Source organism: Phycodurus eques, chromosome 13 (genome assembly GCF_024500275.1).
Source record: "Phycodurus eques isolate BA_2022a chromosome 13, UOR_Pequ_1.1, whole genome shotgun sequence".
Classification (NCBI taxonomy): domain Eukaryota; kingdom Metazoa; phylum Chordata; class Actinopteri; order Syngnathiformes; family Syngnathidae; genus Phycodurus; species Phycodurus eques.
The window spans coordinates 16,442,720-16,564,615 of record NC_084537.1 but is presented as its reverse complement, the minus strand read 5'-3'; the positions used below and the strand labels follow the sequence as shown (position 1 = coordinate 16,564,615).

Sequence of the window (121,896 nt, the reverse complement as noted above, 5' to 3'; positions counted from 1 at the left end):
CCATAATGATGCAGACCAATGCAATATAAATAGAACACAATAGTTATATCATATATTTTATTTTTTTATTGTGCATGCCATAGCCATGACAACATGTCCCTGTACTTTTGTGCACATACTATATTGATGTTTCTCATGCAGTTGGAGAACTTTTGTATCATATTCTAATTAGCGGGGCATTTTTGGGGTTTTGCATTCTCTCCGCACAAGTGTCAGTCATTACTTTAGGACAAGCCTCCTTGAAGCCAGAAAAAGTCCAGTTTCCGTAGACTGCGGTCGTCACGCACCGTGAGGCGTCCGTAGACAACAGATGAGATGCGACACCTTCACATCGGCGCTCCGCTCGTCCACGTCGGCCCCTTTAATGGTCCGAGCGTGTCCGGATGCGCTCTTAATGACTTGAGTGTCTCTTCATTATTACTTGACAGCCTGTTAACGGATTTCAAAGTGCAACGTGTGTGCATTGGGTGCCATCTCGTGCGTAGTCGGCATCCTCGATGAGTGCATTGAAGCAGTTGTTCTCAAACTTGGGTCAGCCGAAGGATTTGCAATAAATTATAATGTCGTACATTTGAAGAAAAAAAAAAAAAAAAGTGTGTGCCCACTTATAAGGTTGGGTCATCAATAAAGCTTTGATACGATTGTGACGTATCGCAGAGCCTACTATAAATCTGACATTCCTCCCACGTTCTGTCCTCCACCTTGCCAAAATATTTGTGGCTTGGAAACACATAATTCAGTTAAAAACTTTACGGATGTAGATAAAGCACTGGTTTTTGTTATGTGCGATTTGTTTTGTTTTGTCCAATCATAATTCTGGTTGCCATCTCAATGTAATCTGCCCAGAGCCCACGTCATTTAAACTAGATTAGTAATGGGACTGTTTCTTTCACGGAGCAGATTTCAAACTCCTCCTCACAGGGCCAGCGAGCTGGCGTGCGATGACGTCAGCAATTTTCCGTCCTTGGATTGCTTGGTCAGAGCAAAACCCGTTACAGTACAGCCAAGTTCGACTCGCAAAACACGTCTGTAGCGATCTGCGCACGTTACTACATTTAATAATCGGCAACTCTGGTAAATATGGTGCGTTTTATTTCAACTGTTCATGTTTTTCTCATGTTGTTAGATAAATATGGATTGTGAGCTGCGCCAGATGATGAACGTGGCCCAGTTGCGTGCTGTTATATTGCGTTTTTGTCCAGGATTGATGGTTTCTATAATTGCAAGCTGATAGCGGTGGTAGTAAGAGGTGGATTAAATTGGTATGTCCCCACTGAAGGCGCAGGCAGCAAATGGACGCCCACCACTGATAAAAACACACGTATACCCCCTGACTGACACAGCGAGCGCTTGTTCGTAGCTTGGAGGCAACGTGGCTTCATGAAAATTAATGAGACGAGCCTCAACGTGTCTGCAGGTGTGTTGTTGCTATCTTGGCCAAATAACACAGGCGCACGCACGCACACAAACGCGCGCGCACACACACCCACACACCCACACGCTGACACGTGCAGAATGCACGGAGCGGAGCAATAGCCCAGCCGGCGTCTGCGCTCGTCACTGTACAGTCACCTCGAGCAAACGCTGATGAATGATACGGCGGCGCGATGGAAATCCTTATTTACAATAGTTTATATGACAATCACCACACTGTATATTCATTTTGCATTTTGTGATTGCGTATTCAGCTGCAGGGCTTTTTTTTTAATTTTATTTTTTTTAAATAAATACATACAGTATACAGCGTGCGTGTTCCCACCTGCCTGCCAGGCTGATACACGCTGAAACATGAGGCAATCATAATTGGGATTCTTGCGTTTTGACGCGGTATCGCGGGGGTTTCGTGGTTTGCACGTCTGAATGAACTTGCTCACCGAATACATTTATTGAGTCCTGCGTACAGGAAATTGACTATTGTACTTACTTGTATATGCATGTATCCACTCTAATGGCAAATGAGCTGCGTGTGAAAATGCTATGAGAAACGGGGCTACTAGCTAATTAGCAATAGCAACATTAGTTCGTACTTATCGGCAGATGATCGTTATAAAGTTCAGTTTCCCAAGCAAAGGACCCTGGGACAGGAAATTAACTTCATATATTTATATAACAGAGTTTAGTTTACTTATTTACGATAAATTTGTCTGTTGCAGTTGTCGACAAAAATAGAGCCACGCCCATTTGCAGACTGCCTATCACGACATTGTTCGTTGGTCCATTTCCTATCCTTGCAAAACCAAACAACTACTTTGTCAAACTTTGTCGAAAACGAAGGTTTAATTGCACACAGACAATTTTTGACTTGTCTACTTTTGAACTACAATATTTTCTTAAAAGTTGTCTGGTTTTGTGATAAAATGACATCAAAGACCTCTGTTAAAGACCTTTTCAATAAAAGTATATATATATATATATATATATATATATATATTTATTTATTTTCAAAATTAGCCTTTTAATTACTTTAAAAACTTTTAAATTCGAATCCCAAAAATAGAATTTATTAGCTTTAAACTGGAACCACAAATTACTCAATTCACAAAAAAAATAAATTAATTAAAAAAAATGGAGACAGCTGCGTTTGAACTCCTGATTTAGTTGAACTTGGCTATACTCTCACAAGTTTTGCTCAGAGGCAAAAAAAAAAAAAAAAAAATGCTAACATCATCAAGGGCCATTTTGAATTTGAAATCTGCTTAGTTAAATGAACAGATCATTACTCATATCGTTTCGGTCACAAGGGCCAGCACTACTGATTTTGAAGGCCCTGGGCAGATTAGATTGACATGGCAACACATAGATCCTGAAATCTTATTGGAGCAAAGAAATCTAACGACCACATAAATGGAGTTGAAGAGGTGCAGCGAAGAGAAATGCTTTCAAATGAGCTGAATAGAAAGTTGGCAATAATTACACTTTCATGGAACAATAACAATAAAAATGTAGGTTGTAGTTGTAAGTCAGTGCTTCTTGACTTCCAGTGCTTTTTTTTTTTTTTAAATTGATTTTGTCAGGTGTTGACCGGCCACAATGGTATCAGTTGGAAAGGACTGATTGATGTCCTTGTGCACTGATGTTGTAGCTTATAATAAGGCTTGCTATAAGATGTCATTAGTTGTTTGACGCAGTAGAGGTGCTTATTTTTTCTCCCTCTTTTTTTTAGCAGAACTCTGCTCTAGTTGCCATCACGTGTTCTTTCTCTCTCTTTCTCTCTCTCTCTCTCTCTCTCTCTCTCTCTCGCTTTCTTCTTTTCAAAACTTTGAATGAAAAAGCCCATTTTGCTCGACTGAGCCAGAAAGAGAATTAACCACAATGCCACAGGCAGGCCACTGTAAATGTTGTGTGTGTGTGCGTACAGAACCACACACTGTGCGTCTTTCACCTGGTAAAGTGCTCACATACTTTGACAGCTTTCATTTCCCCCGTTTGTTCCCCTTTTAGATGCAGGGTGGAGATGTGTTTGTTAACACAAAAGCAAAAGCCTCATTGTGCTGAAGGAAGCAACTCGAATGAGTTTTTGTGTGTGTGTAAATGTGTGTCCACTACGTTTCCACTCTTTTTCGGCTTCTCGGTGACGCAGTGCGACGTCACCTGGCGCTCGTATGCGAGTACAGTAAAAGCCACCGCAAGGATCCATTCAGGAAACACACAAGCAAGCACAGACAGAGGGCCCATTCTTGCACAAAGTGGGCAGGGTGCAAGTGACGTCGCGACTATAACACACACACACACACACACACACACACAAACACATGCACACTTAGCGCGAGGAAGAGGAGGAGGAGGAGGAGGAGGAGATTGTTTGAGGGTGGGTGTGGGGGGGGTCGACGAGGCTCGAAGAGCAAACAGGAACAGAAAGTGAAGCCTGCTCAAGATGTGTCGGTGTTTGTGTGTGTGAGGGTGACAAAAAGAAGCACACAAGCGGATGGCAAAACGAGACATAACATGTTTGATTAGCTGACAGGACGAAGCTTAAGCTGACACGCTGTGTGACCGGGATTTCAGGTAATACGTCACTTTCACTGAGTTTCTGCAGATGTTCTGTGAGAACAAAGTTTGACTGAACTGTGTAGCTTGGATTTGGAGCATTGGTGAACTTCTTTTTACACTTGCGTGATCATTCAGAATGTTAATATGTGAATCGCGATTGTCCGTAGGTGCGAATGGGATTGGTTTGTTTGACTGTATTTGCCCTGCGATCGGCTGGCGACCAGTCCAGGGTGTAGACTGCCTGCTCTCCTGCAACCTGCTTGCTGCATGATGTTGATTTGAGCGCTTGAAAGGGGTTCGGGATCTTGTCCCGGCCTTGCCTCCGAGTCATGTGCTAAGCAACTCTGTGCAGGGGTGCGGGTTATGGTACCGTACGCTGTATTGTAATTCCTCAGTATTTGCGGAACACACAGAGGACTGAAATTTCTTTCTCAAGGCCCGCTGTCACAAACAAAACAAACATAAAACAACAATATTACAATCCTTTCTTCTCCATTCATACATGCAGTACTTGTAAACATACATACCACTGGGTTCCATCAAAAATATTTGTAGGGTGTGTATGTTTTTTCAACTGAGCAGATTTTTATACCACGTTGTTCACAGTTTATTAATCAAATGTTACACATGTCGCTTACTGTAAATTGAATCGTAGCCATTGATAAATGCAACTAAGTGTAAATGTAATGTTCTGTCACCATTGTTCCAAATTCGGGGCATGAACCTCCGTTTATTTAAACGTCTACGGCGAAAATAGCTGTACATGGAAAGAAAAACATGCGGCCGTAGGTCACAAATCAGACCCGATTGAGCAAAAACCGACGTGGTATTTGGATTCAGCACATCAAAACTGTCCCGAATCAGCAAAAAAAAAATTCGACAATAAATTTGTCGTTGACCAGTGTAATGATGTAAATGAGTGCAGAACGGCTCCATTTTCAGAAATTGACAGATAATGAAAGGATTTATGAGGTTATTTAAGTTCACACTTGATGGCTGAGCAGACATTCCACACACGTTTCTATTTGTATCCAAGTTAGTGTAAAACAGTGAAGAAGGCTAAGGTGTTATTTAAAAGACCCATCATTCTATCCATATTAGCATCTAGCATTTGTTCCTCAATAGGGTGACTGGTGAGCGGGAGCCCCACAATTTAAAGACTTCAATGGACCTCAAATGTTTTTGGGAAGGCGGGAGGGAGCTTGACTGCCCGCATTCGAACCCTGACCCTGAGATTTTTGAGGGGCTTGCGCAAACCACTGGTCCGCCACGCTATATTTCTTTCTTTCCAATATGCAGCAGAACATTTGAAGACACCCTTCTCATTTATTTCATTTCACGAGTCCAAGCTTGTGACCAGTACTGTACACTTTCTATTTAACATACGATTTAACTGCCAAACTAACATGTTTCATAAACGCGTATAGTGCTGGGTTTTTTTTTTTTTTTTTTTTTTTGGGGGAATAATTCCTGTCAGCTGTTTGTCTCGAGGCACGGTGGTAATTTGTTTCATTTTTCTCTGAATTTTGCCTAGCAACAAGCGGCCAGACAAACGTGACTTGACCGGGAAAACTCCTGACGTTCAATTGCTGCCTTTGATTTGAACAGATAACTCGTCTTTTGTGTTAACTGGTCCTGTGCGGACATGACGGTGGGACGGGTGGTTGGAATTCCTGCTTCTGAGGTTCTGGGTTCGAATCTCGCCTCTGCCCTTCCCGTGCGTACTTTGCATGTTCTCTTTTTACAGGCACACTGGCTTCCACCCACACCATGTTAGGTATATTGAAGCCTCTAAATCATTCACTGCTACATGTGTATTTGAGTGTGGATGCTTGTTAATTGTCTATATGTGTGCTGCGATTTGACTGCTGACCAGTCCAGGGTGTACCCTGCCTGGAGAAAATGGATGGATGGTAGTTCATGTGTGATGTCGCTGCTTAAAACCCACATCAGACAGTAGGAGAGAGGTTTCTGCTCAGATTTTTTCGAAGTTGTCTGTTTTTTTTTTTTTTATGCCTATATAAATATCTGGAGACACACTTGAGCTGTTGTTTTCTGCCAAAATCCCCGAATAAACAACAAAAAAAGAAAAAGCAGTATCAGTGCTGGAGTGTGCACTGTGCTGGGGGCAAAGTCATGAATGATTGCCGCCATGCCGTCTGCCGCCACTTCTGTTCTTTTAGGTCGCGCGTGCTGTTTAAAAAGAAGCAGCCCTCAATGCAATCATAACAATTTTTCTCAGCCCCTTCCTGCCTTTGTGGGCCCCGTCGATTGGCTTTTCCCGGGCTAAAAAATCCTCCATGAGAGCACAATGAGTCTAAAAAAAAAAAAAAAAAAAGAAAAAAGTCTAGCGGACTATTGGAGTGTCTTGGAATGTCATAATAGCCATTGGGGATATTTTCTCTTGTTGATAAACACGATGTGTTGTTTTTAATTTGTATTTTTCCTGTTCTGTGTCCACTATATTGAAGTAGCCGTAATCTACTTTGCCCCTGCTCATCTTTCTTAGCTATGAAGTGTAATTTCCCTTTAAATGTTTATTATGTTTGTTTCTGTGTTTTAAGAACGTGAGCATTGAATTTCACACCTGATGGGTGGTCGAGTATTCCTGAGATGCAACTATTTAAATATAAAGAAGGAAACGTCAACGTTTCTATGATAGTATGTCTTTTTGGGCTATTATATTTCATACATAACAGCTATCTTTTCCATTGGCTCGCCATAAAGCCTCAATTTATGGATTTCTATCTCGCGACCCGATTGTCATATGAATTTCTTCGGGGATCGGAGGTGCATTGCCACCAATCGGTCTTCCCTTTTGTGGCCGCTGGATGTCTGAGGTCCAGAATGAACTCGTGGCGGTTTCTTACTTCCAGCAGCGCAGTATGACAAATGTTCTACCTGAAACTAAACTGCGAGTAACGGCCTGTCAAAAATGTGTTGTACATTTTAGGGGGGGATACTAGGTACTCCGTAACATTGCGAAGACGTACACACATAGAAATGCTAACGTGGGTCACAAAGGGGATCAAGTTTGGACACCTTCACTTACTGAATTCCAGCATTTTAGTGACTGAAATACAAAATTGTTGCAACATACTTGTGCGATGTCCAGCTTCTTATCTGGAAATACTGCATGTTGCCATTTAGTGCTTTTGAACAATACAATGTAATTGTTCCGGTCCACCTCCTTTAATTACACTGAGTTACAATTTCTTTGTGTGTGTGTGTGTGTGTGTGTGTAAGTTGGCTGTGTTTCCCCCCCCCAACTGATTTAGGACAATTTTACATCGCTGAATCTGAATATGACATCCGTTTCTCTTGTTCAGGTCAAGTTTTTATGCCAAGCGGTTCATAGTTTATTAATCAAATGTTACAAACGTCGCTTAAAGGAAATTGCATAGAAGGAATTGAGAAAAGTACCTGTAAATTGAATGTTTCGTTATCGTTGTTCAAACTTCAGGGGATGAACTTCGGTTTATTTGAAACTGTAAAGCGAAAATACCTGTACATGTTAAAAAAAAAAAAAGTGGCCATCGTTCAAAAAGTTGACCTGAGCAAATCCAATGTGATATTTGGATTCAGCTCATCAAAGCTCTTCTAAATCAGCTAAAAAATAAAAAAGATCTTCCAGTGTTATCGTAAATTATCTCCAAAATACTGAAATGAATTGAAACAAAAACAAAACCTTTATACACAATAATTAGCAGCCAAAACTAAATGTGTGCTAATGTTTTGTCTCATAACAGTGTTCACTGTGGTCGCCCTCCTTGCAGGCGATGCATGCTACTTAGCTGTAAGAGCTTCATTTCCTGTTGAGAAAATGTCGAGGGGAGGGTGTGAAGTGATGGGGGGTGGTTAAGGTTAGCTGGTCTGCGGGCAAAGCAATTTCACGTATGAGACGCGCAGCAGCGGTTCCGCCAAATGTATTTGCTCTCCTCGCGCAGGTGCCTTCCCCGTCGCTCTCTGCCAACTAATGTGAGATGAGAAGCTTTTCCTCCTTTCTCTGTGGCGCTTTTGTGAGAAAGTTGAAAGGAGCTCTGGATCTTCGCCCGACTTAGCCGATCATGGCAAAGTCAGTGTGGCTGTGGTTATTATGTAAATTAGCTCCCACTGTTATGTAACAGTGAGGCAAAGCTCCCTTACAGACGCTTTTCCAGAAAGAGGCAGATAGCAAAAGATTTACTTGCTGGTTTAATTTCTTTCTTTTCTTCTTTTCGATAATTTTAGTTGTTTTTCCCCCCAAACAACTATACCAGCCAGGTGCGTGTTCGCATGCAGCACGGCCCGTCTCTGGCGTCCTCTTCCAACCCGACTCTCTTGTCTGACGCTGCCTCTCAGCGGGACCCCCACCGAGACTGCTTAACTAAATCTCTCGCTCGGATCCTATCCCCCTCTATGTAAATCTGTCTCTCTTCCTGACCTCTGGTCGTCCTCTGAGGGGCTCTCCCAGAGATCTCCTCTGAATCCTCGACAACTCCTCTGCAGTATTAATGAGAGGAACGCTGGAAATCTAACTGATGCCGAAAAGCACTGTACTGTGAATGCCTGTTTATCATGGGGGATTTCAGGCTCACCCGAAATAGGTGAAAATCAGCAATATAGACCACACAGAAATATCGTTTTTTGTACATAGTTTGACACACTTTAATCGCGTTAAAATACATGTAAACTTAATGTAAGTCTGGGTGAGAGCTCGGGCTGATGACAATTTCTGCATGAGTGTGCTCACTGTGTTCTACTGTTTTCCCGTTGCTCAATAAACAGCTGAAAAGGGCATCAACAATTGTGGCTTACCTTTCCCACATGTGAGGGCATTACAGTGAGTACGGTCGCCTTGTTTATCGCAAGGGTTACGTTCCAGAAAATCTGAAAAGTAGCCAACATATAGTTATTTTATTATTGATTCATAGATGTTGACATTGGGTGAAATGAGTGTGAAATGATCCCAAACTTTGGACAGTCTCTGTGTTTTATGCATTATTTCCATTTTCTGAGCCGCTTCTCCTCACTCGGGTCGCGGGCGTGCTGGAGCCTATCCCAGCTGTCATCGGGCAGGAGGCGGGGTACACCCTGAACTGGTTGCCAGCCAATCGCAGGGCACATACGAACAAACAACCGTTCGCACTCACAGTCATGCCTACGAGCAATTTAGAGTCTCCAATGAATGCATGTTTTTGGGATGTGGGAGGAAACCGGAGTGCCCGGAGACAACCCACGCAGGCACGGGGAGAACATGCAAACTCCACACAGGCGGGACTGGGGATTGAACCCTGGTCCTCAGAACTGTGAGGCTGACGCTCTAACCAGTCGTCCACCGTGCCGCCACATTATTTCCTCCATGTGAGAATATGGTTGCCGCAAAATCACGCAATGTTGTGAATATTCCGTTATAGACTTAGATGTGTAACATTTAAAAATCCAAAAGACAGTGAGATACTGCAAAGGATGACTTTACAGTGAACCTGGGCAAATTTGCCTCTTCATGTTTTTTTTTAGGGGAACCTTTCTTTTGTTTTTTAGTTACAGCTTGGTACCAAGGCAACAATGAAAGTGAGCTTCATTTAGGCTAAACGAATCCTTTGGTATAATTCTGTGGCATCTATATACAATTACAAGGGAGGCGTCAATTGCTCTTGGATTTTTGCTGTTACTGGCAGGGCTCAGCAACTAGCAAATAGAAGGGGCTTATTGTATATTGTAAAAAGTCCAAAACACTGTCCAGATAGCAGAGAGTTTTCTATCAATGCTAATGTTTGTGTTTTTTGTTGTTGTTTTGCTTTCAGGTTGCAAGTAAATCGAGGTGACGAGAGCGGCAAAAAGTGAAGGCGAGAAGCACTTCGCTGCCACTTCTGCAAGAGTACAGTAATGCAGTTATACCCTAAAGCTCATTTCGGGTGGCTGCGGGCTTGAGTTGAACTGTTCGATCCCTCCGCTTTAAGGGAGGAAGCATTCTTGGAAATAAAACTCCAAAGAGGCCTTAAATCTGCTGAACTGGACATCTGATGTAGAACTGAATTCACTATGTGCATTTGCCCTCCTAAAAGCCATTTATTAAGTATTAAGTAAAGAAAAGTATTTTGCATCCTAAAGTCATGGGTGGCACAACAGACAGGATCGGCAACTTCTTCAACCTTCTTTGGAGTTTTGTTACGGAAAAACACAACCAGGGTGTCTACAACACCGTGTGCCTGGTGGTCCTCCTCACTCTGCCTCTGGTGGTCCTCCTCACCACGCTGGCGGTGTGCTGCCACTGCTGCTGCTGTCGCCATGCCGACGGCTGCTGCGGCCGCCGCAGAGGAGGGGGCGCCACGGCAGCCGCCAAGTCGGAACCGAAGAAGAGGAAGAAGAAAAACTCGGCCAACGACGACGACTTATGGATTTCGGTCAAGACGGGGCAGATGATGCCCGATCTGGTCGCCCTGCCGATGGAGTAGGAAGTCCTTCTCATTGTTTCGAAGGCTTTCACAGGACAGCAAAAGAAGACTGAAAAGACTGTGTTAAATCTGGTGGGATTTCATTTAAGCCATTTAGTATGGGAAGGCCATGTTACAATCTTTGCGGTACAGACATTCATAAGCCCGACAGACGCCTCAACGGCGATTTCTTGTAGAAACTACCCTGTTATTCGCTAAAAAACTTGCTGTTTTTCTGCTCAGCCCACTAAAAGTCTTGCTTTGGCTTCATCATGTGGCATCTCAGTGCCAAGGAACAACGTTGAAGTGAGTTTAGGAGCTTCATGCCGCCATCGTTTGGCATCTATCTATAGGCAATTATAAACCTTGATATGTGAGTGAAAATTATTCACATATTTTTGCTATTCGCGGCAGGGCTCGGCCCCCGGGGCTTCACTGTACGTTCTATACTGTAGCTGCAAATGTGTGTGTATATACTGTATGCGTGCGCGCGTGATTTCTTCAAGCTCCCATGTGAAATGTGTCGCATCTGTATTCAGGAGGGCGCGCCAGTTTTCAAGGCAGGCCGACTGCCTAGTTGTCAATCTAGGCTCACTTTTGAAGTAAAAAAACAAAAAAAAACATACCTCTTGCGCTTGATTTTTGGCGTATGAATTCAAAGCATGCTTTTGCAACTGTCGTTGCTAGTTTGGGTCTCGGCCTGTGTTTCAATTTTCATCTCTGTTACGTCCCGTGGGGCTTTGGTAGCAATATTCGTCAAACGTTAAAGAAGTTATACTATGCTTTTTTTTTTGTTTTGTTTTTACAATTTTAAAAATCTAATCATTAAAATACCCCAAGATCAACAAATGATATTCTGTCTCACTAAAAGTAATCCATTTAACCCAACCTCATGAACAAGTGTACGAATAGCATCTACTGGCGAGTTAGTGTTCCGTTAAAATGGCGGAGCCTGTGTGTAGAAAAATAGCAAGTGCCCATAAAGACAGTAAAAGCATTTTAACTCGTGGATGCAGCAGTTCATCCACTACACTGTGTGTATGTGGTGCACGGGCATGCCACAGAAGTTAAAGGCCCTGTGAAGTGAAATCAGAGATTTGTTTCTAAATACATTATACATGTTTGAAGAAAATTGTTGAAAACGCACAAAAACTGAGAACAATGTTGGACTCAATTGTGGAGATACAGGGCTCTATTTTCGTAGATGGTGCATCTGCCACCATATCCTGCGTTTGCTTGCCAATTTGGTAGACCAGTCTGTGCCAAGCTGGGCGTTCCGGTGCAGCGAGGGTGTGCGCTCGGCCATGCGCCTGGCGGAGTGAACATTTGGTGGCAGAGAGTCGGTCTAAACCTATGCCGGCTCAGATCACATCTAAATCCTGGCGTAGTAGTTAGACCGCGATTTTGGTCAATTTGATTGTGGCACGGCCGGGCAGACAGATTCGGAGCTACAGTACGCGGACATGTGTGGTCGATGTCAGACGTATTTCATTCATGAATATGTGAACAGCGGGAATTAAACAATCAAGAATGCACTGCTTAGCAGAAGCGCATGCTCTTAGCTAACATGAATCTGTGACTCCAACAAAACACAATGCAGCTTTGCATGGTAATGTTTCAGACAGTGTAGCCCAGCTGTTGTTTTAAAAGTGGCTTTGGCCCTTCACCTAGTCTCACTGATCAAGTCATTGGGTGGAGAGCTGTTATGGACATTCAGAAGGATATGCTCACAGTTTAGAAATAGGCAGATTGACTTGGTTACTAATTTTCACACCTGATGGGCGAGTCGGCACTCCAGACACACATCTGTATACGACGAGCAAATAAAAAAGCCAATTTTACATAATATGTCCCCTTTACAAAAGGGATAAATGAATGATTGAATTAATAAATAGTATTTAATAAAGTATGTTTTATTGATAACATTCAGTATACCCCTGAAATTATTTTACCATCAATAGCAACTTTCCAAAATGTTTATGCTTACAGTAGCCGTCTGTATTAGGAACTCACATTATGTCGATTTAAACAAGTTAATGTGAGTCAAAGTAAAATAATTGCCTTCCATTCAGTGTTGGAGAACAACTCCCATGATTTTGTCACGGAGGTCTTAAGTAACTACTTCAGATGAAAGAGGCCCCTGCAGCGCAAAGGGAAAACAGCATACATATGTTTAAAAACATAAATAGAGGAGAAAGCCCAATGATTTTGTCTGAAAATGAGCTGTGCCAGAGGGCTTGCATTTGTGACGTCTCGCAGCGCAATTAGGCGTAGGCATCTCTGCAGTATGAACATCATTATGCAATTAGCAGACGCTGGCATCCGACTCACAAGTGCTGCTGGGACAAAGAAAGACAGGCCCTGCTCTTTTCATTATGCCACTGACATACATATGCCCACGTAGGAGTGGTTTCATTTGTTTTAGGTTATTTGTGTTGTGATACTGTATATATATATATATGTATATACATATCATTCCTAATTTCAAATGTATCCGTGGCTATTAAGTAAAGCGTGGAGAGTCTCTGTCACGAAAAATGCATTGCTACCGTCAGTACAGTCAGTTAAAACGGTAGGGCTGTCACTATCGAATCATTTAAGAATCGATTCTCCTGTTGATTATTGATCCAATAATCAAATAATAATTGTTCCCCCACTGGTATGATTATTCTTTTTTATTTTACTACTAACATGCATTTTATTCTAATTTATGAGGGGTGGACTTCAACCCTTAAACTGTATATGTTGGTACTGAGTGTGTGTATTTTAGGTCAACAAAACGCTAACTATCATTCAGCTCACTGACACTTAAGACGCTCCTCTGTCGTTTTTGGCAAGGTTTATCATTAGCCAGACACTGCATCCATCTGCAATAGATGTCCAAGTGAGACATTGTTCCAAGAGCAACTTATTTTTTTTTTTTGTCGAGTAGAGGTTCGAGGCAGACATTTTGTGTACCACCTATTTTTTAGGTCAACTTAGCCGAATTTGTTTCCCCCATCCCTGATTGATCATTGCCAACAGCCTCCTAAAATATCCACACTCTCCTTTATTCTAGGCCATTCCCTCTCTTTATGGCAATCTGCTTCTTCTTCGACAATCGTGCCATGTTTTTGTGGTTCAGTGGAAAAATAATACATTGCAGTATATTGTATGTGGAGCCTCAAAACCTGATAAAGGTCGCTGTTATTCTGTTGCAGCGCATCGTTAGATGTGCGGTGCTCAGTCGCGGCGAAAAGTCAGCAGTTGGAATTTTTTCGCGATACTCCACTTCAGTCGCCTTTAACTGTGTCGCTCGGTGTGTGGCGGGTCTTAATTTGATCAGTACCGTCCTCGTGTCGGTACTGTTACGCCAGAGAGCCAACTATTTGTACAGATGCAGTTCAAAAATCAGTTTTCCATAATATTTCACCCTTTTTCAGTTATAATGAGTGATCATAACAACATCATCGACAACAAATGAAAAAAATTGAAGTTGAAAATCGCCACTACAGGTGGACGTTTAGAGTTCCAATATATTGTCCATGAGCGCTAAGTGCTAATAAGCCATGTTTTCATTGTGGATGTTTTATTTCGTGTGTTGCCATTTATCCCTTCAACTTAAGTTATCCAGGTAAGTTATAGGATGAGAATACATTATTTAGGCACATTTTTGTAAATTCTGTCTACCACCGTGTTATCGAATTGTGCTAAAAATATATACATAATTCAGAGATGTGCTGATTTAACTGCGACAAAACAGCATTTGTCTCTGTTTTACTTCTCCGCATACTCCACTCAAGCGCATTTATTGCATCCTCTGCGAAATGACAACGAAACATTTCAGTTCATTCATCCTAGCTACAAATTAGAAATGACTTTTTATATTTAAGATATGCTTTTAACACTCAGGTGCTCCTCTTTTTTCCCTTTTTTAATCATGTGCCCGACTGGTTGCGGCGCACGTGTAATTTATCTTGAGGTGGAGATTCAGCAATAAAAGGGGAACGTGTTGTGCAGGATGACATTGCAAGGAAATAAAGTGTGTTTTCACCTTGTGTCATTTTGTCAGACTTTTTTATTTATTTAATGGATTTCATGAAAATTGACCGTGACTTTTGTATGGAAAATAAACACGAGGTCTTCTCTTTGCGAATGAGTGCACTACAAAGGAAAGAAAATCTTTCATTTTGTATCTTAAGCTTGCCGACTGCATTTATGATGAAAAAGACAATTTAGCAGCACGCTATGTCAAATTTATTCTGACTAATGTATTAAAATGACTCAGTCACTTTTACACATCAGTTACATAATTTGGTCAATGGTTGCACATAATTTGTTCGAAGCCTGAGGGCTAGACAATTTCTTTGGTGTGTGTTCTCTGGTAACCTAGATAAGCTTCATAAGAACAACTCAAATATCAGAATGCACAACTGTGCTTTTTTTTTTCTTTTGTATTTCTCTTCATTTGTAGTTTTACTTTGACTTGTCAATGAGGGTAAACGAAAACTAATCTTCCTGTGATGCAACCAGAATGTGATCAATTTCACTCCGCAAAGTGTTGTTTGAACACATACATTTATATTTTGGCTCCAGGGAGCCCTGACAGTGGAGACATTTCCCCCCAAGGACCTGCACATAATCCTCACATGTACCCCGAAATGCTATAGGAGTTAAAAAATTGTCTGTTTTTGAGGAATAAAACATTTCTTTCTGTTATGATAACAAATTCAAATTTTGGGGACAGAAAATAAGTTTCAAGGTTGTGAGATTGATTGAAGAAGAAGTCATAATCTTCACAAGAACGACATCGTAATTTGTCGGGGGCGGGGGGGGAATTGTAATCTTACGAGATTAAAGTTGTATTCTTTCAGGGGAAAAAAGTCAGAGTCAATACAAGAACAAAGACGTAATTGTCAGCGTAAAAGTTGGTCATTTTATGAGAATAATGTTGTCCTTTTATAACAAAATCGCAATATTATGATTTTAAAGTAAAAATTTAAGGGAAGAAAGTCATATGCACTTTGAATCTTTGAGTTAATTGTGGATACTTATTTTTTGCATAACACAACGAGACATTAGAGATCACCAAGTCTTTTTTTGGGGGGGGGGGTTACAGACCCACAGTTGCAGATTTTCTTTTGCTTTTCCTTTTTTTCTGTTACTACTTGCACGCATTTGTGTTCTGTGCCTGGTCTGTTCTTTCCGTGAGGTTCTCCCCCAGTTAAAACAAACCCGCCCTTATTAGAGCCACAGACGTTCTCATGGAAAAAATAGCTCAGGCTGAGCCCACGCGTATGTGTCAACCTGACTGACTCAGGCAGACACTCACTGTCCACATCTATTTACACGTGAAGAGACAAAGAGGGTGTGTGCGTGCGTGCATGTGTGTGTGCTGGGTCGGGTCTTTATTTTAGGAAGTCAAACTTTTCTTCTTTCTCCTCTTTGTGTTTACTCTGCCTCCAAACTAAGCCGAGCAATGGTGGGAACCAATCTCATTAAAGTCACTGTGGGTGGAAAGACATTTCATTTTCAAGACACGCTTTCTTAGAAATGTCAGTTGGAACTCTGACTTTGATGACTTTACAATGAAAGTAAAGTCATCAAGTAAAGAATCACTGACTTCGCTTGACTTCAGAGTTCTAATTTCCAAAAAAAAGAAGGAAAAAAAAGGAAGAAATCCCGGAGAAATAACGTAAAAAGAATAAAGAAAGCTTTTTCCCCTCCAGGCTCAAACTGCCACCGTCAGAGTTGAAATTGTGCTAGTTTGTGTGTGGGGCATATTGATAATAATGAGGGGGGGGGGGGGGGGGGGAAGTGTGGGTGTTGAACCCCATCAAGGGGAAAAATGTGGGAGTTGAATCCTACCTTTGGAAAAGTGTAGGTGTTGAACCCTGTCACAGGAAAAAGTCAGGGTGTTGAACCCTATGACCGGTAAATGTGTGGGTCTTGAACCCTATGAATGGAAACAGTGAGGGCGTTGAACCCTATGACTGGAAAAAGTGAGGGTGTTGAATCCCTATGACCGGGGAAAGTGTGGGTGTTGAACCCTATGAATGGAAACAGTGAGGGTGTTGAACTCTATGACTGGAAAAAGTGAGGGTGTTCAACCTTATGACTTGGAAAAGTGAGGGTGTTTAACCCCTATGACTGGGAAAGGTTTGTTTGTTTAACCCTATCACTGGGATAAGTGTGGTTGTTGAACCCTATCACCGGAAAAGTGTGGGTTTTGAACAATATCACTGGTAAAAGTGAGGGTGTTGAACATTCTTGAAATTCATTCCTGTGTGGAGTTTGTACGTTCTCCCTGCGCTCGTGGGGGTTTTCTCTGGGTATTCTGGTTTCATCACACATTCCAAGAACATTTATTGGTGCCTCTCACCCAAAGTCAGCTGGGAGAGGCTCCAGCTCACTCACGACCCTGTACTGCACAGTACTGTTTTAAAATGACTTTCTGCTTGCAGCGTGTGAGGACGTATGAATTTCTGAAGCTTTTGGGTTTAAATGGCGTCGTAACACTGTCATGAAAATAGCTCCAGTCCAGACAGTGACTGCACTATTTTCAAATTTGGGAAACTTGGGACACTGTTTTGAAAGTGCAGAACACAAACAGTTCCTGTATGTTGTTGCACAACTTCATTACGAAGAAACGTCATGTCATCAGTCAATGGACTCTCGTTGTTTAGTTGTTGTAGTAGTAGTAGTAGTAGTAGTGCGAGTAGTAATAGTATGTGTAGTGTAGTAGTGTTGGTAGCAGAATGTAGTAGTTGAAGTTGTTGTTGTTGTAGTAGTGCGAGCAGTAGTCCAGTCTATTGCTATTGTCTAGTGCTTAACTATTTGTTAAGCACGTTTAAAGCAAGTAGTAGCAGTGCTCATCCTAGTAGTAGTAGTGCTAGTAGTCGGCATAGTTGAAGTTGTAGTAGTGCAGGTAGTAAGTAGTATGTGGTCATTGTTTTAGTAGTGCTAGTAGAGTAGTTTTCGTATTATGTAATAGTGTTATGAATTCATAGTATTAGTGCTAGTAGTAGTAGTAGTAATGTAGTTTTAGCTGTTTTGGTGCTTGTAGTAGTATTATTAATATTAGTAGTCCCAGTAGTAAGATGTTGTAGTTGTAGTAGTAGTAGTAGTATTTAGAATTATTATGAAGTCATAATAGTAGTGCTAGTAGCAGTAGTAGTAGGCGTAGTAGTACTGTAGTGCTAGCAATAGTAGTGCTAGTAGTCTTAGTAGTAGTATGAAGTCATAGGAGTAGTGCTCATTGTAGTATTCTAGAAGTAGTAGTCGTTATAATAGTAGGTAGTAGTACAGTAGTAAATCCTATCGTACTATCCTTAATCGTTCATTGCATGAAACTCGTTTAAGATCAGCAAAATGAGTTGACGTTACTAAAGGATGTATCCATGTTATAAACATATACAGTACTTTAGATTGGTGCATATCAATTAGCTGCTTGGCTATAATTACACACAACTGACCAGGAAGGTTTCCCAATTCAAAGAACGTCCAATCAATGAGAGGAAGACACTTATAAATCGGCTCTGGCAGCAGAGCAAAAACGTCAGCCGACGCGTTCCGTCCTCATCAGTAGTAGAAGAAAAAGAAAAGTACATAAACCGAAAGCCATATTAATAACATTTGTCAGTTTTGCAGATTAAAACGAGCTTTGAGTCATGCGGTGACGTGAACACAGAGAGCGAGTGAGATGGAACAACGTCTAATTGATGTTTGATTGAGGCCCATCGCGTTGATCGATCGGCGCGGTCCTCGTCGCTGGAATGTAAAACAGCAAAAGTGCAGACGATCGGTAGCGCTGAATGCGAATACGCTCGCTCGTCCTGCGCAGCTAATGTGATGTGACAGCACGTGTCGAGCCTGCGCCGCCTTGTCCAAAACTCATCCGTTCTTGAAGACAACGCACAAGACAATGGAACTTTTTTTTCCATTTATTCCAATTATTATGACAAGACTCCTTATCGTTGGGGAAAATATGCTAGTTTCCTAATGAAACATCAAACTTATACACAAGCTAAAGAACAAAAATTGAATACAGCCACTGGAGAGGAATCTGGCTCAGAATTCGAAACAATTTGTAACCGAAATTGGTGAATTTTGTTGCGTATACCAGTGATTCCCAACACATTTGCCGTGAGAGTATATCAGGTGTGCCATGGGAATTGAGCAAAGTTTACCCAATTGGTTTGAAAATTATTCTTTACAGTGGAACCTCCATTACAGTATGTCCTAGTTTTCGTATGATTTAGTTTAGTTAATTTAGTTAAAAAAAAAAATAATCTTCTAAATTTTGTCCGGGTTTTTGTCTATCCGCACGATTTTTGTTCAAAAACTACGTAACTCAGCCACTCATTTCCCGGAATTGATGCACGTTTAACGGAAAGCATCGGAAACAATTCAAATCAATAACCCTTCTGGTCTGCTCTGCAACACCTACAAAACACATCCTGTCAAAAGTCAGTACTTTTATTTGTGAAAGCCTGAGTTTTGACAGGATATTACGCTGATGTTGCCCCAAATTTGCAGTGTTGCCGAGCAGACCGGGAGGCTTGTTATTGCCGTGAGTTGTTAGTATAGGCTTGCATTGTGGAATACACCTTGCCATTTATTGAACCCTTTATACATAATACAACAGAAAGTTCCCTGTGCCCGCAATTACTTCAGTCATGAAAGAACTCCAAATATGGCTTCCCTCTCCTTCCTTCTCGCTGTATATGCCATCTAGGGTCTTCAGTAAAAGTAAAAGTTATGTTAAATGTTCATTTATCCACTTCATTAGTCATTTAGATTTATTTTAAACAGTTTTGTAAGAAAAGCTATATATATTCCCTATTAAATGCATTTCTTGTTAATACTTCTGGGTGTCTGTAACGGATTATCGGAGTTGGAGTGGATTTCATACGTTTTGGCTTTGGTCAGACTTTCTGGAATGGATTAATCACGAAAATCGAGGTTCCACTGTGTTGATCTATCTATGCCAGCGACGTATAGTGACATGCAGAACAATGACATGCTCTTCCACTAGATGACAGAAGGCATAACAAACTTGTATTTATCTACCCATTGCCTCTCACACAACAGAATAATAGTTTTGGGTTCCAGTAAGTTACCACACTAAGTACATTTGTGAGTAAATTGGAATGAGATCATCATTATTTCTTTATATACTTTTCATTTTTTGTGACATTTTTGTATGGTGGTGTACCGTGAGGTTTTTGTAATGTCAAATGAATGCCTTCTCTAAATAAAGGTTGGGGAAAACCAGGGGCACTTTCTTATTATCTATCAGACGAATACAAATTCAACTAAGACAGATAAAAAACATTTTTACAAGCGGACCTCAGATTATTTGAAAGTGTGCACATGAATGTGAATTCATGGATGAGTTCCACATTGAGACAAGTGATCCAATAATATGCCCTTAGGAGAATTTAGCAGCTAATCAATTGTTGGTCCTACAAAATGAGTCTCTACTAACTCTGTTTTGCTATAAAAATAGTAATTCGTGCAATTGTTTCCAATACTGGGAAGCACGGTTGCATAGTGGTTATCACGTCTTTCTCACAGTCGAGAGCTTTCTGGGTACGAATCTTGACTCGGGCCGTCCTGTGTGGAGTTTGCATGTTCTCCCTGTGCTTGCTTGGATTTTCTCCAGGTACTCTGGCTCCCTCGCCCATTGAAGACTCCAGATTGTCCATAGGTGTGAATGTGAGAATGTGAATGGTTTGTCCATATGTGCCCTGCGATTGGCTGATGACAAGTCTAGGCGGTACTTCGTCAATAGCCCAAAGTCATATGGGTTAGGCTCAAGCGCTATAGAAATGGAGCCATATATTTTCCAATATTTTCTAACAAAAATTTCATGCTGATTATTTTGCACCAAGTACGACTAAATTCTAAAGAGGTCAGGCTCACTCGGAATACACCAAAGTTGAGTGAGATCTATGGCTCGTTGGCAGTCTTCTACTTCCCCTGGTGGTTCCGTTGGTTCTTCTCTCTGGCCATCAACGAGCGCCTCTTCCTGCTGGAGTACGCTCCCGCCGGCCGGATCTTCATCTCGGTGAAGTCCAGGGATGCCAGGTGACCTTTCCACGGCTCCCAGTTGACCCCCTGGAAGCGGGAAGAGAAAGCCATGATGACAACAGAATGCGCAGGAGCCATGACAACAATACAGTGGAATCTCAACTTTTGATATATTTATACATATAAATATATATATATATATATATATATATATATATATATATATATATAGAATCTGGGTTGTGTTTGAGTTTTTTTTTCCTTTGAGGCAGTTTTTCCTTGTCTCTGCCACCAAGTTTGATGGTTTTCTTATATTGATAGATATACATAATGAATGAGGAGTGTGGTTCTGTGTAAAGTGCCTTGAGATAACTTTTGTGTGCTACATAAATAAAAACCGACTTGAATTTTGTTTATAATTATTTGAATGATAAAAGAAATAACCAAATCATGTAATACAATTGTTTATTTTACTGGGATTGTTATTTTAATATTTACAATATTATAATCAATTATTACTAATTAATGCAACAAATCTTCTCTGTCGGGTGGAAATACGGTCAATTTGATATTTTTTCACAAACTGATTCTATTGGTTCGTCCACAAATTGTCCGTAATTTTTATGCCTTATTAACCAATTTAAAGCGTTGAAAATAGGTGGAGGACAAATCAATGAACATTCTTGGACACTTGAACTATGAGAAGTGTGGTAAAACTCCACCTCTTCCCTCATTCTGTGGGAGCCCTATATGAGATAATGTCTCCTCAAGATTGAAAGTCAGGATGTTTTTTTTTTTAGACAATAACAAGTGTAAATAGATTAGATGCATTGGAGTATGCCTGTTTAATTCAAATTGGATACCTGTAGTGCTTCAGTGCAGAGGGAAGTGCGTACAGATTCATTTCCCCCTATTACTGCTTAGTCAACTCATCATTTTATTTATTGTATCAATCATGGCTCTAAGACCAAGCATGTTGGGTCTAAATTGTCCTTAGGTGCGAGTGTTTGTTTGACTATATGTGTTCTGCAATTGGCTGGCATCCAGTCCATTGTGTCTATTAAGGACAAGGATGAGAGAAAATGGACGAATGGAGGTTCCAGTGTAAATGCTGGCTAGAGTAAACTATTTGACGTTTGAAGTTAATGAGGCGTATCTCCGATTACTCACCAGACTGTGTCTGTTGTCTCCCCATTTACCATTGAGGTTGGCCAGGTGACAGTTTTTGTACCACCAGGCCCCACGATGCGTGAGGGCACAGTTGCCGAGGGCGATGTCGTTATCCGAGTCCAGAGTCGTCCAGGGGCGACCTTGGTGGTAGGTCATTGCATCACCTGGGCAGCGACATAGACAGACCCCATCGATCAAGCGCCGGTAAATACTTCCGAACGTCACTGTGTCATCACGTTCTGCTGACCCACTGGACAAATATCGACATTGATGCAGCAGTGTTGCTTTCGGACATTGTGGCGTCGTACAATAAGTCGATAAATGTCCAACCTCTAAACCTGACAAAAACCTGACAGGACTTCCTACCTGAGAAATAACCAATTAGAATCTGAATATAGATTTAAACCCATGTTTATTTATATCCTGAGTGCATTTCGACTTGAAGTGCATTTATTAGTCGAAAACGTTTATTTGTTTTGTTTTTTTTAAGCTGGAAGTGACAAAAAAAAGTGGAAAAACATGACTTTGTATGACTCATTTTGCAACTTACTACATGTATTTGTACCGATTATTTTCTCATTAAATAAGTAACAAATCCTGTTGCCTCTAAGTTGATCTTTTAAATTGCTTGTGTCTTTTGATAAATTCTACATGTCGAGTCTACCTGCTGTCCCTCTGTAGTTGCCGACGGTGAGCGCAAACTTCTGCCTGGCAGGGGCGATCTTGAAGCCGTCGTAGACGGCGTAGGCCCTCTCGGAGCCGAGGCCCAAATCGAACCTCACCTCGTACTGGATGGCTGTGTCGGTCATCTTGTGGATCTTATCCAGCCCTGAAGTAAACAAAACAAAAACAGATCAGTCTGCGTGACGTATTCAGCAGGACGTACTCCAGAGTTCTCACCGATCCAAAACTCGTCGGTCATGTTGCCAAAACCAGCTACGTACTGCCTCCAGCGTTTCATGAAGTCCAGTTTTCCAGTAGTGCGACGCTGCAGGACCTGAAGGGAACACCACATACAGTACGAGACACAGCAATCCCATACGCATTTATATTCTTGCTATTGAAAAAGGGACAGCGTACCAGCCAGCCGCCTCCATCAGTATCCATGTCGCAGTACGCTTCTATTGGTTTGGAGTTGTCATTGTTGATGTATATGGTGTAGATGCCACTCTTCTTGATGCCATTTTTCATGATCTGAAGGCAGTCCATGGGGAAGGGGTACATGAGGCCATCTACGGAAGACGTGTCAAAAAGCTTAGTGAGATTCGGCATTTGGCCCAAGCTTGCGTTATGATGTGAGCAGACCTGTTTTGAAGACGGTTTCCACCGCTTTGCTCCTCCTGCTCCCTCTATAAGCGATGATGCTGACCATGTATATCTTGGCCATCTGGAGGCTTGATACGGCAAAGCTGGTCTCTCTGGCTCCAAGGTGCTTCTCAACAGTCTGAGCACACAACACAGCAGATTACCGCACGGTCACTTTTACAGCGAAATAAACCCATCTCTCAAGAGTGGTGGGCAGCCACCGTGTAGCACCCTGTGCCGAAACCCAGATCTTGTGTCAATTGGCTGGAATTGAGCCCGACATACGTGACTTTGGGGTAACAGGAGTTGCACCGAGAGACCTTCATCCAAAAGAACGTACAGTATTTGCAGTGAACCCCCGCACGTTTGCAGTTCGACATTCGCAAATTCACCTATTCTCCCTGTTTTTGTTTTTTTTACCCACTTATTTCCAGAAATCCCTACTTATTCACATTTTTTTTACCTGACCCCCGCTTATTTTATTTTTTTCCCCCGAAAAATTTATTTTTTCATGGCAATTACAAGGGTGCGTCAATGACACTATTCGCTGATGTTTGTCATTCACGGACGGCCTTGGTTCCTATCCCCCCGCAAACAGCAGGGGTCCACTGTAGTTCATCAAAGGTATTCAATGGCTTATAGGGTTCTGCGCATGTTTTTCCACACCACACTCATCCAAGCATGCCTTTATGGACCTTTATTTTTGCACTAAGAACAGAAAAGTGCCACACCAAGTTTCTCCATGCACACACAGCAAATTTCTGATTCGCCGTTAGCCCAGCAACAATTGAGGCATAATTCTCGATCCTTGGGGTATTTTGACATAAGCATATCACAGACATGTCGTTAAAGCACCTGGGAAATTGAATAGATTGTGAATAAAACGCATAATATGTCACCTTTATTATTCAGGGAGAAATAAGGGCTCACTCACAATAATAAGTGGTCACTCACAATTTGTGGGTGATTCATTGGAGACCAAACTTGGTAAAATTCTCTACATGACCACAAGAGGGAAGCCTTGCACAGACCTTGAAAATAAAGGATGCATACAAGGCACCTCTAGTAAATGGAATACATTTAGACATGATGACAAGAATAGACACATTCAAGCCTAGATATTCACAGTGCCTCAGAGAGCCTCCTTTGACATTGTCTGCATAGTTGCCAATTTTAATATTGTTAGTTGTCTTTACATGTTCGACCCACCTCCATGTTGCCATCCTCATCCCTGTAGCTAAGGACGTAGCCATCAATGTCAGCCAAAGGAGCGGCCCAGCTCAACGTTGCAGACTCTGTGGTGACACCCAAAGCCCGCAGGTCCTTCGGAGCGTCAATGTCTGTCAGTTGAATCACAGCAGACGACACGTGAATACTCATTCATGCTGCTAAGTTATACTGGAGTTAATTAGGTTGGATTTGGGGGGCTGTAAAGCTTGAAATTGCAAATGACGATCATCCCTCTGGTGTGCAGTACAGTCGACAGCATTTTTGTTTTTGTTTTTTCTGTCTTCCTCCACTTGACGCTCGGAACCAAAGCTGACAATTATTTGCATGCATGGTTTTCATTTGCTTTGTGCAGATAAACCAGCAATTAGCTTGTCCTGTTTAAAAATAAACACTGAGCTAATTTGTTTGACGCGTGCACATGGGCGCAGTAATCATAGTGTGGGGCGTGAGCAACATTGGAGATCCATCCATCCATGAAGTTATAGCACTTGCTGTCATTAGTGTCAGCTGGAGCCTATTCTAGCTGGCTTTGGGTGAGCGGCTGGTACACCTGGGTCACACTCGGAATTACACCTACAATTTTCAGTCTTTGATGAACCTAACATAAATGTTTTTGGAATGTTGGCGAAGGCCCACGCAAGCACCTGGAGTACGAGCAAACTCCCAAACCAGAAGGCCCGATGCAAGATTCGAACCCAGAACTTTAGAACAGTGAGGCAGATGCGCTAACCACCAGGAAACCATGCTACCTGATTGAACCTAGTACCTTAAATTAGTCATTGATATTGGAATTTAAGTGGTCCTCTGAAAAGGAAAATAATAAATCATGATTTTAGTTTATTGCTTTCAGATTGGCAGCATGGTGGTATAGTGGTTAGCATATCTGCCTCACATGTCTGCTGTATATGTCTCTATGTCCCCCTGCAATGGGCTGACAATCAGTCCAGGTTGTACCCCGCCAAAGTCAGCTGGGATAGGCAACAGCTCACCTCCAATCCTTCTGAGGATAAGCAGTATGGAAAATGGATGGAGTTCAGATTTGTACTGGTTTTCATTTGTGGAAAAAGTCACTGTCACAAGTCCCACTTAATAAACCCTAACCCTAAAGAGAAAATTAAATATAATTAAAATGATGAAGAGGCCCTCACACCCCTTTTCAAGAGGAATCCTTGAAATGGACATCAATGGACAATGGACATCATCTGTCTAAAAAAAACTCCTCGCCACTGGGGCCCATTTGGACAAATTCCCCAGTCGCTGTTCGTCAAGGTACGAGCCATGAAATTCACCCAAAGTGGCTCCTTCAAACCAAAATGATCAACTTCCTGTTCAACTTGGGGCATGAGTCCTTGAGACTTTTTCGAACAGGATATTACTGAGTGAATTCATTGGGGGATTGTTTTCAGTGTTTACCCCTAAAATATAAAAAATGTTATCAAGATACAGGCACTTGCAAAATATGCTTATTTTGGGGGGGAGGAGGGGACAGAAAGGTGATTAATAAATGTGAATAATAAAAACAGCAGCTCCATGAGGGTATTTGCACTGGCTGATCCTTGGGCCCTCAAAAACACACACAAAAAAAAACCCAGATGTAATTTGAAGGCTGAAGGAAATCTGAGAGGACATTAACTATAGTGGTATTGCTTTGCGACATAATTAATTGACGTATTTAGGCACTTGTCCAAAAAGGTCTTATATGAATTATTATTGTCTTGCATGACCACTATTGGTCGGCAGGTTTAAACAAGATACGTCTATAGTCCAAAAGTGAGGCCACACCTTTACTAGGTAATTAAAAAGTGTTCGGGTGTGTTTGTGTTTTGCACAAAGATACGTTTGTTGTAAGCCATCCACCATGTGCCACTGCTGCTGACCCATACTCAACTACAGAATGTACTGTATGCTGATCTCTGGGAAGCCTGCCCTGCCAAAATAAAGGGTTCTGTTGCTTCCTGAGGATTTTTCCTAATAAAATGTGAACTGTGAAAGCAATGCAAACCCCGAGAAAGTACATATGGAATGTTTGGCGTGTGAAAAGCGCTTTTCAGCCATCCACAAAATGTGCTATAGACGCCTACCTTTGTGTTACTGACTATTAGATGTGGTCATAAACTTAGTTCATTATGTAAACCTGTACATCTAAAAAAGATCCTATACAAGAGCTGGATCAAAAATAGTTTTTACAAAAACGCTAGTGTCATGGTATGTCCACCCGATTTTGTGTCGATCAGCATATTTTTTTCTAACTTTCCAGGGGACAGACACTATTGAGTGAGTTTTGGGGGTTGTGTTGGGGGAACCCCTAAAATACATACATTTTCACATGGCTTTCAAAAATTGGTGAGACTTCAGGCATGTTGAGACCCCCAACAGTCAAGAAATGTGTCTGAAGAAGAATAATACATCACGATTCCAAGATAATAAAAAAAAAACTACTTTTACAATCAGTTATGGTAATCAATATTAAGAATCTAATCATTTCAATAATGCTGGATTCAATTTTAATTCAAGCTATTGCACTGTTTATCAACATAGGGTCACATCTTACCACCACCTTGAACAGCGACGCTTCCTGGCATGTGCAACATGTGCGGCCACACAGGGCGGCAATGCTGCCCCACCCCAAAAGGAATTTGTTACCTGTAACGGTTTTTAATCAAGTAAAGGTATAACCTGACAACATTGGTGTTTATGTGGGGAATAAGCGAGGAATATAGTGGAGCTGCAAGATGCACAGTGATGTACTGTCACAGTTTGTGCACGTGTTTATAGTGAATGTAATTTTTTGTGCTGACGTTGAAACATAAACAATTATTCTGTAATGATCCTTTGCAGTCACCGACACTGTTATTGTCCTCCCCATCCCCCTGTGTCTTCGTGGGAGAGTTCAAAATTAAGGGTCCACCAATCAGTGAAAGTGTTACGTTTGAGTGTTTGGAGTTATTTTTTGTTGGACTGACCTGTCTCTGCTTGTACTGAAATCTTCCTGCTGCTTCTGCCTCCTTTGACGGCCCAGATGTAGACCGTGTAGACGACACCGGGCCTCAAACCAGTCAGACTGTGAGAATCGCTCTCGGGACCAACGTGGATTTCCCCACTTGAGCCCTCTGAGGAACTGTGGGTGAGTACATAGCCGTCGATTTCTGCCTGGACGGTGTCCCAGGTCACTCTGAAGCTGCTCTCGGTTTGGTCTCTGGCTAAGGGGTTAGCAGGATCGTCCAGTTCTAGAGGAAAATGTTAGTAAGATGCAGTTAATACAACTGATGCACTTCAAGCAGTATTGTTTCAAGAAAATAAAAAAATAGTCGTAGTATGTAAAATATGATTAATTGATGAGAAAACTGAAGCAGGCCCTTGTATCTTCATTCTGAAGCTAGAACGAGGGGAACGATTGTTCCATTGTTGTCAGTAGTTAACTTACTAACTTTAAAAGAAAGATGCTCCAAGAAGGAAGTAAGGAAGGAAGGAAAGATTACATCTGCACCTGAGTGGGACTGCTCAAGAGCTAAAGTAAGAAAATGGGTGGAGGTCCAATATGTCTTTGCCAATGAGCAGAAATAAGATACAAAATAGATGAAGAATGAACAGATCCATTGAAACGAAATGTGCTGTTCTGGTTCATTTTCGTTAACAATCCAAACTTGGCAGATCCCAGCGCTTTACTTAGCGACATTCCGGTTGACACTATTTACCAAAGACTCTAGTTAGATTTTGTACAAAAACAAAGTGATGTGCTTTTTAGGAGCAGACTGACATCATTTGAGGGATTGCTTTTCCAGTGCACAGTATTGTCTCAACTTGACTCAGCTCCACGATAGCTTCCGATTTGGCCACGTATCCTCAAATGACAATGACACAGAGGATAACAACGGCATCGACATGTAGCCAGTGGGGCTTTTAACACCTGTTTGCGCTTGTGTTGAGACCTTCCTGCTGACTTTGCTTCCCTTGACAGCCCAGATGTAGACAGTGTACACCTCGCCTGGTCTCAAGCCCGTCACGCTGTAGGAAGTGGTGTCTGGTCCCAGAGAGATCTCCCCACTAACGCCCTCCGAAGAGCTGTATGTGAGGACGTAGCCGTCGATTTCTGCCTGGACACCATCCCACGACACCTTGAAGCTGCTCTCTGTCTCATCATGGGCTAAAAGGTTAGCAGGAGTGTCCAGTTCTAGAAGATAATGTTAGTAGAAAAGCTTTACTCATTCACTTAAGTAGTACAAGGTCATGTAAAGAGTAAAGATGTAAAGAAGTCAAATTGAAGACCTGTCTGTGCTTGTGTTGAGACCTTCCTGCTGGCTTTATTTCCCTTGGCAGCCCAGATGCGGACTGTGTAGAGGACTCCAGGCCTCAAGCCGCTTATTGTGTAAGTGCTAGTGTGAGGCCCAACTGGGATTTCCTCGCTCGAGCCATCAGGGGAACGGTACTTTAGCACGTAGCCGTCGATTTCTGCCTTGACGCCCTCCCATGTGACCTTGAAGCTGCTCTCTGTCTCATCGTGGGCTAAGAGGTTAGCTGGAGCATCCAGTTCTAGAGGAGAATGTTGGTAGACAAGCTTCACTTATACACTAAAATTTGGGAGGTTAGGTACTATATCTAAAGATGTGACGAGGTAAGTCATATTGAAGACCTGTCTCTGCTTGTGTTGAGACCTTCCTGCTGACTTTGTTCCCCTTGACAGCCCAGATGTAGACTGTATAGATGACTCCGGACCGCAAGCCTTTTATTGTGTAAGTGTTACTGTCAGGCCCAAGTGGGATTTCCTCGTTTGAGCCGTCAGGAGAACGGTAGGTCAGCACATAGCCGTCGATTTCTGCATGGACGCCCTCCCATGATACCTTCAAGCTGCTCTCTGTTTCTTTCTGGGCCAAGAGGTTAGTAGGAGCGTCCATCTCTACAAGGAATGGTGGTGGTTCAGGTTAGTAAGCAAAAAGGCAGAATCTCTCAAAATGTAAGATGTTTAGACAGCAAAGTGACATTCAACACATTGATGACGGGCCCTTCAGAAATTCATCCCTGGCTGGGTTTCTATGCGCCTTACAGGAAGGTCTCCAGCCGATTTTGGCCGAGTTGCCTTTTGGCGTGAAAGTTCAAATATCCACTGCTGGCACTGAGGTGAAGAGGTATTAAGTGTAACATGCCTGCTCAGTTCTGGAGGCTCTGGATGGCCAAAAAAGGCAACAAATGTAATAATAACTGCACTGAGGTCCTTCAAATTTTAGAAGAAGTGATGCTCCGCACCCAGCTGATCAAATTCAGCCATGTTTGATGAATCTTTTCATCAATATCAAATTTGTAGTTCTTAGGATCGTTTAAAGTTTACCTGTCTCAGCCATGGTGAAACTCTTCCTGCTGACCTTATTCCCCCTGAAGGCCCAGATGTCGATGGTGTAGACCACGCCGGGCTTAAGGCCAACCAGCGTGTATGAAGTCATGTCGCGCCCAACAGGGATCTCGCCGCTGGAGCCCGCATCTGAGGTGTACGTCAACATATAGCCCTCGATTTGGGCCTGGACTGGGTCCCAAGAAACCGTTGCAGTATCTTCTGTTACTTGACTGGTGACCAGGTTTGTTGGAGCGTCAATGTCTGAGGAGGACAGTCAAAAAAATAATCCTATAATTTAGAAATGGACATGCCTTTTGAAGAAGACAAGTAGCCACGTACCATGGAAAACAAATAGCAACCCCGAAAATGGCCATTGGTTTATGGCCCCTGATTCATTTATGCCAACCCTCAATAAAACCGTTACATTGTCAAAGAACATTAGTGGTCAAATCCAGAAGCACGTCTGACTGTGATAATTCAGTTTATGTCAGAAACAAATGCTGTGGTTGATTGATGCTCCGCCATTTATGTATTATTTTATGTATTATTTATTTATTATGTATTATGTAAAACTGTCAGAGAGCAATGACAGTAAAAGCTCGATGCACATTTGGTAGTTTAAAGGTGTGTGGTTTTTGTTGTATTTATTAATTTCAGCAATCTTTTGATCTTTTAACAACAGGTGGTAATACAATTCTAAACATTCCTTTTTTGAGGGGTCATTAATCATTCTACACTTCGATTTGTTTTGACAACAGGAGGTAATAAAATCATCATGTACAGTACATTCCTTTGTGGTTTTTATTAGGGGTGCCATAAATCAATCTGTCCTTCGATCTTTGGGGCCATAATTTATTCTTGACGTGCAGAATCTTCTATCACTCTCATGTATTTCAGAAACAGGAAGTAATAACGCACCCAATTTAGCTAACTGAACTGCAGTCAATAAGCAGGATACAGTTACACTGTACAAGTCATCTTTTCTGACTAAATATCATTTTCAATGTCAGATAGACACTGGAACTGAGGTGGGAATTTTAACGCCCTGTTGTACTGAAAGCAAAGTCGCCGTCCAACAAATTCGGTCTCAGCTACCCCTTTCAATCTTAGCTGGTGCCAATGCTGGTTCGGTTCTGATGTTAGTGCCAGCGGAACAACAATGTGCACCTCGACTTCACACTGGCAGCGAGGAAACCCGGAGCGACGTCACCACCAATGTAACATCCATGCGTCACAGTATGCATCTCTGTTTCACATAACTGCGCGTGACCACAGTTGGCTTCTCGCCAGAAGCCTGTGGTCACAGACCCCAGCTACTAGCGTAATGGAAGCCTTCCTTCTAGACCAACAAAAGAGTCGGTGGTAGTCTGGCATCTGGTTTGCCAGCTCCATGGGTGTGCTTTGGAGGTAAAAAAAACAAAACAAAATCTTAATAGAATCACTGCGAACTGCATGCAATTGACTGCTGACCAGTCCAGGTTGTATTCTGCCTCTCGTCCAAAGTCGTCCGGGATAGGCCGAGCCTCAACAGGATGAGCAGTATACACAATTGAAAAATATGCCCAAATCCTTTAATTCATTTGCCCAAAATGGCTCATAGTAAGCATGAGTAGTTGGATATCAGAATCTTGCATCCACCAGTAAGGAGTAGAAAGCAAACAAGACGTCTGTCACTTGGTTGTTGTCTCCCACTTTCAAAACCACAGATAAAAAGTAGCAGGGTCAGAGGAAGGGTTTCCCCTTAAATTGTAGAACAGATACTGGCTTACATTGAACGGAACACCAACTGAGTCACTGTTTCATGACATTCGAGGGAAAACCAAACTCAACCGGTGTCCTTGCACACAACGCCAGCACAGAGGTCGTCCGTGTGTAACGTCTATGGTTACGCGGTATCACAGGAGACATGAGAGCCATGCGAGCCATGCACGATGACGGGCGTCAGTGTGTGTTGAGGGAAGATTGATGACGGAGGAGTGTGAAAAGGAAGGCGCGGCACCAGCGCCCAGCAGAGACACGGGAAGCGAAACGAAATGTAAAAGCGATCATCATTAGGGATTATTCCTTTGTGGAGCAGTTCAAGGTTTGTCTGGCGTCACGGTTGCGCTCGGCTTGATGAAGACTGATCGATGATACATGAAGGAGAAGAAAGTAACGGTCCATCTGCTAAACTCTCCTCTATTTCCGTGTGCTTTACAAGCCCATAAGAGTACAGCTTGATGGTCTAAAAGACATCACAAACTTTTGAAACTAATCTTTGTAGTGTGTAAAAGGTTTATTTTGTGTGTAAAAGGTTTATTTTGCTCCAAGAAATCCCCTTCAGGTGGTACATTTTAGTTTACTCAGAAGCCACGATGGTAAAAACAACAGAGTGTGTGTCGTGCATCTCTATAATGAGTTTCACTTTTTGAATTGAACTATCTAACTTAATGAAGCTTTTGACACTATTCTAATTTATTGAGATGTACCTGTAGGGCCCGAACACTGAACAGTTAACAAACAGTTAACAAAATCAGAGCGCGTAGAAAACTTTCTAAATAAGCATGTTAAACCTGGGAATATATTTTACAGCGCTTTGTCATCCATCCTATCCTTTGACATGACCTATATTTAATTTCCTCATTCACATGGAGATTAGTTTGACAAATCAAATGTTGGAAACCTCTAGCATTATATTTAATTTCATGATCTATGCCATACTGAGAGCACACCTTCAGCATCTGTTGCAACCCAGCACTATATTATCTAAGAAGAACCAGGTCATCTGCATACATAAGACAATTTACAATAGTATTGGCCACAAGACAACCTGTTTTATGCCCATTATTAGACCCCATATAGGGATTACATATTCCTTCTTGCTCATTACTAACATGAAGTTCAAAGACACCTGAGTGTCATAGATAATTCCTTTTATGTCAGAGACGGCATAAACAGTAGCTTAGATTGCATTTGTCTATTATAAATAGGGATTGTGGCACGATTCTGAATTATTATTTCATCCATTAATTTATTATTATTAGAACCGTCCACAGTGCCGCCTGTTTAGAGCGTCTGCCTCACAGTTCTGAGGACCAGGGTTCAATCCCCCGACCCCGCCTGTGTGGAGTTTGCATTTTCTCCCCGTGCCTGCGTGGGTTTTCTCCGGGCACTCCGGTTTCCTCCCACATCCCAAAAACATGCATGGTAGGTTGATTGAAGTCTCTAAATTGCCCGTAGGTGTGAATGTGAGTGCGAATGGTTGTTTGTTTGTATGTGCCCTGCGATTGGCTGGAAACCAGTTCAGGGTGTACCCCTCCTGTCCGATGATCGCTGGGATAGGCTCCAGCACTCCCGTGCCCCTTGTGAGGATAAGCGGCTCAGAAAATGGATGGATGGATGGCTAGAACCTGACCAATATGGGATTTTTAGGGCCAATGCCAATACTGATATTGGAGGCTAAAAAAAGGCCAATATTAGACATCCAATATATCAGCCGATATCTGAAACAACTTCATTGATATACACAGCCTAAATACATGAGCACAAGTTACAGTGCATTAGGAGTTGAAAGTTCTTTTTTTCTTTATATTTGAGAATATGCAAATAGTGCGAAAAGGTCTTGAAGCAGCAGACGCAACGTGACTTCTACAAATAGAACCAAACCACATTTATATTCCATCTAAAGCAAACCAAAAATGCACATAATTTTTAGCAGACATGTCTGACCAGAGCGAAGGAGAAAGAGAAATTCTGCAACCGTTCTCTGGGTCCTTGCATGTTATTCTTCACCCCTCCCTTGCGCATTTTGGCTTGCGATTTTTCCTGCAGAGGACCACTTAATACAACCTTTGACTGATAAGCCTTGCAGACAGACTACACCTCACTGGACCATATAAGCTGTCCCCCGTAATACCAAGACTCAACATTTTTGCTTCCTGTCCATCTGCTTTTGGTTATATGGGCCTTGCTGGTAATTTCATTGAATGTAAATTCGGAGCAGCTGCGGTGGTAAGCCTTGTTATGCCTCCTAGGACGTTAGCCACTTGGACATGCCCACTCCGAATGGCTTTGATTAGCCTGTTTTACTTAAACATTGAGACACTCACCTCTGTAACGGTCACAGTTTTGAACACCATTGTTCCGCAATGGCTGCTGATTCAGACAATTTTCCACAATTTTTCGGCCATTGCTTTGCAGGGCTCATTTACTACGGTTTCTATTTTATTTATTCGTTTTACATATTTTTTTTGCACAGCAGCAAGTGTTTCCAACTGGGGGTTCAATAAGATTTTAGGGGGTGTGAAAATGTGGATAAAGATTTTCTTTTTTCCCCCATTTGTGGTATACAGTGTAGAATACAGTAAATACATGCGTGAGCGAGACAAGGTTGGGAAGTGACTGCTGCAAAATATGGCCAAAGGTATTTGGCCTGGCTTGCAATCTCAGTTAAAAAACAACAACAATGAGAGTCTCAGGGAATGATAGTCCAACCCCGGGTTGATTAATTACTTGATCGAGGTGCACAAGACAGAAAAGACAGTTTGCATTCTTGTGAAAACATTTCAAATATGAAGGGCAAGTCATTTATCAACTGTTCTGTCAAATGTTTTATTTATTTTTTTACTTTTAAACTGGTGCCAGTTTTTTTGCATGTTTGCCTAGAGCTAGAGGACAACCACATTTTTGTCTAGATCTTGATCTAGATCCTTGAAGTTGGAAAGTTTCTGTATGCTGCCATCAGTCTGGTCTTTATTTCTCCCTACAAATTCTCAACACAGCAGCTTTTGCAACTTATTTGTGTCATTTCCAGCAAGAAGAAACCCCTCAGGCAAATAAAATAATTTTAAAAATCCCTTCGACTTCAAAATAGGCCAGTGTATATAATGATTGCAAGCACTACCAGTTAAATTCTGCAATTTCTTCTAACTTGCCCTGAATTTCCCTTCCACACTCAGTCAGTCTGGCCTACCTAAAACAAGTATTAATAGATAATAGGAGCTCGTGTTGCACTGACGAGACCAGAACATCTCCAATGGCAAGTAGAGCATCTTCAATTCTTGTTAAAATCCCTTTCAGAGAACAGCTCAAATGAAAGATTGTAGCCACTGACAGGGCTAAGACAGCTCTGTCTACTGTAGATTCTCCGCGCATATTCGTACTTATCACAGGAGCAGGTGACGGAAGAAAAAATAGCAGGGGGCTTCAAAAGAAGAGATACATAAAAACATTTAAAATGGCTGCGTATGGTTTTAAAAGACAGACATCAACTGCATGACCGCATTTGAGCTGATTTACCACTGTGGATGAGACAAGACGTGAAGAGGGAAAAAAATAGTTTGAGGAAATAAGGAAGCAGAACTTGGAACACCTGTCTGGTCAGCGTACTACCTCTAACATGATCAAATACACTGGTGAGCCAGCACTACTGATTCTGAATGCCCAAGGGGAGATTAGACTGACATGGAAGCCGGTACATAGAGGCTAAAATGTGATTGGACAAAAAAAAAAAAAAAAAAATCATCCGCATACTGGAAGCGGTGCAGCCAAGAGAAATACTACAAATATTGCTCAGCGACTGTTTTTCTCAATGTCTTTATGCCTCAAAAGTGTTCTCTGTCAATTGACTGTCTGTTGTCGTACTCGAGCGGCTCCAACTACCGGAGACAAATTCCTTGCATGTTTTTTGGACATACTTGGCAAATAAAGACGATTCTGATATCACGTTTCCCCTCCGTGACCGCACTTGTCATTAGAAGTGGCCCACATTATGAGGATGTAAATTCCTGCCCTTTACGTCATTAACCCATAATTGTAGCTCTCGATGGCGGGACTTTATTCCTTAATTGTTATGTTATCATTGGGCGCGCGTGGAGGGTTGTATCGTATGTCATTGTGTGCAACAACATTCAGGTTTTCCTATTAATTTCTTGGCTGTTAGCTTTTACACAGGCTCAACCAGGCACGGTAGGTAGCGGCCCAATTAAAAGCATAAATGCTCTGGAGAGGTTTATCAGGTTTATACAATACACAGATGAGATGCAGAAATGCAGTTTGACACTGACTTGTAGAACCTGTGACCGTGGAAGAGTTCCCCTCAATTGGTCCTTTTATAGCCTGCACTGCAATCAAGTATTCTGTTCCTGGATACAGACCTGCGGGAAAAATATGATAAACTGCAGTCAGCACGCTCTTGTGTTGCAATTTCGCCTAATAATATGCGTGGATGCTCACCCATGATGGTGTGTTTGGTTCGCGCCTCTTGACTTGGCTGTACGCTCAGCTCCTCCTCCTGTCCTGATGGGTCAGTGTGTGTTAGCCGGAAGTGATCCACCTCCGCTTGTGGGTTACTCCAGTCCACCTGGATTGAGATGTCTGTACGGTCCAGAACTCGGAGATCGTTGACTGATGAGACAACTGGAAAGCAACAAAATTGAATTTAAAATGGACATTCATGATCTAGACCTTCCACATTTACGAATGTAAGAACTCCAACAAAAAAAACATTCACACCTACGGACAATGTTACACAGTGAAAACAGTAGGGAAGAGAAAATTGTAAAAAAAAAAAAGAGGAATCAATCATTAATGCGTTGTCCCAGTGTTCTGAGCTCGACAGATGACGTACCATGATGTGGGGGGGAAAAGGCACAGCCATGGAGTGAGAGCACCACTACTTTGGATGTACCAGGTTGGTTGAAAGTGGTAGAAATGTGTGATTTTAGCTTTTTTAACTGCGAAAATGTCATCTTAAAATTAAATATAGCACAGCCAGACATAGGTCACAAATACAAAGGTCACAAATACAGCTGCAGCATACTTTACGTTCAAACCAGTGGGAAAAGGCACCAGGCTACTTATTGTTCGGTTGCTTAGCAACCAGCGCCAAATATGGGCAAGCTTGCGCCATGTCGTCGTTGTCCCTGCACCGTCCTGCGCCCTAATCCGCTGCAGTGTGTAAGTGCCTTTAAAATATCGAACTCAGAGCCCATGGGCCAGATCCCATCCCTCTACGTCTTTTTACATGGCTCCCAAAAGCTTGCCTCGGTTTTTCCTCCACTCCTCTTTAAAACTAGCTATTACATTGATAATAACCAATGCAGGGGCAGTAATGGAATCTGATTGGCGATCATTAGGGTGCGCTCTCGCCACTCGGCTAGTCTGTAAACACAGTGCAGCTCACCTTTTGGCTAGCGGATGTCATAATAATTCCATTCAAACAGTTTCTGCAGATTTCATTACGTAAAAAGAACACAAATGATTGTTCCTAAAAAGAAAGGATTGAAGCTATTGATGTTTTATTTTTGTCATTGAATTTGTTCCTGTTTATACAGAATATACGAAGTTTGTTTTGCTCTCTTAATGTACCCAATGTGAATGTAACCATAAATTTAAAACCACGTTACATACTGAACCATGATTTTTGGCGTACCATTACACCACTAGCTATTGTAAATTTATGGTGTTATAACCGGCCCCCTGAGGGCAACCAGACTGCAACTACGATGTAGACCCTAATGAAAAGGAGTTTGACACCCCTGCCAATGTCTGATGTAGGTCGTCGTCTGAAGTTTGCAACCAGCCAAATGTCTGCCTCCCGCTGCGTCCTCTTCCTTGCGCAGTCAGAAGCCAGACGAACCAGGTGTGTTACAGAGAACACTGTGCTCAGTGTGATTTTTCCATGACATGACGTGAGAAATCTGACACGATATGTCCTGGTTGTTTTGCGCTAATCTGTCTCGCAATCTCCCTCTGCACACATCCGTCTCCTGCCACATCAGTGAGGAAGTCCGATTCACATTTAACACATCCGTGCAGCTATTTCCTAGCAGTTAGCTTTAAAATCCAATGGTTAACAAATCAGATCTTAATGAAACACTTTGTGGTTCTTTGAGCATGTGGACCCAGATAAAGGACACTGGATAAGAGGTACTAACTTTCCATTGACACATCCACTACTGTAAATATCAAAGAAACCATTCTGATTCTATTTGTAGACCACTTAAGAGTATGGGCTTTTTAAAATTCTAACAATAAAAACCTGTAAGGTGTGTTTGTGGTCTTGTAGACCAAAGATCAGACCACCGGGCTTCTTCAAAATGTCTGGTTGACTGGTTCTGTTTGTTTCATGACAGCTTGCAGCCTCACCCGTGGTGGCTTCGATCTCATCCGCTCCACTTTGGATGCCTCTGATGACAGCGTGGACTTCAACAAAGTAGGTAAGCCCCGAATTCAGGCCTGTGAGGAGGTAGGAGTTATCCATGTTGGGAACCCGAACCTAGGATGACAATTGTTGAAACAAAAATCAGCTTGGAATCCATGACACAATTCAGATTTACTGCTATCTTGTGGCACAATTTGGATATGTGACATGGTAGCGTAAGTAGAAAAAAATCCATAAAAGTGAGTAATTTTCCAAATGTGGAAAATGTGCAAATCAGATATGCCTCGGATATGACAATTATATAGCCCAATGCAAGTGCAGTGTAAACACACGGGTCAGATAGAACCCATCAATGTGAGTGTAATGTCCCAAAAAAAATCTGTGACATCTGTGTCTGCCCAAACAACACAAATCTACAATACAGTGAAAATGTTATTTTACCTGCTTCAAGGCGCTCCCCTGACCTCGGGGATGATAGGTTAAAACGTAATAGTCGGCCCCAGGAACTGGCAACCACTGGACCAGGAGGGAGACATCAGTTGCCTGGACCAACCTTAGACCTTGAGGACTAAGAACTAAAAAAAATAATAATAATAAATGCAGAAAACACAATATTAAAATTTTTATATTGAGCAAATTCAGAATTATGCAGAAAGACATTTTACTTGACCATGTCCTGACATGTTGGGTTGGGAGTCTTCAACTATGTAAGCATTACCAACAAGCCACCGTTTAATATTTCATTTTTTTAGCTATAGACTAACTGTTTGGAATTTTGTTGATGGTTATTCTTAACAAACTTTTTCAGCCTCTCTCCTGTCTGCTCTGGAGATAGTGAGGACCTTCAGCGGCTCCTGTGCTAGCTGAATGCAAAGCTCTTCATCGGAGATGATGGAACAACTGATGTCAAGCGAGTGAATAAGAAGGTATGTACTGTAAATACGGCGGTGTACCGTAACAACACAGCGGCCAAGACAAGGCAGACGGCCAGTCGACAGCGCTGGTGCTGCTATGCTTTCCGCGAATGAGGAAACCTCTGTGGTGGATTAATAGTCGATGAATATTTAGATTTAAATAAATAAGGCTTTGCATGCAGAAACCTGAGATATTTTTTATTTATTTATTTATTTTTGCAAAAAGGAAAATATCTGCACTGTATGGCTGACATAAGACAGAAACAGTACCACGCGGTTTTCATCAGCTTTAGCTCTTTAGCAGCTAATAGGTACTTTCTGCTACTTGAGACACAGTCTTTGTCCTGAAATAACATTTCTGAAAGTGAAATTTCACTAAAATGGGAACATTTCTGTAAATGGAAACGAAAAGGTATTGTATGAATTGAATGGAAAGATCATGGCCAATCTGCTGTCAAAGAGCACTACAAATGGTCTGGTCAACAACCACGTGTATCTTTATTTCCTTTGTATGAAGTTAGTTAATGATGGAATGATGATGGTATGAATTTCTACTTCATATCTAGTATAAGTATATAACTTAAAGCTGTTTTCTTTCATTTTGTTGTACTTTCTGTGTTAGAACATGATGCATTGAGATGTACTGGACTGTATAACAGTTCTCCATTTACTACATAGTATCAGAGACTAATTCCATATGTCAAATTTTAAGACCACATATAGAGCAACAAAGGTTATTCAAAATATGCTTTTGGATACATCCTAAGTTGAACTCAACTCATATGTGAACTCAACTAGTGGCCTAGCTTTGATAATGCAGCATTTTTCTTTCTTTCTTTCTATAGCGCACAAAAAGATGACTGAATATAAAATCAATGAGATTCACTCAACCTGCTGCCAGTGGCGGTTTCTGGCATGTGCAATATGTGCGGCCGCACAGGGCGGCATTGCTACGGGCCTCCATGCTGGCAACAAAATTGTTTCAATAAAATTCCCATAAGACTTTATACATTTCTGCCAAGCAAGTTTTTAATTCTGTATTTCTTTCCTTAATTGTAATTATTCTTAATTGTCTTTATTCCTTTTTGTTTGTAATTTAATATATTTTACAGAAAAATCAAGGTGAACTCTAGTGCAATTTTCATTAGTATGTGTGTGTGTCTGTTTGTGTGTGTGTGTGTGTGTGTGTGCGTGTGTGTTCAGTTGTGGTGTTGGTGGTGGTCAAAGGGGGGCAAATAAGGGGGTCTCGCACAGGGCGCCATTCAAGCTAGCACCACCACTGCCTGCAGCATCCAAGATGTGTAGCTTCAAATATCCATGAACCTCCAGTATATCTTGCTATTAATGGAGCTGACACTCATGCTACTGTTAATAGTGAAAGAGTCATGCTCTGCGAGCAAGAAACCATTTGTGGATGAAGATAAGCGACGAATATATAGCAAGAAGCGCCACGGAACGTGCACAGAGTTGGTATTTGCCGATCATTACTTTAAATCATGTTTTTTTTTGTTGTTTTTTTTGCTGCAGACAAGAGCGCTTTTGACTTTGAAGGGAAATTACCTGTCACCGACCAGCATCCTTGTCTTGGAGATCTTTTTAGAAACTGTCACAAGCTCAAAGTGTGAATTAAACTTTGAGTGCTGGCTAGCAGCTGCTACCCTTTCTGCTCGTGTCGACTTAAATTGCAAACAGCATGCAATTTCCACTGCACTCCTGAGGCGGTAGGAATTTTGCGAACCACACATTTAGCAGCTAAGGTGCTGCTCAATTGAGCTTGACTTTTTTTCTTTCTTTCTTCCTTGCTGTGTTGCTGCATACTGTGTGACCTAATGTCATGAGACATTTGAAGGCCAAAGCTACTGCCAGTGACTATGTCAGGGGTCACACCGCAGAAAGGACCCCCACCCATCGACTGCTATCTAAAATAACTGTTGGGCAGATTCTTTGACTTCCTCGATGAGTAAACACGTGAAGAAATCAGATTTTGACTTCATGATGCTTTGGGTGTTATACAAAGTGAATGCATTTCTGTAACCATTTTAGCGTGTGGCCAGTTTTACTGGTGGGTGGATATTTTAAACTCATTCACTGCCAGCCTTCCTAGTTAACATGGATATTTGACTTCTAAAGCCGTCAATGGCAATGAAAGTGTTCAGTGAATTGCTACTGTATAGGCCACTCTGGGGCATGGTGGGTGGTGAAACTACAGACATACACCTTAAATATCATGACATCTAAACAATTTAAAGATTTGTCCCTCGAACATACAGAAGAGGACTATTTTAGTTACACCATCTGCAACACTTCCAGCAAAGACCCCCCACTCGGTTAGGGTTAGGGTGTGGTTCTCATGGTTACGGTAACAACACAAATTGAAATCCGAAGGTGGTCTCTTTTGGTAGGATAACCACCAAAAAGTCTGGAAGCAAATTAAAAACACAACCGTTCCAAACATGGACTATTTTAAATCTAAATCATAGGTGTCAAACTCAAGGCCTAGGGGCATCATTTTATGTGGCCCGCGTAAGCAAATCGTGCTTGTCAATTTTGCTAAAATCTGTACCCAAATTCAAAATTGTCATAATAATCAACAATAATGTTGAGATATTGCATTTTTCTGTTACCAAACCCTTCTTCTAGACTAACTTCAACAATACTTGAACAAACTATTATCCTTGTCTTCTGATTTCAAAACTAGTTATCCCTCAATTTGTTGTGTAATGCTAATAATATGTTTTGGAGATGATTAAACATTTATATGGTTTCACTGTTCTAACGGCCCTCTGAGGGAAATCATAACTACCATGAGACAAAAAAGACAAAAAAAGAGTTTGACACCCCTGATCTAAATGAACAACACTGCGTCTGCGTGAGCTCTGTGTGCGTGTCCAAAGACATGGCGAGTACTACTTAGACATACAGACACTTCATAGTAGTAGTATGTATGTGCTATAATGAAAAAATACATTTATTTGGTCATATAGTTTCATAGGTAGAACAAGAAGGCACTCTCAGCTAGGGCCTCACTTACTGCTTTTAATTTGATTGTTTTATATTTTGTGGTCACGAACGGCACGTTATAGACCAGATTGCAAAGCGGCGTAATAATACAGTGTCAGACAGCACAAATATTTAATGTAATCATGACTTTAGGACTGTGTTAGTTTAGGTTAGTTCTAGACTACGGTCTGTTCCGTCTTACCTACCAATTTGGTTATTTTGTCATAGGGACAGAAATCCTAACATATAACTGAGGACCTTTGATTTAAAAAAACCCAAAATACTTTTAATCCCACCGATGGGCACAATAACAGATTAATCACTTGTGTGGATTTTGTTGTTGATTAGTTATGCCCTGAAGCAATTGAGGCTACGTAAGAGCACTAATTGGCTACAAATGGCAGAGGTGCTATTGATTCTGTTTCAACTAATTTGCGATATGAAAATTGATAGAGTAATTTCTTCACATTCTTACATAACTGTAAAGTCTCACACATGTGACTTGCTTAATACTGATTTGATTACTATACTGATTAGACAGTTGAATATGTTTGTGGTTGGTGGGAATAGTTCCTGTTTAAGAGAAACCGATCATATAGAGCATAGTCCATATTTAGTGAAGAAAATCTTATCTAGATCTCCTAGAGATTAAGTAATTTTAACTCTAACATAAAATTAACAAGATGGGGAGCAGTCAAATGTGTGGAATTTGCATACTCTCCCTGTGCCTGGGAGGGTTTTCTTCGGGAACTCCGGTTTCCTCCCAGATCCCAAACACATGCGCGGTAGGTTGATTGGGGACTCTAAATTGCCCGTAGGTGTGAATGTGAGTGCGAATGGTTGTTTGTTTCTATGTGCCATGCGATTGGCTGGGAGTACCCCGCCTCCTGCCCGAAGATAGCTGGGATAGGCACCAGCAGCCCGCGACCTTAGTGAGGATAAGCAGTAAAGAAAATGGATGGATGAACATAAACGCCAACAAACTAGCTTACCTAATGAGCAGTCTTCTCCATAAAAGCCCTGGTCACAGACACACTGGCCATCAAAACAAAGGCCATTCCGGCTGCAGTCATTGGTACACTTCTGGACACTGCAGTCGTCGCCGGTGAAGTGTGGGAAGCAAACGCATATTCCATCCACACAGTGACCCTTGTCGTTGCAGTTGTTGGGGCACATAGGCTCACTGCAGTCTTCACCGGTGTAGCCCTGATGGCAGACGCACTTGCGATCCACGCAGCGGCCGTTGTCGTTGCACTCCTCCGGACAAGAGGACACCGTGCAGTCTGGGCCTTCCCATCCGGGGTAACAGAGGCAGCTGCATGTCTCCTGCCGGTAGGTACCATGGTCACCACAGATTGTGTCCACACCTACAAAAGCAATATAAAGAGTACAGTGAACTGAGGAAGGGCTCAGTCTCTATCCCCCGCGAATAGTGGCGGTTTACTAGTCTGTTGATGATAAGCCATAGTTTTAAACCTTTACTTTCTGTTCATTTCTGTTCCTTTTGGATCCTACCTATTGCCCCTCCACTGCCGCAACATCCCTGAGCACACTGGCTCTTCAGGTAGTTGACCTCCTCTTCCAAGCCATTCAGTCTGTACAGGAGAGATTTAAAAGTCTCCGACTCCCCGCAGTCACACTTGGGCGACTGCAATCTGATGTTGTGCCTGAAGATGATGTCGTTCGCGTCGCTCTTTGTGGTTTCCATCTGCAGACCTACAACATATGGCCAAATACCACTTCATATAGTATAGTGTGCTGCAGTAATTATTTAGTCATTTCTTTCTCTGAGATAAATATTTCTTATGACCTTTTTCATCCTGGCTAGGCAGGCGCTCCAGTTTGCAAGCGGAACCCCCTGGAATGTCGATGTTATAGACATGGCTGAAGGTAAGCGCCTGTTCAGGGGCTGCGGAGTCCGCTGCGTGAGCAAAGCTGCAGTGCGACATGGTGCAGACGAGGGCGAGCAGGGCACTCCATTGGGGTTTAGTGGTCATGGCTGAAGGAGAAGACGAGAGCAATTTTCAAACAAACCCAGAAACTCCTTAGGGATCAAGAAGTTATCGACTGAACTGGAACCGCATTAGCTCATTCCAAGCCAAAAGTGTTGCTTAATTTAAAGCCGCTCACCATTAATGAACTATTGCAGTGCTAGTCAGCTGTATAATTAAAAGACTAATTCAACAATTTGGCGTGAAGTGTGCTAAAATCCTAATCACGCACCCTCGCTCATGGCTGGGCTCAATTAAAACAGAAACGAAAGTCAGGAATGAATTTGGATAATACTCCATCTGTTTGTTACTGTGATTATCCATTTACATCTTTGGCATGAACGTTGTATAATATGTTAGGGGAACTGCAGATGTTCGGCGTCACAGCTGACTGGACCGACTGCACAGTCGCCAGGTTGAAAAGGAGTCATATTTGAATTTCCCTGGCACTATTTTAGAGAGAACTGAGGAGAGAAATGCTGTTGACAATTAGTTGTCCTGTATTTAGCGTTGACGCTGTTTATTTACCCGAATGAAGCTAAACCCTTAAGTCACGCTGTGTGGTTCTGTGTTGTGTGATGTTGTCTTTCTGGAAGAAAAAGGATGCCTTGTAACCAAACCGGCAGCACTTTTAATTTTGCCCAGCCAAACTTTTTAGACTTCCACTTTCTGCTGTACAAAACCCTGTCCTCCCTCCACCATTGATGTCATTGCGTTTAGCCAAACTGACGTCATGTGAACTTAAATCCCTGCTGCGGCTTCCCCCAAGAGAGCAAATTACAAACTCTCCAAAAAGCAGTGTCACTTCATCTTTCACAAGGTCTTTTTTTTCCCCCTTTGGTCTTAATTTAACTTTGTGTTGCAAAGACATGAGAGAATGCACTGTTTTTGTATGGGCTACTGATATACAGTATTTATATAAACCTTTACGATGATGACTGCTGTGATGCTGTCATTGGTGCCTGGCTATGTAACCTCACAAGGCACTCTATTAGGGAAATGTGCAACATCTAATACATAAAATGTAATTTGATTAAATGTATTTATTATTGCAGCAGTAGTTTACGGTGCTATGGAACCTTTCTATGGAGTTTTTTTTGTGGCGTAGCCATGAAATGGTGTCCAAGGGTACGCCAAATAAAGTTTTCTGTTAGTTATTTAGTTTCTAGTTAAATTTAGTCGAGTTTAATTTAGGCAAGTTCAACATTGTCTAGTTAGTTAATTAGTTAGTTAGTTAGTTTGTTTGTTTGTTTGTTAGTTCGTACGTTAGTTTGTTCGTTAATACATCACCGTTATCGTCATAATTTTAGTTACATTTCGTGAGGTCTTACACAAATAAAAATTCATTTTGATGGCTGCTTTTGCTGTGTGTGTCTTATTTTCCTGAGTATTTATTTTAACAAGTCCATTGTGGTTATTAATTGAAAAAAAGAATAGAAAATAATGAAGAATAGAAAATATTATAAGTTATAAAATGAATAAATACGAAAACAAATGAATACATTGGTTATGAAATTCACAGATAAAATAAATTCATTAATAAATAAATAAATACTACATGTTGTGAACTCTAAAAATACACAAATGTGTTCATTGTTTTTTAGTTTTGGCAAAAGAAGCCACCATACCTTTCTATAGCTTCCCAAGAGCCGCTAATAATTTCAAGTAACAAAATAAGGCAGCTGAAAATTTTTTATTTCAAGTACATTTTAGAAAACCACAGAGAGCGTTGCAGGAAAATGCACATTTCATGAACATTGCATGACCATGAAACAACTTCCTTCAAAATTATTAAATTAGAAGGACTAGAATTTTGAACTAAATATTAGCACTTTAGCTGAACTTTCCGATGGCAAGTATCAAATCTAAAAAAAAACAAGAATATTATCAAATCTGTTTCTGTGACTTCTTTGACAGAAACCACAAAAACAGATGGAGAAGAACATATTCTAAGAAGGTAAAGCCCCTCAGAATAATCCCACTGGGCCCATTGTGAGCTTTGGCCCCGTGTACTGTCATGTCATCAACTGGTTGGTGAACGTGCTGATTTTCCCCCGACGCTATAATGAAACTATTATCAGATTAACAGCACTTCTCAGCAGGAATTACCATGAGGAGCCCTGACCCTTAAATGCTGTGGAAGGATCTTTCTTAAATAGCCAAGGTGGAAAATGTAGACCTCGTTGGATAATCATGAGCCTGACAAGTGACTCAGTTATTCTCCTCATTTGAATGCCCTTAAGGTTGAGCAATTTGGAAACCAAATAAAATTCACACTTCAGCAAGTCTTGCAAGACTGGTCAGTGAGCATCTAAAAGATTCAAGTCAAAAGGGTTTGACTTCTTCATTGGCTTTTTGTGTTTTTGCGATGCTAACGTAGGGTGGACAATTGATGATATCGGTAGAGGGTTTCTCTTCAACGAGTGGGCCGATCTCATCTTGTGTTGCGTAGCATAGCGTGTTGTAAGACGGGACATCGTAGCGAGGCTCCAAAAAATTAAGCATATCTCTGTTTCTGATTCACGTGCTTTTATTATATTTGAGGATAGACTTGCATATTTCGAAGGTGACTGTACAACCAGTGTCGTGATGTTGGTGTGTGCTGTAGCTTCCAACTTCTATGATGAATAAAGTTCTCGTTATCACACAGTTGTTGTCCACGCATTATTGGACATAACATTTTGGTGACGAAGATGAGGCTTCACCTTTTGCCGCTGGTCTAGTGGTCCCGCTGGTCTGAATATTTTAAGACTAGCGGCAATCCGAATAGCCTAAGAAGGCGAGGCTAACCGCTCCTCTCATCCACAACCAGCATATTTCTGGAGACTCTGACCTGCGGAGATGTATATAGACCGTGTCGCCTTGTTGGCCGGATATTTGTTTGCTCCACACTGCGTTATATTCCGGTGAGGGCAGCAGATGGGTGAATCGAAAGTTCTCTGTTAAATTGCCCGATACATGATTAGCGATAAGTCGACTTCAAGATTTAAACGTCAATGCGCAGTAGTAAAGGTGACTCGTCAATTAGTCGACAAATTGAAATAATGTTTTTACACTTGTTTGACAGTGAAGAATGTTACCGATTTTTACCTGTACAAGGTCTTATAATGGTGGCAGTTTGTCCTGTTCCAGCTCACATTAAGCATGAGGCGGGGTACACCCTGGACTGGTTGCCAGCCATGAAAACGGGCGGGTTCACTGATAAAGCTTCAGCAATATGAAATGTTTTTTTGGTAATTGCTGCTAAAGTTGCATCAACACGGTTTTGAGCAAAGGCTGTGAATACTTCAAGTATCTGATTTCTTGTTGGTTTTTTGTTTTTAATAAATTAGAGAAAAAAAAATCACTGTAATATGTGTGTAGAATTTTTGAGGAAAACATGAATGTAATCAGTTTTGGAATAAGGCTGTATCATGACAAAATGTGGAAAAAGTGAAGTGCAGAGAATACTTTCCGTGTGCACTGTACATCCTCCATTTACTGTATAGTGTCACACTGTTATTTACATAGCTGTTAAAACTATTGCCATCTGCCCTACACACCGCACGGTGGAAACAGCGGCCTGATCAGGGTTGACTGTTCCAAACTGTTGCTGTGGTGAACTACCACTTGGTGGAAACATGGCTGAAGCAGTTCAAACTCACATAGTCAAGTTCAAGCCACCGGTGTAATTGCTATTGGTCAAAGGTTTTGAGGTTGGCGATTGGCGGCTGTGTGAGAAATCTGAGCCATGACATCACTGTTGAGAGACCATGTGTGGCGGTCGGCGCATCTACTTAAGTGGGTGTTTCATGAAAACATGCAAAAAGCAAAGAAAGTGAGAGAAATGAGTGTAAGAGAAAGAGCGAGTACAGGTGAACTGGGGTACACACAGACAGACTCACAGGAAACCCCTCTGCTTTCTTTGACTTTCATTTTTCGGATATTTACATACATAGAAAAGCTAGCGAAGCAACTAACATCAATGAGAATAGTTACTTTGCTGATGGTCACTTTTAGATGAATCGAAATGACCTCTTTTTTGTTTTGGTGGCTAGTTTCACCACAGAAATTCACAACATTATGCACATACAGACGATGGTGGTTTCTGGTAAGTGCAATATGTGTGGCCACACAGTGCACCCCCAGAAATGCTACTGAAATGTTTGTCTGGGAATTATGACATGTAAATCTTTGGCATTTTTATAAAGAATTTGAAGCTTGTGGAGCCATTATAAGGAATCTTCAATGATTTTGCTAACAAATGTGCTTTAACAAGCACTTTCATAACTCCTGTCAGAGTTTTATTTGACGTTTGTTGCCGTTCACACACTTTCCTTATTCTTTTTGGAAACAGTGACCTTTCAAGCGGAGCGGATGGTTTCCGTCACCTATTAAGAATGCTCCAAAGAGGGGAGGAGGACGGACTGATAGGCAAATGGAATGGAAATGTCTACTAGGTACTGTTCAAATCCAATTTATTAATAACCTGGCCAAATTTTGAATTAAAGTGAGCTTTTATTTAGTGACTGGGTATCTTCTGGCTGGAAATGACAAAGTTCCACATCCCAAATGATTCACAGTCTATCCCAATGCAGACACCAATGTTGTAAAGTTATAGTTAAAATGCGCCAGTCTATATTATGCTACCAGGATCCTTTGGAAAGAAAGTCTTTTGTAACGTTTTCGTGTTATTACCAGCCAGAAGATTCCCATTCACCAAATAAAAATTCAATTTTGGGCTCAGTTGTACATTAGTAATGATCAATTGAAATAGCTAAGTATCGATGGATGGAAGTATAAGATTAGGAATTGACATATATATATATATATATATATATATATATATATATATATATATATATATTAAGCATCAAAAGGAACTTCTGACTGTACAGTAGTATATGTGAACCTACAAAGAAGATTAGTCAGAGGTTAAAAAAATAATATAAAAAATCAAGCCAATGAATGTATATGCTTAACACTAACATAACTCATCTGTGTTATAACATCTTTTCTTGAAATAAACACCGCCTGATCATTTTAGTGTGCGGCAAAGTTTAACACAACATGAGAGGTGTCTACAGGAGACCACAAAAGTAGGTGCTCAGTGGTCGCCATGGCAACGAGCCATTTGTGAGAAGCCAGTGTAACATCAACATGATTTTGAAGGTGTTATTTCGAGTTAAAACTGGAAAGGCAGAGACCTCCGCAGAGGTTGAAATGTATCCAAATGCACTGCATCATAATGAGAGCTGTGTGTAATACTTTGGTGGCTCATTAAGTTACATGAGGAAGTCAAAAATGTTAACAACAGCTCTCAATAGGATGCATGCAGTACACAACTTTGATTTAGGACTCTGTCAGACGCCCACTGAACGAGACAAGCGGTCAAACACACAAATACAAAATGAGAACACTCACAAGGACCTGCTGTAGACCACAACTCACGTCCGGACGCTCACACACAGACTAACCCGGCAAACCGTGCCTTTTAACTGCACTCGTCCGAAACATGAATACAACAGTATGGTACGTACATTAATTACAGTGTACTCTATCAAACTTATTTACATGCTTCGATTCTATTTTAATAGGTTTGTATACAATACATTCCTATTTTTGTTTATTAAACGCATGCAACATGGTGGGTTTTGGGTTGAGCTGGAATGGATTTCGAAAACGAATCAAATTTATTTGATTCGTTGAGCTTAGTATTGTAACAAATTCAACTTGCAAGTTACAACTATTCATCTCTTACCTTGCCAGGCAATGCTGAAGGTTATCATCATTGTAAAGGCAGAATAAGTGATACAGAGCTATTGGGGTCAGGTAATTAGAGGCATTTAAGGTCAGGTAGAAGGTGCTGGTCACCATCTGAATACATGAGCAGTGAAAGAAAAATGTTCATCATTGTTGAGCAGGATCGTAAATGAAGAGGATTTTTTAAAAATCCTATACAACCCATGATGACCGCATTTCACATCTTAAGTTATTTGAGTGTCGCCAGTACCGGTACATTAAATGTGCCTGCAGCGAGGCAACAAGTGGAGAACGAGAGAGGTTGCACATCCCGATCGTTTTTTGAACTGGCTCAAGTGTCCCTAAAAGCAGTTACACATTCCTGACAATAACTTATTCTCCTTGTCAAAGTAGATCTATTTCAACTAGCCTGTAAAATACATGTTTTCTACCCAAAAAGGCGTGTGCAGGGCCCCTGTTTGTATTTACTGTGTGCACAGTAGTGAGTCCAACAGTGAGCCAAGCCTGCTCGGATCCACAGACACTTCTCCTGACAAGCAGTGGTGACAGATGCTGCTGTGCTTGTTTGGAAGCTGTGAAAGCACAAACATTGACCTGACAGAAAGGCAAGAGTGTGAGGCAAACAGAGGCAGACAACACATTGTACAAATACACAGAGGAGAAGGAAGAGCTATTAAGCTGTAAAACAAAAGGCTGAAGGTTCCGCTGGATTTTCCGTACAAGTCACTGGCCTAGAGCAGGGTACACACCGATATTTGAAAGGTGAGAGATCCCACACAATGGGGGTACAATTTCCGTGTATTCTTACTGCCCTTATATTGTGTGTGGCATACTCGAGATGACCAACACAGCACATGACACACACAATGATGTCTCCACCGACAGGCCCGAGTTTCCTCTCCGAAATCCTGATGTCTGGTGTAGTACCAAGACTGACCTGTGAGAGGCAGCATAGTGACACAGGGTATTATGACTGCCGCGAAATACAAAGAAGAAAGAGGAGGAGTAGTAGGCTGTTTTTTGAGTACTCAAAAATCTGTTTTAACACACACCACAACACAAAATAACCGTTCAAGATCATCTTTAGATTTCTGAGAATCTGGCCTTTGTTTACATTGATCGGAAAGGGGGCAGGTTTGGCCCGATTATTGGTGTGTCTGTATCCCGCTGAACCTGTACTCGCTCTGTCTCTTACAATCACACTTTCTCTTCATTTTCACATTCTTGTGAATAATTAACTGGTTTAAAATTTACCACTGTTGGCCAGACCTTTTTTGCCGAGCAGATCGCGGTGGAAAATAATCACTTTTAACACACCCCACACCAAAAGATAACCACTCAGGATACCCTTTAGACATCTGACATTTGGGCCTTTTTGATTCTGATCAGAATTGGGGAAGTTTCTTTCTGTATTGTATTCCGCTTTACCTGCCCTTGATCTTTCTCTCACGCTCATTAGCCTGACTTTCTCTGGTCTTTCTTTTCCTTTTTGTCTCATGAATATTGAACAGATTTCAACATTTACCAATGTCGGCCCGACCATTTTCCCAGTAGTTCAGGAAGGAAAAAAATACTCCTTACATACCCCAGATCCTTGCAATTGGCTGGCGACCAGTTCAGGGTGTACCCCGGCTCTCGCCCAAAGTTAGCTGGGATAGGCTCAAGCACGCCCATAACCCTAGTGATGATAAGCGGTACAGAAAATGGATGGATGTATACTCCAGACCACAGCTTCATCGCTCAGGATAACGTTCAGACATCCGACAATTGGGCCTTTGCTGACTCTGATCGTAAAACAGGGCAAAATCTGACCCAATTATCGGTATCTCTGTACCTGCTTTACCTGTCCTTGATCTTCCTCTCCAACTCGTTTGCCTAACTTTCACTGGTGTTTCTCTTTATTTTACATCTACCGAGTAAATCAGGAAGAAAAATCACTTGTAACACACCCCACAACACAGGATCATTGTTATAGTTAATCTTTCAGGGACATTTGAGAATTGGACCTTTGCCGACTTTGATAGGAAGGGAGGGAAAATGATGAAATTTGGCCCGATTGCCGGTATGTGGGCTCTTCAGAATGAGAGCAGGTTCACAAAGGTGAGCTTTGCCGCATGAGCAGCTGCAAACTTTTTCATGTTTGTGGTTCCTTTTCCTTCCTCTTTCAAAGCTCTCACTCAGCAGCGGTGCTGTAAAAAAATGGAAACCTGGTGACGGGGGCCAATATCGAAACCTTGCACGGGGGCCAGTGATCCCCAGACAGAGCGGGGAGCGGAAACTGAGAGTGTTTATCGTTCAAGGGCAGAGGTTTTGTCTGTGGGGCCGCAGGTGAAAAGCTAAGCTCATGAGCCGCAGCCGTGAGGCTTGAATGAACCCCATCGCATTATGCAAACTTAAGACCTTTTTTTATAAGCGGCCCGCTCACTCAGGGATGCGGGTCTCTCTGTCTCCCCCCGTCTACAGCGACGTGCATGGCTGAGGGCCTGCATCTGGAACTCATTTCCAGGGCTTGTGTAGGTCCCCTGAGCCATGCACAGTAGCATTAAATGTAAATCTACAGGATCAGGAGCCCCAAATCCAATCAAATCCGCTCCTCGATATTATGAATATCTACACTTGAAGGTGTTAGCATCTCAAGGGAAACGAGCGTTGACGGGCAATTAAGGATTATCTCACACAACGGGGCTATTAACTGGGTAGAAGTTTTCTTTTTGGAGAAACTCAAGACTTCCAATGGGAACAACATTCATACTGTAAATGAAGTTTTGTCCGACTTTATGCAAATATTATTTAGTCTTAATATTCACTATATTAGGCACACCTGCACAACCCCAAAATAGAACCTGTATGATTTGTTTACTTATTTATTTATCACTATGGGGTATCGATGGGAGATTTAATTTTCCAAAATGAATGAATTAATTCATCTTAAAAATTATACTTACTTTTCAATCCACTTTTTACAGGTCCTAGGATTTGCTTTGTTGTCTTTGGAAAACTTTGTACATTTAAATGAATTTGTAATTATTCTGCAATCACTATTAAAAGCATAATTCATACTTATTTCATATGGTATGTCAACAACTATCAAAATATTTTTGTCAACTATTGTGTAACTAAGATTGAGCCCTTTTTATTTTTCTAGTGAAGGAGAGGTCTTAAATTTGATTGAGGTGAGATTAAAAAGGATCTTCAAAATGTTTATTTTTTAAACCTCTTGATGGCACATCATAATGAGTGTTGTTCTTCTACATGAGAGGGTCGTATAAACATTATATACACACAAATAAAATGGTGCACAAAAGCATATAAATTTACCGATTTAATCAAGAATTAAATTGTTCAAATAATACCTCTCTGGCACAGCATCAATAACAAAAAAAAGACAGGTCTTATATTAAATCTCATTATATTGGGGAGGTGAACCAAATGAAGATTTTCTTCAGTGTTAATATTTTATATAGAAACATAGTTGAGTTGTTTCTTTTCTATATGAATTACAAAAAAAAGTTGCACACTCTTGTGTTTGCAAATGATGAGACATTCATTTATAGTGTCAAATCTCTCACTCTTCCTTCCTCGCCATTGAGAACTTCAAAGACCTACAGTAATTGCATGCAATTGTATGATGAAATGCGATGATAATATAACAAATGCCTCACCCTTGATAGCAGGAATGCTCCTTGTGGCACCTGTTGATGAATCAAAGACCTCACCACCACTGAGGATTTTTTTTTTTCTCTCTCGCTCTCACTCCCGCTTGAGTTTGTTAAACACTCTTCCCAATTGCCTCCAGGCCAATGGGCAGTAATTTGGGAGTGTCTCCTCTCCTTATGGGATTCAAAAAGGAAAAGGAGGAGGAAGTGAAGGAGGAGAACGCTTGTGAGCAGCTTTGAATGTTTTTATTTTATTTTTCTTTGCCCCCCCCCCCCCACCCCCACCCTACGCGATACTCAGCCTCTCCTCACACAGCTCACTTTTCCATCATCGAAACACTTTCTGTAGCTTTAATAATATTAGTCTTGTGTAAGGTTATGGTTGTGATGGCAGTGGATGGTGGTAAAAATAATGTGTTCAGCAGAAAAGATGACTGGATAAAGATTGAATTCAAGGAGGAAAAGCCAGAGGAAATATTAATTTAGGATAAAGAGTCAACGGGGGGGAGGTTCAATTTGAAATAAGTGTAAAAAAGCTTGTGCCACCATAACTGTTACTGTTAGACCCCCCCTCACCCCAAGTTCAAGGTTGACAATACTTTACCCTGAGAGGAAGTATGCCTATAAATACATTTTAGGGATTCAGACTCATGTAAGCTGGGGAGGAACTGAGGGTGTCAAGTGAAGTCGATTTTTAGAGTGACAAACATTTTAAATTTCTACAAAATGTAGAAATTTTGTCTCACTATTGTTTTAATCAAATATCATCACTTGCACCTAAGCCACGCATCAGAATTCCTTCTATTTTCCTGCATGTCCACTTGGAAAATACACAGCTTGCAAGACTGGAAGTGATAGGATGAATGTTTATTAAAGTATTCATTCATAATTGTGACACAGCCAGAACAATATAAAGCGTTTTCACCTGACGGCAGATGTACAATTAACTGTATTTCTCTGTTGCCATTTAGACTACAGAATGAAAGTTTTGTGTTCAACTGAACAGGCCCAGATTTCATACTGAGTCAGTACATTTGTGAGTAAATTGAAACAAGATCATCCTTATTTCAGTATATGTTCTTAATAATCCATCCCTCCATCGATTTTCTGAGCCGCATCTCCTCACTAGGTACGCGGGCGCGCTGGAGCCTATCCCAGCTGTCATCGGGCAGGAGGCGGGGTACACCCTGAACTGGTTGCCAGCCAATGTTCTTCATAATAATTTAAAGAAAAAAAATTCTAATATATTGTACGTTATAAAAACATACAGTAATGACATAATTAAATAGAATGAAAAGAATTGAGCAATTTTTTACACATGGTGCTGATCCTTCTGGTGTGGACGCCTTGGCCACCAGGGGGGCAGTACAACGCAGACATGGATATACATGGAGACGGCCAAAACTCAAGCCACAGTAATATTAATTGTTCTTTGCGGAGGATAAAGAATATATGCCCGTGAGTGTTGTTATGTTATCTATCTACATGTGTTGCTGTACCGTTTGTGTTCAAATATCCGTCGCTTAAAGGGTTACAACACCTTGACATCGATGCTATTCACCATGGCGTTTTGCATTGTTTGTTAGCATTAAGATAAACAAGCTGATATAAAAGCAAAGCTGCGTGGTTGTTTTAAATACACAACCTGTAATTTGCACGGACACATCATAAAACACAAATACCAAGAAATACAGATCCAATTTATAGTAGACAAGCCATCAAACAAGTCATTTTTCCATTAAATCTCTGCTTTAAAACACAAATTATCAGCAATTATTCCAGCAAATGCAGCCAGTATGCCGCATCTTAATTGCAGTTGTGCTGATAACTTCACTTTGTTCCCCAGCTGGTTGTGTAAGTGTCATCTCTTGACAGGTTGCGTATGGATCAGTTCTCATGACGACAATTCGCTGGCGACAGCTGACACGATGCTGATGTAAACAGTTAGAGGGTGTCAAAGCAGGCTGGAAAAACCATGAGATGCACACTAGAGCAGAGGGTTTGTTTTGTTAAATATTATTAAATGACAGCATTTCTCATTAAATGTAAAAGTATGGAGGATAATGATTAAAGCTGTGAGAATGCCACTGAGAGGCCTACAAGCTTTATAACTGTCTGTATGTTTAGAAACAAGTGCTTTGTAGTTCAGGCAGAGAGACAACCGGATGCTTCATAATGACACAATCATTATCGAGAATTTACACTTCCTTCCAAAGTTAAAAATAACACTGAAGGCAGCTCATTTAGTTTCCCTTGATGGAGTTTATTTATTTATTTATTTATTTTTACCCCGCATACTAATGATTTAAAAAAAACTGCAGTCATATCACTCGTGTCAAATTATTTTTCCCATCAGAAAGAGATATTAGTGTTTATGCAATATGACTTTTGGCTGCATGTAAGATGAAGTGACTTCCTACTAAGGAAGGCAGAAAGCATATGTCAAACTGCAAACTTGTCAACATGTTTGTACGCGTCTCATCTAATTCCACATCGAGTCATTGAAATTATTTTGGCAACATTTCATTTTATCTGAAGAAGATATTTTGAGTTCTGATCATTTGCCATCTCCTGTTGTCTAGCCAGCCTCCTTCTTTTCATAGAAATTTGGGGGGGTGGAGGGGGAAATGAATGTCATAAAATCATATTGAGTTTGCATTCATGCATAAGCATCTGATGATGGTAGCAGTGCGTCACGGGAAATGAAAAGGTATTCCATCCATAAACTTATACTTTCAGGGAAATATCTTTGTTTCCTGTTAGGCAATAGACCCTTGTCACAGCAAGGTCATGTAGCTTTTAAATCGTGGTGTGTTTGAATGCCTTCCAGGAGGAAAACAAAGACATATTCTTTTATTTAACAGTTTGCTTCCTGCCAGGCCATAATTTAGAAGTCCACGTTGTGTCTCTCCTTGATGAAATACAGCAAGGATATTTGATTTAATTTAGTTAGTTAGTTTCAAAAACGTGCATGGTAGGTTCATTGAAGACTTAAAATTGTCCATGGGTGTGAATGTGAGTGTGAATGTTTGTTTGTCTATACAGTGGACATAAAGCCACTGTATACTAAAACATCGAAAGTGTTTTCAGGGTTAATCGCAGGCTCTTAAAATGGTGACAGCTGTGTGCTGATTGCTTACTTCCATTTAACATAAGATTGAATGTGATTGCTTAACAATGAAGTTCTGAACACAGCCTCGTCCCATTTATAGAGCGAGAGGGTGTGCACACTTGTGCAACCACATTTTCTTAGTGGTTTCTTTTTACTTCCCATCTCCACATTTTTTTCAATTGGGTTGTACAGGTTATAGGTCACATTACAGGGGGAAGTTTGCAGTTTTTAGCCTCACTTCACTAACCCCCATTTTCCCCTTAATTTTAGAAACAAGTGGAATACGAGAGAATATCACTAATTGCAATACAGATGGATGACAGATGAAATGCTAAGCATTACTGTCAGCTTGGGCCCCTGCTTTACATGCAACTTTGCTCAGTGGAGGAAGTAATTCGTTGAGCACTCCTGCACAACTGCCGCGGAGCTTCGGCTTCAAACCCCACCCGTCTCCTTCTGACTAAGATAAATCACGCCACTGCCGCGTAGCGCCGGTTTATTGCTCTGGACGCCCCACGTGCGCGAGAACACCCAGCTGTTGTTTACCGAATGAATTTCGGCGTCTCGGGTGTCACGTCGTAATTAACAGGACAAATCACCGCTCCTGCCAAAAGTGTCACAGACTGATTTAACGCCATTGTTTATTTCTGTTTTTGTTTGCTCAGAGCATCTCTATAATGCGCAGCCAGGTGCTTCAGCATCTGTGGTCATGCTACAAGTTATGATGTGGACCAAAGTATTGGGACAATTAGATAAACAAGTGAAAATAGAAGGAAAAATGGAGGTTGAGTCGTCTAAGCATGCCTTCGTGGAGCTTGCTTTGTGCACTGGGAACAGAAAAGGGCTTTGGGGTCAAAGGTGAGTTGGAGTCTATACCAGGTGACTTTGGAGGTGTGAACCCAGTACTCGTCACAAGCCAATCGTAGGGCACGTTACAGTGTAGACAGAAAAAAGGATTCACACTCACATTCAGAGCTACCGACAATTTTGAGTTTTCAGTGAATCTTACATGAACTTTCCATGGCATTTTGTTTTCTTATCACATAAATGATGGGCCTTGAACATAACTATTATGATGTTGTTAGGGAAGCGTATTGCTGCCACACCATCCACACCATTAGAAAAAAAAAGTTAAGTCATACTGTTTAACGTTTAAGTTTTAACGTGATGAGTTTCAAGTTACGAACGTGATAAATTTAACTTCCGGATTTGGCTAAAACCAAAAGAAGGTGGAGGTATTTTTTTGACAGTTTTACAGAAGAGCAGCGTAGTTACATTGCTAGTTTGATTCATGAGGCACACAATGAAGACACACATAGCTAAGCTTATCACGTTAACTTGAAAAAGTTAAAATTTGAAATTGAGCACGCTAAAATGTGAAACTTAGCAAGTTAAAACCTGAAACTCGTTATGTTTTAGCGCCAGGGGTGTCTGCGGCCACCATCGACTAAAGGGCGGCCACCCCGCTGGCCACCCGGCGTGCGAGGGGCAATCACCTGTGAAAAAATTCTGGTCAAACTCACCTGTTGATGATCGTTTTTTTTTTAGGGGGAAAAAAGTTATCAGCAGCCAATCCCCCCCACCCCAGGTTGATCGGTTTTCGAAGGGCAAAAAAGTTCTTTCTTTTCTTAGCCATTAAGTTGAATGGATAGAATTAAGATTCAGGGTGACCTTCGTCATAAGATTAGCCCTGATTGATGAATTAGAGATGTGTCTCAATACTTCTGTTCATGTAGTACAACTGTGTGTGTTTCTGAAGTTACAAAAAAAATTTTTGCTATGGAAACGTTTAACAGGCAGCATCGCAATATACAATAGAGAATTTAAATGCACAACAATTACTATAGGAAGAGTTAACCTTTAAATCAAGCTGTCAAGCCGCCACGGGGCAGCGCAATGCAACTGATTGCATGCTTCCTTGGGTATCTGGAAGCAGTTTATTCGCTGTGAAGCAGAATTGCTGTCCAAGCTACTTGATGCAAAATGGGAAGTGACAGACGGATCCAAATAGCATCACCACATGAAGCAAATGTTTGAAAGCCGCATGTCTGGCTTGTCTACAGGTTATTACGCTAACAAATTCAGGGTTGGCCATTTTGCATCATTACAATATCAACTTATTTCCATCCTTTGTAAACATGAAAAAAAAAGGCTTTTCAGTATGTTTACATGGAAACAACGTGATTAGATTTAGAGGAATTGCAGGCAAAGATTTCATTTAGTTTATATTTGCCTAATGCCTCAGAGACGTTTTTTTTTTTCTTTTTTTTTTTCTTAATATGTGTGAGTCATCACATTGGAGGATTTAGACAAGATAAAGACAATTGAAGTACAAACAAACCAAGGCCGTATGAACGGTGACTTCTGTGTGCTCAGCCGTCTTTCCATAACACACACACAATCTAACATCAGTATCACTTCAATACTCTGCTTCTGCAGGCACAAATTAGAGCATACAGTAGTTGTGTGTCGTTTTTCTGTTGTAAGTGCCCTGCGATTGGCTGGGCACTTACAACCAGTCCAGGGTGTATCCCGTTTCTCGCCCGAGGTCACCTGGGATAGGTTCAAGCTTGCTCGTGACCCCAACAAGTGGAGCAGTATAGAAATATATGTGTTTTTCACAATATATTATATGCAACTGTAGGTTTAGTTTTCAATCTCTCAGCGATTATCTTTGCATTTCAAAGTAAGAAGTCGATTTATTTTACAGTAAATAATATTGGACACGAGATTAAGGAGGGAGCAAAAGACTATATGTCCTTTTTTTGCTGTGAATCTGACACAAAGGGTTAAATCAGCACTTCCCCGCATTCGTCCGATCTCGGTTAGTTTGAGGACGATCATTGCGAAGTGTGAGAACCTTATTCTTTTTAAAAGATATATAATCCAAGATGCTTGCGCTACCGGATTTTAATTGTCATAATTAATTTAATTGCTCCCAGCATGCATCCCTGTGTTGATGCGGCTACCCAATGTCAAGCTTAGGCCCTTCCTCGTATAAACCTGACCCCCAATCCACAACCATGGACTTGACATGACCTCGTGGGCCGCATGTTGTTTGTTTTTTACTGCACTGATTCACAATTCACCTGCCGTCAGCCGTCAGAAGTGAAATGTTAAGTAGGTCACATCCTCTTGAGAATGTTTACTTTTCAGTGGCGTTGTATGCGATTTAAAAATTCTTCCATGGGAATAATCATCTGTGGATTCGGTCACGTTTCAGGTTTTTCACCTTGTACTTCTTTTTCTAATACTACTCTTTGTTCTCCTTCTTTGTATTTTCCGGCAGTGTGGATGCCGTGTGGCAGATTCGCAAATGTTGGTGGGGATATTGTGTATTCGATGTGCTTTGTTGGTCATCTCGAACACACCACAAACCACAAAAGCAGTACGAACACGTAACGTTTTTTTTTTTTTTTCTGGTCATGTGTGGCATCTCATATTTTAAACTTCAGAGAAAAATGAATATGTGTGTACCCAGCTTTTGTCCAAGTGGACAACATGGGACTGATTTAATTTTCAGACTACACCTGGAATTACAATTTCGGATTCTTTTGGATAGGCTCCAGCACGCTCGCGACCCGAGTGAGGATAAGCGGTACATAAAATGGATGGATAGATGGATGCATTCTTTTGGTTCATAAACGTTTTGTTCATAAAGCCCGAAGACCGCCATACATTGTAGAGTGTCGGTGGTCCCTTTTGAAAAGTACAATCACAGATGTCACTCCTTCCCCTCGCATGATTTCTTTTTTTCTTTTCGTTTTTCATTTTTACCATCACTTGGCTTGCTTGTGCCGTTATACTTTAAAGGCCTTGTTCAGAAAGAAAAAGAAAAATGGACATGTTTAAATGAAACACCGGTACCTAATTCACAGAAATTGTGCAGCATCGAATAAATCTGAGGAGTGGAGCTTCTGGTTTTCTAGAAATGTTGCCCTTGGCAGAACATGAGAGAAATCCACTTCACTCGACCCAGAAGACTCTGCCGGTTCAGCTGCAAGTGTAGAAACCCACAGACAGATGACGTTAAGTTGCTGATATATCTGTCTCTACAAGATATGATGAAACGGTCCCTGCAGTATTCAGCATACAAAATTTTCCAGATATTGAAAGTGGTCATGCACATAAAAATATATCACACGTAAAGAAATATGAATTAAAATATATATATATATATATAAATATGGCTGTCATAAACCGAGTACCCCCCGATATTGGAAGTAAACCACAGAATGAAAACTACAATCAAAGTTAAATGATACTACTAAATCTTTTCCATGGTTTTATTATGTACAACAAGTTACCTGATGGAACAAGTAATTTTGCTTGTATACTCAATTTTCATAATCATATTGAACGTTTTGCATGTGTCCCTGAAATTGCCGTCCGCCCTGTCTTTATTGGGTAAATGCCCCTTTGAGGTTTTCACTCACGTTACGACCAGCATTGTCTATCTTCAACGGAGTTTGAAACAGTGGATAGTTTCAGAATAAATATGACGCTTATGTTTCGTAATTTTCATCATATTACAGTATGTGTGTAATTGGATGTTGTCAAGCTTAACATGTCCGCTCTGTCAAAGTCAAATATCAATCGATATAAAAACCTTTCTGAAATTTTAAATAGGCCTACATTTGTACACAGCCAGCTTGTTAACTAAATCTTGTTACAAAGCAAAGGTCCACCATGCGCTTATAAATTGCTAACATTGGTCCAAAATGTCCACCCTGTCAGCAAGCTCACACATTTTGCTCTTTGCCTGTACATTTGTGTAGGAGCTTGACCAATATATGCGTTTCTTACAGCATAACGTCGACTTCATAAATGGATATGAAGTTCAGCCATTAGCAACTGATCAGTTGTTAACTTCCACCACTGCCAATAACGATCCGGACCTTTCTCTGCATCATCTTCAGAATTTGACCACCCTGCACCCCCTAATTGCTGCTATAAGATGATGAACAAACCTATTTGCGGTCTGTTTTTGTCTGTTGCTGCACCACTTCTAAAGAGGTGACCTTTTGACTGAGCGAGCGTTTTCTTCTAAACTCGAGATGAGTCTGCATTTGAGCGTGTGTGCGGTGCCTCGTGGCGATGTCAGACATTCCTGAGGTGTGGAAACCAGGTCAGTGGGGTCACTAATAATGAGCTGCATCCCGTTCATTCAGATGGACGCGGATGGAAGGTACTGTAGCGGCGACCACTGCTGACTCAGCGTCTGTGTGTGTGCCTGTGCGCATGCATGCATGCATGCATGCGTGCGTGTTCACCAGATGGCCGCAGGACATTTGATACTGTGATGGAGACAACATTATTATTATTTCAAGGTATTCGGTAAAAAAACATGAATCAATATCACAATATGGTGCCCTCATTGTATTAAGTAAACCTTATGCTGTTCGAAATAGTGGTCACGCTCTCACAATTATTTATTTTTTTTTAAAATTAACTGTAAGCAGACAAAGTACATGCAAACAGGAAAATATGTGAGCTTGCTCACAGGATGGACATATTTGGCTTAATGCTAGCATTTAATAAGCACATGGGGAACCATCACTTAGCAACATGATTTAGTTAGCAAGATGACTGTGTACTGTTTAGCATATACACTATATTTTGAATTTCGATTATACGTTTATATGGTTTCACGCTCATAACGCCCCTCTAAGGGAAGCCATAACTACGATGTGGCCTGTGCTAAAAATGAGTTTGACACCCCTGAACGAGAGTTTCTTAAAGGGGCAGTTAGCCCATAATGACAGGGTGGACAGCAATTTTAGGGACATGTACAAAATGTTCAATATGATTTTGAAAATATAATAAACCTGAGTGAACACAATGCATTGGATTGCATCATTAAATCATGATGTACAAACTCTCTAATTCTTTATAGTCTATTTAATTATGCCGTGACTCTGTTTTGACAAAATAAAATATTATACAGTGCTATTTTTCCTCATTTAAAAACACATTCCAACATTTTTGGGGGGCTGAAGTGGATTAATGGCATTTGCATGAATTTCAATTGGAAAAGACGATTTGAGATATAAATTTTTCGATTTACAAGCGTGGTCACAGAAGGGATTCAACTCAAGGCACCACTGTATTTCATTGAGTTTAAATAGGAAGGGTTTGGCTGTGGTTGATTTGTTTGAAAGTCGTGCAACATGCTTATTTCTTTGCTCTTGCCATAACAGTCCTCCGGAGTGTGGAACGATGAGCCAGTTGAAGGCTTAAAAAATGTGGCTCCACATGTTCAGCCAACATGAGCTTGAAGCAGGAAGCGCTACTTATTTTACCTGGTGACAAAAATACAGGAAACATCCTGTGGTTGCATTTTCCTCTCACCAGGAGTTGCAGTACATCTCACAAGGGATCCGTAGAAATAGAAAAGATAATTTAATTATTTGTTGAAGGTGTTCTCGCTCCTTTTCTTTATATTTCTAACCTGGATTTGTTCGGTCCTGATCAGATTGGACACATTTGAAAAAGCACCGCATGCATATAGAAAAACTCAATAATCTCTACAGTTCAGGTTAGTTTCATTTACTGTATTGTGTGGCTTTTTCGTTGGTCTATTCAGCTTGGTGACCTCGGCAATAAATGAAATTATAATCTTTTTTTGTAATTAAAGAGGCTGCACGTTGAGTCAGTCTCTCACTTTTTGTATCACATTTAACATTTTTCCATTTTTTCTAACATGTACTTAAATACCGGTTTGAAATGACATACAGTACATTGTTTTAATTTATTTGCGAAAAACACAGCGCTTACCAAATGTATAAGACCACCAACAACTGTATGCCAAAGTTGTGGAAATTAATTACATTGGTAATTACCTAAAAAAAAGTTAGTTTTTATGTAGAAGCACTTTACCACAAATACTATTTTTAACGTAATTTTAATATAATTGTATTATTTGTATCCATTAATTTTCAAATTTACTGTTTTACAAATAAACCTGAAAAAAACAGTAAATCAGATTATTCTTTTGATTAAAATATCAAATTATTATTTATTTGCATTATTATTTAGTTGCGATATTTTAGAGGTTGAATGTAATGCAAATGTATTCAAATTTAAGTAGTAAAAACAGAAATCAGTTTGAAATTCCTGATTCCTGTTCCCGGTTAAGAGCTAGCTGAAATTGAAAGTCTGCATTGAAGCACTTCATGATCCTGCATGGTTGTTGGTTCGTAAGGTGGTCTATTAATTTTTTTAAGCATTGCACGTCGCAGAAGTGGTAAGCATGTCTGCTTCGCATTTGAGAAGTTCTGGGTTCGAGCACGGGCTCTCGTGTGTTGAGTTTGCATGTTCTCTCCTACAATATATGAAGAATTATAACAATGGTGATGGAAATTAGCACTGTAGTCTGCACTGTCCTGGGCACCATTCTACAGGATTTGATCCACAGGTTCATCTGTAGGTCACACACAGGGTGTGAGCCCTCACCCGCAACTGGGAGACACAGCAGCAGCTGCATTGTCATTACAAGTTGAATTGCACCCATAAAAATGGTCATTTATGGCCCTCTGACATGGTGAACCCGACAAGTTTTAAGTGACGTTGCTGAGTAACACCAGACAGACAATGGGGCATGTTGTTCAGTCAGCCACTTGATGATTTGTTCACGCTAAACAGCTTAATAAGGTTGAAAACATGTCTCCGTATAAATGAAATGCACAGCGGTAATGAATGTGAATGTGCTGCTAATTAGTGGTCTAACGATTCATTCATTATATCAATGTTTCGACTCACATCCCTACGATCCAACTGAATCGATCTGTGCTGGCAAGTTAGCCTTCCGGACGTAAATATACCGACTTAAATCCATTTATAAGGTAATCAATCGATTGTATCGATACGAGGAGATAACGCACCGGATGTAAGCAGTCTCTTAGTATAATATTTACATTGTAAGGCTTTATATGGAGGTGTGTATTGGTGTATTTCCTAGAAAAAACGCTTGTAATTCCTTTTACTTCGCTTGCTTTTTAGTTAGCACACGACAGTTAGCACTGTCAAGGCTATTTTCTTCATCATCATGATGATGATGATGATAATGACGACGACGATGATGATGATGATCTCTTTCTTTTTCGTTTCCTCTTCTACACCCCACATCTACTCACTCTTTTCCGTAGTGCCCCGAGTGGATGGAGGAGGCAGCACAGTACATGTGTATGTATTTTTTAACACATTCACTGCCATTGACGGCTTTTGAAGTCAAATATACATGTTGACTGGGAAGGGTGGCAGTGATTAAGCACTTTTGAAGATGTTGGTCTGTCTGGCGGATGGCAGATGAGGAGGAGGCAAAAGAGAATGCTCCAGGCTCACGTTTGTGCTACAATGGTTTGTTCATTTATTTAGTTCTCTATGTATTATTAACACGATTCCTAAAAGATTTTCCTTGTGAAAACCTCACGGTGCTTAGTTTCTAGCCTTTAGTATTTGACTGTTTAGAACAGTGATTCTCAAACTTTGGGACCAGCTAAGAACCCCTTACAGTGGAGACATTTTTCCAAGAACCCGCTCATATTTCTAACACCAATTATTAAATCTCTTTTCCAGAAAAAAAACTGGCCCAGAAAGTAAAATCATACCTGATATAATATACATAACAATAGGTTACTGTTTTCCCTTTGATTCATTGCAGAGCAATACAATCAATCAGTCAACTTTTATTAAGCAGACTCATAGTCCATTAGAAAATACGTACTATATGTGTTTTCTACACAATAAAACACATAAAAGGAAAGTACATCAGGAAAATCTTTATATTTAATGATCAGAATTTTTTTACCCAATACCTTTACAAGAAAACAACAATAATCTGAGGAATTTCACCTGCACTGTCTCGTATGCAGTTGTTTATTTCGGGTCACATTGGATGAATTTTTGGCTAAAAACTAATGAATGGCTTTCCAGCCACTGAATCGTTTCGCATCGTATTGTTCTAAATGAACTTATATCGTCCTCGAATCGAATCAGCAACCACGAATCGTGATACTAATCGAATCGTTGCTAAAGCGAATTATTACACCCCTACTACTTATAAATGTAAAGTGAGTGATGTGGTTTTATATGTAGAGCTGTACAGAGGAAAACAGACATATCAGTGGTTCTATATATTTTGACACTAGACTAGAATCGTCGCCATCCAATGGCAAGACACATATAGACAAACAATTATTCATATGGACAATGCGCATTTTTTGGGAGAATGTGAAAGCCGGACAAAGAACGGGGAAAACATGCAAACTCAGCATAAGAAATCCGAACCCCAAACCTCAGAACTGTGAGGCAGACGTGCTAACCGCTATCCACTGTGCTCCTCCACATTTAGTTTATCAGTGAATTCAATGCCCAGAGGCCTGTACAGAGCTTTTCAAGCCTATTGTATATTCTGTGTGTTTATGGAGGAAGCCACCAACTGCTGTTTGTCATGTGTTAATATTTACTTATTCCTCATACATCACAGCACCACCTTAATTATGAAAATCTTAATGGGATCTGTTGCTGTTTTAAATTGTTTCATTGAGTATAAAGGGGAAAAAAGGTGGGGCTATATGATGTACAGTGTATACTTACTGTTTTTTTTTTAATTTTCTTTTTTTATAAGAGGGTCTACAAAGTGGGGACAAAGTATGCCTGGGGCCATTTACAAATTTGAGCTGTTTTTTGTTTTTTTTCTGGTCTATCTGGGACCACTGTCCTAAATATTCAGAGACTTTTTGTAGTGTTATCAGACCACAGAGCTCTGGAGACTCCCACCAGAGGAGATGCACACCTATCCACATCCAGACTGCAAGTGAATGGCGCTTACACAAAGCCACTACTGGCAAATTTGACCATATCCCCCACCATAAAGCCACTGGCTGCATTTTCACGGGTGGCAGCACTTCAACACACTCACCAAGCCGCAATTACACTTTTGAGCCCAAAGGTTTGCCCAAGATGGTTTTGCAGATCTCCACACGTGGTTATTTTGATAGATGCCCACTGCCAGCCTATGGTTGTAATGGGTAATTTTGTCAAATTAAGGGTTGTGGAAAGTATGCCAAAATTTGAATTACAATATTAATTGTCATTGCACAGTCTATCAAGTTGCATTAATTTAGTCTCCCCCCCCCAAAAAAAAGTGTTTGATAAAAGTCTAATTATTAATTGTTCACTTATTTTTCTTCTCCTTCTTCTTTCTTTCGTATTTTGTTGTGTGCTAAATAAATATTAAATGTCAAAAGAAAAAAAAGTAAAATTTACAATTTTAAATGTACAAAGTTAATGTTTTTTAAATGAAATATTTGGTTAATTACTTAAAAGTAAATTATTACACTTAAAATGCAATTGTATCGCTATTTTGAAATCTAAATAAAATATTTTAGCAATGCATGTTTTAACCTCATAGAAGATTGACCTGGTCCCTCTGTCTGTTTTGAAAAATCACGTGTCCCCGGAGGAAAAAAATTGGTATGATATTTTTGAGGCGCTCTCAACTACTGATACTTTCGATGGATACTGACTGCCACCCTGTGGTTGTGAAAATGAATTGTCAAGTTAATTCAAGGCTGAAAATGTACTTCTTATTTAAATCACATTCAGTTATGTCAACTCATATTACAGTTTATTTTATTTTATTCCTTTTTTATCGAAATGTTTAAGCGTATGGACGTTTCCTTGCTCTTATCAAGAGACTTAAAATGTAACGGAATATTTTTACAGCAGTGCTATCAAATAGTAAATTAGACTGTTTCCTCCACATTCAATAGAATTTGATTGTGCATATGAGAACATCTTCAATGTCCATTCGCCCTCCTGGTCGATAGACGGCGACATCCTGCTTTAACCTTCTAAACTCAGCTTCAAGAGATTTATGTCAACATGGCGGCTTCCGTCCTTGCACGACTGGGCTTTGGTGCCCTTTATAACAGTTTGTGTGCTCCCAAGCAGGTATTGTACCTTAAATTAAAAAAAAAAAATCTTTCGTTTGAACGTTATGCTGCGGTCTGATGCGTGGGAGTGCAGAAAACAACAACAATAACACGAGAACAAGCGTCGGGACGCTAATTGCAAACTAAGCTAACCGGGCAGAGGTCTTGTCATGTTATTACAAAACTAGCTCATCTAATGCGACACTGCGTGTTCGATACAAATGTTTACATTCACAACTTTTGATAAGTAAGTTTTGGATCAGGTTCTCAGTGGACAGTAAATGGTTCGACTTGCCCGTGGTTGCGCTCTTTTGTGACTTAAAATAGTGTTGCTTTGCTCGACTTGCATTGGTGCGTGAACTCCTTTTTGCAACAACTGTGTGCACAAATGTCTTTTAGGGCCGCACTGAAAAGAAAGAAATATATCATTACAGCCCGAGATTAAAATGTAATCCTACGAGAATAATTTGAGATATTCTTGCGATATAAAAGTCAGATATAAATGAAGAAATAAAGTTGTATATTTGTCAGATTAGTCGAAATATTATGAGGGAAAAGTCACGTTTTCAGTGGGAAAGTTTATATCATTAGCCTAATAGCATAATTGTGCTTTTTTTTTTAAATTTACTTTTACAAACGCAATAGAAAATATCAATGTCTTTGCTAATAGGCTAAAAAAAATAATAATCGCAGTACAACATTAATACTCAAATATTTTCCTGAAAAAAAAGTATATTCTACAACTCTATTTTCAATTTCAAAATTGAAATCCCAATATTAAGAGAATCAAGTCTCTTAGTAGAATATTTACATTGGTAAAAAAAAAAATTCATTTTTGAGGGGATAAAAATATTTTCAAGAAAGTGCTATACTTTTGAGATAGGAAGTTGTATATTTTCAAGATTAGGGGTCATTTGAAAATGTGTATGTTTTTATTTAAAAAGTCATTTTTTTTACACTAGAGTAAAGTTTTGTATTTTTTAGATAAAAAATTATATATTTTCAAGATTGAAGTCTGATTATTATGGGAATAGTCTTATTTTAGGGGAGAAAAGTTGTATATTTTTGTGAGTTTGTTGTTTTTTAGATTCAAGTCATAATATTACGATGATAATAATGTTATACATTTTTAAGTCAAAGTTGTCCTTTTTTCTTGATTTAAAAAGTCATTACGAGAATAAAAAAAGAATAAAGTTTAGTATTTTGGGGAATAAAAGTATATATAAGATTAAAGGTTTAATATAATGACAAAATGATAATATAATATTTTCTGGAAATAACGTACATTTAAAAAGTCATTTTTATTAAACCCCTCAGATTATAAGAATTTGTACATTTTCTAGTAAAAAAAAATATTTTTGAGAAAAGTAAATGTTCATCAATCAAATTACACAAAATTGTATATTTTGAAGATTAAATTAATAATATTACAGGAATTGTTATTTTCTTTTGGATAAGATTTTAAAAAATGTTTTTGAGTAATATTTTGAGAAAAAAAGTTGGTTTTAGAGAAAAATGTCAAAGAATATTTTATACTATAGCATGCTATGAGAAGATATCGATTACGATAATAATCTCAGAGATTTCTGTTGGTGTGCAATCATTGGTGTTCTGAACTGTATGCTCCTTTTTTTTATGGAACAAAACTGGTCTATTGATAACTAGCTGCACACTGTGCAGGCACTGAGGGTCTGCTGGGGTGCTGCGGAGCAAGTAAGGGGTTATTATGTCGACTGGAGGATGCTGAGAGATGTCAAGAGAAGGCAGATGGCCTTTGACTACGCTGACGAGCGGCTGCGGATCAACTCGCTGAGGAAGAACACCATCTTACCAAAAGAGCTCCAGGTACGCAATGCAACAACATTTCTACTGGTCTTGTCGGACAACATTTTGGGAAGAAGTGTGAAAAGAGTCATCGTTTCTACTGGGGAATAATATTACAGTTGTGCCTTGACTTGTGAATTTCATTCATTCCATGACCATGCTCGTAACCCATAACTAAAACTGTAACTGTATCGCAAGTGTAAAAATATATAACTGCTGTTATCAGCAGATGTTCACCCTTCTGCGTCCAGACAGAAAATTAATGGTGCTTGCATAGTTGCATTAACCAGTGGAGACCACTGGTTATTGTAACTATATCCTCAAATAAAGTGATTACATTTTCACTGGCGGAGGCAGCACTTCCATCGCCAAACTGCCACATTCTATTTATGATTCCAGTTGTGTGGTCAATTTGATCTTTGGTGAACTAAACATCAGATATATTGTTACAAATTGCCACATCTTCAAATAAAATGTGAAGTGCAACTTATATGATCGTGGCTAACAGATTACTATTACACTGTCATTTCAATCTTAATACTTGAAATGTCCTTTATACATTTTCCAGGAGTTGGCAGATAAAGAAATCGCAGCGTTGCCACGAGACTCGTGTCCCGTGAGGATACGCAACAGGTGCGTGATGACCTCCCGGCCGCGGGGAGTGAAGCGCAGGTGGCGGCTCAGCCGGATTGTCTTTCGTCACCTAGCCGACCACAACCAAATGTCCGGCGTCCTCAGGGCCAGGTGGTGACTCCGGAGAACGGCCAGTGGTTGAAGTGGCATTGACGGTGTCAAGTGTGACAGCCAATCTGCGACTGGTTTTGACATTTTGCAGTCATCTGAAGGCCTTCAAGGAATGGATCATGACAAAAAAAATAAAGTTTATTGTATTGTAAATTGTGTGCAGGAGAGCTTACTTTGGTTCACATCTGATACCAACAAAGTCTGGATGTCATGTGCAATCTGGGAATTGTCCCCACTATCCAGTAAGTAATAGTATACATGACTCCATATTTAAGGATTTAATCAAGAATGTGACATTCTCAATACAGCATTAATAAATACAAATGTACATTGTTTGTATTGCTTTTAAAAATATTTTTATTTCAAAAATGTGTGGATATCATTTTGTCTGATTAATTGATGATAACTTCTGAACAGCCACATCCACTGTTAAAGGATGATGCGCACACTTGTCAACCACGTTTTCTCAGTTTATTTTACTCTTCCCCCAATTGAGTTGAAGAAGTTATAGGTCACATTAATGACGGCAAAATTTATGATATCTTGATCTCGGTTTTTAATATCACAAAAACCTGGCATTTGAACAGGGGTGTGTAGACTTTATTTCCACTGTATGTAATAAGTAATAAATAGTCTAATTGTGGTACAGATTAAAATAATGAAATGTTGTAATAATAAAGTCACATTCTGCAGTCCAATTTGAACAATGCGAAATGAGAGGTAAAAATAGGCATACTATAACAGTGTATATACCGGTAGTATGTACTGTATAAAATCATTGCAAAGTATTCAGGAAATAACCTCCCGATCTTGTTAGGTATCCATAAATGTGCTCTGTGAACACCCGTTAGTAAACTTTAATTATTGCAAAGAAATTGTTTTAGTGTAATGATCCCAATTATGTGGTTGTTGGAAAAACAAATATTTCCCTTCAGCATGAGGGGAAAAAAAAAAAAAAGTCCTGTCATGCCATGTTCGTCCGATGAGTGGCGGTAGCTTACTCACCCTCTCGATGAACCCCCGCTGAAGGAGGTGTCGACGAAGAGAGCAGCACTGCGAAGGCACACGATTTGCGGAGTCTTAACATAGCACGAAGAATTCAGCATTGTTATATAAAATAAATCAACATTGAAGTCTGAATGGATCTAACAGAGCAGGTACGTAAAATGTTGTCATCTATTTAACCTAAATCGACGGTACATGTACACTCATGTCCGCTATCTTGCCTTCTACGGTTAAAATGAAACTACTGCTACACATGCTAGGTAGATTACCTAATTTAGTTGAACATGGAATATTTTAAATGCTCTGATATTTATTTTTAATCCCTCCGAGATTATGATCTTTGTATTTGTGTTTTTTTTAAATGTAATAATACGAGCTTTACTGTGTAAATATTTTAACCGTGACGATTTAGTTTCCCCGCTGCATGAGTAAAATATGAGTTCTATCGAAAGCAGTCGCCTGAAAACAGCGAGTTTGACCGGAATTTACTCGAACATTCTGCATGTAGAACATTCTGGAACAACTACAACTGAATGTAAAGCCGACCAGCCCATCTTCCTCGGTATTTCTACATATAGTATTTTTTTCTTCTTCACATTTTAATGACCCACTTTGAGATGCATTAAAACTGTTTAGAAACCTAAGGCATCTGTCCGTTTTCTGTAGCTCCTCTTTAGATTCGTGCAGGTGATCTGGAACCTATCCCAGAGTAGAAACAATGCAATGCAATACAGAAGAACTGCGAATATTATTATTTCAGTTCTATATATGCTTTTATTGAAATGTTTGTTTGGTGTTGTGCCGATTTTTTTCTAATGTTGAAATACGTGCCTTGGTTTATTTAGTTGGTCGGTTGATAGTTGAATGGAATCATTAAGCAACCAACCAAAGTATAAAATGTTAATTGTGGAGTTTTGACATAACATCCAAGAATGAATTCCCTGGAAGCAGATCAACCAGCTGGAGGCTGACTTGCTGGAGCTAGGGTCTCTGGTGGAGAAGGCAGAGAGGAAGAGAGTGCAGGAGCTGCTCAAGCAAGAGCAGAAGAAGGTTGAAAAAGAGATCGCTGACAAACGTCAGCAGAAAGAGCAACAAGCCCGGAGACAGGCCGACCCTGTGCCGTCCTCCAAGGCGACGTACACGGTCAAGATCACCAACTACGGTATGATGTGCATCATACACTGCTTATCATGTTTCTCTTCAATTACAATCAATCAAAAGTGTTTGATGTGTGTTTCCATCCAATGCAGCGTGGGACCAGTCAGAGAAGTTTGTCAAAATTTACCTCACGTTGAAAAATGTGCACAAGAATCCATCCGAGAAAGTGGTAGTCCATTTTTCAGAAAGGTATGTACCATGTTCCATGACAACCATAATTATTGACAGCGGCTCCTCGGTTTATGACGTAGTTCTATGTTTACCATGGTGAGGTACCCTGAAATTTGTACATAATTCAAAATGCCTCCCAGACTTCATGCTTCACCTAAAAACAGGAAGGCCAGATTAGAGTAGGAAAATGCCTTTACACTTCTGGAACAACATCCTATGGACATATGAGCCAAAGAGCAACTTGTCCACCTTATCGGTGAAGCATTATGGTGGTAGTGTAATGGCGTGGGCATTTATGATTGCCAATGGGATTGGTTCCCTTGTATTCATTGATGATGTGAGTGCTGACAAAAGCAGCGGAAGGGGTTCTAAAATAGGGAGCGAGAAAGATTCCTGCCAAACAAGTATCACTTTCCCTATCACTACTTGACTTCTCTCCTATATCGTCCAGGCTTTGGCGTGATCTTGTGGCATCTAATTGCATTTCAGAAAGAATGTGATAGACAATGGCGCTTTCTATCTGAATTCAGATTATGTTGCCAGCAAAAAAACAAATGGAAAAAAACTGAGGACCCCCCTTTCTTTGTTTCTTTCTTTTTTTTTTTTTTAACTATCCATCCATCCATTTTCTGAGCCGCTTCTCCTCACTAGGGTCGCGGGGTGCTGGAGCCTATCCCAGCTATCTTCGGGTGGGAGGCGGGGTACACCCTGAACTGGTTGCCAGCCAATCGCAGGGCAAATAGAAACAAACAACCATTCGCACTCACATTCACACCCACGGACAATTTAGAAACCTCAATCAACATACCACGCATGTTTTTGGGAGGTGGGAGGAAACCGGAGTTCCTGGAGAAAACCCACCCAGCACGCGGAGAACATGCAAACTCCACACAGGCGAGGCCGGATTTGAACCCCAGTCCCCAGATCTATGAGGCAGATGTGCTAACCAGTCGTCCACCGTGCCAACTTTTTATTTTATTTTATTTTATTTTATTTAACTAAACACTTGCAAATCAAACATTCTTATTTCTTATTGTACTGCTACAGGTCATTTTCTGTGCTGGTGAAGGAGCTTGACGGGAAGAATCACCAGATGACTGTCCTCAATCTGTTGTATCCAATTGATGATCAGAACAGCAGCACCAAGGTGACAAACACTACTTGTTACAAATGCCAAATCTTTAACATGGAACACATCGACCTATTTCCTCAAATAGTTTTGCTGGATTTTTATTTACTCGACTATGAGGAGTCCCACCAATTTTTGGTGTATTGGGAATGAGGCCCAATGTCTTTAAAAGCCTTGTCCTGCACTCCTCAGATAAAAACAGACATGGTTGTGATCATGTGCAAGAAGCAGGTGACCAAGAAATGGGAGTGCCTCACCACAGTGGATAAAGAGTCTAAGGAAAAAGAGTAAGACGTCGTCTTTTTTTGACAGGCTATGTTGCGATGATTTTAAACACAACTAACTCTCCGTTTCTTGTACATTTCTTCCTGTCGCCCGTCAACAGTAAGCCCAAAGTCGATGACAATGCAGATCCCAGCGAGGGCCTGATGAGCATGTTGAAGAAGATCTACTCGGAGGGTGACGACGAGATGAAGAGAACCATCAACAAAGCTTGGTCGGAATCCCAGGAGAAGAAGATAAGAGGAGAAGACGGCTTGATGGATTTTTGAACTCCAATCGCCATTCCTTCATAGCAGGACTACATGAGAGCTGATTGTTTCCAATCATGTTCAATGTACAAATGAGGTTCCTGCCAGTACAATAATGTATAAACCCTGGATGCCTGCTATGTGCTCTCCATTGATTTAAAGAAACAAAAATACAACCACTACTACTAGGGTGTCATCGCCCATGTTGAGAATGTTTCTTGTTTAGCTTGGCCCAAAACCACGTGTTCAGAAAATGTTATTTCTGCCCAGTACAAAATATACAAGAAGACTTGGTATTTGAAAATTTATTGACAAGTATGCGTAACAAAAACAGAGTGCCATCTACATCCTTTATTTTGTTGTCATTCCATAAATGGATTATGGTGTGGCTCTTTTTTTTTTCCCTTAAAATTAGTTTTTTTTTTTTTTTTTTTTTACACCGTACTGTTATTTGTATACTTTTTTGGTGATCATTATTTTTCCTTTGTGGTTATCTTTATTTTAAGGATTGCTAGCCCACACCATTCTAGTCAGTTATGCAGTTCTCAGAAATAAAAAAATTCATCCATCCATTTTATGTAACACTTTAAGCAATTGTTTTTTTTGTGTGTTATTTGATAACAAGTCATTAACTGTATTTCACTTAAAAGCCAAAACAATCCTTTTAACGTTTGTTTTATCAAGCGAGACAATGACTCAGCCTGGAGAAGCCACTTTCAAAAGAGATGGTCGCCTGTTGGTGCTGTTAGTCATGTTTCCAGAGCACAATTATGCAGAGTCCTTAGTTTAAGGGGAATAATTTGGATGTATGTTGGGACTCAGGCCGCGCCGTAGTCTGTCACTAATCTAAAATACAGTGAATATTTGTATGATAAACGCTTGCAGGCGAGAAATAGAAAACATTCAAATGAGAAACAGGAAGTACGATAACCACGTATTACTGGGTCGTAACCTCGAAACGTCATTTGTCGTAAGATGCGTCGGCTCCATCACCAGGATCTGCTAGGACGCTTTTGTCCACCAGATGGCAGCAATTATCTGATCAGCCTTTGAAAAAAGGTAGACGAAATAATATGAATGTTAAAAGCGAAAACAAGATTGCGAGGCAAAAGATCAGGGAAAATGTCTGAGAAGAAAGACCTCTGCTGGGTTAAACACTACCAGAAATATGTTTACAGGCTAAATTGTCATTTTTAGCGATTGGCCTGTTTCTTTCACCAATTAGAGTTCACATTCATCCTCACAAGGCCAGCTCGCTGGCCCACAACAGCATCACAATTTTTCTGTCCTCTTATTAATGTTAATAATAGTAATTAATTTTATCTATAGGCGCCTTTCAAGGCACTCAAGGTCACCGCACAAACAGTAAAAGAAAACAAGCAGCACAATGAAATAATAGAACATAAAACATCAATTCAAATAGCAAATGATGGGCAACGTCAGAGTGAATAGGCAGTCTAGATTTGAAGAGGGCTAATGAGTCTATTTCGGAGGTAAGATGGTAGTAATGGCCCCCCTTTTATTGAAATTTTTTATTTTTTTATCATGTTATTCATTTAAAACAAAATATTGACTCTGAACTGCTCCAGATGATGTAAACTCAATAAAACAGACAATGTGGCCCATATGGTGAACTCAGAGTGGATATTTAAAAAAAACAAAAAAAATAATTTAATTAAAAAACAATAATAATAACTTGAAGGTACAATTCCTGGAGAAATTCCGCGCGAATGCTGCAATGCTGATTGAAATCATGCGCTTGAATGAGCTGAACATGTAGAAGTTGGAATGATGGGAATCGGTTGAGAAATAAGGAAACTGTAACTAAAAATGAAGAATTTGTCTTTTTGTGGCTAAAATGCGGGTGTTGCACAGTGCAGAATGTGGGTAGTGTGGAAAACATGTAGTAAGTGGAATGGTTTGAATTGGTGAAGAAATGTGAAAGAAGGGGGGAACAAGGCAGAATAGAGTAGAATGGGGGAGAATGTGTATGTTTTAAAATAATAAAATGTGAAATGTGGGTAATACGGGAATGTGTTTTCAAGATGTTCTGAATGTTTTAAAAGTGAAAGAGAATGACGTGAAAGTATTTTGTTGAAAGTGCCATTGGGAATGAAAGGGAATTATTTGGGTGTAAAATGTGGAATTGTGGGTAATGTGAAAATGTTGCGGCTTAGATGAGTTTTGGCACGCGTAGCGTGAATTTTTCGAACATGTCGAAGTTGGAACGGAGTGAATCGGATGTAAAATGGCGAAGGAGAAAACTCGGCGGAATAATAAAATTAATAATAATAATAATACAAAACAAAGATTCACCCAATAATGCATTAAAATCACGTTTTTTTCATTCACATTTCACTTCCGTTTTTATTGGCACATGTGGCCGCACTTTCCATTTAACCACACCCCCTGTGGCGTGACGTCACAAACCACGTATATATTTAGAAGTTTTGGGGCGTTCTCCTCGGACATGCCAGATGGATTCCCTTTATTGAGGCGACCGGTTTCTTCCAGAAACACACGAGCGTCTTCTCAATATAGGAGTACAACGAGATTTCTTTTTCCGTGTGTGTTTTGTTTGACGCCGCCGCCCTAAATGGATATCGGTTGTTTCACGGCGGCGCCGCCGCGCCTGTCGTGCCACGCCGCGAATGCGGATTTGTCCAAGAAGCCCTCCGCCGACGGAGCCCAGCAAGCCGGGGCCCCGGTGGCCAAAGCCGGCCGCGCCAAGTCGGACCCTGGGAAAACTGAGCTGGCGCAGGTGGTCACCGACGCGAGGACGGGACGGTCGTACAGTAAAGGGAAGCTTTTGGGAAAGGTGCATAAATAATGTATTCCTTCGCATGTGTGTCGTTAGCGTGTTGCGGGTGTGGGCGAAATCAAATGAGGCTGCGTTGCAGGTGTGTCTAATCAGTACAGCAAGGTGTGTCGATTTTTCCGAAATATGCTCGGTTTTATTTAGTACGTCGTCACGCTACGGCGCACCTATAAAATATATATATTATAATTTGTTTTATTTTTTTTAACTCAATATCCACACCCAAGCCAACAGGTTGCGCGTCACTGGTCCCAGCTGCCGAGTCATGTCTGGGTTGTGATATGCCGCAGAGCCGCCGACCAACGCCAATTTCACGGTTAATGAGACTGCAGCAGTCCGGCTTCCCTGCCTGCCTCTCTGCCTTCAAATTTCTGTGGTGCATCGGATGCATTGCACATGACAAAAAAAAGGATGCTTCAGGCACAACGACCGAGGCTAAAAAATGATTGTCAATTTTTTTTTATATTAATTAATTAATTTATTTTTAAATATCTTTTGACTCAAGCGATGCTTAAACTGCCATGTAATCAAGCCGAGGGGTGGCCATTTCACTCCTCGGTTTCATGTGCTGCACCAGTTAATCTTTATGAGAAACGATAGGTTAAATGGAACTGTCTATGTGGATTCCACACACCTGCATTCAGGTTATGCATGTTATTTTGGCCAGTTCAAATCTGATCATTTTCCTCCCCAAGGCTAGTTTTGGATGCCTTTTGACTCAACTGATCTTTTAAAAAGCCCTATAATGTAACCTGGAGGTGGCCATTTCAGCCATGGTTAGATGGATACTATATTCATCCTTTTGTGGGATGAATACAGGGTCCCTACTAACAAATATGATGCAATAATCAATGTTTATTATATATTGGTGTTATGCCAAATTCATGACTTGGATGCTATACCTGCGCAAAATATTTCTAAAATCACTGAAATGATAATGTCCAAAACCTAAATAAAAACGATGGAATCCTAGTCAACACATTCTTCCATCCATCTTCTGTAAAATTCCAAATACTAGAAATTGGATGATGATAGATTGTTCCCTCTTGAGAAAATAAACAAATTGACAGAGGCTCAGCTATTAAATATTTTTAGAAAAAACAGATTCTCTTGCAGCTGCTGAGTTTTTAGCCTTGTTTTAAAGTATGAAAATTGCTTCAAAGACTTTTGTCACAAAAGAGAGATGTTAAGAGAGGTACACATCACTTTTTCCCCCCTCTGAGTTATTGTCTGGACAGCTCATAATTTCCTCAGTAAAGTAGAAAATGTGCACAGTAGTGTCTTGAGTCACTTGTAAATGAGAATTTATAGGTGAAATGGAAGAGTGTGTGTGCGTGCATTCCCCCACCCCTGCATTGATGTTATGCATGTAATTTCGAGGAATGCCAATCTGATCGCCTCCATTTTTCTCCTCAAGGGTGGTTTTGCACGGTGCTACGAGATGACGGACCTGTCGAGCAACAAAATGTACGCCGTCAAGGTGATTCCACAGAGCAGGGTGTCCAAACCACACCAGAGGGAGAAGGTATAGGCAGGGACGCACAGTCTGTGTATATAATGCAGCACAAATTGGAGCGCTCATCATTTCCTTTTATTGTAGATCACCAATGAGATCGAGCTGCACAAAACCCTGTCGCACAAGCACGTGGTGAAGTTCTCTCATCATTTCGAGGACCACGATAACATTTACATATTTCTTGAGCTCTGCAGTCGTAAGGTGAGGAGTTCTCCGGAATGAGTGGTCTGATTTAACTCTTAAACCTGGCAGCTAACGTCAGTCAAAGGCAGTCATGAGCAAGTCATTGTCATCTCGCTGAAGGTTACAGAGGTTGGCTCATTGCTTTCTCTTTCACCCCCCCCCGCAGTCGCTGGCGCACATTTGGAAGGCGAGACACACGCTGACGGAGCCTGAAGTGCGATATTACCTCAGACAGATTATATCAGGCCTCAAGTACCTCCACAGCAGAGGCATCCTGCACAGAGATCTCAAACTAGGTATGACAGCAGCAGTGGGCGGGGCGGGGGCGGATAGTATGATGGGAATGTCGCGAATGTGCATGAAAGCATCCAAAGGATCTGCTGTGACTCTGGCTGGGCTGTGGAATGCTGACTTGGAAAAAAATGTTTTTTTTTTTGTTTTTTTTTTGTTGTTTTTTTTAGGCAACTTCTTTGTGAATGAAAACATGGAGCTGCGACTGGGAGACTTTGGCCTCGCTGCCAAGCTAGAGACTGTTGAGCAGAGGAAAAAGTATGTTTGTTTGCACACAAGTACTTTTTCATCATTGCATTTGCATTGCATTTACAACCTTGCGTTTCTGGTTCAAGGTGTTCAGTTTACTAAAAGGCGTTCCACACTTGGCATTTTTTTTCTGTGCTTGTGTAATGTGCGCAATCATGCAACGATCACCCAACGAAACCGGTTTTCAAGTGGCAGTTGAATGTAGCACTGAAAGCCTAGTTGCGCCACATGTTTTACACTTTGCCGTGGAATACCATTGCATCAAGATAATTTTGCATGGCCCCTAAAGGATGGCAATGTTGAATTGAATCTCCTCTGTATCACTCTTAGAACCATCTGTGGAACCCCCAACTACTTGGCCCCTGAAGTGCTCAACAGGCAGGGCCATGGCACAGAGTCAGACGTTTGGTCCTTTGGATGTGTTATGTAAGTAAACTGATTTGGCAGTCATGTGTAAACTGGCATGTTTCTGTCGGCCTTTGAGGCTTTGCGTCCTTAGTCGTTCGGTGTGGGAAGACCTTATACTGATGTGGTCTTGAGCAAGCTAGAACATGAGTGGCCAACATCCTCAGTCAATTGTGAAATGAGGACACAATGTACCTGGCAATCTAGAACTATCTAAACTATGGCCTGGGGGGCAATTTGCAACCCTGTGAAAATGTGTGGGTGTCAAAAGTTGAGTTGCGCAACACCCCTGACAAATACTACTACTAATAATAAATTAGTTTTTTTATAGAGCTAGTTGATCTGACTTTTCTTCTCCCCCCCGCCCCCCCTTGTTTGAATTTGATTTACGAGTGCTAGCCATGGTGGCAGCGAACAGCTCACCAAGCAGCAGTTTGTCAGTAACGTATACAACAATACTCACGGGTATATGTTCTATATCATCAGCTAATTTTATTGCCGCTTAGTTGCGACTGTCTTCTATATCCTCATCAAATCTGTGTAGTGCGTCAAAGTAGTTTACTGCCCCTCGGTTGCCAAGGCGCACGCACCTGGAGCAGCACGAACCATTGCTATTACTCAATGTTTTTATAAATTACAGAATTGTAGTTCTATTTTTCTTATTAAAACACAGATTTTTGATTGAGCGTGTTTCCTGGCAGGGTTTAAACTCAAGTCAAGGCACCACTGTATATAGAACTAAAATAGTAACATTTCTCTTAAGAGTGAATAAATGTGCATCAGGAGCAAAAATAGTTCTGCTCTGTGAAGGTTCTGATTTGAGAACATATCGCATTACTGAACCTCAAATAACGGCTTTATAAATTGTCTGCTTATAGATTGCGCATGGTTTGGTTCTGAATGTGGAAATGTGACTCTTGCGCTGGAAAAAATCCTAAACAAGATTTGCCTTACCTTTTTAACAAAAAGCTGTGCTTTTGGAGTTTCTATAACTAACTAATAAATAATTGCTTGGGGGATTGACTTTTAGTGTTTAATAAATTTTAAGTCAGAATGTCAAAGTGGCCTTTGCATCCTTTGACTTTTCTGTATTTGAGGGGAAGGTTTGCACACCCTTGGCCAAATCAGTTAGCATGTTTGTTCTGAGTCATGACATGGCTTACCTTGCCGTATTTCTTATTCAGGTACACGCTGATGTGCGGCAACCCACCCTTTGAGACTCTTGACCTGAAAGAGACCTACAAATGCATCAAGGAAGTTCGGTACAACCTGCCCTCTGGGCTGTCGCCCGCCGCACAGAAACTCATCTCAAGTATCCTGCAGAAAACCCCCAGTGACAGACTCACTCTGGATCAAATCCTCAACCATGAATTCTTCACCAAAGTAATTCAGATGTTATTTATTATTTGTCTTCTTTTTAGAATCGGTTAAGAATGTGGAAGGGAGGTAAATATTTAAAATCTCCCTTGATTTGGGGATTGCCTTATGTGGCAAATTTGAGAAACCTACTGTGAAAAGTGTGGAGTTTGGAATGATTGGAATGTGGTAAATGGGTTCCTAAAATGTTCAGAATGAGCTGAACAATTTGAATTTGGAATTGGAAGGTTTGAACTTTTCTTACTGTCTCATTTACTTGAATGCTTTGTTTTTTTTTTTGGGGGGGGGTGAAAAATGTGGGAATTCTGAGAAAAATTGAATTTTTGGGACTGAAAAGTAGCCTGGCTGTCCTGAATTTTGTGAATCAATTGAAATTGTCTGGAATGTGGAACATAAGATGTTAGCAGATTCAAACATTTTAGGGGGGGTAGTATAAGAAACTGTGAATGGTCAACAGTCCCACGATAACAGTACTGACAAGTACAACTGTTTGCGTGTACAACTTGCGTAATATATACATGCAGATTATTGCACCTAAGGACTCCTGCAAGTATTGTAAGATATAAATGCATTTACATCATTGCACTGACAAGTACTCTTACATTGTCATTTATGCTAAATATATTGGTGTGTAATGGTCCTTTTTTGGTACTAGAGGTCAGAGTTCAGGAGGAGAAGCGCCTAACTTAGAAGCACAACTGTCATCCTGGTGTCGTAACTCTTTTGTCTGCTGTGCCCTGCAGGGTTTCACTCCAGACAGACTTCCCCCCAGCAGCTGCGTGATGGTGCCCGAGCTCCGTCCCCCCAGCCCGGCCAAGAAATTCTTCACCAAAATGGCCAAGAGCCTCTTTGGCAAGAAAAAAACAAAAGGTAAGCAGAAGTGCCAATCTCATTCGCATACCTGTACAGTAATTATAGAGCGCTGGTCATCTTGCAAGGCTGCTTCTGTCTCAAGGGAATCGTTGGTTAATAAGGGCTAAGCTCAAGCGTGTGGCTTTGTTTTACAAGTTTAATTTTATGGGTATGACTCATGTTGCAGTGGAGAAGTCGCCTTGTGAGGAGAAAGAAGAGACGGAGATTTCCAAGCTGGTGTCCGGCATCGTCAAATGCTCCATCAACCGCCAGATCAGCTACAAAACTGTGGGCCCAAATGAGGTACATCTGTTTTCACTCTTCAGGAGAAGGTTGAATTTAACATCTGAGATGTTTGACTGTATTTCCCTGTACGTTTTAAAGTGATGCATATCTGATATGGCTCTGTTTACACAATGTACAATATGTACATAAAACAATTATTATTTTTTAAACTAGCATTTAGTTGTCCTGGGCTGACTGCTGTATTACTCCATTGGCCGGTGTCTGCAATTATTTAGTTAATTTAATGCTGGCCAAATATCTAATGTAGGATATTTAGACCATACTGTGAGATATCCGATACCAATCAGATTTTCCTCCAGATTTGTAAGAGAGCTAATTCTGATCTGAGAATATCAGATTCCATGTTTTTCTGTTTTAGCTGCCATGACGCTTGTCCAAATTATATGGCAAGCAATTATGATTAGTCAGAATCAAATTTGAGATATCTCAAAATAGTTACACATCTCCAATTCTGTTGGTAATATTGGAAAATGAATTAATGACATTACAAGATGCAATGACATTTGTGGATAAGGAGAATGTAGTTATCTGAAATGTTCTTTTTGACTCGGCAAAACTGAATTACAGATATCGGCAACATTCGGGCTAGTAGCTGTTAAATGTTGAAATGGCTTTTCATACACCTGATGGCATATAATACGAATTGTCATCTGAGCGCCTTGCACTGCTACTCCAGCTTTAGCAGTAGAAAATGTATACTTAGTGCAACTATCGCAATGCATTAATTTGTTTGTGTTGTAGATAATGGTGTAAAATAGAAGGGTTTTAAGGAGTTTGTTGAAAAGTTAAAACTCTGTAGCCTCAGGCTGAATGTGTGGTCGTACATTTGAGGTCACAGATGTTTTTCTCAATGATCCTAACTCGCTCTCCTCAGGTCCCCTCACCCGGCGGTCAGCTGGTCAGCTCGGTGCCTCTGGAGCAGACCCCCGCCGAGGAAGAATCCAGGAAGTCAATCTCGCGCTCCTTCAAGGGCACCATGGCCAGCAGCTCTGAACGTAGGCTCTCGTTATACGTTTTTGGTGGTGTTTTTTTTTTTTGGGGGGGGGGGTGTTATTATTTCACTAATTAGTAACACAATTCACTTATTGTATTTTTCTCTCTCTCCAGCTTGTGAGGATGTTGTCACTCCCTCCGCTGTGGCTGAATCGGCCATGAAGGTTCTCAATGGCTGCTTGGCCACCATGCCAACAGGTGAGCATTGTTTGAGATGTGGACGAGATGCTTGGTGCTGCTTTACTTTGTATCATACAGTATTTACATGGAAGCGGAGTGGTTGCAGTTGAATGAGCCTGATCGTCTAAGCTCTTTAAACCTAGAATATCTGCTGACTCGTATGGATTTAAGAAACTTAATTAATGCCTTGTAGCTTTTGTGTAAAGCTCTGATGGGGAACGTGCTTGTTTGATTGCACTTTTTCCCCTTTTCTATATACCATGACTGTTGTTTCTGCAGCCACTAGAAACCCACCGTGCCTGTCCAGGCCCCAGTCCTTCCTATGGGTCACTAAATGGGTGGACTATTCCAACAAATACGGTTTTGGCTACCAGCTTTCAGACCAAAGCATCGGCGTGCTCTTCAATGAGGGAACGCATCTCAGCCTCTGTGACCAACGCAAGTGAGTAGAAAGCCCTCGTCAACGTCTCTATTGAGAGTCAGTAAATCCAAATGTTTGCTGTTGTGATCACCCAGGACGGTCCACTACTGCTTGACCAACAACAAGCACTTTAGCTTCCCTGCCAGCTCTCTACCTGAGCAGCTTCGGAGCCAGAAACAAATTGTAGAGCTCATGGCTAACTACATGGAACAAAATCTAATGGAGGTACGAGCAAATGGGGCGAGGGGACTGAAATAAAATGCATATTTACAGAGGATTCCGTTTTTGACTTTTTTTTATTTTTATTTTTATTTTATTTTTTTTTTTTTAATTATAAACCAACAGGGTGGTGATATTCATTGTCATGAGCAATCTTCTGGTCCTCCTCCTCTGCTGCTGCAGTGGGTGAAGACAGACCACGCGCTTGTCATGCTCTTCAACAATGGAACTTTGCAGGTTAGTACATGATTGTCACTTATTTCTCAACTATTGGAATACAGTGAAATTTAAAATGTTAACTCTCAAATAATTGTATTATATTACAACTTGGCTGTCAGAAATCAAGTTCTGCTTCTCCTTCTGTGAGTAATGTGGCATTCATTTTGGCATCTCTTTAAAAGAGAGTCAAATTATATACAACCCCAATTCCAATGAAGTTGGGACGTTGTGTTAAACAAAAACGGAATACAATAATTTGCAAATGTTCAACCTATATTTAATTGAATACACTACAAAGACAAGACATTTAATGTTCAAACTGATAAACTTTGTTTTTAGCAAATAATCATTAACTTGGAATCTTATGGCTGCAACACATTCCAAAAATGCTGGGACAGGGTCATGTTTACCACTGTTACATCACCTTTTCTTTTAACAACATTCAATAAACGTTTAGGAACTGAGAACGCTAATTGTTGAAGCTTTGTAGGTGGAATTATTTCCCATTGTTGCTTGATGTACAGCTTCAGCTGTTCAACAGTCTGAGGTTGTCGTATTTTACGCTTCATAATGCGCCACGTATTTTCAATGGGAGACGGGTCTGGACTGCAGGCAGGCCAGTCGAGTACCCGCACTCTTTTACTACAAAGCCACGCTGTTGTAACACGTGCAGAATGTGGTTTGGCATCGTCTTGCTGAAATAAGCAGGGGCGCTCATAAAAAAGATGTTACTTGGATGGCAGCATATGTTTCTCCAAAACCTGTATATACCTTTCAGCATTAATGGTGCAGTCACAGATGTGTAAGTTACCCATGCCATTGGCACTAACACAGCCCCATACCAGCTTTTGAACTTTGCGTCCATAACAGTCCGGGATGGTTCTTTTCCTCTTTGGCCCGGAGGACACGACGTCCACAATTTAAAAAAACAATTTGAAATGTGGACTCGTCGGACCACAGAACACTTTTCCACTTTGCATCAGTCCATCTTAGATGAGCTCGGGCCCAGAGAAGCCGGTGGTGTTTCTGATTGTTGTTGATTAAATGGCTTTTGCTTTGCATAGTAGAGTTTCAAGTTGCACTTACGGATGTAGCGCCGAACTGCATTTACTGACATTGGTTTTCTGAAGTGTTCCTGGGCCCACGTGGTGATATCCTTTACACATTGATGTCGGTTTTTGATGCTTGAGGGATCGAAGGTCACGGGCATTCAATGTTGGTATTCGGCCTTGCCGCTTACATTCAGTGACTTTCTCCAGATTCTCTGAACATTTTGATGATGATGAAATCCCTAAATTCCTTGCAATTGTATGTTGGGGAACATTGTCCTTGAAGTGTTTGACTATTTTCTCAGGCACTTGTTCACAAAGAGGTGAACCAATCCAGGGAAGCTCCTTTTATACCCAATCAATGGCACCCACCTGTTCCCAATTAGCCTGTTCACCTGTGGGATGTTCCAAACAGGTGTTTGATTAGCATTCCTCAACTTTCTCAGTCTTTTTTGCCACCTGTCCCAGCTTTTTTGGAACGTGTTGCAGCCATAAAATTCCAAGTTAAATGATTTGCTAAAAACAAAGAATCAGTTTGAACATTACAAATCTTCTTTGTAGTGTATTCCATTAAATATAGATTGAACATGATTAGCAAATTTTTTTTTTTTTTTTTTTTTTTTTTTTTTTTTAAATATATATATAAACACAACGTCCCAACTTCATTGGAATTGGAGTTGTGTATATTGTTTTCCACAATTAAGAATTCTGAGAAGTGTTCAGTAAAAGGTCCCTGACATTCTTCAGATTTGTCACTCTGGTTGTAATCATTCTGTTTTGGTTGGATATTTGTCATGTAAAAGAAAAATGGCAAATGCAACTTTTGTTACCATGACAACTGGGATGAACCAAGCAGCCACTCCATGTTGCCGACTTAGCGGTTATATTTGGAAAGTTTTCCAACCTAGAAAGTCTAGCAAGTTTTGTTTTTAAAAGCAAATCTGGAGACTTGTAGAGAGACTGAGTCCCTCGTGTGTCCAGCCTGCTAATGAATCGCACTTGTGTGAAATAATCACTGACTAACAATAAATGATTTTTGGAAATGGGCAGATAACAAAAGTGTTACCTGATTGTTTAATTTCACACTTGATGGGTGAACAGGCACTCATACAAGCCGTTAAGTAAATTTTTCAATCAAAAAAATTTGATACGGAAAGTTTGCAGTTGCATTCAGGTAGCTGCAGTACAGTTTTTATTGTTAAACTTTAATTAGACTTGCCATTCTACAACAGGATCACACCTGCATCAGGTATGTTCAGTAAATAGTGACATGATCATGATGCAGCATAACCCTCCAATTATACAACATAGTACAGTGCCACCTGATGATATTATCCCAAATTAGATGTTTGTTTTTATAAATGGAAACAACACACCTTTTCACGCCATTGACAATCCGTTGCTTTATCATTATTTGATTGCCCATTGGGGAAAAAAAGCAAATGATACATATTGTCTAGGACTATGCATTTGTTGCTCCCCTTTATTTTTCAACAAGGGAAATTGAATAACTGTGTGCTGCTTAAATTCATTGTGGATGAATCGTTCATGGCTTTCTTCTTCCTTCGCTCCAGGTGAACTTCTACACAGACCACACCAAGATCATCCTGTCCAAGTCTTCGGACTCGTACCTGCTGACTTATATCAGCTGTGAGCGCGTCTCCTACACGTACCTTCTCAGCATGGTCAGAGAGATGGGCTGCACAACGGAGCTGCGACACCGCCTCCGATATGTGCTCAATCTCCTGCAGCATCATGCTGATGCCTAAGGGAGAATGGGGGACGACGACTGACTGGCTAACTGTGACATCTTTAGAGGCTCAATGACTGGCGCCCTTTTGATTGGTTGAGTGTTTTGCAGTGCCATAATGGGCCTCTTGTGGCAGCTGCTGGTATTCCCGCTGATTTGATCAGATGATGCGTTGGCCTCCAGTGTTCGTGCCTGTCCAAAGTTTGTTTGGCGAAATCTAATGATTGGACACTCCATGATAGATGCCGAAAAAGGAAAAAAAAAGAAAAAAACCCACTGATTTATCTTGGTTGGATGGTGCCAATTGAGCCTGCTGCTTTCTGCCTCATAGATGACATTCGTGCCAGGTGTGGTGTGCCCATGGTAACTAAACACTTTAAATTGCAACTTGTATTGGTCGAACACACGGTGGTGGGCTCTCTTCTGCCTGCTTGGCTGCTTCCTGACCTGTGGACACTGGTGCACGTGTTTATTTTTGTTTTCCATTTGAACAAAAAGACACGAGCCAGCAGTAGATCACACTATGATCTTCACTTACCTCACACGCACACTTGACATTCCTGGCCATATTTGGGCGGTGAGGTTCAGAGAGAGTCTTTGCTTCTTCTGCCTCATTGTCACCCATTTTGTTCGTTGCGTTCACTGACATGGTACACGGAGTACTTTAAGGGGCTTTGGGAGCAACACGATGATGCACTTATTTTTTTTTGTGAATTCATAGGTAATTTTTTTCATTTTTTTTTTTTTTATATATATAATATATAAACCATCACTGATTTTATTTGATTTTAACTCTATACCAAAAGGCCTGTTTACTTTTGTCTGATTTTTAGAAATGAGTTTTAAATTGACACGTAGGAGAATGTGTGTGCGTGTGCGTGTGCGCGCCCACGTTCTGGTAAAGCAGACAGCCGGTCCGGGATACGAAATGAGGAGAGGAGACGAGGGAGGGAGGGGGTGATAAGTGCCTTTCTGAGGGATCTGTGTATAGTGCAATAACGAGCTGCTTTTGCGAATGTCAAGCTGAGGGCTTTGTCATGGTTTGTGTATGCTTTTTGCTCTTCAAAGTTCAAAAGCATGTCCAACAGCACTACACTGTCACTACCTGCTGTAAGCTTTTAAAATGAACCTGCTCTCGTCAATGTATAATCTCCAGCAAGAAGAAAACATTGTACTCGTCGTACTGTGACCCTCAATTGATTTGCATTGAGTTTCTTACCCAAGAGTTGTATCCTCAAAGCTGTGACCTGGAATGCCAAATGTCATGTTCTCAGAAACAAGTCTGCCAATTCAGAAGTTTATTTTTCTGGCACAAAATGTCATGTTAATTTATTTATTTATGTTTTTTTTTTTTTATTTATTGTGTAATATGTATGGTCTTGACACAAGGAAATGTTCAATTCCGCTCACACTTTTTGTAGGTATTGTATGGGGGAGGGGGGGGGTAATGGGACAGAAATAAAGTTTGTTGAAAACAAAATGTCTGGTCTCTGATGATTTAAAAAATTATATTAATGCTCAATTGACAGTGAATATACCAGTTCAGTAGTATTTAACTTGTCTTAATTTTTGGTTAAATCAGAAACAAGACTTTAGTTGGGAATATTTGACTGCTAAATTAAATTTGAGTAGTTTATACTTTCAACCCAGTGCAGACTTTGTATGAAATCCAATTAGTTTCTCAGGAAACCGCTTTAATATATAATTAGATGCAATCAGTTGTTGCAGTGTTGCTTAAAAATTAATATACAGGTGTTTCTAAAAAAAAAAAAAAAAAAAGGACTGTGTAGGATGGCACTCACTCGTACTTGAGGAGTAAAACTGAGGCAACAAGCTCTGGAAGCTGCTGTGCTTGCAGCGGAAATGTGCTGATTTGACGTCTTCAAATGACACATTCACATTACTGTCCACGTAACTACTGTACTGTCACATTCTTTCTCCTCGTGCTGTGGTTTGCAGCACTATAACCAATGTGATAAAGCATTTCAAGTTGGTGAATGTGACTTAATTCCATAGCGGAACAAAATCAATAAGTTATTTAGGAATAGTCTAGTGGTAATCGGTCATAGGAAGTGTAAAATGTCTTCTTTGCTTGGTTATGAAATGTATGCAGATTCTGGGTATGAAAGCTCATGTTTGTGTTGGATTTTTTTGTGTCGTCATGAAAATGAAGCTCATTTTGTCGCTCACTTGTCAGGTGTTGAAAGTGCATAAAAACTTCTGAAATTTGCTGTGTTCTCTATAACACGAGAAAAGGGGAAAGAAATTAAGAAAAGTATGTCCTAAGCTGGAACATCAAATAATGTCAAGCAAAGTTACGTGAAGAATAATTTCAAACATGACATAAAGCAAAGCAATTCACTGAAACAAAAAAGTGCTAAAAAGTAATGACATAAAGTGAACTAACTTGAAGTTGAAATGAACTTGACATAAGGCAAAGTCAAGTGCAGCAACTTGAAGTTTAGCAAAGCAAAGTGAAGGCAAGGAAATACGATGGGATAATGTTTATTAGTCCTACACTGGGGAAATTTGCATCGCTTCAGTAGCAATAGTGGATACAGGAATAAAAAAATAATTTCATGCAAGAAGGAAACAGGAAATCTACCCATTGTATGTGCCCAACCACATTAAAATAATATAAAGTGAAGCATCTCATGTAAAGTCGTATAAAGTAACTTGAACTAACGCGAGGTAAAGTAACAAAGTAAAGCAAGCCAACATAATGATCAAACGTAACTAGGTGTAAAGGAAAGTGAAGATAAAGAAACAAAGTAAAGTTAAATAAAGCAAAGTGAAGTCAAGAAAAGCAAAGCAATATAATGTAAATTGATATAAGGTAATGAAGTGAAGTTAAGTAAACAAAATAAAATTAAAAGTGTTATAAACTAACTTGACATGAAGCAAAGTAAATTAAATTGCCTTGGAGTAAAGCAAAGCACAGTATAGCAGAGCAATGTATCATAAAGTGATATCAAGTAACTGGAAATAAAGCAACGTAACAAAAGTTCAGCAAAGCGAAGGGAGGGAAAGCAATCTAATGTGAAGCAAATGTAAAGTGATCAAAAGAAACTTGACATAAAGCAAAAACCAAGTAAAGTTAAGCAAAGGAATGAATTACATTTAAGTAAAGACAAGCAAAGTAGCATGACAACTTGACATGAAGCAATTCAATTAACTTGAAGTAAATCAGAATCAGAATCATCTTTATTTGCCAAGTATGTCCAAAACACACAAGGAATTTGTCTCCGGTAGTTGGAGCCGCTCTAGTACAACATTGACAAAAATTGTGCAAAAAGATGCAGAGTCCTCTAGCACTTAGAGCAGTTCGAATGACTAATATTGCAATAGACCGGTGCAATGACCATTGTGGAAAGGGCGCTGAGACTTCAAGTCCTCAATGGTGGATAGGGGGGTACCGACAATCCTTTCAGCAGTTTTGATTGTCCGTTGCAGTCGGAGTTTGTCCTTTTTTGTAGCAGCACCGAACCAGACTGTGATGGAAGAACACAGGACTGATTCGATTACCGCTGTGTAGAACTGTCTCAGGAGCTCCGGTGGCAGGCCGTGCTTTATCAGAAGCCGCAGGAAGTACATCCTCTGCTGGGCCTTTTTGAGGACGGAGTTGATGTTAGTCGCCCACTTCAGGTCCTGAGAGATTGTAATTCCCAGGAACTTGAAGGTCTCGACGGTTGACACAAGGCAGCTGGACAACGTGAGGGGCAGCTGTGGCGAAGGATGCCTCCTGAAGTCCACGATCATCTCTACAGTCTTGAGCGTGTTCAGCTCCAGGTTGTGTCGGCCGCACCACAGCTCCGGCCGCTCCGCTTCCTGTCGATATGCAGACTCGTCACCGTCCTTGATGAGGCCGATGAGAGTGGTGTCATCTGCAAACTTCTGAAGTTTGACAGTGGGGTTCGCTGAGGTGCAGTCGTTCGTGTAGAGAGAGAAGCGCAGCGGAGAGAGGACACAACCTTGGGGCACCCCAGTGCTGATGCTGCGTGTGGATGAGGTGGTCTCCCCCAGCCTGACCTGCTGTGTCCTGCCCGTCAGAAAGCTGTAAATCCACTGGCAGATGGCAGGTGAGACGCTGAGCCGTAGAAGCTTGGATGAAAGGAGTTCAGGGATGATGGTGTTGAACGCTGAGATGAAGTCCATGAACAGGATCCTCGCGTAGGTCCCTGCACTGTCGAGGTGTTCTAGGATGAAGCGCAGTCCCATGTTGACTGCATCATCCCCAGACCTGTTCGCTTGGTAGGCAAACTGCAGGGGGTCCAGCAGGGGACCTGTGACACTCTTGAGGTGGTCCAGCACGAGACGTTCAAAGGACTTTATGACCACAGATGTCAAAGCGACAGGCCTGTAGTCATTCAAACCCGAGGTTTCAGGTTTCTTTGGGACTGGAATGATGGTGGAGCGTTTGAAACAGGATGGAACTTCGCACAGTTCCAGAGATCTATTGAAGATCTGAGTGAAGACTGGAGCGAGCTGGTCCGCGCAGACTTTGAGGCAGGATGGGGACACATGGTCCGGGCCTGCCGCTTTGTTAATCTTTTGTTGTTTGAAGATGCGTCTCACATCCTGTTCATGAATGGTTAACGCAGAAGTCAGAGTTGTGATTGTGGTCGCGGGTGCGGCCGGGTGGGTGTGTGGTGTGAAAGTGTCCTTTTCAAATCTGCAGTAGAAGGTATTCAAGTCGTTGGCTAGTGTGCTATTGTTCTCAGCTTGGGGGGATCGTCGCTTGTAATTAGTCAGCGATTGGAATGCATGCCAGACTGATTTAGAGTCGTTTGCGCCAAACTGTTTTTCCAACATTGCTGCATAGTTTCTTTTTGCAATGTTAATTTCCTTAGTCAGCTGGTTTCTAGCTCGATCATACAGGGCCCTGTCCCCGCTCTGATATGCGTCCTCCTTAGCTTGGCGAAACTGCTTAAGTTTAGCAGTGAACCACGGCTTGTTGTTGTTGAATGTGCGAAAAGATTTTGTTGGTACACAAACCTCTTCACAGAAACTGATATAAGATGTGACAGTGTCCGCATATACATCCAGGCTGCCAGCTGAATTATCAAAGACACTCCAGTCTGTCCAGTCTAAACAGCTTTGAAGTTCCATCTTGGCTTCATTGGTCCACTTTTTCACTGTTTTCACTGTAGGCTTCGCGCATTTAAGTTCTTGCCTGTACGTCGGTATTAAGTGAATTAAGCAGTGATCAGACGAGTCCAGGGCTGCACGAGGTATAGCACGGTATGCGTTTTTTACCGTAGTGTAGCAGTGGTCTAAAGTATTATTTTCCCTGGTAGGACAGTCGATGTGCTGCTTGTATTTAGGGAGTTCGTGGTTGAGTTTAGCTTTGTTGAAGTCCCCGAGAATAATTAGGGGTGAGTCCGGGTGGGTTTTTTTTCAATTTCGTTGACTTGTTCGGCGAGCGTTAGCAGTGCGGCGTTCGTGTTAGGTTGAGGCGGAATGTAGGCTGCAGCCAGGATGAACGACGCGAACTCACGTGGCGAGTAGAATGGTTTACAGTTTAAGAATAGCGACTCCACATGCGGGCTGCAGTGTGTGCTGAGCACCGTGACGTCCGTACACCATTTTTCGTTGATATGGAGGCATATCCCGCCGCCCTTTGTTTTCCCCGATGATTCCATGTCGCGGTCCGCTCGATGAATGTGGAAACCGGGAAGCATAACGGCGCCATCGGGTACGGCGTCGCAAAGCCAGGTCTCCGTGAAGCACATGGCCGCGGAACGTCCGAAGTCTTTACTGGTCTTTAACAGAAGATGAAGCTCGTCCATTTTGTTGGGTAGGGAGCGTACATTCGCGAGGTGGATCGACGGGAACGCCAATCTGTGTCCTCTCTTGCGGAGTTTCACCTGAATGTCGGCCCGTTTCCCTCTGTGGCGCCGCTTCCGTCTCCGTGCGCCGAAAACCGCGGACGCCGCTCCGGTGAGCATGGTAATGTAAAGTGAAGCAAAGTACAGCAAAGCAATATATTGTAAAGTGATATCAAGTAACTCGAAGTAAAGCAACTTGAAGTAAAGCAGTGAAATTAGGTGATTTCTTCTCCATCTTTTGGGTAAGACCATGGATGGATATGTCCTTTACTCTGACAAAAGAAGGACACAAATTAAAATTAAAGTAAGGCTGAATTCAAGTAAGACGACCTATTAGATTATAAGATATTATGTACTTTATTTGACTGCCCCGCCTCTCGCCCGAAGATAGCTGGGATAGGCTCCAGCACGCCCGCGACCCTAGTGAGGATAAGCGGTACAGAAAATGGATGGATGGATAGTCCTCTGTGGCCTAACAGTCCCCCTTGAAGATGATGATGAAAAACAGGTTCAAGGGTGCAGTGAGTAAAGTGTGACTTTCACATTGAGTAGAAACAAACCAGCAGCCGAAGCCTGTTGGAAGTATTAAAGTTTTTTCGTGAAAGCAGTCAGCACACAGAGTGGGTGGCATGTGGGGGTAGTCAGAGGAAGGGACGTCCTTCCTTCTGTGACCCCTCAGTGTGCAGTATGGAGCTGCAGTGTGTGTGTGTGTCTGCGTGTGTTTGTGTTGACCGCATCTTCATGCTGATGTCACTGATGTCCTGCACCAAGCGCATCACATGACACTTACGCACGTCACACCGCCGCCCTCCAGGAAATGTGTTTCCTTTTACCAATCTCCTCCTGTGTCCCATTAGCAGAACAAAGAAACATGTCACACACGCCTGTGCAGCCAAAATATGTTCACTCCCTTTTGAACCCCAAAATCAATCTGCTATCTTGTAAAGTCATGGCCGAAAAAGGGTTGCTCTTTTTCTGTCATGTTTTGTCTAAAAGAGCAGTGATCCTTTTCATTCTCACTTTTGGCAATATTACACATGCACTCCACAGCCTCTCTCATGCAGAGATCCTGGGAAATTGCAGCAGAAATAAAGCAACGTAAAGTGAAGTAAAGAAAAGCAAACCAAGGTAAAATGAAATGTAGTTAAGTAACTGGAAGTCAAGCAATTCAATGTGAGGCTAGGTAAAGTAACTGGAAATAAAGCTAAGCTCAGCAACACAGTAAAGTAAAGTAACAGGAAGTAAAGCAAAAACAAAAAGTGAAGAAAAGTAAAGAAACATAAAGCAAAAAAGTAAAGCAATGTAAAGTGAAGTAAATGGAAATAAAGCAAAGCAATGTAACATAACATTAAAGTAACTTGAAGTAAACTAACCTGGAATAAATTAATGTAAAGTCAAATAAGCAAAGTAAAGGAACGAAATAAAGTAAAGCAAAAAAAACTAGAAGCAAAACAAACATGAAGTAGAGCAATGAAAAGCAATGTAACCCAATGTAAATTACATTGAAATAAAGTAGCTGGAAGTAAAGTAACATAACATGAAAAAAAGCAAATCAATTTCATTGGAAGTTAAGTAAGACAAAGCAACATAAAGTGAAGTAAAGAAAAGCAAAGATAAGTTATGTAATGTGAAATAAAGGAACAAAATAGCAAAGCAATCTGAAGTAAAGTAGCTTGAAGATAACATGACATGAAATAGAGTGAAGCAATTTAATTAGAAGTAAGATAGCAACATAACATAACGTATAATGAAGTAGAGCAACAGAAAGTAAAGCAAAACAATGTTAAACAGTAACTTGAACTAAAATAAAGCAAAGCCAAGAAACTTGAAGTAGCTAGAAGTAAAGTAACATAACATTAATAAAGGTAAAGCAAATTAATGAACTGGAAGTAGAGTAAGACAGCAACGTAAAGTGAAACAAAGTAAAGTAACGAGAAATATAATGCGAAATAAAGTAACTTGAAGTGACGTAAAGCAAACCAACAGAAGGGAGTAAGGCTACGGAATATAAAGGAAAGCAACAGACAGTGAACTAACGCAAAGCAAGGTTAAGTAATATTAACGTAGGGTTGAGTAAATTGAAGTAATCTTGAAGTAACATAAACATGAAGCAAAGCAACGTGAAGTCAAGGAACAGCATGCAAAGTCATGTGAAGAAACTGGAAGTAAAGCAAAGAAAAGCAATTTCACTGAACGTAAAGTAGCTTGAAGAAGAAGCAGCTTGAAGTTAAGCAACATAACATGAAATAAAGTACAGTGGATGTAAAATGAAGTCAAGCAACGTGAAGTGAGGTTAAGTGACATGACGCAATGAAAAGGAACCTGAAGTAAAGCGACGTGAAGTGAAGTACAGTAACGCAAAACAGCTGGAGCACCTTAGCTACCCTTGTTAGCTTGGACGGGAACTCTTGATAGCGCCACGAGTGGTTTCTTGCTAGCAAGGGTGGGCCTGTTGATTTTTGACAAATTGACCCGACTGCATTTAGCAGTATTTGGGAATGGAACCAGGAAAGTGGCGTGTTAACTGAGCAATAGACTCATTTGAATTGTTTTAATGAATGCTTCCCATCTTCAATTTTGGGCTTCCTTGCAGCGTCCTTCTTCATGTGCTTTAACGATCCACCGTTTCGTCAAATGTACTGGAAACAGAGCCAAAAGCAAAGAGTGAGCAGGCCAGGAGGAAGTCAAACATCTGGAACCGGCGAGACATAGAAGATGACGATGATGATGTCGGAGGGGGGAGAATTCCGGCAGACATCTAAGTGCGGGCTGGGGAGGGGGGGAGGGGGGGGGGGGGGACAAGTTTAGCTAATTAGTAACTTGTGTTCCCTCAAGAGCTTTCCCTCTTTTTCCCAGACTCAACTCATCGTGTGTGTGTGTGTGTGTGTGTGTGTGTGTGTGTGTGTGTGTGTGTGAAAGGCCATTGTCATCATGCTCTCACTTCCTGCAGATTCCAGGCCAGGCCAGGCCACAAACCGAAGCGTGCATAAGTGTGTGCGGCTGGCTTCGTTTGATGGTTTCCTCTCAGGAACCTTTTTGACTCATTGCTGTCTGTTTCATCAGCTCTCTTTCCCTTCCCACCACTCTACGTGTATGTGTACGTGCATGTGTGTGTCCGAAAATAGTCCCAAATTATTTTCCTATGGCGTTAACCCCCCGTTCAGCGCAGGGGACATTTTCCAAACCCACCCACCAAAAAGAAAGACGATTTAGAAGGACCATATAAATGTTTCTAAAATAATTTTACCACGCTCAAACGCTCTTTTATTTATTATTATTATTATGATTCATCTTTTTGTTTCTCTTTGTTTAAAATCTGAATAAGCTGTTTTTTTTCTTTGTTTTTAAATGCTTTTAATCATGTAAAGCACATTGAGTTACCTTGTGTATGAAATGCGCTATCTAAATAAATTTGCTTTGCTTGGCTAGATACATTTTAACTGATTAAAACACACTTTTGAAACACAATGTAAATGTATTTGAACATTAAAAAAATAATAATTTCAAGCATTAAATGTATATAAAATACTGAACATTGGCATTCAACAAATGGCTGAAAAAATATAAAACATTGAAAAAACAATCTTCATTTAAAAGAAAAAAAGTGATCTGGTTTCCTATTGGTGGATTTCTGGATTTCCTATTTACAATCTGATGATTATCCAAAGAGTTAATCGTCTTCTTCGCAATACCAGAAAATCTGTTTGTAGTTTGTCTTTTCTTATTTGTTACCCGAACTTAAAGGAACATTTCCAGTTTCTACTTCCACAATGATGGCTTCAAAGTCAAAATCAAATGTTTTTTGTTTACCTTCAGTCTTTTGTTAAGTGCTATAGGCTGCTTGTGACGACAAACCCAGATGGCTTTCAGCCCACTTTTCACCCCCTTTTTTAAATTTTAAACACAGACGAGTCAAAATTGCGGACGTCCTGCTGTTGTTTTGCGAGTGCGTGGTTGAGCCACACACAAAGAAAGTGTTCGCATGTGGAAATAGACAAACTATTTATATCATCTGACACTCATGAGGGGAGGGAGCGGGCTACAGCAACTTTGAAGAAAGCTTTGAAGAAAGATCATCGAAGATTATCGCACATCCTGTATCACACATATACTGGCATACTCCCAGAAAGTTTACTCGTTTATTTATTCATTTTATTTTTTTTGACAGCCGCAGAGGAAGTTGCAGGGCCCACATAACAACAATCTACCAAACTCAGCAACATATGAAACATTTTGTTTGCATAGCTATGCAATTGCTCCAGGAGTTATGAGATTTCAAAAGCAGTGCTGTTTTCGAATGACTATTTTAGAAGTACAGAGCCCCATCCATGATATGTGGGAGGATTTACATTGTGACCACGATAAAGATATAACGTGCACACAAAATGCTAATTTGCGGCCATGTCAAATGTATCATGAACACACAATATATACATTTGGGGGTTTACTTTCATTCCCATAGACAAATTGGACGTCTCGGTAAGCAAATGGAGCACACGTTTGCTAGAAACTGCAACACACGACGTCCTCTACCGAATCATTTCGAGAAAGGTGAAGTGGCCAGGAATGATAACAGTATTAATAAATACATTTATATTTTTTGCGCACATACGTACTTACAAAAGTCTGTTAGCTTAATGCTAACGCTCAATGCAAAATGCTAACAAAACTACAATAGTAGTAATGATAAAGCTTTAAAAACTATATATTTTTGAACACAAGCGATAGCAACACCTGCAGACAGAGGATACAATAATACTAGCAGTCATATATTCTTTAACCTCTGAAAAAAACCCAGACTATTATTGCAGTTTCGTTGAGACCTTCTCTGTTTCATCATCTGATCTAGGTGGAGTGCATCTGTATGTATTATACTGCCCCCTGATGCCCACGGTGCATGCACCAGAAGGACCAGTACAATACCAAGAACAATACTGTAGACTGCTATCCATCCATCCAGTTTCTGTACCACTTATCCTCACTAGGGTCGCGGACTGCTGGAGCCTATCCCAGCTATCTTCGGGGAGAACGTGCAAATTCCACACAGGCGGGGCCGGGATTTGAACCCCAGAACTGTGAGGCAGATGTGCGAACCAGTCGTCCCCAGTGCCGGGTCTGGAGAGTGCTATTCCACAAAAAATGTTTGTTGGTGTTTTGTGTGGGGTTGGGAACTGATTAATGACATTTAAATTCATTTCAGTTGGAACAATTGATTTGATTATACGAAGTAACCTCAAGGTACCACTGTACTTAATCTGGATAATATTATGCACTGTGTTGGTTTTGTTTGTTTTTCTTTCCGCGTAGTATTAGGTAGGCACAGCATTGTCCACACCCTTGACTGCATGCTGAAGCACCTTGAGTGCGAGCCTGTTAATCCATTAACGTCTCCGTTACCGTGAAGACTCTGCTGACAAGACACAATAATGCACAGCTTGAGAAACAGATGGCCAAAAGACAACCATACGGGGTAGCCTTGGATTAACGTGATGTAACCGAACTAAATATCCGCAGATTTGGGGGGAGTTCAACTGTTTAATTGCTTAAACTGCCTACAAAAAAAGCATAAACAGCTTCTATGAAACAAGTTGTTGACTGTATCTGCCATTTGAGCTTCAATTTAGCATGCTTTCGTGTTCATAAAATGTCGTGTATGCTTGTTTTAATAAGAAAAATAATCATCTCACACATTGTATTTTATTTAAAAAACTAATGACATAATTAAATAGAATGTAAAAAATGTAAACAGTTTCGCCACATATTTTGCTTCATTTCAATGGACATTGTGCTGTTCCTTCTGGTGTGTACATCTCTGCTACTTGGGGGCAGTATAACAGAAACATAGAGATATACACAAAGAAGAATTTCACAACTGACTCAGTAAGTTGCAGTAGTATTTATAGTATTTAGTAATTTTCACATAAAGAATATGCCTCTGATTGTGAGTATTGTTATGCCTGTCTACATGTGTTGCTCCACCGTTTATGCTATTCGTTAGCCCGTATATGGTGTTTTGCATTTTATTTTGTTAGCATTGTGCTAAACAGACTGTAATAAGGCAAAGCTATGTGGTTGTTTTAAATCCACAACATATAATTTTCTTTGTCTTATGTTTCGTTTGAGCGTGAACTTTAACTGTCCAAGTTCTGCCTCTAACGTTAACAGTTGTCTTGTTTGCTGAGTGTTTCCTTATTTCTCAGTCACGAACTTATCATCATCATCATCATCATCATCATCATCCATGTGACCAAACAACATTCACATGATTGGAAGTGTGATTTCCTCTGAATGAGATCATTGAGAGTTGACCGCTCCTGCCCTCATATGACACCAACCATGCAATTTTAACCCACCGTGTCAAAATGCCATGTGATAACTACTGACTACGAACATAATCATGTGCTTCAGTCACAAAGGGAATATGTTTTAAAAGTACAGTAGATAAAGATTTAGGAATTTGGGGATTTTTATGTATGACTGACTTAATTATTACTTTGATCCAAATGCTCACAAGATCACAGTCATATTTTGGCCCTTCAGTGGAACATCCTGCCCTGTTTGACAATTAAGCCTAAAGGAGACTTTTTTTAAAACCTCTTTTCACCCCACACAGACTGTGTGTGTCAAAGTGCAGTGTGTGTGTGTGTGTGTGTGTGTGTGTGTGTGTGTGTGTGTGTGTGTGTGTTTGTGTGGCACAATGAGAACTTGTGGCCTCAGTGAAACGCTTATTACTGCTTATCCCCATTCGGCTTCATTAGTACCTCAGGAATCCAAATTTGATGGTCAAATAAAGCTATCATTATGTTAGCGATTTAAATCTGGACATACTGCACATTTAAGGAAAACAAATAGATAAAAATAGACCATTAGAAATATAAGCATATTGTGCACGGTTGGTTTCATGGTTTCCTCTTTCCTCTTCAAAACCAAAACAGACATTGAGAGCCTGAGACAGATTCCACAGCAACTGCTAACAGGGGAATTCCTACACACATGCACACACAAACACACACACACACACACACTCACACACATGCAGCCAAAAACTACTTCAGCTCAGATTATCAAACTCAATACTTTTGCTTTTATTTATGTTTTATTATAGATGTTCATTCATATGTAAGTGATAAAAAGGGTTGAATGATAAAAGCTTCTGATAGGAAAAATCCATTTAGATTTGAAAGAAATACAAATTTCTTTTTGTTTTTTAAAATTGGATAGCCGATAAAGCATGTCAAGGCTCAACAATGTCATGGAAAGCACCTACAAGTTGGTGTTTTAATCACATTACAAATGAAGGTGGAAAAAGCGACTAATGTGGTTGTGGTCATTTGGCAACATTCCCTGTAGTAGACTGAGCCCATGTCCACATGAACACTATATGTATTTGTTTTATTTATGGGAAAAAACATGTACTCTACGTACAATACTGAAAAAAAAAATCGGGGCGATTGATCTTTCGAGGGAGTGAAAAGAACTAAATTGCACTATAAACGTTACAGCTGAACTCATAGCTTCTCTTGAGTTCGTGATTTGAAATCTTCTCCTGAACCGACTGAACATACTGTAGGTTATTGTGGGTTTTACATTGCTTTGTGTAGAAAAAAGCTATTTCCTAGTTTAACACCATGTCGACGGAAAAGAAAAGAAACGTTTTGGCTCCCGTGCGGACAAGGGCCTCAGGGTGTGTTTAACCACAATTGAAGGATGGGCCATGTGATATTTTAAATAAGTCAATAGCTGGGTGGAGACACACAAGGCACAAAATATGTGTGATACAAGGATACATTTTTGTGACTGTTGTGGCAAGTATGCAGCAGAAAAGTAGCTAGGATGTGGCTAGGATATGGGTTACCTGTGGCTAGTAAGTGGCTAAAAAGAAAATGTGACTCAGAGTCTTTTCAGATTCTTGTTTTTGATTAAAAACGTCCTTTCCTATCCTATCTGAGTGAGAGCACTTGGAAGATGGGTCATTTGAATCCTAAAAACGCTTATGAAAGGCATCTTGAAACAACCTGGTCACTCCGAGAGCGAACCTCGACATCTTCATTTCCGCCACCTCCAGCTCTGCTTCTTGTTGTCTCTTCAGTGCCACTGTTTCTAATCCGTACATCATGGCTGGCCTCACCACTGTTTCATAAACTTTGCCCTTCATCCTAGCAGAGACTCTTCTGTCACATAACACACCTGACACCTTCCTCCACCCGTTCCAACCTGCTTGGACCCGTTTCTTCACTTCCTGACCACACTCACCACTGCTCTGGACGGTTGACCCCAAGTATTTAAAGTCCTCCACCCTTGCTATCTCTTCTCCCTGTAGCCTCACTCTTCCCCCACAACCCTTCCCATTCATGCACATATATTGTCTTACTTCGGCTAATCTACGTTCCTCTGCTTTCCAGTGCATGCCTCAATCTTTCTAACTGTACCTCCACCTGCTCCCTGCTTTCACTGCAGATCACAATGTCATCTGCAAACATCATGGTCCACTGGGATTCCAGTCTAACCTCATCTTTCAGCCTGCATGATTCAGCCGGATGCCCTTCCTGACGCAACCCTCTGCATTTATCCGGGCTTGGGACCGGCCTACAGTTTGCACTGGCTTGTGCCCCCCATAGGGCTGCATTCTACACAGACATGAATAAATAAATACGCTAGCGTATTGGCGTGCCCGGACAAAACCCACACAGACACAGGGATAATATGCAAACTCCACACAGGCGAGGCCGGGATTTGAACCGCGGTCCTCAGAACTGTGAGGCAGATGTGCTAACCAGTCGTTCACCGTGTGGAATTCACACACATTGTAATCATTTATACAAAGTGAGTGCTCCCCCATTCAAAACCATTCCAGCTTTTTACTCGGTTGCTATTGTGTAAAATGATTCAGTGATTCATGAACAATCGTAACGACCATATCAAGAATGCAGAATCAACTTTAAGAATGCAGACGGAATGACTTGGAATGTAAATGGAGGATAAGTATGCAAGGCACATAAAGAGTGATATTTGTAGTGCAGGCTCTTATAAGATGAACTGTGCAGAACTCACAAACTGACTTATGTAGCAACGTAAAATCAATTTAAGGAGTTCATTAAGCCACGGAGACCTAGCGTGGGTTAAGTTACTTGTTGTCATTTTGCTAGAGTTTCATGGCTGCTGCACAGTCGCTGACACTAACTGCTTGTGCCACCATGTCCAAATATCTGTCAAGTTTATCAATATTTCACGAAAGATAATATAATAACATTCACATACTAACATGGAGATGCCGTAGCACCCAAGCTAAAGCACTACTTACTTTGTCTTCTATCAATCTTTGAACCTCACTTTCAGGGATGTTATTGTGACAGGTAAAGCCTGGTGTCGTGGTCATGGCTATCTTGGAATTGGGAGTTGGCGCAGTGTTGCACTGATGAAACAGGAAAAGTGCTGTGTGCAACACTAGACTGACTCCGATATGTAGAACTAAATGTTGATTTCGACCAGTATTCATCTAAAAGGTATGCTTGTTCACTTTACATTTTTGCACTTAACTTAAAAAAAAACACACAAAAAAACTGGAGTTAGCCCACCACAAGTTATCAGTGGCTCAATTACTCACACAAATACATTAACCTAATATTACAGGGCTTGTCATATTTAGCTTCACTTAAAAAAAAAAAAGTGACAAATGGAGTTCTCAGTGGCTCAGTTATTGAGAAGAATAACCTTATACTACAGGGCTTGTCATATACAGCTTCACTTAACTTTAAAAATGATAGAAAATGGAGTTAGCCCACTCTAATTCTGAATGGCTCAATTAATGAGATGGGTAACTTAATATGACAGGGCTTGTAATACGCAGCTTCACTTAACTTAAAAATGACAAACACAGTGTTAGACCACTCAAGTTCTCATTGGCTCAATTACTTAACTATTAAAAAGACTAAAAATTGAGTTAGCCCACTCTGGCTCTCGGTAGCACAATTATTGACATGAATAACCTAGTTTTACAGCTGCAGCTTCTATATTCCACTTCATGCCTGACCACAATAAGTGAATATTTTTCCATTTTTGTCTAAAAAAAAACAAAAAACAAACATCTCAAGTGAGTAGCACCCATATTTTCTTTCACACTACAGCCTCAGTGTCAAGAGCCAAATGATTTATGTAATTTGCAAGTGTGACATGACCCTCCCCTCCACACACTAACACACAAGCATGATTTGATTGCACATGACAGGATATGTTACCATGGCGATGCTAATCACACAGAGGTGTGACTCACCCGTGGAGTGCACGTTGTTCTTTCACATAATTGCCTGTGAATTCATACATAGAACTAAGCGACCCCACCGGATGCACTTGAATTGAAATATGAATTAGTGAACCCTAGCTGGTTACTCTTTTGCATTTGACCCATTTAGCTGTGATGTAAATGAGCTGTGAAGTTTTCTCCAGTGCTCAGCTACTGTACTTCTCTCCGCAATATTCTCTGACACTTAATCTGATGTGTTTTCCTTTGTCATGCAAACACCTGATTTGAAATAACATGGAGGCTACAAAAAGAAGACAACCAAAACAAAGATGCATTCTCTCGGCAATACAGAGCTTCACTTTCTTCTGATAATCATCAACACCTCATGTGTCAAGTCAATCATTGCTCTGTTATGAACCTGTCACACCTAAAAAGAAAAATAATTAAACGTCAAGCTTTTGCCTCTTTCCCATCACAAAAAATCCAATCTCATCTCAGCGATCAGCACCCAAAATTGTACACCATGTCAAGTTTGCTGTCAGTTAAAAGTAATCAGCAAAGGCCCGATTATTGGATGTCTCTAAAACAGTGGTTCACACTTTTTACGCCAAGTCCCACCTAAAAAAAATACTTAACTAGTAGGCCTAAATCTTCCTAGAAAGAAAAATAGGCAGCTTTATTCCTAAAAAATATATGTAATATTATTGTAAGCCAAATAAATGCAGGAAACATACAAAACTTTACCATTGTAATATAAATAAAAAATTGCACCTAAATAATGTAGCAACAAAATTAGCTAACATTTAGACTAGCTTCTATTTCTTGATGCGCTCTGGCACTATGCTGCCCCTTACAGGTCAGTCTTGGTACTATGACATCCGATTTGGGGGCGTAGACTTTGTCAGCGGACAGTCTGTGTGACCATCTGGGGCCAAGTGATCTGTGTGGTTATCTGGAGTCTACCATATGCGATAAGAGCAGTAAGCACACGCTGATTTTTTTTTCCTTATAAAGTGTGGGGTCTTATTTGAAAAAACAATTCAGATGTTCAAAAATCAGTATATGTGTACCCTGATTAATGTGACAAAGGTACATAGGGTTACAGATGTTTTGTATCCAATGCTTTCAGTGCATGCATCTGATTGTGATAATACTGATAACATGATCATTTTGGTAACTATAATTGTGCTATTAAATTATCATACAATTTAATCTCTGTATTAAATGAACAATGAAACCAGATTGCCAGCGGACTGCTCCCCATGCTGTTTTATAACCACAGTAGTAGGTGCTGTTTTTGCAGAGATGTTTGTAGTGACACCTCTCTCACCTCATGTCTCGGGCACCTCATGCTGGGCTAACGATGTATTTATGTAAGGTAGGGCGGTGTGAACTTCACTCTGCCCCTGGCAAACATGACACTAGAAGTGGAAAAACTGAAAAGAAAAGTTCTATCTGCCTCGACTCCTTGTACAAATGAAGCGATTTCCTTAGCTGGCTCTGAAAGTGGCGAGTGGATCTCCAGCTGTGACAGCAGCTGTGGTTGTCTTTTCAAAGAATGGATGGAGAAAATGATCCAACTCTTGTCTTCTTTTTGTACAAATAAAACGTTGAGTATTCTAAATAAAAATTTGAAATAATAAATGAAGACGATAGCACTCACTGTTGGAGAGGTATTGATTTAATGTATGTTTTATTCGTATGGTAGTTATATTGAACCATTCCAACACCCTTAACGCTGATTGTGCAACTATGTCTTTATTGTGATCTTCCTCTTGGTCTTCCATCATCAAATCACTACAGATGGTCAGTTGCTCAGGGTACTTTCTCCTCATTGGGTAACCAGGACCAGGGTAAGACTCATGAGGACCACAGCTACGGAACTACTTATACTTGTCTCGTCTCGTTTCACCCCGATATGGATATTTATTCATAAAAAAATAACAAAGATACTGGATGACGAGATGAAAAAACTATCATTAACAAAGTCCACAAACAACTGAAATACATTGACACTCCCCTAAAAGTGACTATAACTGCCTATATTAATAGTTTGAACCTTAAATATGTCACACACTGAAAGACTTGAACAGCATTTCAAAACTTACAAATATCTTCAAATTTTGCTGTACCCTGAAATATTCTGTACCTACAGTAAATCGCTTAATGCCAAGCAAGCAGATACACAATGTAGAGTCCCTGTACATAAATGTCAACAATTATGATGACAATTATGAATTACAGTAGCTGTGCAGTCCGGTGTAAAACAATGAACATTTGACTGCAAAGCAAAGAGAAGGCGTTGTATCGATGGAGCCGACGGTGCCTAGGACAGCATGTGCTCGTGAGAAGGTTTGTTGCTTCGTTGGCTGCTGGGTCTGAGCGATGTAGCAGTTAGCCCCTAGAATAGCTGGTGTTTCTGTGTTTATTAACCCAAAACCACTGGATTTGCGCAGTGACAACACAAACCTGTGGTCACAGATAGATTTAAAGATGTTCCGCTGAGCCGTTGTTACTGATTTCACTGCTTTTGATGGCGTTTTTAGTCGTTGTTTGGAGAAACTATTGTGAGCCAAAGCAGACATGGCGTCACTATCGTAGCCATCCTCTCCCGCTGACTGTCACAAACCTAACACGGCTGCTGATAGATTTGTGATTGGATGCGCGATTTGGAGGCTGGGGAGCCATTGTTAGCGATGTTTGGCATGGCGCAACAATTCTCTTGTATCTGTGAAGAACGTCAGCCGAACATGTTTTGCATTACCTGAGTGTGACACATTTATCATCTTTGCATTCATCATCTTCTACTTTCACCCCCAAAAAAATCTTCATTAAATGTGCGTCAATCTAGCCATCGAGATTGGATCGATGCTCTGTCAGATTAGCAGACATGTAATCGATACGTGCTCAAGGAGAAGAACGTCATGCACCCGCCAGTCTCAGCAGATCAATGCGGGATGAAAATTAGGATAAATGAAGGTCAATGCATTTTTGCCTCTTCACTGTAAAATACATTGTTCTTACAAATGATACACTGTGTGAATTCTGCACAGGGAATACAGTTGCACTGCAGGTCCGGGGACAATTTACCGTCTATAAAGAAAGATGCCATCTCCTCACTGAGGTGAAAGAAATCTCAATGGAAATGAAAGTATTAATTCGGGAGAGCCTGCAGCCTGTTTGCAAGCTTGTCAAGAGGCACGGAGAGCAATGAGAAATGCATGAATGATGGAGGACAGTATGATAGTAACATGCCTCCCTCAGCTCTGCAGGGAGTGGGAAGAAGACGAGACAGCAGCAGTGCTCGCAGGCAGGCAGGCATCTTCCAGACGTCCACATAGTTTTTTGCCATCTTCCTCACTTTACCTACACTTGTTCGTCCCTCCTTCATGCGCACCTTCCCTGCCGTGCTACTAAATTTGACTCAAGGTGGAAAGACAGGTCGTCGAGTACAGAATGCCAAGCAGATGCGGAGACAAGACACTGACGTCACAGCTCAGACCAGACCCGCCGGCTAAACAAGGTTATGCCACGCGTTCGTGATCCATCATCCGCTTTTTGTTTAATGATATCAAGTGTTGCGTCGTCCATTCACAACTCCAGAGTAATAGATTGAGTATGGTCCTAGAATGGGAATTAGAGACCAAAACTCTGCCAAAGCCACCCATCCATCCATTTTCTATGGCCCTTGTCCTCATTAGGGTCGCCTATCCAGCTGATGCTAGGCGAGAGGAGGGGTAAACCCTAGACTTGTCGCCAGCTATTCCCAGGCCACGTACTGTAGCCGTTGGGCGGAATCCTCGCATCGCCAAAATGACTACTTTGAAGGAAATTTTAAAAACACCATGTTGATTGAGTTACCGAATGCTGCATCGTTCAAGTTGGTATTATATTGCTATCATATATCATTGCAAACCAACATCAACACAACAACACCCCAAAAACAACTTTAATCGCTACTTTAATTTAAGAATCGCGCATGTATTACACTGTCATTCATAAAAATGGCAGGACGCCAGCATGTCTCCAGCACATCGCCTTTGTCAGCCATCCAAATCGTCCGTGCTCACGCAACCGCTCGACCAAACAAAAAGCCTTCAATACTTCACAGAAGCAAACAACTGTGGTTAGTTTCTCAAAGGCCTTAGAGCCATGAGTGATGCAACAAATAAAACGATGAGCTGATTAAGCAGTTAAAAAACTCATTCACTGCCTGCCCTCCCAGTTAACATGGATATTTGACTTCTAAATTCATCAATGGCAGTGAACGTGTTAATGGGCAGAAATGAATCTGCACACATTTATCTTCGTGGTTGACCAGTTCCTTCTGCACCAAAGCATGACCGCTATCCATTTTTAAAAAAAACGAATCTTACTCAACTTTATCTATCTAAATTATTTTCACTTGTGAGTGTCGAAAACAACATGCAAACTTTCAATCTTGAGGTGACATAATGCCACACGGCTCCTGCAGAGTGAAAAAGCAAAAGTTTTACAACACTTCTCAGATTGTTCATTGTCCAAGAAAGTTAACAGATTTGTTCTCAAGCTAATTTCAACACTTTAAATTGGTTCATAATGTGTAAAAATACAGACAACAAGGTGACCGACCAATAGTATCAATGTCAAATTAATCATATTTGGAGACATGAGGTTTCCACCAACCATTCACACTCACTTTCATGCCTATCGACGTTTAGAACCCAACATGCGTTTTTGGGGGGGAATTTTTGGGTTCAACCTAATGAGGACAAGCAAATGGATGGATGTATATTTTCACATAAATATCTATGAAAGGCTGGGTAAAATATGATGCTTAAACCTGACTATTGTTGCTGCATGGCTGTCAGGCAATGCTTATGTACTAAATTCGAGCGGAGGCATTTAGTTACGTGGACAAAACACAGCACCCTATAAGAATAAACACCACTGTTTGAGAATACACGGTAGTAAACATACTGAATTTAATAAGATTTGTTTTCTGCTAGTTACAATTACAGCATTGCTTTTTGTACAAAATCCTACTGAATCCTTGTGAGACGATACACACGGTAATGTGGTTCAAAACAGAAGGAAGAAGACTGAATGTCACTCAAGGATAAATAGACTTCACTATACTCTCCTCTGTGAACGTCCCTGAGCACTCGTAAACTTGCAAGAATTTAAATATTTCATGAAGAGAAAATCTTGCAGCTGGCATGACTCAATAACTGTGCTCTTGTTCTGGCCATTGCCAACATTAAATGATGTTAGTGTACATTCTGTAGGTAGGTCTTGGCGATGTGGCCTCAAATTCATATAACGGTATAAATTTAAGCCCTGCGCAGTAACGGTACATATTGTAACGTAAACATAAGTGTAAAAGATTTATTGGAAGTATTTCTGAATGAATTATATAGTCACTAAGCGAAGGTAAATGGTGGTAAAAAATATAAAAAACAACGAAAAAGAAATGTATAGTTTCATTTTAAGAACATTTATTGCGTGGATCTTAAAAGTTACAATTAAAACGAAGCATACAGGATCTGTCTGTACAAATAACATTTCTTATATTATCCATATTTACTATACCACATATTAATATACTTTTCCTCCTCCTTCTAGCTGATGTTTGCGATAAGGTAGGCCTACTGATTAATTTCCGGGTTTCGGACGTGTGTGCTGTGCTTATTGTGTAGCTGTTGTATTGTTCCCTCTCTAGACACTCTTAATTTATCTTCTAATTCTCTGTTCATTGTTGATTACTCTCTGCTGTAACGTGCTTCTAGCCAGAGTTCTGTTAAAAGTGTTGTGTCCCACCGACCTTAGCACTTATTCTTCCGGTGTTTCGCTACTCTGCATTTCACGTTAGCTTGGCGGTTAGCATGGCTTCCCAGTCTTCACCTGTGACTTACTCCTTATCCTCCTTTAGTGATAATGAAACTTGTCAGAAGTCTATCTTATTCTCCGCCACAGAGGCGAGGATTGTTAAATTAGAGAGTGGTTCTGCACCATAAAAGGACATTGTTTAGCTGCGCAAGGTAGCCGATGTGGACTGTGAGCATGTTAGCTTAACGCCTAGCATTCCCCTGGTAGTTCTGAAGAGGCCGCGAAGCAGGGAGGATGCAAGACTGTTTAATGTGGACTCATGTTTTGTTTTTTTGTTTTTTCTTTAACCAGCTCAGAGCTTGTTGTACTTGTTCTTTGTAGTTTGGATTTGAAATATATCTTTTGTGACACCAGTTCTGGAACATTTCTGACACCTCGTATATCGGGAAATACCCAATGTTTTTTTGTTTTTTTAACTTGGCGAGAGGCAGTTACACGCGACCTTCCTATTGAATAACATTTAATTACAGTAGATCTGCTTTTCCCTGTAAAAAGAGAATTGTGTTATATGGGATTTAATGACTTCATATTTGCCAAAGTTTTGGTAAAATTTGTCAAACATTTGTCAAAGTTCATGTTCAGCAAATACTCACTTGGTGGTAAAATGCCACCTAGTTTCTGGCATTATGCTTAACATCATTACCTCAAGACACAGCTCAGTGTTTACTAAATAAAGGAGGACTAAAAGACTTTAGAGGTTGGGCCTAAGGATTTGCATTGAGGGAAGTTTCGGAGTGAGAGCAGCCGTTGCACGAACCGTGCATTGATATTCATAATGAGCCCCAGCAGTCAGGGTTTGGAAATCCGCATAGATGTCTGTTTACAATAGGGGTGCACGGGAGGGAAAGTAGCAGGCTGCAAGGCTGGAGCAGCTTTAGGGAAGTGTGGAAAGTCTTGTATGGTCCTCAGCAGGTGGGATCAACCCCCCACTGACATGCACGCACAGACATACGTCTCAAAATATTATGAGAAAAAGTATGAAATTAATACATGTGGATGTATCTGAGGCAGTATCGATCAGAATACAGATGATTAAAAGACAAAATGTAGAAAAAGCAGCAGGTCCTGACTTGACGTTTGACTTCAGCAATAAAGAAAGGTCCCATACTTACCCAGCAACAAACCCATCCTCCACCTCCTTTGCTAAATGAGTTGGGGCCCCTCTGCTCCGCACAAAGACGCGGCGGCCCCTCTGTCAAGCGGAGGCGCGAAAACAGAGGGGCCCCTACCGGTTCCTATTCAGCCCCATAGAATGACATTATTGAAATCCCAGCCGCGGCTGTCTGAGTGGGGAGGAGGTAGGCCCACACCTGTCCCTTTAGCACGTCTGCCTCAGAAGAAGACAAGATAAAGGCGGAAGGGGGGGGCGGGGGGGGCGGAACAGGAATGCACTGCTGCACGACCAAGCCAGCTGCATATATTTGGTGCTTTTCTACCAAGTGCAATACTTTCCCAACTATTTTAAGTCACATCACCATTCTTTATCACGAAGGCAACACAAACAAAGGAAGGCCACACTGAAAAATAAAATTATGAAGAAAAAAGTCATAATCCTTCAAGAATTAAGTCATAATTTAAAAAGAAAATACGAAATGCTAAATGGTTAGCAATTGTGATTAGCATTAGGGTGCTAGCGATTACCATTTTAGGTAAAAAAAAAAAAAAAAAACGCTAACTACCATTCAGCTCACTCATGCTTATCATGGTATATGTACATTACACATCTAACAGTGTTTTAAAAATCACTTACTCTTCTGTCGTTTCTGGCAAAGTTTATCAGCGGCCCAACACCGCATCCGTCTGCAATAAATGTCTGTGTGAAACATGGGTTCCAGTGGTGCAAACATGGTTCCTTTTGGTACTTATGCTTCCTTGTTTTTTTTCCTCTTTTTGTACCGGCAGAGCTTCAAGGCAGAAATTTTGCATCGACCTATTTTTGAAGTCGACTTACCTATGGAAGTATATCTGTGCCATCGGAGTTTGAATTCAAATTACTAACACAGAATTTTCCTTGGTTACCCAGCTGTTGCTTCTGAAATTTTCGCAGCTGATTTTTTTGCAGCAGAATTGTTTTTGCAGGCGACTTTTTTGCAGCGGATTTTTTTGCTGCTGAATTTTTATTTAGACTGCATTTTTTGAGACATTGATTTTTTTACATGTTGAAAAAATTCAGTGTCAGAAATTCAATGCTAAAAAAAATCTGTTAAAAATTCGAATTCAAACTCCGATGTCACAGATATACTTCCATACTTAGCCGAGTTAATTGTTTTCTTTTTTCAGCCATAGTTCATATCCCAACAAAACCAGCCGAACCATGAGTTGTATCTCAAAAACTAGTAAATCGGTTCCACCGTATCTCAAGGCACCAATTTACTTCTTTTTACACATAATATTACTACTTTTTTTCTGCTAAGATGAAAGCTTTTTTTTTCTTTTCAGTATGACCCCAAATAGATCTTAACATATTTATGTGGCTCTAGCTCACAACTGACTGGTTTCTCCTTTGCCCAGCCCTTCCTGAAAGTTGAGGGGAAATCATTTATGTAGTTTGGGTGCAATCCAACGACAAATACACACACACACCGCCACATAGACACACAGACACACAAACACACACACAAACAAACTAAAGGCATTACCCCCTTGTAAAAAGTAATTATATTTAATGGGCCCAAAAAAATGTTGGTTTCAGTTTTTGCGTAATACTGCTAGCCCATGCACAGAAAGAAACATACTGTATATGGTTTGTGTTCTCCGGGCGCTCTTGTTAACAAAGGAATTCCAAATGTAAAAGCAATGTTTTTTTTACTCCATCCTCCATTCTTGACCCCAGTTCAGCCAAAAGCCACCTGTTCCTTGGCTTTAACGTTCCATGTGAGGACCTGAAGAATGTGGAAAACCATCTGAATGGTCTACACATTTGCAGATACGAGCTATCCATGCAGTGAGCGAACGAGTGTTTGCTGTGTGTGTTTGTTTTGCACAGGCGCATATATGAATTCTCACATTCCTCTATTTCATCAGAGGCTAAATTCCATCTGTGGCTTCACTCATTCATGCCCACACTTTTATGTGTGATGGTATGTGTGCATGTAAATCTCCATCCCACTTATCACACTTTAAAGTGGTCTTTTAACACAGCAGATGAAAACACCTGTTTAAATAATAATAAATAAAAAAAAAAGTCCTCCGAGCGGATTTTTCCCTTTTCCCATGTTGACATGAGCAAAATCTTCAAAGACAATCCAAATGACGCTGCTCTCTGATCACACTGCTATCACTGCACTGGGACTGATATCGATTGGTAGGTCGGGACCAGCCTCGAAGTGTTCTCACAGGATCAAGGCCGATCAATATTTACTGCTCGGCAGTGAAACATGTCACACAAAGAAATTGAGTGAAGTGGTAGACTACCTATGTTCATTTAATTAAGCCATGACTGCAATCAAATTGCTAGTTACCGCCCTTTAAATGAAGGCACAAAGTAATGTGAGTCGTAGTCATCACCCACAATTATGAGCGAAGTCTAATAAGAGAAGGAACATCTACGAATGAATTAGGGTAGGGTTATGATTAGGGATGAGAATTGATAAGAATTTAGAGATTCTATTATATCATTATTATATTATTATATTATAGTACTATTTTTCCATATAATTACAAATAATTCATGGCAATTTTCTTTGTTCTTTAATCCATTTATAATCAAAATTCAATGTAAACAAGAGAGGACTATATTGTACTGTAGACCTTTTTATATTCTTGCGTGTGACGAGGAATGGATAATCGGAATCGTCAAGCAAGCAAAGAAACGATTCCTGGGAATCGAATTAATGGGAACCGGTTCTCAAAACGAATCAGTTTTGCATTCCCATCCCTTGTTAGGATTTGGGTTTGTTGTTAGGGTTACAGATGCCATCAAAAATGTTCATTCAGGTTAGGGTTTGCTGGTAGGGCAGCTGCAGAATAGATTTTATGAACTGGATGGTTCAGTGATAGGGTTAGGGTTTGTACAAAGAAGGGTTTTAATGGTGCTGAAACTACCCCAGTTTAACCAGGAGGGCCAGGATAGCTTCCAAACCCATAGCAGGGGACCTGGCTAAAAAAAGAATGCTAATTCATGTTTTTAAACAGATCCTTCATCACCAAGGGGGCCAAGGAAACCTTCCAACCTCACGCCGGAGCCCCGCCTGGACCCCCAAAAATGGGATGAAATCGCACTTGCGACAGAGGCCACTTTTAATCCTGCCAAGAGTGATTCAAATGATCTGGCATTAAAAGGCTTGCCTATTGGGTGAATTCGCACCCACTTTGTATCCGGTAAGGTAGACTTGCCATTTTAGTAGTTATCAATTGTCAGCTGTGAATATACAAAATACAATCAACAACTACAAACAAAAGAGATAATAAACAAACGTGATGTGGAAAACGCACATGACCAACATTCCTCATTTAATGGTCTGTCTTGATTTCGCTTTCTTCCTCGGAAACATGCTCTGACATGTCCAGGTTGGAGAGGAGCACACCCCTCCCCTTCACATAAAAGGAACCAGTACTCCACTAAAAAGAAACTCTTATCTTTCTGTTATGCTGTCATCATTCATGGGGGTTTACACCCTGAGACACATCCTCTGTTGAAGCTGAAGGCAAATAGGGTTCACAGACGTGTTAGAGTAGCGTTTGGTGAAATATGGGTTTAGAGGCGTGTTATGACGTGTTTAGAGACGTGTTACGATTTTGTTTTAGGGTTATGATTGGCACAAAAGAAGGTCTACAGATGTGTTATGGTTAAGGATTCGGGGGTTAGAGTTGTCACAAGATCGTATTTTTGGATGGGCTAAGGTGTGATGTTAGATACACAGACGGGTTAGAGTTTAGTTGAAAGGGTTAGGGCTATAGCAAAAAAAAAGGTTCACATATTTGAGTTTTAGGGTAGGGTTGCTACAAGGCTTTTGGACAGGTTAGGGTTTGGTGTAACAGATAAGGTTGATGGGTGGCAGAATTCACTTGGCGTAAAAGAAGAGACTGAATGGAAAGAAAACAGATGAAGGGTCAAGGGGGGGAAGCAGCTGGACCGACAAACTCACTGCAGCAAACAAAAAAACTTTATGAATATATAAATGATTTAAAATGTCCGATTTGGCGCCTGCCTACCAGCACGCGTGTGCTTTTATATGCATACATGCAAATTTGCCTGTCTTCTGTTCTTTCTAAGAAAGGGAATGTGTGACCCGCTGGTCGTCTCTGAGCCCCAACCACCTACCCCAACACACCCTCCTCCTTTCACCTCCCGTATCCTGGACAGCTGTCAGCAGAGACCTGGACACAGAAAGACCCATCTGTCGCTTTCCTTCAAAGGTCAGGCCTGTGAGCCTGTGTATATGTGGTGGGAGTGGAAAGCTTCTTTTCACGTCTAATCTCTGTTGTTGTTCACTCTCGCACTCCCTGGCACACTTGTGAGGGGGACAGTTACTGCGTACTAGCAAGGTCTCCTCATTTGTTTTCCCGATGTGTGCCTCAGCAGCATTTATTTTGCTTATTTGCCTATTCTATTGGCTTCTTAACAGTACACGTGGTGGGCTTTGTGGTCATTAAAATGTGAGTGTGCATCCTGTGTGTTTGATCACGCTAATTAGGTGCCTCACATTTCAAAGCCACACTATTTTGGTTTTGAGTGAATCAATAATTTATTAAGCTACTTGAGAAGTAAAGCAGCTTATTAGAAGTTTTCATGTCACCTGGATGGCATACAAACACTAACATTAATACAGAGACACACAAGGCATTTGTATTTGTATTACAGTGGTGCAAAATGTTTTGGATTATTATTATTTGTTAACCTTCTCATGTTGCAGGCAGGGCAAAAGGAGTCTGATTGAGCTTGGGAAAAAAAGATTTGAGTCCCCCTGTTGGTTCCGTTAATCATTACCATGGCGTCCTTAACATATTTTACTTTTTTACATTAACTATTTGATGAAAGCCATAGTGTATTCATTTTTTTAACGCAAAGTATTAAGATCAAACTAGTTAATTAGGAGATCTACCACTTATTCCCCCGTAAATCTTTATTAATCCACATGGTGTACAGTATGTTGAAAACCAAATAGGACACTGCCCCAAAAAGCACTGGATGAATAGAAACAAAGGAGGCGATACAGAGGAGATTTAAGATTTGGGTTTGTAAATGGTTTTCTGGTGGGGGGGCAAAGACACACTCTAACCATAAGGAGACTCGGAAACTAATACGTAACCTCTTAGAAAACTGACCCTTATTTCAAAGTAACACAAAAGACTACACACAGCGGTATGATGCAAGACCTCTTTTTTGAACACATACGTCAGGGGTGTCAAACTAATTTTTGTCGCTGGCCACATTGTAGTTATGGCTTCCCTCGAAGGGCCGTTAGGACTGTGGACCCATTTAAAATATTGTCTCATCTAATGACATATACACAACAAATTGATGGATAACTAGTTTTAAAATCATCCATCCGTCCAGCCATCCATCCATTGTCTGAGCCGCTTCTCCTCACGCGGGTCGTGCTGGAGCCTATCCCAGCTATCATCGGGCAGGAGGCGGGGTACACCCTGAACTGGTTGCCAGCCAATCGCAGGGCACACATAAACAAACAACCATTCGCAGTCACAGTCACACCTAGGGGCAATTTAGAGTTGTCAATCAACCTACCATGCATGTTTTTGGGATGTGGGAGGAAACCGGACTGCCCGGAGAAAACCCACGCAGTCACGGGGAGAACATGCAAAATCCACACAGGCGGGGACGGGGATTGAACCCCAGCTCTCAGAACTGTGAGGCAGACGCTCTAACCAGTCGTCCACCATGCCGGTTTTGAAAAGGTGATGCTTGCAATATCTCAATATTATACAAGACTCCAATTTTGGTATTTTCACACGAAACATGAAGTCGACACACAGGATTTGCTTTCGCGGGCCACATAAAAAGATGCTGCGGGCCGGATCTGGCCCCCGGGCCACCAGTTTGACACCCGTGACAAACGTAATCAGTCACCAGTTTGACACCTGTGACAAACGCAACTTCAGTCACACTTCTGGGATATCAATTGGTCCTGTTAGGAGGCAACTGTAAATCAAATTCACTTGGTGTAATGCAAATGAAACAGGCATTAAGTGGAATGAAGCGGAATTAAGCAAGACAGCAGAATGGCTTTGCATAGGATGGCTAGAAGAAGAAGAAGAATCATCTCTTATTGTCATGAACATGCATGCATGCACAAGAAATGTGTTCTCTGCATTTAACCCATCACAGTGAACACATACACATGTTAGTGGAACACACTGGAGCAGGGGGCAGGTGAAGCGCCCGGGGGCTAGAGACCATTTATCTCTATGCTCATTCTTTCGGGATTATTCCTGCCTAGTTTTGCATTTGTTTCCATGTCTTCACTACTAGTGGTGGGATTAGACGATATCTGCGCTTCATAGAAATGGCTAATCTAGTGCAGCTAATCTAGAATGGCACACCCACATGTGCTTTGGTCAGAAGTGTCAAGAGCGTGGAATATACATACCAGGAAACTGGAAATTGTTCCCTTTTTTGTTCTCCACGAATTACAGTATGTAATAAATGAAGTTGTGCCTTGAGATACGAGTGACCCGATTTAAAGGGTTTTTTTCGATATGAGCTGTCATTCTGACGATTTTTTTTGCTTTGAGTTGCTAACACAAATTCGAGACATACTCAACTCACTTTACAACAAATAACAGTTTGGCAGATAGTGAACAATTCTTTAAAAAAACATTGTGGGACTAATCAAGGTTATCTTATCATAAAAAAGAGGTTTCAAGCTGTTTATTTGTACTCTCATTAGAAGTTTTCTGTTCAACTAGACATAAAACAAAGAAGATTACATTGAATTATGTTGTGTATTTAAAACGACCACATAGCTTTGCTTTAGATAAGTTTGTTTAGCTTAATGCTGACAATGCAAAACTTCATAGACAGGCTAATGAATAGCATTGGTGTTACGATGTTATGACCCTTTAAGCAGCATATATTTGACCACAAATGGCGGAGTAACTCATGTAGCCATATAACATACAACAATACTCACAGGCATGTATTCTTATTCACTACAAAGAAGTTACCACTATGTATATCACAATATATACTGTATGTCAAGTGTAACTGAACTCGAATCAAAATTTAAAAAAAGGACAATTATGAATAAATACAGCGAAACAACAAGAAACGAGACGAACTGGGAAAAATTCATGAGCAAAACCGTTCCATTGAACATAAACATTGACACACACAACATTGTGGCGTGATCACGTCAGAGTGTACGCTAAAGACGTTTCCATATAACGCGAAACAGCTTGCGGTCTCCAAACTTTAATTCCACTTAGAGACTGTTTATGTGCGTTTGTGTTGCTGTTTTGGGTAGCAATAGATAGGCTCAGCATTTAACTCGTTAATGTCCATGCGTGAACAATAGCAATGGACTGGGATAGTTAGCTGGTATGCGTTTCGTTTTGCTTTCTGGACAAAGTGGGGCCGTCAATCTGGGTGGAGGCCTTCATTTTAAACTGCACTGACTGATTGAGAAATGGTGACCATGAGAGTACGAGTGAATATTTGAGGAAATACGGTATTAATACAATAAGTAATTAGAACAAGACGTAATTTGATGTTGCATCAAAAACATACCTTACTTTTATGACTCCCTTCAAAAGCTCCCCACCCCCCATAAACTTAACAAGGATTCTTTAGTCAATACGGTATTTTAACTTAACCGCACTTTCATCTGGAATGCGTGCCCCACCACCCCACCCCCACACACACACAAAAACGGCACACATGCCATTTATTTACAGGAAGTAGTTTTACAGAAGGAAGCCCTATAATTAAAGATGGATGGATGGAGGGAACGTGAGTCTCTGGGGGGGGGGGGGGGGCGGGGGGGGGGGGGGGGGGGTGTCAGAGGTAAAGAAAAGAAAAGGAAAAGGAGTGGGAAGGAGAGAAAGGGACAACGAGGAAACTTCAGTCACACTTCTGGGATATCAATTGGTCCTGTTAGGAGGCAACTGTAAATCAAATTCACTTGGTGTAATGCAAATGAAACAGGCATTAAGTGGAATGAAGAGGAATTACGCAAGACAGCAGAATGGCTTTGCAGATGGTGGCTCGAGACCATTTATCTCTATACTCATTCTTTCGGGATTATTCCTGCCTGCTTTTGCATTTTTTTCCATGTCTGCACTATTAGTGGTGGGATTAGACGATATCTGCGTTTCATAGAAATTGCTAATCTGCTGCACTGGGGAGGGGGTGATGTCAGAGGTAAAGAAAAGAAAATGAAAAGGAGTGGGAAGAAGAGAAAGGCACAAAGAGGCTTTTGAGCGTTGCTGTGGGCGGTTTGCAAAATGCTGCTGGAGGCTTTGGGTTTACAGTATTGCAATACATGGTGTGTGTGTGTGTGTGTGTGTGTGTATGTGGCAGTGTACAGCATGCTTGAGTGGCATCATCCCATCTTCGTGCATCATTCCTTTGATTTAATTGTACATTGGTGAGGCAAGAAACATACCACTTTCTCTTCTTCCCTTTATTCCGTCCTTGTCCATTGCAACCGACTCTGTGATCTTTCGTTCGGCTTGGATTTGCTACACGATGTCTCAAGGAACTGCTATGCCTTAGTCTGTTATCATTTGATAACACACACAAAAAAATCCCCTGGAACGTCCATGCACCAATGCATTTCGTGTGACGTTACTGCGGTCTGGTGTAGCCACTGTGTGGTGATGTTACTCAGTGCCTCTATTACTCTACAACATGTGGTCATTGAATGCCACTAGCTATAAAAACTCCCCGAAGAGTGATCTTTGAGAGATCTTCTTTTTAGTTCCCGAAATATGGTAGAAAAGGGACATCTTTTTGATATAATCGAGGAAGAGCTTTCACGGGTATTGAGAAAGAAGAAAGCGTTCTTCCTAATAAACTAAAGGAGAAACTACAGTTTCTTCCTTTACCCATGCTATACAGCATTACTCCACAAAATGTGCGATGTGTAAAAATGTATGATGTATGCTGTTAAGGCTAAATTTACAATATGTTCCCGCCGGCTACAGCAGCCCTGTTTCAGCCCACGGTGGACAAAACGGGATTGTCGTGAGACAACGCAGGGGAACGGTATGGGCAAACGTGACAGGCCCTGATGGCTGAGATTTTTGAAGTGGCAATATTAGTGAATTACAGGTAGCTCTTGACAGATAACTAATATAATTAAACATACTGTATATGGAAAGGCAATATGTTCCCCCTTGCACTGACGCCAACTCTGGAGCAGGAGCATCTTAATTTGACTGTGCTGGGGTCACAAACGTGCTCTAAAGCTGTCCGGCGTCCATATTTCATCCGTAGAAAGCCTTGACAGAACGTGAACAACATGAGGGACCGCATCAAAATGTGACAGGACGGGAGAGAATATACTGGCAACCGTGGTAAACCGCAGCCCGAACGTAAATTTTCCATTTGTCATGTGTTGGGTCTCTCACATTTGAAAACACGGTTAAGATGTTACAATGAAGTACGTATGTGTGTACCGCACTTGAGCTATTCCACACAATCAACCAATTATTTACAATCAATTAATCCATTACACCTACTGACATATTCCGACAGCACCGGCATATCTGTATACACATCAGACAGTTTCTCAAATCTCACTCAGTATCTTATGGCGTATATTATTTCTGTAACCAAGGTTTTTGTCAAATAAAATTAATAAAACCCAGATAAATAATACTATATAATCCATATATAACTTGCATATAAATGTAAAAAATATCATTGCAATGTATTTTACGGACTTTGCCACAGCATGGATATAGGCCTTAACTGACTTTATGTTGTTCTTCTTTAGAACTATAAACTAGTTGAGATTGAATCAACAGTGAGTCAGTAGCCAATAGTGCCTTCCATTGCTTCAGGAAATGTTTATCCAACAATTTGACAGAATTAACAGAATTCTTAACTACGAGTTGATTATTAAAATGAAAAAGAAAAATCTTGACGTAACAAGGAAACTGAAATTCCGAGAAAGAAGAAAAAGCAGACGCAGAGCGAGATTGGAAACGTCACAGAGCCTCACTACTTGACCTTTAAACATCCTGCTTCCTCTGCCACAGTGTGGTGAGCAATCTCTAAATCAGAAAGCATATATATCATCATACTTTGACGGAATATTGTTTTTCTTTGTTGACGATTTCAGCATTCAGTTAGAAATGATGGGGCGCTACGGGCCAAATGACAAATCAACAGATGGCTGGAACGTAGGGGGGGGGAAGCCAAAGATCAGAGGCCGACAGAGGAGGAAAACAAAGAGAATCCATTCAATACTGAGCCTTTAAACAGCACAGTGGGGAATCATTATGACAAAATGAGGAGATGCACTGCTGTGCATATCATCCACATTTTGGTCAATGTCATATTTTTTCACAATTGGATACTATTGGTCAGTACCCACGTGGATCTGTTTTTTTTTTTTTTTTTTTTTTTTACAAATGATCAACCGATCTAAAGTGTTAAAAATGCCTGGCTCTCTTTGACAATGCAATGTTAGGCGCTCAACAAACATGCCGTTTTTGGGGGGTTTCCGGAAAAGTGATGGTTTTGGAGATGCAAGGTTTCTGCCCACGTCAGTGTATGTTTTACGAACGTCATTTAAATGAATACATACATGAAATCTAAGGCATTTGTGGAATCTTAATTGTTGATTCCAGTGCTGAATGTGTCCATGACAAAGCCTTTATCAACCGTAGAGTCAACGATTAAGCTAATATAATTAATAGAAACCTGGCCAAAATAAAAGCATGAAATTACAGACAAGAACAATATTAAAGGAACATCAAAACATTACAAACAAAGTCAAAATAATATAACTACAGTATGTACAACGACACAAATGAATCAGTTAAAAATTAGCTGATGAGTTTTTTTGTTGTTGTTGTTTTTTTAAAGCAGGCAAGGACACAAGTTCTTGAGTTTCACATTTCTTTGAAGGTTATTTGACTAAAGTGGCGCAAAGTACGGAAAATCCGTTTTGCCGTTCTCAGTCCTGAAACCTGGTCCACAGACATAACATCACATCTTGAGATCTGAGATGTTTTATTGGCGGTCCTGGAAGGCACCTTGTGCACAGTCCAAGTGAAAGTGAAAGTTTGTTTTTGGTCCTCTACCAATGCAGCTACTAATAGCTGAGTAGTCTACTTTGCCGTTAAATTTTGCCTGTATCCCCGAAGATGTAATATTGTAAGTAAATGCCAAAAGGTGAGTTTAATGACTTACACCGTTCGTGTAAAGTACTCGTGTGCATATTTGTTTGCCCATGTGTGATCTAACGTCAGTTTGCGCAGGCATATTATTTAGGCTAGTATGCTCGCTAATACTATTTATGACACTCATGCAAAGGGGGCTTGTTTTTGTTTAATAATTTAACTATTGACTACAGTCATTTATGTAACATGGTTGTGTACATTTTAGATGCATGGTGTTGATGCTTTACTGATTATTCGTTGTCTGTTGTTAAAGACCAAAGTAAATAAATCATCATCCACCTCCTTAAAAAGTTTCAGCAGACATGCACATTTAGTATCCTTCCAATACTGGATATTGGGACACTTCATGTGAAACAGGTCTTTGGATAATAAATTGTAGTTCTACAGTACTGCTACTAACAACCATAATAATAAACATAGTATTAAATTAATAAGGAATGGGAGTCCCTCAAAAATAAGTGTTATTATCTTTGTAAAAGCAGAATCTTTGATACAGCTCTTGTATTGTGCAAGAGACCCTTTGGATAGTACAGTACAGTTGACCAAGGGATATACTGTAGATGCAGTGGCAACACTGTGTGCCTCAGCTTTACAACTGCATTTTAGACAACACTGCTCGAACATCAGGCCCTCTTAAATGGCCAGAAAAAAATGTATTAGGAAAGAGAAAATGACAGCAGATGGTAGATTGTAAGGGCAATATTTTTTGACTGACTCACTTCGAACACGCTGGCAGCCGTAACCATCACTCGGGGAGGGGGGTAAAAGCCCTTTAATGCTATTGTACACAAGCATCTGACAAAATTACAGTGTGCTGTGTTATATGATCACAGTTTAGAGGAAAGAGCCGTCCACGTGAAGAGGATGTAGGATAAGCACGAGAGCACTGCAGCCTCTCTGACTTAATCCACAAAAATGTAATCCAACCTTGGATTTGGAACAAATATATTCTATAATTCTCATTCATATTTGGAGTCAGCCTGCTAGCAACTGGTTTAGATTTAAAAAATAATTGTGCTGTTTTCACATTACAGTGTACACAATACAGTGTGTTTGCACTGACATTATTCCTGATACCATGCAGCATTCACATGATATTAGAAGAGAAAGCACACTGGAGCAAAGCCAATTGATGGAATCATCTGTCTAGTACAGCAGAAAATAGATACTTCTATTATATACAGTATGCCGTAATGCTGATAGAGCTTAACAGTGGAAAAAATTAGTACTGAAGATCAAAAGACATAACTTGGAAATCTAGAAGAAACACAGCATAAAAAATTATATGGAAACCGCAATGCTGTGAAATC

The 121,896-nt window shown here is 40.7% G+C and overlaps 5 protein-coding genes across 8 annotated transcripts; 4 read left to right on the top strand and 1 right to left on the bottom strand.

Moving 5' to 3' along the window:
- Nucleotides 1-3,835: 3,835 nt before the first annotated feature.
- On the top strand, nucleotides 3,836-14,415 carry LOC133411534 (uncharacterized protein KIAA0040). The gene is made up of 2 exons (XM_061694045.1): nucleotides 3,836-4,005; nucleotides 9,777-14,415. Exon 2 carries the CDS (start codon nucleotides 10,086-10,088, stop codon nucleotides 10,425-10,427), a length of 342 nt encoding a protein of 113 aa, XP_061550029.1. The 5' UTR covers nucleotides 3,836-4,005; nucleotides 9,777-10,085; the 3' UTR covers nucleotides 10,428-14,415.
- Nucleotides 14,416-18,355: 3,940 nt separating this feature from the next.
- tnn (tenascin N) lies at nucleotides 18,356-52,952 on the bottom strand. Of its 2 annotated transcripts, none has more exons than XM_061693976.1 (20): nucleotides 52,904-52,952; nucleotides 43,319-43,507; nucleotides 43,024-43,224; nucleotides 42,501-42,875; nucleotides 38,036-38,169; nucleotides 37,579-37,708; nucleotides 35,665-35,847; nucleotides 35,496-35,585; nucleotides 29,449-29,712; nucleotides 28,756-29,019; nucleotides 28,392-28,655; nucleotides 28,033-28,296; nucleotides 27,089-27,352; nucleotides 24,105-24,235; nucleotides 22,896-23,034; nucleotides 22,671-22,822; nucleotides 22,491-22,587; nucleotides 22,255-22,419; nucleotides 21,591-21,754; nucleotides 18,356-20,507 (listed from the first exon to the last, which is right to left on the bottom strand). In XM_061693976.1, the coding sequence occupies exons 2-20, from the start codon at nucleotides 43,503-43,505 to the stop codon at nucleotides 20,361-20,363; spliced, it is 3,615 nt and encodes a 1,204-aa protein (XP_061549960.1). In that variant the 5' UTR covers nucleotides 43,506-43,507; nucleotides 52,904-52,952; the 3' UTR covers nucleotides 18,356-20,360. The 2 variants fall into 2 exon arrangements, with proteins under 2 accessions (XP_061549960.1, XP_061549961.1); XM_061693977.1 differs by having other exon boundaries at nucleotides 35,505-35,585.
- Nucleotides 52,953-66,881: 13,929 nt separating this feature from the next.
- Nucleotides 66,882-69,667, top strand: mrps14 (mitochondrial ribosomal protein S14). 2 transcript variants are annotated; one of them, XM_061694298.1, is made up of 3 exons: nucleotides 66,882-66,965; nucleotides 68,612-68,791; nucleotides 69,339-69,667. In XM_061694298.1, exons 1-3 carry the CDS (start codon nucleotides 66,897-66,899, stop codon nucleotides 69,519-69,521), a joined length of 432 nt encoding a protein of 143 aa, XP_061550282.1. In that variant the 5' UTR covers nucleotides 66,882-66,896; the 3' UTR covers nucleotides 69,522-69,667. The 2 variants fall into 2 exon arrangements, with proteins under 2 accessions (XP_061550282.1, XP_061550283.1); XM_061694299.1 differs by having other exon boundaries at nucleotides 66,888-66,965; nucleotides 68,627-68,791.
- Nucleotides 69,668-70,551: 884 nt separating this feature from the next.
- cacybp (calcyclin binding protein) lies at nucleotides 70,552-74,097 on the top strand. 2 transcript variants are annotated; one of them, XM_061694297.1, is made up of 6 exons: nucleotides 70,552-70,671; nucleotides 71,471-71,681; nucleotides 71,770-71,866; nucleotides 72,896-72,995; nucleotides 73,170-73,264; nucleotides 73,363-74,097. In XM_061694297.1, the coding sequence occupies exons 1-6, from the start codon at nucleotides 70,654-70,656 to the stop codon at nucleotides 73,526-73,528; spliced, it is 687 nt and encodes a 228-aa protein (XP_061550281.1). In that variant the 5' UTR covers nucleotides 70,552-70,653; the 3' UTR covers nucleotides 73,529-74,097. The 2 variants fall into 2 exon arrangements, with proteins under 2 accessions (XP_061550281.1, XP_061550280.1); XM_061694296.1 differs by having other exon boundaries at nucleotides 71,468-71,681.
- A 1,890-nt stretch (nucleotides 74,098-75,987) lies between these two features.
- plk3 (polo-like kinase 3 (Drosophila)) lies at nucleotides 75,988-87,714 on the top strand. The gene is made up of 15 exons (XM_061694294.1): nucleotides 75,988-76,325; nucleotides 77,743-77,850; nucleotides 77,926-78,042; nucleotides 78,191-78,320; nucleotides 78,486-78,573; nucleotides 78,895-78,990; nucleotides 80,154-80,352; nucleotides 81,090-81,216; nucleotides 81,386-81,501; nucleotides 82,379-82,499; nucleotides 82,612-82,695; nucleotides 82,957-83,119; nucleotides 83,194-83,323; nucleotides 83,444-83,554; nucleotides 86,160-87,714. The coding sequence occupies exons 1-15, from the start codon at nucleotides 76,104-76,106 to the stop codon at nucleotides 86,352-86,354; spliced, it is 2,007 nt and encodes a 668-aa protein (XP_061550278.1). The 5' UTR covers nucleotides 75,988-76,103; the 3' UTR covers nucleotides 86,355-87,714.
- The last annotated feature ends 34,182 nt before the right edge of the window (nucleotides 87,715-121,896 follow it).

Coding starts and splice junctions, on each gene's coding strand:
- LOC133411534 (XM_061694045.1), top strand. CDS start 10,086: ATGGGTGGCACAACAGACAGGATCGGCAACTTCTTCAACCTTCTTTGG.
- tnn (XM_061693976.1), bottom strand. CDS start 43,505: ATGACCACTAAACCCCAATGGAGTGCCCTGCTCGCCCTCGTCTGCACC. Junction 24,236..27,088: donor TTCAGTACAAGCAGAGACAG/GTCAGTCCAACA, acceptor TTCAACTGACAG/ACATTGACGCTCCGAAGGAC. Junction 21,755..22,254: donor CAACTACAGAGGGACAGCAG/GTAGACTCGACA, acceptor GTCGCTGCCCAG/GTGATGCAATGACCTACCAC.
- mrps14 (XM_061694298.1), top strand. CDS start 66,897: ATGGCGGCTTCCGTCCTTGCACGACTGGGCTTTGGTGCCCTTTATAAC. Junction 66,966..68,611: donor GTTTGTGTGCTCCCAAGCAG/GTATTGTACCTT, acceptor ATTGATAACTAG/CTGCACACTGTGCAGGCACT. Junction 68,792..69,338: donor TCTTACCAAAAGAGCTCCAG/GTACGCAATGCA, acceptor TACATTTTCCAG/GAGTTGGCAGATAAAGAAAT.
- cacybp (XM_061694296.1), top strand. Junction 71,682..71,769: donor GGTCAAGATCACCAACTACG/GTATGATGTGCA, acceptor CATCCAATGCAG/CGTGGGACCAGTCAGAGAAG. Junction 73,265..73,362: donor AAAGAGTCTAAGGAAAAAGA/GTAAGACGTCGT, acceptor GCCCGTCAACAG/TAAGCCCAAAGTCGATGACA.
- plk3 (XM_061694294.1), top strand. CDS start 76,104: ATGGATATCGGTTGTTTCACGGCGGCGCCGCCGCGCCTGTCGTGCCAC. Junction 77,851..77,925: donor AACCACACCAGAGGGAGAAG/GTATAGGCAGGG, acceptor CTTTTATTGTAG/ATCACCAATGAGATCGAGCT. Junction 83,555..86,159: donor TCAACAATGGAACTTTGCAG/GTTAGTACATGA, acceptor CCTTCGCTCCAG/GTGAACTTCTACACAGACCA.